Below are 137,179 nucleotides of genomic sequence, written 5' to 3'. Positions count from 1 at the left end.
AAGGATGCGGAGAAAGAGGATCTCTTTTGCATTGTTGGTGGGAATGCAAGCTGGTGCAGCCACTCTGGAAAACAGTATGGAGGTTCCTCAAAAAACTAAAAATAGAACTACCCTATGACCCAGCAATTGCACTACTAGGCATTTATCCAAGGGATACAGGTGTGCTGTTTCGAAGGGACACAGGCACCCGCATGTTTATAGCAGCACTATCGACAATAGCCAAAGTATGGAAAGAGCCCAAATGTCCATCGACAGATGAATGGATAAAGAAGGTGTGGTATATATAGACAATGGAGTATTACTCGGCAATAAAAAAGAATGGAATCTTGCCATTGGCAACCACGTGGATGGAACTGGAGGGTATTATGCTAAGTGAAATTAGAGAAAGACAAAAATCATATGACTTCACTCATATGAGGACTTTCAGAGATAAAACCGATGAACATAAGGGAAGGGAAACAAAAAGAATATGAAAACAGGGAGGGGGACAAAACAGAAGAGACTCATAAATATGGAGAACAAACTGAGGGTTACTGGAGGGGGATGGGCTAAATGGGTAAGGGGCACTAAGGAACCTACTCCTGAAATCATTGTTGCACTATGTGCTAACTAATTTGGATGTAAATTTTAAAAAAAGAAAAAAGAAAAGAAAAGAAACATGATAAATCTGGTGTTTATATCAGATAACATTATATGCAATGAATAAAGATATCATGTGTGTGATGAAAATGTCACAAAAGGTGGAGGACTGAATGCAGGTGGGGGGGATAAAAGTTTTGGATATTATTGAAATTAAGTGGGATTATTTCAAGCCAGTTTATTATAAATTAAAATGCTAATATTAATCCCCACACTTGCAAAAAATATAGTAAAAAAAAAAGTGTGGGGGAAAGGAAATTAAAAGACAAGTGATCTATTTTATACAAATAAGACTATTACTGGGGCACCTGGGTTGCTCAGTCAGTTAAGTGTCCGACTTCGGCTCAGGTCATGATCTCATGACTGACGAGTTTGAGCCCCACGTCGGGCTCTGTGCTGACAGCTCAGAGCCTGGAGCCTGCTTTGGATTCTGTGTCTCCCTCTCTCTCTGCCCCTCCCCTGCTCATGCTCTGTCTCTCTTTGTCTCTCAAAAATAAATAAATGTTTTAAAAAATTAACAAATAAGGCTATTACTGAGTAATAAGAAAAATAGAAAATAAGACACAGGGATGCCTGGGTGGCTCAGTCTGTTGAGCATCTGACTTCATCTCAGGTCATGATTTCACATTTGTGGGTTCGAGCTCCACATCAGGGTCTGTGCTGACAGCTCAGAGCCTGGAGCCTGCTTCGGATTCTGTGTCCCCTTCTCTCTCTGCCCCTCCCCTGCTCAGGCTCTGTCAATCTCTGTCTCTCCAAAAAAATAAAATAAAACTTTTTTAAAAAAGAAAATAAGACATAGTACATATAGAAAAAAAGGCATTAGTGATCGTATTAAATGTAAATGGGTAAATGCTCAATCAAAAGACAGAATGGTGGAAAGGGTTAGAAAAACATATGTGCCAAGTCATGCCCCACCCAATCCCTAAGCCACCGCAAACATCTCGAGCAGCCTCCTTGCTCTGCTCTATCAAACCATTTTTGGACCTGCTGGGGACCACCCCATTCTCCCCATAATTCATCATTATGGGAGAGATACACCTTGGCCCAGCCTCTTGGTGGATGTGTGGACTCATCACATTCAACATTTGAATCAGAAGTTTTGGTGTATGGGGGCACCATTCTGATACTGTTGGGCTAGCCTCTCACAGGTACACACCTACTAGACTTAACATAAGAAAACACATTGTTCTTATGGGCACACGAAATATTCTCCAGCTGGAACACGTTAGGTCATAAAACAATTCTCCATAGATGCAAAAGGATTGAAATTGTACAAAATATATTATTTGACCACAATGAAATATAATTACAATTCTATAGCAGAAGATAAATAGGGAAATTCACAAATGTGTAAGTTAGACAACATATCCGGGGTAATAAATCACAAGATAGACTAGAAAGTACTTTGAGATGCATGAAAATGAAACCCAAATGTACAGACATTTTGGGAGGCAGGACGAGCAACTTCTGGAGGGAACTCCTCTAGGCAGAGACTACTACTTACAGAGGAGAAGGATGTCAAATCTATACATGGCCTTTCACCTTAAGAAAGTAGGGAGTAAAAGAGCAAAAGAAAAGGAAAGCTGGCAGAAGGAAGGAAATGGTAAAGGTTAGAGCAGGCATAAAGAAAATCAACAAAACCAGGGCACCCGGGCAGCTCAGTTGGTTGAGCATCCGAATTTGGCTCTGGTCATGATCTCATGGTTCGTGGGTTCAAGCCCCGCATCAGGCTCTGTGCTGACAGCTCAGAGCCTGGAGTCTGTTTCAGATTCTGTGTCTCCCTCTCTCTCTGCCCCTGCCCCACTTGTGCTCTGTCTCTCTCTCCAAAATAAATAAATATTAAAAAGAAGAAAGAAAGAAAACCAACAAAACCAAAAGTGGATCTTTGAAAAGATCAACAAAATTGGCAAACCTTCAGCTAGATGCACTAAGGAGAAAAAAGGCTCAGATTTCTAAAACCAGACATGCAAGTAGGGACATTACAACCTATCTCCAGAAATAAAGGAATTACAGGAATGCTATGAACAATTGTTCACCAACAAGGTGGATAATCTAGATGAAATGGAGTCCCACGAACACACAATCTACAAACTGACTCAAAGGGATGTGGAGTACAACTCAGCAGGAAAAAGACAAATGACCCCTTTCAAAGTGGCAAAGCCTTGGAATAGACCCTTCTCCAGGGAGAACGGACAAGTGCCAATGAGCACATGAGAAGATGTTGAGCCTGTTAAGTCACATGGTAACTAACGCAAGTAAACATCACAATGAGATGTCATTTTTCATTAGGATGAGAATTTAAGTTTGCCTTTGACTTTTGATGGATTGACTATGATGTGTCTAGGGTGTGAGTCTCTTTGGGGTCATTCTTTGAATTTGTGTAGCTTCTTGGACATGTGGACTAATGTGGATTTTTTTCATCAAATTATGTAAGTTTTGAGCCACCCTTTCTTCAAATGCTTGCTCTGTGCTTTCTCTCGCCTCTGCCCTGGGATCCCTTCATGCCCATGTTGTACCGAAGATGCTGTCCCACAGCCTCTGAGGACCAATTCATCTGTCTTTATTCTTTCTCTTTCTGTGCTTCAGGCAGGATAATCCCGACTACCTGCCTTTGTGTTCATTCATTCTTTCTTCTTATGGGTCCAATGTGCTCTCACCCCGACCGGCCGACTTTTCATGTCACTTATAGCACTTTCCAATGTCAGAATTTCCATTTGGGTCTTTTAAAAATGTTTTCTCTTTACATAGTCTCTGTTTAGTAAAACACTATTCTCATATTTCCCTTTAACTTATTAGACAAGAGTTCTTTGGGGTTTCTCAATCATATTTTATTCATTAAAAAAATTTTTAGCGTTTAGTTTTAAGGGAGAGAGATACAGAGCGAGTGGGGGAGGGGCAGAGAGAGAGGGAGACACAGAATCTGAAGCAGGCTCTGAACTGTCAGCAGAGAGCCCAACGTGGGGCTCAAACTCACGAACCGTGGTATCATGACCTGAGCCAAAACTGGATGCTCAACCAACCGAGCCACCCAGGCACTGCATCTTGATATTTTAAATCTTTGTTGAGTTACCCAATGTCTCAGAGACATTGTCTCAGGGCCCCTCAGAGACAGCTTCTGCTGAATGCTTCCCTCAGCATGTAGGCCGCGTATTCATGCTTCTTTGAATATCTGACAATTTCAGTTTGAAAACAGGACGTTTGGGGTTTTTTTTATGTTTATTTAGTTTCGAGAGACAGAGAGAGAGAGCACAAGCAGGGGAGGGACAGAGAGAGGTACAGAGGATCTGAACCAGGTGGATGCTGACAGCAGGGAGCCCAACGCGGGGCTCGAACCCATGACCGTGAGATCATGACCTGAGCTGAAGTCGGAGGAGGCTCAGCTGACTGTGCCCCCCAGATGCCCCTAAAAGCAGACATTTTCAATAACATAATGTGGCAGCCCTGGATATCAGGCCCTCTGCCCAGCAGGCTTTGCAGCCCACACTCTTGTCGATGTCATAGTTGCTGTTTGTTTAGAGGTGTTCTTGCACTGATTGGGGAGGCCTTTGTTTCTGTGCTGAGTGTAGACACTGAGTTTCTGTGCAGTTACTTTGGTGGTGAGCTAATGTGTGCACAAAGATTAAATGCCTGCAACCAATAAATCTCCCAGTGTTTGCCGAAGGGTTTGGGGGCTGGGGGAGACACACCTTCAACTCTCTAGCAATTCATAAGCCTTCCCTGGTTTTCACTTCCTGCTCATGCAGGACTTCAAGGTCAGCCTGAGGTGAGAAATATTGCGTGTGTGTGTATGTGTATATATATATATATATATATATATATATATATATATATGATTAAAATTTATAATCCCTATGGAAAAGGATGTCCCGAGAGAGAAATGCTAAGCTAACATGTGAAAATATTAAAGAAGTGAATGGGAATGACTCACGGGTGAATGAGTACAAGGAAGACCCCAGGCCCCAACAGGAAACGCCTCTGTCACCCTCCATGTCTGCCCTGAGGCTGAGCTTTGTGCTCAGGGGGTCCGGAGCGTCCACAGCCCGGCATCCACCTGGCCACCTTGCACAGGAGGTCTGTCCCTGGAGCTGCATCTCAGGAAGGCTGGGCAGCATTGTCTGACTCCAGGAGAACGTAAGTCACTTACCCACTGCAACCCCTTCCCCGGGACTAGCAGACCCAGTACCGGTAGGAGCCACTGGCTGTGATGGAGAGTCTGGAGGCAGGAAGGTGGCAGATGGCGTCTGTAAGGCTTTCATCGGCCTGGGCCAGTTTCCACCAGTTTCATGCAAATCAACCATTTTGGAAATCTCTGAGATGCTCAAGGCAGCCGTAACCACCGGACAGAAAAAGCTGATGATTTCCAGAACAAGGTCCATGATTCCTAGAGAGCCCCACCTACAGGATGGAAATTCTCACCAGATTCTGAAATCTAACCTGAGGACGAAGAACCCCAGGTACACAGCAGGGAAGGGTCAGGGCAGCCTCAGCCTCTGTCTCAGAATCTGGGGAGAGGAAGCATGCCCCCCTCCACCCCCGCAGGGCGGCCCTCCCTTCACTGGGCCCAGGAGTCTGCAGCCGCAGCTCAGGGCGGCCACCAGACCACAGAGAAATGCCTCTGATAAACTCCCGGGGGAAAGGCTTCCAGCATGGCAGCAGGAGCTGGCACACTCGCCAGGGAAACCGGTGGTGATTGTTCAAAATAACCACATAAAACCTCTGGCAACGGCCCTAAAGATAGGCAGCAAGTGAACAAAGATGTATTCGAGAACATCTATGAAAATGTAGACAGAAAGGTAAACCTGTGCCATAGCAACCAAGAGTACGCCCTCCCTCTCCTTCCCTCTCCCCACCAGGTCCTAAGGAGCAGACTTTTCCGGAGCACCCAGGCACAGGGTTCCCTTTACCTGGCACTCAGCCGGAGGGAGGAGGAGGAGGAGGACTTCATGGCCTCTTATCCGGCCCAGCTGCCTGAGGCTGAGCCCCAGTAGGGTCAAGTGGGAGACTGGGGCTCCCTTCTTCTGCCCAGCTCCCAATTATGGAACAGAAGCTCTTCCTGGGGCTTGAAGCACTGAGAACATGAGCCCCCGATTGTCCTTGCTTTGGGTCATGAGATAGAGGCTCTCCATGCCAGGAGAGGCAAGCTGCTTTCCCTCCACTGAGCACTCAGCTCCTAGATGGCTGGTGGGGGAGGGGGTCCCTCAGATAGAAGCCGACCTTTGTTCCCACCTGCAGCTCCAGGGAACAGGCTCAAAATCTAGCTGAGGAAGAGGAGCAAGCCATAAACAGACACTAAACATTAAACAAGCAAATAGCAGTCCTGGAAGGTGGGGGCTGGTACCCAGGGCTACCACCACATACTGTCTGAACTGCACTGGTTCCAACAGACACTGAGGAGGTGAGCAAAGAAACGTGAAAATATGGCCCACACTCCAGAGAGAGAGTAGGTAGCAGGGATTGCGTGTGACAGAATCAAATATTGGCTTTAACAGGAAAAGACTCAAAACAGCCCTTACGAATATCACAGAGCTAAAGGAAAGATGCTTAAGGAGGTGAAGAAAGGTGCAAGGCAACATTATACAAAACAGAGAACACCAATGAAAAGGTATAAATTATTTTTTTTTAAATGTGAAAAATCAGTAGCTGAAAAGGGCAGTAACTGAAGTTTAAAAATCCAACACAAACAGACGTCTGGTCTGTGGTGACGAAAAGACCCTGGAGGTTTTCTTGAGGTTTTCACTCTGGGCTTCACAACAGGAAATAAGATGCAGAAACTGGAAACCAAGATCTCGCCTTGGCTGTTTCAGAAATCGCAGCCACAGCCCCCAAACTGGAGGCACAGGTGAGAAGAGGGGCTCACTTACCAGAACCCCCCAAGGTACTGACTCCCAGGGGGACTGAGGACCAAGTCGAGGGAGTAAAACTCCTACAGCTCCAGGGGGCTGAGAAAACCACATTCTCAGAGTGAAGAGTACAGAAAAGCCCCTGATGCTTCTGGCGGGGAAGAGAACATGAACATTTTGAAATATGCCCAGAGTATTCTGTCCTCCTTAGCAAAGACCTGGCCTCAGGAAGAGCCTAACCAACATGGAGAAGGGAAATACCCCTCCAAGCCCCGCTGCTCCTTCCCACCTACGCGGGGAAAGAAAGGTCACAGGCGGGGGCAGGCTCCTAAAAAACTGAGACCTGGTCACGGGGGCGGCATGGGGGGTGAGATGCCTCCCCCACAGCAAGCATGGGCGTCCTGGACACTGGAGCTGAGCACCGGGAAGCCGACAGCCTTGTCGTGCACCGATGGGAATCCTTGTACCCGCAGCTGTGAGATAGAACCGTGCAGCCAGTAGGGAAAACGCTATGGCAGAGTTCTTCAGATAATGAAACAGAATCCACTACTGGGCACTGAATGAATGAAACACTCATTATTAATAGTAGCCAAGTAGCGGAGACAGTTTAAATGTCCAGCAAATTACTACTGGATGCAAAATGTGGTATATCCATATGACAGAGTATTACTTGGCCATCAAAAGGAAAGAAGTAGTGATAGATGCTAAAACAAAATTCAGCTTCAAAACATTATTTGAAGTGGAAGAAGGCATTCAGAGGACCACACATTACACAAAGCCATACACATGACACCCCAGACGAGGAAAATCAAGAGAGATGCCAAAGAGATCAGTGAATGCCAGGAGCTGGGAGAGGAGGAAATCAGGAAGGACTGAATGATCCATATGGGATTCGGTTTCTGTGTTACAAAAATGTTCTGTGATTAACTATGAGTAATGTTTGCACAACAAGAATGTACAAGAAGCCACTAAATGATACCGTAAAATGGATAAAGCAGCAAGTTCTGTTATGCATTTTACATGAATAAAAATACAAGGGGCGCCTGGGTGGCTCAGTCGGTTAAGCGTCCGACTTCGGCTCAGGTCTTGATCTCGCAGTCTGTGAGTTCGAGCCCTGCGACAGGCTCTGGGCTGACAGCTCAGAGCCTGGAGCCTGCTTCGGATTCTGTCTCCCTCGCTCTCTGCCCGCCCCCCCCCCCTCATGCTCTGTCTCTCTCTCCTTCAAAAATAAATAAAAACATTCAAAAAAATTTTAATCAAGTAATATAGAATACGAGTTACATAACTTATAGTAACAGAAAGTAAAGACGAGGTAAACACAGCCCTTCGTCCCACCATGCTCTGGTGGAAACTGACTCTCAGTAGCTGGCCGACTTCCTTAGTGCCTGCCAGTTTCACCCACATGCAAAACAGGAAAGAGAAACTTCTGAGAAATTAAATGTACCCTGGAGAAGGAGGGGCCCTGAGCACCCTATCAGGGTCCAGACCATACCTGCTCCCTCTCTGCATCAGAAACTCATTTCCCAACGCTTATTCACCTGGGACAGCTGCTCATTCCAAAGCTGGAGATGTTAAAGGACAATAAGGTGGACATCCTGGAGGGGCCCCAGAGCTCAGCTCCCATGGCCACCACCGTGATCAACATCCAGACTGAGACGTCCGTGCCCGACCACATCGTCTGGTCCCTGTTCAACACAATCTTCATGAACTGGTGCTGCCTGGGCTTCGTGGCCTTCGCCTACTCCGTGAAGGTGGGTGTGTGTGTTGGGGGGGTTCTCCCAGAAAGTGCAGGTGAGCCTGCGGAGGTCCGCCTGCCCCGAGGGCATGGGGAGGGGGGGATGGGGAGTCCATGCGTGGTAGCAGTGAGGCTGCAGGAGGGGCCCGGGGACGGCCAGGAGTGGCCTTTGTCCCCAGTTCCCAAGGACATCCCTCAGACTGAGATGTGGCTCCAGGGCTCTCCCAGAAAGAACAAAGGAACTCACCGGAAGCTGCCTCTCAGTGGGAGAGGCCAGTGACTGGACCTACGCAGAGGGAGGGGGCGCCCTGGGGTCTCCAGGAGAGGCTGAGAGTCTGAAGAAGGAGCTGGAGGCCCCAGCAGGGACGGGACCCAAGGGCCACTGTCCTGCTCAGGCTCCGGGAAAGGGGGGGGGGGGTGGGTCCCCGACCGGGGCGAAGGGCATGTGGAGGCTGCTGTGGACGGGGACCAGCCTGGCTGTCGCCAGAACCCGCCCCTGATCCCACTCTCCATCTCCTCTCCCCAGTCTAGGGACAGGAAGATGGTGGGTGACGTGATCGGGGCCCAGACCTATGCCTCCACCGCCAAGTGCCTGAACATCTGGGCCCTGGTCCTGGGCATCATTCTGACCATTGGATTCATTGTTCTTCTGGTGATTGCCTACATGACGGCCTACCATATCATTTTAAGGGTTATGCAGAATAGCAGAGGCCACCACTAGCTGCTCATGGCAGGAGACACCAGTCCTCCAGCATCCATTGTGGCTGTGCTTCCCATGCTTCCTGGGCTGTTGTGTTGGGCCCGTCCCTCAGCACCCACCCCTGTACCCTGTGCTTAAGCAGACTTCCCTGACCACAACTGAACGCAATAAAGTACCCTTGTGTGTGACGGTGCGGTGATGTCCCCTGGGTGGGGGGCCCTGCCGGGAGTCGCCAGCCTGCCCCTGAGACCGAGCCCACCGCCCCCCTTGCCCAGCTGTGCAGCTCTGGCTGGGGCAGGGCATGTCCTCAGCTGGTGCTGGTTTCTGGCCTCCTGCCGGGAACAACAGCTGCACCGGGGTCCTAGGATAGGGGACCCTGGCGCGAGGAGGTCCCGTGTGCAGAGCACCCTTGGGCCTGAGGGTGAGGGTCCCTCCCCAGGTGTGTGGCAGGGTGGTGCTGGAGAGAACGTGAACGGGCGGCTCGGGCCCTCTGCGATGGCCGTGGGGTTTGGCACCTGTGGGCGCAGCGGACGGAGCCGCGGGCTCCCAGCCCCTCCTGGGAGTTCTAGACTTCGCTGCGTTCGGCAAGCCCCCCAGCTCTGTCTTTGCTCCTCTGGGGCTGGGAGTGGGGACAGAGCTCTCCACCGTGGGCTGACTGCAGAAGCCGATCATCAGACCTGGCGAGGAGGCCCCGATGGACAGGAAGCCTGAGGGGAAGGACTCACTCCCTCGACCCAAACGGAACCGGCCCTGCAGGGGGAGCGACTGCCCGGTGCCCCAGGAAGGGTCTCCCAGCCGCTGGGGCCTCAGGCCTTGGTGTGAGCTTTTGCCAGAGCCCAGGCTGCACCTGGGGACCCGGAGGCCATCCTCAGCCCTGCAGGAAGAGCTTGCCCCGGGCAGGCATTCCTGTCCCAGGCCCCAGAGGGACGGGGTGGGGTCGCACTATGGTGGCCAAGCCCCCAGGCCCTGCACAGCCACCCCGGAGAGGCTGGTGGTGAGTCCCGGTGGCCACAGGCGGGTGTCAGGGAGGGAGCCCCTCGTCTCCGTGCGCTTCGCCCGCTGGGACAGCCAGGCTCGCCTGGGTCCCCGCAGCGGGGCCAGGTCAGTCCCTGCGGCTCCCCTCCCGTTGACATCTGCAGCTCTTCACGCTGGGTTCCCGGTTCAGTCCCCGCACAAGGTCCACACCCCTGGTGTCCACCTGTGGGTGGACACACCCCTGGACACACCCTGGTGTCCACACCCTGTCCCTGGGCGGGACTCTGGTTGGGGTGCCCTGGGTGGGCCGTGAAGCACGCAGGGGTCCCAGGGGTGTGAGTGGCAGTGGGACGGCCCCAGGCAGGTGGGGGGTGGAGAGGGGACGCTGGTGGATCCGGCCCTCTGGGTCCCGGAAGGGCTTGCTCCAGATGGCCCAGGGGCCAGCCAGGGTCAGGGGAAGGGCCGGCCACGTGCCCCAGGCCCCTGCCCAGCTGGACAGGGGGCTCAGCCTTTGGGACCGCAGCGGGTGGAACCTGGCCAGCTGTGCGCATTTGTATCCCGACCTCCAGTTCCTGCCTGTCCTGCTCAGAGCTCTCCTGCTTGTCCCTGCACTTACTGGGCCTCACACCCCACGTTCCCTGGAGCCTCCTCAGTTCATTCCCGGTCTCCCACTTTCCTGCCCTCCTGCCCGGACTTACGTCCTGAATCCCAGGACAGAGCAGGTGAAGCTGGAGAAGCCACCATATGGCTCTGCCAGGCAGGACGGTAGGACACCGCTGTCACAGATGGAGGGTGAGGGCCAGCCGTGTCACTCAGTGCTGTGGACGGCGGGACATGGCTGACAGGGAAACAGCAATGACGGTAGGATGTGAAGGTCAAGTGGGCTTAATAACTGCCTGCTGGGATGGCCCGGTGGCCATGAGGACAGGCAAACGATGCTCCTCAGCTTCTTCCAGCCAAGGAGGCTGGGATGGGAAAGCAGGTCCCTGAGCCTGCACTGTGAGCTGGTCTCAGAACAGATCCAGGGACTGAAAGAGCGTGGAACCCCGGGGGAAGGATGCTGCCACCCGAGGGCCCTGGGCCAAACCACATCCCTCAGAGCTTCCGCACGGCAGCACAGGCTGGGTTCTTTGTACCGGACCCTGAAGACATGAGACTCGCACTTAAATACTGTTGGACTCAGGGCCCAGGTAAGTATCTCAACAGCCAAAGCCTCATCCTGGCCTCTTTTTCAGGTCGGGCACATCGGGTCCAAAGAATCAGGGGCTCCAGGCCCAAATCAAACTCTCAGGGGGGCCCCTGGAACTCCCCAGAAGGGAGGCAGTTTCCGCTCCTCAGACGAGTTACCGGAAAAGAAAGAAAGGGTGGTTGGCTCATCCTCACATTGGATCAGTGGCCCTCAGGGTCAGAGCCGTGGTGGTGGGGCCAGCCAGGTGGAGACGTCTGCAATTGCACCCCCCCCCCCCACCGGGAGACAAATAAAGAACAGTGTCTCATCCCGAAGGGCAGCAGAAGTCAGTGCCACCCTCGAACCTAACGGGTGCAGCGGTGCTGGCCCCCACCAGAGCCCCATTTCATTCACCAGTCTGACCCCCAGACCCAGGACCTTGGCAGAGACAGTGGAGTGCTGCAGACCGGCCCGGCGGGAGCCCCGCGTCAGCTGCTGTGCCAGATGTAGACCCAGTCGTCCTCAGGGCTGGGGTGTGTGGACAGTGACCTGCCCAGATCTCTAAAGACGGACACGGGCCACCAGGTGGCAGACCTGCCTACCACGAGCAGAGCAGGGCTGTCTCGGCCCCGCCAAGTCAGCAGGGATGCGTGAGAGGGTGGAGGTGGAACGTTCCAGATCAAACGGGCAGTTTGCACCACCGTGTCACCCACCACTGCTGTGCACGCCTGTCCCTCTGCTCCCACCAGGGCTGCGGGGAGAGCCCCTGCGAACCAGACGATGGAAAAGGACGATTTCCCAGCCTGGTGCTCCAGGGGTCAGCTCAGTGTGAGCAGAGATCTGGACAGAGCTGGGGCTTGTACCCACACCCATCCAGGGTGTCCTGCGGTCTAATGCTCTACATACCCCCTCGCTCAAGGGTGTCCTGAGGATCCATGGGAAGGGAATGGCTCCTGGGAGCACAGCTGCAGGCAGGCACTGGCCACCCTGTGGGTGTGGGAAGTGGACGCCCATAGGATAGACATGGAAAAAGTGTCCCAGGGCTCCAGGGGCGGCAGGAGACAGAAGGGAAGGTGGGACCAGGGGCTTGGATAGAGGTCTGTGGATGTGGATGCACAACTGGGCACACAGGTTACATGTCACTTTCAGGATGAAATCCAGGCTCGGTAGCCTGAGAGATGTCCTGTAGGAGAGGGGCTCCACAACTAAGATTAAATCTTGTAATTATCAGTCACATAAATTATGTACCACGAAAGCCATCATTCTGAAAACAGATTGGCAAGCTGTCAGCACGTTTTACCTTCGTGCACGAGAGGGGACGTCTTTAGCAGCCACGGGGTGGAAAGGGACACACAGGTGAGCTACTGCCCGCCGTCTCCGCTCCACAAGCAGGGGCAGCGTGTGGGTGGCTCCGAATGACCTCGGTGGGGGTTGCATCCCACAGACGCCGGCGAGGGCAGCGTATCAGGGCTCAGACTGGTGGCACCCCGCTGGGGCCTGCAGCCATCCGTCCCAGCCCCTCACTGCCCTCGCCCCACACGGGGCCCCGGGGCCAGCTTCTCTCCCTCTCTGCCCTCTGACTGCCCATGTGCACATGGGCTCGCTTAGTGGGGACAGCCTTGAGGGCAGTGGAGCCACACAGGGCCCTCGACAGGCAGGGTTCAACGCAGGTGTGGGTTCCAGGGGACACCAGACGTGGTAAATGCAGGGAGCAGCTGACACACGGGGAGGGGACCCAGGGAGGGGCCCCAGTGCCCGAGACCCAGACTTGAGGCTGGTCTGGGGGCCTGGATGCCACGGGGCCTCCAGGGTGAAGGCAAGAGCTCCTGGCAGGCCAGGGCCCGTCCATCGGCACCCACAGCGCGCGGGCCAGGACCACAGGTGGCAAGAGAACAACTTGAGGGGCCCTACCCCATGTTGGGCTGTGCTGGGAGGTGAGGGGTGGGGGTGGCGGGGCCGGCTGGTGGGGCACGCATCCCAAGTGTTTCCACAGAGCACCTGGGAGGGAATATCTTCTGGCTTTGCATGGAGTGATCTCAGGAGGAAGCTGGGCGGCCAGGGCTCCTGACGTGCCCAGGACTCCTGAAGTGCCCAGATTCAGTCTTGAGGGGGGATGAGGGTAGGAAGGACAGATGTGCTCACGGCACAAGAGGGTCTGGGCAGCTCCTGGCCAAGGCCTTGGATCCCTTTCCGGGCGCTGGGGTCAGGGAAGGTCGCAGTTGCCCTGCCCTTTGGGCAGGGATTTGGGGCCTACCCCTTGCCGGCCGAAGCAAGTCTTTACCCACCCCAGAGGGGCAGATCTGCCCAGGTGCCCTCCTCCACCCAGGGTACCCCAACCGGCCTGGTGCATCCTCGAGTTAGGACACTGTGGGAGCAGGGACAGAGGTGTGGGTGAGCCCCAGCAGGGGTCTGGATGTACAAGGGAGGAAAGGGGAGGCTATCACCACCCCAGTTCCACCTCACTTGTCCAGCTGGTGTGGGCTGGGTGGGCACTGGGCCATCCACATTGCCCACAATGTGGAGGCCATGACAGAGGAGGTTAGGGAGCTGACTTCCAGTCAGGGCGAGGGCACGGCCGGCTGGGGCTGCAGCTCCAGAAGTGGACTGTGGACTCCCTGTATCAAGTGCCCTGCGACTCTCCCCAGCCAGTGCATTCCTGGAAGCTAAGAACGTTCTGGCCTCAGTGCCACCTTGCCACAAATGAACCCATTTTGCTTAGGGCTCAGACCTCTGGGAAGTAGGGGCCCCTACATACAACTATTGTCTATTAGTTGCCCCCAGCCTGAAGCCAGATACCTGCAAGGCCTGAGGATGTGTCTGGGACCACGCAAAGGACACAGGGCTGGGTGCAGGGGGGCAGTGAGGCACATGGGCCTACGGGCAGGCTGAACAGTCTCAAAGGGGCCCCTCCCAGGTACAAACACAGCACCCCCCCACACACACACACATGCTTTATTGAATTCAGTTGTAGACTGACATGTACACAAAATGCTGTGACAGGAGTGACGGCCTCAGGCCATGGACAACTGCTAGTACCCTCCATAACCTTTCATCATTTCTGAAATTGCTTGGAAAACCACCAGTGAGCCAGTGAAGAAAAGAATGATGAACGTAAGGGTGAGAAGGAGGCCCAGGACCAGGGCCCAGATGTTCAGGCACTTGGCGGTGGAGGCATAGGTCTGGGCCCCGATCACGTCACCCACCATCTTCCTGTCCCTAGACTGGGGAGAGGAGATGGAGAGTGGGATCAGGGGCGGGTTCTGGCGACAGCCAGGCTGGTCCCCGTCCACAGCAGCCTCCACATGCCCTTCGCCCCGGTCGGGGACCCACCCCCCCCCCACTTTCCCGGAGCCTGAGCAGGACAGTGGCCCTTGGGTCCCGTCCCTGCTGGGGCCTCCAGCTCCTTCTTCAGACTCTCAGCCTCTCCTGGAGACCCCAGGGCGCCCCCTCCCTCTGCGTAGGTCCAGTCACTGGCCTCTCCCACTGAGAGGCAGCTTCCGGTGAGTTCCTTTGTTCTTTCTGGGAGAGCCCTGGAGCCACATCTCAGTCTGAGGGATGTCCTTGGGAACTGGGGACAAAGGCCACTCCTGGCCGTCCCCGGGCCCCTCCTGCAGCCTCACTGCTACCACGCATGGACTCCCCATCCCCCCCTCCCCATGCCCTCGGGGCAGGCGGACCTCCGCAGGCTCACCTGCACTTTCTGGGAGAACCCCCCCAACACACACACCCACCTTCACGGAGTAGGCGAAGGCCACGAAGCCCAGGCAGCACCAGTTCATGAAGATTGTGTTGAACAGGGACCAGACGATGTGGTCGGGCACGGACGTCTCAGTCTGGATGTTGATCACGGTGGTGGCCATGGGAGCTGGGCTTTGGGGCCTCCCGAGTACCGCCACCTCATGCTCCTCCTTGAGCATCTCATAACTTGGGGGGACACCAGTGTGGGTGCCAGGAAGGAAGGGCTGAGCATTGCAGTTCATGGTGCGAGACGGAGATGCTGCGGTCCGGATGCTGGGGCTGCTTAGGGCTCTCCCCTCCCGGGTAGTTTCGATTTCTTCAAAGATTTCTTTTTCACGGTGTTTGGGGAATTGGGAATTGGTTGGGCACTAGGAGGGCGTGGCCAAGCACTGGGTGTCAAGTTACACCAGGGCGGGGCGGGAGGAAGGGCTGTGGTCTCAGGGGGGCTTCCTGTCCCCGGCTCTCACGTCGGGTCCTGGGTCCTGTCTCCGCTCCCCTACCACAGCCTCTGTCAGGGGTGTGTGTGGGCCCTGGGGGCTTTTCCTCCGATGTGAGTCTCCCCACCCTGCCCCCACCCCAGCCCCAAGCCTGCTGCAGGCTCCCATACGGACTCCACACTGCAGCCCCCAGAGAGAGCCCCCGAAGCCCCAAAGCCCACACCTCAGCAGTCACAGGCCTCCTCTCTGTCTGGACTCTGTTGACTTTTCCTGGCTCTGAAGTCCACGTTCCAGCGGTGGGGCGGCAGGGCGTGGGGGGGGGGGGGGTGGGGGCGCTGGCAGGTCAGGACCCAGCAGCCTGTGTCGCCTGCCCTGGAGGGAGCCTCCGGCATCTCCCAAGGGTGCTGGAAACCAGGAGCCAGCTGTGGTGGGAGAAAGGAGGATCCGAGCCATTTGGCAGCTGCTGGGAGCACAGGGCCAGCATTCCTGAGCGCCCCAGCCTTCCTCCCTCCCTCCTGCCCCATCATGTCACATAGGTGTTGTCTGGGGGGTCATGGTAGGAAGTCCCGGTCATTCTTCTTCCACTGTCAGGCCCATGCTCCCCTTCTCAGGACAGACTCAGGTCAGCTTTGTCGCCAGGACACCGCTCTTTCTAAGAGTAAAGGGTCAAGTTGCTCTCTCACTGTCTGTGGTCCTGGCCTGTGCGCTGTGGGTGCCGATGGCCGGGCCCTGGCCTGCCAGGAGCTCTTGCCTTCACCCTGGAGGCCCCGTGGCGTCCAGGCCCCCAGACCAGCCTCAAGTCTGGGTCTCGGGCACTGGGGCCCCTCCCTGGGTCCCCTCCCCGTGTGTCAGCTGCTCCCTGCACTTACCACGTCTGATGTCCCCTGGAACCCACACCTGCGTTGAACCCTGCCTGTCGAGGCCCTGTGTGGCTCCACTGCCCTCAAGGCTGTCCCCACTAAGCGAGCCCATGTGCACATGGGCAGTCAGAGGGCAGAGAGGGAGAGAAGCTGGCCCCGGGGCCCTGTGTGGGCGAGGGCAGTGAGGGGCTGGGACGGATGGCTGCAGGCCCCAGCGGGGTGCCACCAGTCTGAGCCCTGATACGCTGCCCTCGCCGGTGTCTGTGGGATGCAACCCCCACCGAGGTCATTCGGAGCCACCCACACGCTGCCCCTGCTTGTGGAGCGGAGACGGCGGGCAGTAGCTCACCTGTGTGTCCCTTTCCACCCCGTGGCTGCTAAAGACGTCCCCTCTCCTGCATGAAGGTAAAACGTGCTGACAGCTTACCGAGGGATGTGTTCTGCCTAATCATATGTATTTTGACTCTCATTTGTTCATTTAAAAAAATTTTTTAATGTTTGTTTATTTTTGAGACAGAGAGACACAAAATGTGAGCAGGAGAGGGGTAGAGAGAGAGGGAGACACAGAATCCGAAGCTGCTCTGTGCTCTGAGCTGTCTGCACAGAGCACCACATGGGGCTCGAACCCACGAACCATGAGATCATGACCTGAGCTGAAGTCGGATGCTTAACCGACTGAGCCGCCCAGGTGCCCCATTTACTTTCATTTATTTAATTTAAAGGGTATATAATTTAATTTTTAATCAGGTAAAATTTGCATAACACAAAAGTTTCCCATTTTACCCGTCAAAAGTGCACAATTTACGTGGCTTTTCATATTTCTCGGTCTGTGCGGCTCTCACAACCACATGGCCCTGAGTGTTTTCCCCGTGGCAAACGAAACCAGGTACCCATGATGCAGTGCCCACATCTGCTGAACCTTACTTCCTAGAAGGGCCTCTCCGCCTTCTGTGTGGTTGGATTTCCCTTCTGTCATGCATTCCGTGTAGGCCTGTAAGCCTACAGGCCGTGGCCTTCTCATTGGCCTTATCTCACTGAGCTCATGCTTTCAGTGCTCACCCACGTGGCCACACAAATCAGAACTGCCTTCCTTCTGATAGGTGACAGGTATTGTATGGTAAGGGTACCATGTATTTGCTTCTTCAGTCATCAATTTACAGACATTTTTGGTTCTTATGAATAATGCTGTTGGAAACACTTGTGTGCAAGTTTTGTGTGAACACGTTTTTCTGCCCTTCAGTGCATTCCCAGGCGTGGAAGGACTGAGTCATGTCAGAACTTTCTGAGGAGCTGCCAGACTGTTTCCACAGAATGTATGACAGCTTCTACTTCTCCTATCCTCACCAACACGTGGGGGTACCGTACACAAGTTAGAGCCGCTCCATTGACTGTCAGTGCTGTGTCCTTGTGGTCTGGCGCGTGTCCTTGGTGAGTGCTGCCATGAGAACCCTTCTCACCTGCTTGGGGGTCGTTCATGGGCCTGCAGAACGTCTGGTCAAGCCTTTGTCCTTTTACTCATCAGGCTGTTTGTCTCCTGGTTGAATTGTAACAGTTCTCTTACATTCTGAACACCGGTCCCTTATCGGATATGGGAATTGCAAGAATTCTCTCCTAGTTTTCTGGTCGCCTTCTCACTTTCTTGAGAGAGTCCTCTGAGGCACAAACGTTTTAATTCACTGACGACGTGCGATTTATCCGTTTTTGTTTGTTGCTTGTCTCATGTTTAAGAAGCCCGTTGCCTAATCGAACCGTTTTGTCTGTGTAACCGTTTTGTAGTTTTAGCTCTTATATTGGGTCTTTGAAACATTTTGAGTTAATGTTTGTATACTTCGCAAGATAAAGTTCCATCTCCGTTCCTTTCCGCGTGGATGTCAGTTGCCCAGCGCCATTTTGGAAAGGTATTGGCCCCCTTGTTGAATGTCAGTTGACCATAAAGTACAGGGTTATTACTGGACTCTAAATTCTATTCCGTTGGCCTGTATGTCTGTCCTCACGCCAGTGCCACACTGTCTGGATTACTACGGCTTCATAGGAAGTTTTGAAATCACCAAGTGCAGGCCTCCAACTTTGTTCTGATTTGTCCGGATTGTCTTGGCCTGATGATTCCATGTGAATTTTAGGATCCACTTGACCATTTCTGGAAAGAAAAAAAAAAAAAGAACAACAAAGAACACAGTGGGAATTTTGGTGGTGAGTACATCAAAACTGTAGATAAATTTGGGAAGTATTGCCATATTAACCATATCAAGAATTCAGGGGTGTGCACGTGGGTTGGCTTTTGTTTATTTATGCTTCTTTAATTCCTCTCAGCAATCATCTGTAGCTTCCAGCACACCAGTCTTGCAAGTCTGTGGGTAAATTTCTTACCAAGCATCTTATGGTTATGATGCTGTTGTAAATGGAACTGTTTCCTTGGTTACATCATAGGGTTGCTCGTTGTTGGTGATTTGCATGTGTTGCTTTTGTCCCCTGCAATTTTGCTAATCTCTTCAATTTTTTTAGTGATTTTGTTAAGATTGTCTATTATAAGGTCATGTCATCTGCATGTAGAGATAGTTTTAGTTTTTCCTTTTCAATCTGGATGCCCCCACTTTTCATTTTCTGGCTTTGTTGCCCTGATTGGAACCTTTAGTCCAATGTCGGCTGCACGTGGAGTGAGCACACATTATCGCCTCGTTCTGGATCTTAGGGGGAAAGCTTTCAGTCTTTCATCATGGAGTGTAACATCAGCTGTGAGTTGTCCATAGGTGTCCTTTATCAGGTTGACGAATTTCCCTTCTATTTCTAGGTGTGTGTGTGTGTGTGTGTGTGTGTGTGTGTGTGTGTGTTATCAGGAAAGGTTTTTGGATTTTGTCAAATACTTTTTCTGCAGGAACTGAGATGATCACATGGTGTTTTTTCTTCATTCTTTTAATATGGAGTATTATACTGATTGATTTTTTTAAATTGAAGGATTGTTGACACACAATGTTAACTGGTTTCAGGTGTACAGCATAGTGATTCCACAAGCCTGTCCATTATGCTGGGCTCAGCACAAGTGTAGCTGCCATCTGTCACCACACAACATATGACAACGTCATTGACTGTATCCCCTATCCTGTGCTTTTCATCCTAGTGACTCATTCATTCCATAAGTGGAAGCCTGTACCCCTCACCTCCCTTTCCTCTGACAACGATTTTGGCATCATTGGCCTTCTGTGTGAGAACCTTTGTGGTGGGGCCAGCCAGGTGCGGACGTGGACATCAGCTGACGTGGTGGCAGACCCGCCCACGTAAGCAGAGTTGTATAAGATCACCAAGTCAGAGCTCTGAGTGGGCCCAGTACCAATGCATTAGAGGACACAGTGGAACGTTCCAGATCAGAGAGGCCCTTTGCATCCCCGCATGTGCTGGAGCTCCCAACATTCTCTCCCCTGGGACCCTTTGGAGAAGGCAGAAGCTTCTGTGGGGCAGACACTCAGCATCAGGGTGGAAAAACTTCCCTCTACCCTTCAAAAACTATTTTGGCTAAGTTGACATGAGAACGATTAACAGGAGAAAATAAAATTTAATTTTGTATGTTTAGAAACCCCACATACACGAGAGGTTCAAAAACAGGAAGGTCTATGCCATCTAGAGCATGGGAATGGGTTAGGGTCAGGGTCAGGGTCAGGGTTAGGGGTGAGGGTCAGGGTGTGGGTGAGGGTTAGGGTTAGGGGCCTTGGCTTCAAGAGAAGGGCAGTAAGTGTAGATATGTTTGCCCTGGCATACAGAGGGGTCACTCAGATAACATTCATCCTCGGTAAATGCTCTCATTCTGTGAAAAACCTTCAACTTGGGTTCTTTTAGGCAGTTACCAGAGAGGCAAGATTTTTGGGGTTTACCATCTGAGATGAGCGGCTGCGGTCCGGATGCTGAAGGGTGCTCTGACTCCTCCCTTCCCTGGCAGTTTCGATTTCTCCAAAGTTTCTATTTCCTAGCTTTCAAAAGTTGTAAACTGGCTGGGTACCAGGAGGGTGGATGAGGGACAGAGTGTCAGGTTACATGAGGGCAGGGCTTGACGCTGAGGAGGTAGGGGGAGCTTCCTGTCCTGGCACTCAAGTCAGGCCGGGTCAGCTGCTATCCCACTTCCCTATTGAGGGGGGGGGGGGGGGGGGGCGGGGCCCTGGAGACTTTCCCTCAGCCCTGGGCTCTCCCCACCGTCTACCTGCTTTGTTGGGTCTCAGCTTTTTAACAACCAGTGTTGTGCCTGGACCCGCCCTGGTGGTTCCTAGGATTGCAAGAAACCCTCCAGCTACGACTCTCAGGAAACTCTGAAAAACTTTAAAAATATTAGGCCTGGAAATCACACAGCACAGGTGTGGCCACAAAACAAGTTCGGGGTGTGGGTTGGAGGGAGGGCGATGTAGAGGGGGAAGGGAAGAGGGAGAAGGAGAGAGCGCATGTGAGCTGCCAAAACTGAACCCCAGGAAGTTAAAGCACAGGAAAAGAAAAGACAAGCGGCCCAAATAGTCCATTATCAGAACCAGTCAAGATGTGTCGCAGCTGGCCATGCACATCATGTGGTTTGTGTGCTCTCAGTGTGTTCACTGGAGACAGCCATCTTCGAAATGGGCACCTCTGCAATAAATGATTGAGTCAGGCACTTGCATTATTACATAGAAGGGAGGAAGGAAGGAAGGAAGGGAGGAAGGAAGGAAGGCAGGCAGGAAGGGAGGAAGGAAGGCAGGCAGGAAGGCAGGAAGGCAAGCAGGAAGGCAGGAAGGCAGGCAGGCAGGAAGGAAAGGAGGAGGGAAGGAAGGAAGGAAGGAAGGAAGGAAGGAAGGAAGGAAGGCAGAAACGAAGGAAGGAAGGTAGGAGGGAAGGAATGGAGGAAGGAAGGCAGGAAGGGAGGAAAGAAGGAAGGAAAGAAGGCAGGCAGGCAGGCAGGCAAGAAGGGAGTAAGGAAGGAAGGAAGAAAGGCAGGCAAGAAAGAAGGCAGGAAGGAAGGAAGGAAGGAAGGAAAGAAGGAGGAATGGAGGAAAGAAGGCAGGAAGGGAGGAAGGAAGGTAGGAAGGGAGGAAGGAAGAAAGGCAGGAAAGAAGGAAGGAAGGAAGGCAGGAAGGTAGGAAGGTAGGAAGGAAGGCAGGAAGAAAGGAAGGAAGGAAGGCAGGAAGGAAGGAGGGAAAGCATGAAGGAAGGTAGGAAGGAAGGCAGGCAGGAAGGGAGGAAGGAAGGATGGAAGGAAAGCAGGAAAGAAAGAAGGAAGACAGGCAGGGAGGGAGGAAGGAAGGAAGGAAGGCAGGAAAGGAGGAAGGAAAGAAGGCAGGCAGGAAGGCAGAAAGACAGGGAGGAAGGAAGGATAAGGAAGGAAGGAAGGAAGGAAGGAAAGGAGGAAGGAAGGAAGGATGGAACAAAGGCAGGAAAGAAGGAAGGAAAAAAGGCAGGAAGGCAGAAAGGGAGGAAGAAAGGAAGGCAGGAAGGAAGAGAGGAAGGAAGGCAGGAAGGGAGGAAGGAAAAAAACCCATCAGGGCTTACCTTCATTCCCCCACACCAGACCTAAGCCTTCTGGAAGGTGCCGGAGTCCAGCCCCAGCAGGTCCAGGGGTTCCCGAAGGATGAACGGCATCGGCGAAAATAACAAATGGACACGACAGCAGTGTGTCCGACTGGCCGCTTTACTGTGGCAAACCTGGCGTTATATTTGTTAGCAATTTCCTTGTAGCGTGCGTCACCTACGCTTCTCGGCTTTACCTAATTCTAAAAACGTTCCTTTGTGTAATTGCCCATCAAGGAACCTCAGGGTTATTTTCTTGTAACGTTCCCTCCTGGCCTTTGCTTATCGATTAATTTCTTCATATTATTTTCATTATGTATCTACGTTTATTTATAGTCTATAAAGCCTTTGCTTTGCTATTTTCATGAAAGGTCATCTAGCTCTCAACACCTCGAGTGGAACGTTTACAGGGACATGACTTCTTAATTGTTCCTTTGAACTGTTTGCGGTAGAAGGAACAAAAGTATTCGCTTTGGTCTGGGGTGCCTGGAGGGAGCCAAGAGGGCTGGGAACCCACGCCTTATGCGCTCCCAGAGAGACAATGTATACCTGGGAACTAATGAACCATTCTGTACCTCAACCCACCAGGTCCAGTTACCATCTGGAATGCCTCCTGGGGGCCAAGTGGGCCTAGGGGTTGGAGTAACTCGTACCCATACAGACATTGCTTTGTTGCCGGAGTGGGGCTTTCGAACCCGTGTGCCCCCCTCCCTGGCTGGGAAACATATGGGGCTATCCTTCCTTTAGGTAGGGGACGGGCAGGCGGGGGTGGCACCGGCTGGGTATAAGGTTTCTTTTTTGTCCTGGGGGTCATCCCCAGAAAATATCCCCGAGTTTGCCTCCATGGGTTTCTTTTGAATCATCAGTGCCAACTGGACCACGGGGATGGCCACGATGAGTAAGAGGAGGGATACCAGTAGCTTCCCATTCGCAGGGTCGCTGTGCGTTGCCCTTCCGCCGGCCGCCCGGGCTGTGCCACCAGGAAGGCTGGATGGATCGGCTCCCGGCATGGAAGGCCTCACTGTCCACATGCGTGGCTCCTCCACCAAGGGACCCAGGGGTTCGTGGCCGGGAGCTTCTGGGAGCACATCTGTCCTCCCTACCCTCATCCCCCGTCACTACTGAACAGGGCATCTCAGGAGTCCTGCCAGTCTGTCTCCCTCCTGGGATCAGTCCACGCAAAGCCGGAAGAGAATATTCCCTCCCAAGTGCTCTTTGGAAAAACTTGGGATGCCTCCCACCTGCGCGGCCCCGCCCATCTCCCTCTACCCCACCGGCTGGCCAGCCGACACCACCCCCACCTCCCACTGCCCACCCCTACCCAAGCACTGCCTACCTCCAGGAGACCCAGGACGCCTTGGCCAGGTCAGTGCCAGAGCTGGAGGGGGGCTCTGAGGACCAGGGCTGTGCAGCGCTGAGCCCCTGCAAGCCCACAGTCAGTACCCAGGACCTTACTGTGTGATGCCTCGGCCCTCACCTGTGATTTGCAAAAGCTGGACATCAAGAGTGTTTGTTGGCTACAAGAGAGGGTCACCTGTCTAGCAGGACCGTAGACCCAGGTCACTGCAGCTCAGATGGGGTTATGCCCAATATGACTGTCCTTTTGGAGAGCTGCCTGATCTGGGAATGTGAGACCCACGCAGCCCATCCGGCTGGGGAATGGGGGCCTGGGGCACGTGGCCGGCCCTTCCCCTGACCCTGGCTGGCCCCTGGGCCATCTGGAGCAAGCCCTTCCGGGACCCAGAGGGCCGGATCCACCAGCGTCCCCTCTCCACCCCCCACCTGCCTGGGGCCGTCCCACTGCCACTCACACCCCTGGGACCCCTGCGTGCTTCACGGCCCACCCAGGGCACCCCAACCAGAGTCCCGCCCAGGGACAGGGTGTGGACACCAGGGTGTGTCCAGGGGTGTGTCCACCCACAGGTGGACACCAGGGGTGTGGACCTTGTGCGGGGACTGAACCGGGAACCCAGCGTGAAGAGCTGCAGATGTCAACGGGAGGGGAGCCGCAGGGACTGACCTGGCCCCGCTGCGGGGACCCAGGCGAGCCTGGCTGTCCCAGCGGGCGAAGCGCACGGAGACGAGGGGCTCCCTCCCTGACACCCGCCTGTGGCCACCGGGACTCACCACCAGCCTCTCCGGGGTGGCTGTGCAGGGCCTGGGGGCTTGGCCACCATAGTGCGACCCCACCCCGTCCCTCTGGGGCCTGGGACAGGAATGCCTGCCCGGGGCAAGCTCTTCCTGCAGGGCTGAGGATGGCCTCCGGGTCCCCAGGTGCAGCCTGGGCTCTGGCAAAAGCTCACACCAAGGCCTGAGGCCCCAGCGGCTGGGAGACCCTTCCTGGGGCACCGGGCAGTCGCTCCCCCTGCAGGGCCGGTTCCGTTTGGGTCGAGGGAGTGAGTCCTTCCCCTCAGGCTTCCTGTCCATCGGGGCCTCCTCGCCAGGTCTGATGATCGGCTTCTGCAGTCAGCCCACGGTGGAGAGCTCTGTCCCCACTCCCAGCCCCAGAGGAGCAAAGACAGAGCTGGGGGGCTTGCCGAGCGCAGCGAAGTCTAGAACTCCCAGGAGGGGCTGGGAGCCCGCGGCTCCGTCCGCTGCGCCCACAGGTGCCAAACCCCACGGCCATCGCAGAGGGCCCGAGCCGCCCGTTCACGTTCTCTCCAGCACCACCCTGCCACACACCTGGGGAGGGACCCTCACCCTCAGGCCCAAGGGTGCTCTGCACACGGGACCTCCTCGCGCCAGGGTCCCCTATCCTAGGACCCCGGTGCAGCTGTTGTTCCCGGCAGGAGGCCAGAAACCAGCACCAGCTGAGGACATGCCCTGCCCCAGCCAGAGCTGCACAGCTGGGCAAGGGGGGCGGTGGGCTCGGTCTCAGGGGCAGGCTGGCGACTCCCGGCAGGGCCCCCCACCCAGGGGACATCACCGCACCGTCACACACAAGGGTACTTTATTGCGTTCAGTTGTGGTCAGGGAAGTCTGCTTAAGCACAGGGTACAGGGGTGGGTGCTGAGGGACGGGCCCAACACAACAGCCCAGGAAGCATGGGAAGCACAGCCACAATGGATGCTGGAGGACTGGTGTCTCCCGCCATGAGCAGCTAGCGGTAGCCTCTCTGTTGCCTCAGAGTATGAAATGTGTTTATTGAGAACACCAGTGCGCCAGTGAAGAAAAGAATGATGAATATAAGGGTCAGAATGATGCCCAGGACCAGGGCCCAGATGTTCAGGCACTTGGCGGTGGCGGCATAGGTCCGGGCCCCGATCAGGTCACCCACCATCTTCCGGTCCCTAGACTGGGGAGAGGAGATGGAGGGGGATCAGGAGCGGGTTCTGGCGACAGCCAGGCTGGTCCCCGTCCACAGCAGCCTCCACATGCCCTTCGCCCCGGTCGGGGACCCACCCCCCTTTCCCAGAGCCTGAGCAGGACAGTGGCCCTTGGGTCCCGTCCCTCCTGGGGCCTCTAGCTCCTTCTTCAGACTCTCGGCCTCTCCTGGAGACCCCAGGGCGCCCCCTCCCTCTGCATAGGTCCAGTCACTGGTCTCACACCCCATCAGGGCCGAACAGCCTTCGACTACCTCGTGTCCATTCTGGACCAGACTTGAGTTCGGAGTCCAAAGTGTGGAGGATGTAATTTGCCTAATTATTCTGGGAAGGAGACCTTCTTGGGGAGGGTGGGGACATAGGGTGACCCTGCCATTCCCATGCCCTCCCATGCGGCCTCACCCTGTTCTCTCCCTGGGAATAGTCACACACACGCTCACACACACAGGGGCTCCCCGCACACCAGGTACCCTCGGGGCAGACGGACCTCCGCAAGCTCACCTGCACTTTCTGGGAGAACCCCCCCCAACACACACACCCACCTTCACGGAGTAGGAAAAGGCCACGAAGCCCAGGCAGCACCAGTTCATGTAGACTGTGTTGAACAGGGACCAGACGATGTGGTCGGGCACGGACGTCTCAGTCTGGATGTTGATCACGGTGGTGGCCATGGGAGCTGGGCCTTGGGATGCCCCTATTACAGGAAGATCGTGCTCCTCCTTGATCATGTTTAAGTTGGGGAAATGCCTTGTGGGCACCAGGGAAGAGGGGCAGGAAGTGCTATTGGGATGCCAGAGCCTTGACCTTTTGTAGGGTGAGGCCCGGATGTGGGTGGTCCCTGCCAGAGCTCAGCCCCATATCAGGGTCCCTCTCCCCTGTCTCAACTCAGTACTTCTGCCTTCTCAGAAGTTTCTTTTTCCTGGTGTTTTGTAACTGGGTGACTTGGTCGGGCACTAGGGACATGGACGGAGCACTGGGTGTCAGGTTACACCAGGGCGGGGCAGGAGGAGGGGCTGTGGTCTCAGGGGGGCTTCCTGTCCCAGGCTCTCAGGTCGGGTCCTGTCTCTGCTCCCCTGCCACATCCTCTGTCGGGTGTGTGGGCCCTGAGGACTTTTCCTCGGATGTGAGTCTCCCCCCGACTCCCCCCACCCCAGCCCCAAGCCTGCTGCAGGCTGCCATATGGACTCCGCACTCCAGCCCCCAGAGAGAGCCCCCGAAGCCCACACCTCAGCAGCCTCCAGCATCTCCCAAGAGTCCCGGAAACCAGGAGCCAGCTGTGGTGGGAGAAAGGAGGATCCGGGCCACTTGGCAGCTGCTGGGAGCACAGGGCCAGCATTCCTGAGCGCCCCACCCTTCCTCCCTCCCTCCTGCCCCATCATGTCACCTAAGGCCCAGGATCTTAAGGGGAAGATGTAAGGGTTAAATTGCAGTGCAGGGCGAACGTGTAGCTTGAGAGATAACAGCTTTGTGTTGACACTGAAGGTTAAGAGATAACAGCCTTGCTTTACTCTTGTAAATTAGGCTTCACCAATTAAGGAAACAAAAGTTCAAAGAAAAGAGCTTCAGAAGCAGGGTCAAGGAGATCCACTGGTTGCAACTTAAAGGCAGAAAGTCTAAAATAATCACCTCATCCGGGAACTGTTTCTAACTCATCTGGGAACTATTTCTTTGATCTGTTCCCAGGTGATGATCAAACGATGTGATCGGCTATAAAAACTCTGTACCCCGGCTGTTGGGGGCCACACTCTGATCAAAAGTGTTGGTCGCGATCGGTCGACCTTGCCTCTCATTGCAATAAACTTTGTTGTGACTGTCACTGGTGCCCATAGCATTCTGTTTCAGGAGTCGTGTGGATGCAACAAAGGGTGGAGAGAAAACACACAGAGAGCCGACTCCTCAAGGGGCTTGCCCCACTGCTGGTCCTTCCTGAACTTACACACTTTCCTCTTACGCCTCAATCCACCCCCACGGAAAGATGGGGTCATCAGAGAAAGAGAAATGTCTTACCTGAGGTAAAGCAATTCCTGTAACTTGGCTGCTTGATGGCCACACTGTCCCCCGCCCTCCCCACCCCCAGCCCACCTCTGCACACCAAGAACAGGGCGGATGTCCTGGCCTTGATGGCCACACTGTCCCCCCCCCCCCGCCCCCCTGCCTCCAATCCTGGCTCAATGCCACTGAGCCACCAGTGCCCCTGCTCTGCTCTCTGTGGCCTCAGTCCAGGCCCATCCCCTGTTTCCTCTGGAGCTTCCAAGGCCATCAGTGCCTCCTCCCTGTCCTGTCGTGTGACCACACTTGGCGGCCCTGTTGTCCTCACTGCCCTACTGGTGGTCCCCGACCCAGGTTGGCTCCCACCCCTCTGCCGGCTTCGAGTCTGGCCTCACTGTGGCCACAGAGTGAGTTCCAGTGCAGAGCTGCAGTATCTATAAAACACACTTCCTTTTGAAGCCTTGGTGAGAAAAAAACTATTTATGAGATATCATGTATTTCATTGATAGCATTTTATATTGGTCATATGTTGAGATATTTTAGATTTATTGCTTCAAATAAAATAGATCATTAAAATAACTCTTACACAGGGGCACCTAGATGGCTCAGTCGGTTAAGCGTCCGACTTGGGCACAGGTCATGATCTCCTGGATCATGAGTTCGAGCCCCGTGTCGGGCTCTGTGCTGAGAGCTCAGAGCCTGGAGCCTGCTTCGGATTCTGTGTCTCCCTCTCTCTCTGCCCCTCCCCTGCTCGCACTCGCTCTCTCTCTCTTTCTCTCTCAAAAATAAATAAACATTAGGGGCACCTGGGTGGCTCAGTTGGTTAAGCGTCCGACTTCGGCTCAGGTCACGATCTCACGGTTTGTGGGTTCGAGCCCCGCGTCGGGCTCTGTGCTGACAGCTCAGAGCCTGGAGCCTGCTTCGGATTCTGTGTCTCCCTCTTTCCCTGTCCCTCCCCCACTCACACTCTGTCTCTCTCTCAAAAATAAATACACATTGGAAAAAAACTCACTCATTTCCTTTTGCTTTTTTATCTATTTTTATTTTTTTTAATGTTTTATTTATTTTTGAGAGAGAGAGAGAGAGAGAGAGAGAGAAACGGGGTGTTACGGAACCAGGCTGGAACACTGGCGGAAAAACCAAGCGGCACTCAGAGATATCTGGGTGGATCGGAGATTTATTTAACACTGGAGGGCTCAGAGGAGACCATTTCTCCAAAGATCTGAACCCCAAATGCAGGTGGGCAGGGTAATTTATAGCGTCATCTTCCACATTCGTGGCGGCTTTCACACGCGCGGCAAACAGGGCAGGAAGAACCCGGAAGAGGAGTCTCAAGCTGGGAACTGGAGCTTGTTTTAGTCCCTTCAGCTCTCTTATGGTGCAGAACTTTACTTATTTTCCCAACATTCCCCACTTTGATGCCTTTTTCAAAATCTTGTATTAGGCATCACTTTTTAGCTCTAGGGGTTGATACCCTCGGAGGGCTAAGATGCGTGCTGCACTTTGGCGAGCAAGAGTGTCTTCAATAAAACATACCAGGGTGTTTAGTATACGGGGGCCAATGGTCACAAGCAAAATTATGGAAAGGAGGGGCCCCGCCAGGGCAGGGAGCCGGGATGCCCAGTCTGTGAGATCCCATCCTCTCCATTGAATGATATTTTCCTGTTGTCTACATTGAATTCTTTCCTTGAGTTCCTTAACGCTTAGTCCTGACTATCCCTGACTGGTTTACAAAGTAACAGCATTCTTTTCCAAGGAAGATGCAGGCGCCCCCTTTCTCAACAGTGAGGAGGTCAAGCGCCCATCTGTTCTAGAGGGCAACTCCCGCCAGGGGGAACTTATTTGGCTTTGTAAGGACACTAGGGAGTTGGAGTCCCACAGAAGAGCCTTTGTCTATGTTAATGCCTATCCCCATGGCTATTCCTGCCCCAGGCGGATGGTAGTAACACAGCTCATTTAGCCTAGGCCTTAAGGCTGAAGATTATTCTAAACACCAACTTTTATCCTGAGAATTATGAGTCTCTTCCCCCCACCCCCCAAGCTTGACGCACATACATCATTGTAAACCTCATTGAAAACACTTCCCCAAAATGGCATTGGCAACCTCCTTCCTGGCAGGCAAACCAGCAGACCGAAAGAGGTTACAACAGTATGAGCTTTTAAGTCCCTGATTTCTTCCATTCCATGTGCCCCACACTTACAAATGGGGCCCAGATTAGAGGAAATCAATACCAACAAAACATCCTATCCATGAGAGGAAAGTGAGTGCGAACAGGAACATCTCTCTATTTCCCCAGCTTTCTGGGGCAGCCTCTGCCAACCTGATGGCAAGGAGTAACAGTCTACTTATCTTGACAGGCCGGTGATTCCTCAAGCTTCTGCCATGCGTAGACCAGCCAGCTTCCGGGGTGTGGCTGGAGCAGGGCTGGAGATCGGACCTGGGCCAGTCTTCCCAAGTGTGGGGCTCCTCAGGCCTGGCCCTCTGGACTCTGGAGTGGCGGACCCCTGGAGGCCCAGTCCACAGTCTTTGACTCGACAAGTCCCCTGGTGAGAGGGGGTGTAGACATGCAGAGAGCCCCTCAGCACAAAGTGCAGGCTTACATCCTGGTCACTTTGGCCGGTGATGATGGTGCCAGCTTTGGCACGATGGGGCAAGACCGGGCCGTCCAGGAGGGAGCGGTCACCGGTCCTCTCCAGGTCCAGGGAGTGGGGCCCCGACGCGGTCAGGTGGCTGGCCAAGAGTCCCCCTTGGCTCCTCGATAGCTGAGGTGTTGACCACCCGCTTGGAGCCACACCCGGGGCTGGTGCGGTCCGGGAGGCGGGGCTGGGGAAGCGGCAAGGGGCTGGATCTCGCGGCTGAAGGACCCGCCGCAGCCTCCCCATGTTGATCCGTACCACCCCAAGCTCTCGGGGTACTCGGGGAACACGGCAGACAAGGCCTCCACTGGCAGCTGCAACACCATGGAGTCTCAGGCCATCCGGGCAGACACAGCGCCCCTGGGCGTGCTGGTGGCCGGTGATGACGTCCAGGAGGCTCAGGAGGCTGTTGGCGCGGTCCCCGAGGACCACTTCCTTCCCGTCAGGCCCTGGCAGACCCAGCCCCATCAGCCCATCCGGCACCACATAGATCCCGGCATCCGGCTGGCCTGGCCGGAAGACGTAGTCACCCTGGCCGAGCCACTGGAAGACCATGTGTCGGCAGAGCTCCAGGAAGAGCAGCTTCTCGACGCGGCCCAGCACCCGGACACCCCAGAGCATGTAGAGCATCTCGGAGGACAGGTGGGAGTTATTCGGGTCACCCTCATCAAGTCAGCTTCAAGCACCGCGAGCGGGTGCTCCTTCTGTGGCAGCGATGGCGCCTCCTTCTGGATGCCGGGATCCAGGATACCTGGGGCCAGCCGGGGCTGGGGATTCCTGACCTCATTCGCAGTCTGCATTCCAGCAGGAGGATGAATACGGCTGTGACCATTACCTCGACTCCATCCCCAATCATCATGTCCAGCACCTCCTTATTAGCTGCTTTCTTAGCGGCTCTGTCGGCTAGACGGTTTCCTCGTGCTGTAATATTGTCTCCATTCTGGTGTCCTTTGCAGTGTAGAACTGTTAACTTCGGAAGCCACACAGCCTCGAGGAGCTTTCTTCCCTGCCTCGGCAAAGGCCCTTTTCTTCGTAGATTGCCTTCTCTTTGTGTGTCTACAGTAGAAAAGGCGTACTGGGACTCGGCTGAGTCACTTGTCCTTGAGAATGGTGAGGGCTCGGATCAAGGCGTGTCCCTGTGTACCCTGCCTTTTGAACGCCCTCTGTGATGAAATTTCTACCATCACTGAACAAGGTGAGTGAGGTCTGGGTTCTGTCCAGCCTGGTCACGCAGATCTGGGCAGCTTGCAAATATTTTATTGGTCACCTCAGAACAGCCGTGAACTGGTTTCCATTCCTCACAAGGTAGGAAAGTTGCAGGGTTCAGCATCTTAAACAGTTAAGAGTGACCAGTGGATTCTCACAGAGGAGCCCCTGGTATTGTGCTACCGAGAGTTGGAGAAGCATGAGAGTTTCTTCTCATGCACAAAGAGATTCCGCACTGAAACAGTGTGTGGCCAGCCAAAACCTGCTGGCAAGGGGCCCTCAAGGATGCCCAGTGGTACATCGACCTTATCACCTGGAATCTGAAAGCAGTAATCCCCCCACCAACCTACCACACAACTGTCTATCGACTCTCCTCCCCCCCAGGACAAGCCCAGTTCTGGCTCTGCAGACATTGGCAACGAGAGGTGAGAGTCCCTGGGCCTCTGCGGCCTTCCTTTTTCACTCAGGGCTGAGAGCTGCCACCTCTCCCAGGCTGAGACACAGCAAAGTTCTCTTAAATGAACACCAGAGCATAAATCCACTCCACCATCAAGAGTCACCTTAGGGCACAGTCTCAGCCTCCTCCTTGGGGCTTCTGAAACACACACCTTTCTGACCCAAGCAGGTACTGAGATATGACTTCACAGAATGAATCAAACCCTCAGCCCTCCATCACACTGTGTGCCTATGGGCAGAGAGGCATCCACACCCCTGGCTGTATCTGGAGATGTAGGAAAATGCAGGAGTAAGGGGCAGGGGACAGAGACAGAAGTGGCTGTACCACCTTTTCTCAAAGTCACTTTAAAAGGCTTCTCTATATTCGGCAGACCCAGGGCTGATGCTTGCCCTGAGGCAGCCTTTATCTCTAGAAAGGCGGCTTTGGCTTCTGTCCAGAGGGTTCTCCATCTGGTCCTACCAAGAGATTATAGAGGGGTCTTGCTATTGCTGAGAATCTGGGAATCCAGATTTGGCAGAATCCCGCAGCCCCCAGGAATTCTCATAGCCCCCTCTTAGTTTGGGGCTAGGGTAGGGAGGTGATGACCTTCTTTTTTGTCTAGCCCTAGTGTTCTTTTTCCATGAGACCCAATACCCTGAGTCTGGCAGTAGTTGGAGAGGGCTCTTGTGCCCTCTGTGCAATTCTCTCGGGTATTGCTGGCAAAGAGGAGGTCCCCCACATGTTGGAGAAGGGTGCAGCATGTGGCCTCCCTTGGAAAGCCAGCGAGGTCTCCGGCCAGTGCCTCCCCAAAGAGGGCAGGAGAGTTTTAAACCCCCGTGGGAGGTGTGTCCAAGTCAGTTGCATCTGACGCCCTGTGTCTGGTGTGGTCTAGCTGCAGAGGGTGTACGGGTTTGGGACCACCGAGTGCAAGACTTGAACTGGTCGGTACCCTCCTCCTGGCTTCCTGACTGGCAAGAGCAGGGTGTTCAGGATGATTGGCATTCAACCAGAATGCCTGATTTCTTCCATGCCTGCCCTTGCCTCTTGTTGGGGGGCATTGCCGCTGTCTCTGCAGTTGAGCCCCTGGGATTTACTCTACAATGATGGGCCCGGTTGTGGGCAAGTGGCGGGGGGAGGGGGGGCAGGGAGGGGTTGTCCTCGGCCCACACAGTGGGGAAGGCAGTCCTGAAGGGGGAGACTTCATATGTGTGGCCCCTGAATTCACATAATCTATTCCTACTTTGATGTCCTTTCGCCTCGCAGAAGGCACATTGTTCTCTTGCTAAGGAGGTTTTGAGCCTCCCCCCTCTTGGAGGCTGGACCTTCCTGTCTTTTAGTTGTGGCCCTCTTGTGCCTTGTAGTCAAATGGGGTATAAACCTCACATAGCCTCTCATAATAATCCCCAGGGGATTCCCCTTGGGCTGGGCATATTCATGGGCTTCTTCGCCCCTGCTAAGATCCCCCAGAGGAGAGCCTCTTCATCTGCTCTGGAGGTGCACCTGTACCTGGCGGAGGGTGCCATCTGGCCACTGGTTCCAGAGGAGAGAGAATCTGCCAAACCTGGAGGTGGTGGGGAGACGAAAGGCGGCAGAGTGTTGGGAAGCAGGAGGTTCATACAGCGGGGACAAGATTGGTTCTTCCTCCGGCTCACCAGTGAGAATTTGTGGAGGTCGGGACCTATACAGGAACTGATCAGGGTGACCTGGGTCTCTGGAGACAACATGCCAGATGCAGCAGACCATTGGGGCATCCAGGGTTCTCTCAGAGGGCCCTCCTCCGCCAAAAGTGGGCCATTCTAACTCACACAGGGTCCTTAACTTGCCGGGGGTTATCTTAATTCCATAGTCTCCCGAAAACTCCTTCTTTGCTCTGTCCCAACCCCATGATGTTCCCATGAGGCAGAGTTGCAAAGACAGACAGAGGGATAGGGGCGCCCCCTCTAATGAAGAGACCAGTCAGATGCACATCTGGCCATGTCCTGAAAGAACTTAGGTGACGCTTAGCCGTATTGGTCTCAGCTTTGTGACTTATAATCGGAAACTATTCCCATGCCGCCATAGACTGTATGCCATTCACCACGGAATCGCAGACGGACCCACTCAGACTCCGTGGGCTTTTGGGGACCTTAAGGGTGTCCATCTGTGGAGCCACAGAATCAAATTCGGCAGGCAAGCCAGACCGAGTTGCACATTCACACTCACATACACACCAGAGGTTATTACATTCCCTCCCATACAATGTCTACAGATGAGACCACTGAGGTCTCCAGAGAGTGATCAGGTCCCCCTTACTCCACTGTGAATGGGCAGGACAGGACAGAATTGGGCCCCAGCCTTACCGATATCCGACGTCGGGTCCAGATCCTCACCTGCCGAGTCTCCTCGAGTCCGGTGGGAACGGCGGAGGGGGGCCGACCCAAGGTGACCAAGTGGGAGACTGCCAAAATCCAGGCAGCGCGCGCCTTCTCCCTTGCGATCCCTCATTCTGTCACCGCCTCGCCGTTCTCCCAAACTGGTGAAAAACAATGGGCCAGTGAGGTTGGGTTTCCCAGTCAGGGAACCAAATATGTTACGGAACCAGGCTGGAACGCTGGCAGAAAAACCAAGCGGCACTCGGAGATCTTGGTGGATCGGACATTTATTTAACACTGGCAGGCTCAGAGGAGACCATTTCTCCAAAGATCTGAGCCCCAAATGCAGGTGGGAAGGGTAATTTATAGCGTCATCTTCCACATTCGTGGCGGCTTTCACACGCGCGGCAAACAGGGCAGGAAGAACCCGGAAGAGGAGTCTCTAAGCTGGGAACTGGAGCTTGTTTTAGTCCCTTCAGCTCTCTTATGGTGCAGAACTTTACTTATTTTCCCAACACGGGGAGGGGCAGAGAGAGAGGGAGACACAGAATCCAAAGCAGTTTCCAGGCTCCAAGCGGTCAGCACAAAGCCTGACGCAGGGCCCTAACTCATGAACCATGAGATCATACCTGAACCGAAGTTGGATGCTTAACCGACTGAGCCACCCAGGCGCCCCTCCTTTTGTTTTTTTAAAATGCGGTTACTGGAATATTTAAAATTGGGTTTGTGGAAAATAAATTCAAAATGAATTAAAGACTTAAGTGTGAGACAGGGAATCATTAGAATCCTAGAGGAGAACACAGGTGGTAACCTCTTTGACCTTGGCCACAGCAACTTCTTTCTAGAGATGTCTCCTGACACAAGGAAAACAAAAGCAAAAATAAACTATTGGGACCTCTTCAAGATAACAAGCTTCTGCACAGTCAAGGAAACAATCAACAAAACTAAAACACAGCCTACGGAATGGGAGAAGATATTTGCAAATGACATGTCTGATAAAGGGTTAGTAACAAAAATCTATAAAGAACTTATCGAACTCAACACCCAAAACACAAATAATCCAGTGAAGAAATGGGCAGAAGACATGAATAGACATTTTTACCAAGAAGACATCCAGATGGCCAACAGACACATGAAAACATGCTCAACATCACTCAGCTCAGAGAAATACAAATGAAAACCACAATGAGATACCACCTCACACCTGTCAGAATGGCTAACACTAACAACACAGGAAACAACACGTGTTGGTGAGGATGTGGAGAAAGGGGACCCTCTTGCACTGTTGGTGGGAATGCAAGCTGGTACAGCTGCTCTGGAGAACAGCGTGGAGGCTTCTCAAAAAACGAAAAACAGAACTACCCTACGGCCCAGCAATTGCACTACTAGGTATTTATTCAAAGTTTACAAAACCACTAACTCAAAGGGATACGTGCCCCACGCCCCCGTGTTGATAACAGCCAAAGTATGGAAAGAGCCCAAATATCCATCCGCTGATGAATGGGTAAAGAAGATGTGTGTATATACGATGGAATATTACTCAGCCATAAAAAAGAAAGAAGCTTTGCCATTTGCAATGACACGGATGGAGCTAGAGTATTATTCTAAGGGAAGTAAGTCAGTCAGACAAAGACAAGTATCATATGATTTCACTCAGATGTGGAATTTAAGAAACAAAACAAATGGGCAGAGGGGGGAAAAGAGAGAGGGGCAAACCAAGAAACGGTCTCTTAAATACGGAGAACACACTGACGGTCACCAGAGGGGAGGTGGGCGGGGGATGGGCTAGACAGGTGGTGGGGATTATGGAGGGCACTTGGATGAGCACCGGCTGATGTACGGAAGTGTTGAATCACTACACTGTGCACCTGAAACTGACATGAAACTGTATGTTAACTAATTGGAATTTAAATAACAACTTTAAACAATAAAATGGGTTTGTGGCCTACACCCTACCAAAGTCACGCCGTGGACGGTCTATTGGTGGCAGATAAGAGGACGTGGTCCTGGCAAGGGGTCACCAGGCCAGGTACCAAGAGGAGGGCATTTGGGAGAGACTCACACTCTTCTGCTCTCATGCGTCTTTCACGGATGGGCCAGAGTCTCTCCCCGCATCTGACTCTGGCCCAGGGCAGAGAGGTCACACAGCTGCCCATCCGCCCCCCAGTCCTGGCAGCAACTTGTCAGATTGCTTTGGAAGCTTGCTCACAACAGGACGTGCTCTTCCTATTTAAAGTCTTGGGAATTTTGCAAGACTTTTTCTAATGAATTTCCAAGAGCAGATAAGCAGAGGGAAATAACAAACCAGTAACAGAAAAATTACCTGACTTTCTAACTGCATAGGAAAAGAAGACTGATATTTCTGCGAACCTACCCAAATGACTACTCTATCAAACCAAATATCTCACATGTGTGGGGTGCAGGAAGACGTCTCTTCTTCCTCTTGTGAAGCCCACATTCTGGAACTTCATGAATTAGCGTTTTAAGGGAAAAGGTCTCTTACTGGCCAAACAAGCAGGGAACAAATAGGGTTTCACTTCACAAAGAAATAAGGAGCAGATGGCATTCGGCCTCCACAAAAGCAATCTGAAATACTCTCCCTCAGTAGGCTCCCGGTCTCCCTGGAGGTGCGGAGTCGAGAATACGGTATCATCCAAAGGCCACAGCCCCGCCCGTCCCCAGCCCGGGCTGCGGTGCTGGCTGCACAAGAGGTGCCTTCCAAAGCTGCGGTTGTGCAGTGCGCCTCAGGGTCAGCTGGACAGGCAGAGCTTGGAGACGAGGCCTGGACAAGCACAGAAGATTGGGACAGACATGACAGAAGACCTGGAGACCAGGGCAGAGGGTGGAGAGTGTTCCTCGGTGAGTTTCAGGGGTGGGGGGCTCTGCTCTCTTGCACACCCTCACACCCGGCCCTGGAGGCTGGGGGTGCTGGTGGTTCGGCCCTCCGGAGCACCCCCCTGTCCCCCGAAACCTGCCAGGTCCTTGGAGCCCCATCAGCTCCACTCTGCAGAGGTCATCTGTGCCAGCCACCAAGACGGCAGCTGTCTTCGCGGTTCACGATGGCAGGAAAGCCCTTCCCCACCCCCCTGGAGTTAGTCGTGACCGGGACTCTGCTGCCAGAGAAACAGGGTTCTAAGTGAAAGGGCGTGTCTTCCAGGCAAGAAGGATGGCGTGCGGTTCACCACGTTTCCGGGGCACTGGGGCGCTCGCGGAAGCAGAAGCTCCACCCTCGGTCCCTGAGGGCAGCACACGGACCCCCTGGCAGTGCAGCCCCACATTTGAGGGGCAGCACGAGCAGGAAACAAAGCTTTCTTTGAAGTCCCTGAGACTTGGGATTGTTCGATGCCGCAGCACAGTCTGGCCCACCCTGACTTACACAGGGACTTGATGCCATCTCGTAAAACTTTGAAAACGCGGCCTTGGCCTCCCGCAACAAAGACACTGTTCTTGGGGCTGGAAAGACTGACCCACGTAAAGCCGTGTGCAGCTTGACTGGGCCGCAGGGCCCGGATGGCAAACCTTGCCCCCTGGGTGTGTGGTGAGTGTATTTCTGGATGCAATTAACACGTGAATCAATGGACCGAGTGAGGCAGGAGCCCCCACCCCCCACCTGCTCCGGTGTCGGGGCAGGGTTGGGGGGGTGCTCCTCCAATGTGTTGGAGGCCTGACTAGAACACGAATGTGGAGTAAGGGAGAATTCACACTGCCCGCCTCGCTCTGAGCTGGGACTTCCGTCTCCTCCTGCCACGGGACTCCAACTCGGGCCGGAGGGCACGCTGGCTCCCGTGGGCCTCCAGCTTGCAGGCGGCAGACGGTGAGCCTTCCGAACCACACGAGCCGACTCCCTGGGTGACTCTATTTCTCTGGGGAACCCAGACTAACACAAGCAGTGAGGAGAGCAGAAGGCGGGTCGCCCGCCCTGTGCTGTTCGGAGGAAGGACTGCAATACAATGATTTATAAGAAATAGATATTTGTCATCAGACGGCCAAATACAGTTCTCAGGCACATCTGGTCTTCATGCACAGCTCCCGAGAAAAGGTGACACAGGGTCTTGTTATTACTGACGGTGCTGCTGGACCCACCCACGGGCGGGACGGTTGGAGCTTTCCATGCCCCCAGAGGTTGAATCAGCAACGGCCAATGACTTAGTCAATCGTGACTATATATTAAAGCCCAAGAGGACAGATTTCTGGTCCTTTTTCTCTTTTCAGACGTCCTCCACACGGGGGACCAGAACTCTCCCACGTGCCACCAAGCTCCACGAGTGCGGACGCTCCTCTGGGAGACTGTTGATTCGTGCCCTCGGTCACACCCTTCAACACACTGGTCACCATAAGGAAGTGCTTCCCTGAGTTCCGTGAGTCGCTCTAGTAAAGTAAAAGAACGTGAGGTGAGGGTTGGAGCCTCCGGTCCGTCAGAATCTCTGGTGACGGCCTGGGGCTTGTGACTGGCATCTGACGTGGGGCCGGGAGCTGTCTTGCAGGACCGATTCCTCAACTGTGGGCTCTGACACTATCTCTGGGCAGACGGTGTCAGAACAGAGTTCTCTGACACCCAGCTGGCGTCCAAGAATTGGTTGGCCCTCTGGGTGGGGGAGCACCCCCCATGTAGGAATTAGGTCCAGGAACCCGGACCGACAGACCAAGAGCCTAAGAAGCGGGCAGCCCCAGGGTAAGACGGGGGACAGCCCTGTGCACTGCTCACCGCCACCTGCGTCTTTGGCCTCGTGCGCTCAGGACAGGACCGGCTGCTGACTGAGCAGGAACAGAGAAACCGAGAAAGCCCAGACCACCGTTAGAAGAGGCGACAGCTTTTCTACCTTAAGCAGTAAAAGACGAAATGGCAGGCTCCTGAGTTCTAAGGCTGAGCGTTGCTGCGAGAATCCGATCAGCGGTGTGGCCCGGGCACCCGAGCCTCACAAGCCGGGCACCTGCAGTCCGGGTTGAGGGCGGAGGGCGATAAAGGGAAGAGACACAGCACAGCTGAGCACCAGGAAAGAGGGAGCTAACGGTGTGACTCTTGGCACATGAACCTGACTGAAATTAAACCGACATCTTAAAAGTTGATTACATACATGGGGACTTCTATCGCCCCGAGGAAGCTGTGACCCCAGTTGCCCAGCACCCTGCTTTGAGAGAGTGCGGACGAGGGGTGTGGGAGCCCCTCCCGGGGGCATCCCCTCCTGGGGGCACACTCCAGGTCCAGGCTAGGACCGTGCCCACCTGGGGTCAGGGGTTCTCACCACAGCCACCTGGAGGGATTTCAGAATTCCTGCCCTGGTCCCCCCTCCAACCAGTGCCATCCCTGCTCTTCGGCTGAGTGCCGGGGGTGTGGAGGTGACTGGTTCATCTTTTCAGTTCTGAGTTCTCCCACTTGAGAGGAGACACATCTGGGCTGGAAATGGCGACTTTGATCACTTTTGATCTTCATAAAACTGGAGACTTCGGGGGCGCCTGGGTGGCTCGTCGGTTAAGCGGCCGACTTCGGCTCGGGTCACGATCTCACGGTCCGTGGGTTCGAGCCCCGCGTCGGGCTCTGTGCCGACAGCTCAGAGCCTGGAGCCTGTTTCAGATTCTGTGTCTCCCTCTCTCACTGCTCCTCCCCTGTTCATGCTCTGTCTCTCTCTGTCTCAAAAATAAATAAACGTTAAAAAAATTTTTTTTTCTTTAAAATTAAAAAAATTAAAAAAATAAAATAAAATGAAAAAAAAACTGGAGACTTCGGGATGATGCTGTCAGAATGTGATGGTCCTTAGTCCTGTCCGCCAAACGCCTCTGGCTCTCCTGGGCTGGGGTAGGGTTGTATCTCCCCCTCCCCTGGAATCCAGGCTATGACTCCCTGGGTTCCCTTCCTCCTGCCCCAGTGACCGCGGAGACACATGTCGAGGTCCCTGCGTGACTGTGCAAGAGTGCGAGGGCTGGACGGAGGTCCTCCAGGCTGTGTGCCGCGCAGCCTCGCGCAGCCGACCCTAACTGAGGCACCTGCCTTGGGGTGGTCGTCGGCAGCCCTCAGATTCTCTCCTGTTCCTTGGAGATTTTAGTCTTGGCCTCACATGGTCCCCAGATCTTTTCCAGGCAGAATTTGGGGGCTTCAGAAACACCGTCTGTGACGAATCTGCCCCTGTGATACCGAATCCGGGCTCTTGGGTGCACACGCTGTTAACTTTTCTCACTGTGACATTTAGCAAATATTCAGCAAAGTGCATAAAACATAAAAGTGGGGGCGCCTGGGTGGCTCAATCGGTTGAGCGTCCGACTCCGGCTCAGGTCATGATCTCACGGCTTGTGAGTTCGAGCCCCGCGTCGGGCTCTGTGCTGACAGCTGGGAGCCTGGAGCCTGCTGAGATTCTGTGTCTCCCTCTCTCTCTGCCCCTCCCCTGCTCATACTCTGCCTCTCTCTGTCTCTCAAAAATAAATATACGTTAAAAAATTTTTTTGTTTAAAAAAATAAATAAAACATAAAAGTGCACCTAACGAGCTGCTGGACTGTGGTGCCCATCCAACTACGGCCCAAGTGAAAACCACTGATGCCCCAGCAGGCACCTGACCCCTGCGGCAACCTCCCCGCCTTCCCGCCAGGGTCACCACTCTCCGGACTTTATGGTGAACCCGTTCTTGCTTTTCATCCAAGTTCTAGCCCCCAAGTGTGGGTTACACTGAACCTAAGTGAGTTCAGGATAACCCCAAACACTGTGCTTTAATTTTGCTCATTTGGACTCGTGTGAATGAACCCTTGCTGAACCTCCCTTCACCCGGTGTTACAGCCGCGAGCCTCGCCCAGGTGTGGCTGTCGTCCATTTCTTTTAATTTCCATGTCGTGCTCCATGATCTAAATAAGCCACAGCTTGTCTGCTCTCCTGTGGATGGCCAGTGGTGCTGGCGGCCGTGGCTGTGTATTTGTGTTCAAGTGCCTTTCTGCACGTGGATCCGCGTTTCCATGGTATGTGTGGCAGGTCAAGGGATATAAATGTCTCCCACTTCAGTGGACCAGGCCACGTTGTTTTCCACGGTGGCTGCTGCGACACACATTCCCACAGCTGGCCCTGGGGGTCCCTGGACCCTCCCAGTTCTACAACAGTAGCCACTCAGGGCGTCGTGAAGCGATAGCTCTTTGTGGCTTTAATTTGTGTGTCCCTGATGATGCATCAGGTTGTAGCAAGTATCTATATGCAATAAGGTTGCATAATACATGGCCACAAAACCTCAGTGGTATACACCAATATACGTCTGTTCTTACTCAAGGGTCTGTGAGATCTCAGGACTCCGGGCTGGCCTAGACTAGCCTCCCTTGGCCTTGCCTGGGCTCCCCCGTCACTCTGGTCAGCTGCAGGTGGGAGGGGACAGCTCCTCTCTCGCAGGATTTTTGTAAAGTAGGCTCTACACCCAACATGGGCTTGAACTCACAACTCTTAGGTCAAGGGTCTCGTGCTCTACTGACTGAGCCGGCCGGGCGCCCCAGCACGGGCTTGTTCTTACGGCCAGGTCAGGGTCCCCACAGAAGTCTTGGCACTGGCCTACCTCATGCCGTGTTGTGTTAACCACAGCGCGTGGGGAAGGCCGTGGCTGCAGTGACCCCCAGCCTGTTGGGGGAGGGGGATGGAGACTTGGGGCACGGGCTGCAAGCCACCTACCAAAGAAGCTTGGCCACTTTACGTGTGCTCCGTGGCCAGCTGCTATAGAGACACAGGCAACTGTCCGTGGACTTTGTACCCAGAACCCTCCCCAGACTCTTGCTAATTCTCACGGTATCTCTGCGTTGTGTGGTATTTATTAGTTCATTATTTTGTGTTTTCCTTTGAAAGCTTGAATTTTCCCACACTCTTCCTATTTACTTTAGTGGTTACTTCATAAATGATGACATAACTCTGGTTTCTCAGAATCTGAGGCCATAAGGTGTTTTTATCTGCTGGACACACGAGGACCTTGGGATCTCTCAGTCCCACTGACCTCCTTCCAGATTATGCGTCGTTGTTGTGCTTTTTTTTTTATTTTCTAACATACCAAGATGTGTCCTTGTTTGGTGTGACGGATACTGAGTCTGCATGGACACACACTTCGTGTCCCTGCCCTTCACCAGGCCCTCGGTGTTTTCCATCCAGACTGGTTTCCTTCTGGGTGAACAGCTCCCTTAATGGGAGCTGGTGACCAAAGCCCCTTGACGTCTGTTTTCCGGAAAGTATCTTCATTTCTCCTTCTTTCTTGAGTATTTGTAGTTGGCGTAGAGTTTCAGATTGGCACTGAGGATGCCGTTTCGCGGCCTTCTTTCCCAGCTGTCACTGATATTATAAAATCAGCTACAGTGTAAGTTTTACCCCTTATTTGAAAATCTGTTTTTATCAGGCTGCTTAAAATTTTATGTCTTTGGTTTTCTGCAGTTTTGCTATGATGTTTTGAGGTGTGGCTTCGTTTCTATTTATCCTGGGAGAGACTTGAGTTTTTTAAATCTGGGGTTGACTGTCTTCCCCAGTTTTGGAAAGTTCTCAGCCATTAATTATTCGAACATGGATTCCCCGCCCCCCTGTTCTCCAGTCCTCCTTCTCCTGAAACTCCAATGAAACACACGTGGGAAGCTCTCACTCTGTCCTCAATATCTCTTACACACCCATTGTGTTTCTTGCACATCGTGTCTGTGCTTCTGTCTGGATGGTCTCTTCTTCCGTCTTCTTGAGGCGAGGCCCTTGAACCTGCAGTATTCACCCCAACAAGCTCCCCGGGACTCATGCGACCCAAGAGCAACAAACCCACCCACTGAGTTCTTAATTCTGGTTACTGAATCTTCCCATTCTAGAACTTCTGATTAGTTCTTTGCAGATTTGCAACATCACTTTCTATGGTTCTCCATTCCCTGCTAATGTGTTTCAGTTCACCTTTTGTCCCCGGGGAGCTCGGTGAGCTCGCCGTCTAGAAGTCCAGCACCCAGAGTTTCCGTTGTCTTTTCCTGCTGACCCTCCGCCTTGTTTTCTGGTCTCCCTGGGCGCTCCATGCAGAGCTGATTTTAGGCCTGGGATGATTACCTGCCCCCCCACCACCACCACCCAGAGAGGGTCCTGATGACCCTGGAAAGCACCTGCAGTTACCAAAATCCGATTTCAGAGGTTGTGATTTCTCCATATTTCTGGATCTTCTCTTCAATTGCATCTCCTGTGGGCTCTCTGTCTTTTAGTTCATATTTGTTGTGATGATTCTTCTAACAGGAGTTACTTCTATCGCAGTTTTCATATTTACTACTTACTTCTCCGCTTCTCTTTTCCTTCGTTGTTGATATTCATGGGATGAATCATTCTTATGACTTTTTTAAATGACTTTTTATGTCTTTTTTGACTTTTTATGACAATTGTATGACTTTTACAAAAAGTACATACATATATTTATTCAGCAAATATTTACTGAGCACCTACTTCGTGCCCAGAATTGTGAGCAGTGGACACACACCACGTGTTGGCCGTGGATGGCTGTTCTCCAGACCTGCGCTGCCCTGAGCACAGGGGTCCAGCCGCACTCACTCTTGCGGTGCCTTCTCAGGTCCTGGCTGTCACCCTCCTTCCTGGAGGCGTCGCCCAGAATTTTATCTGGGGTTTATATGGCCAACTCTCCTTCACTTCTGCCCCTTGCTCCTTCCTTTCTGTGGGTGGTTGTTCCCAGGACAGACCTTGAAAAGGCATTCAGTCCACTCACTTCGACGGCTCCCACTCTTCCTGTGTTTTTTTCTCTTTCAGTTCCTCAACCAAGAACATTTTCTATGTCTGTGTTCTACGGCCTCCTGGAAATATCTTTCTTATGCTTTTGCATTGGAATGCCAACTTAGCTGGATGTCAAATTCTAGATTTGTTTCTTTCGATTCTTTAAAATAACACTTCTCATATGGTTTGAGGAGAAATCTGGTATCAATGATTCTTGTTCCCTTACAGGTGATCTGTTCTTTCTCTATGGAACTTTCTCTTTCTGGAAAGTTTGCTTTTGATGCAGGCTGGCCAGGCCCAAGGACCTGGGGGGCCCTCAGGACCGGCTTCGTGCAGGATGGAAATTAAATGTGAGCGGAGAGGAAGGGAGGAAGTGAGAGCAGAGTTTGTTGAAGACAGAGAGCATAGGGGCACCGGTGTGGCTCAGTTGGTTAATCGTCCAACTTTTGGTTTCAGCTCAGGTCATGATCGCACAGTTCGTGAGTTCAAACCCCACATCGGGCCCCATGCTGACAGGGTGGAGGCTGCTTGGGATTTTCTCTCTCTCCTTTCTCTCCCCCTTCCCCCGCTCACACACACACCCACACACACACACACACACTCTCTCTCTCTCTCTCAAATAAATAAACATAAAATAAAATAAAATAAAATAAACACTTAAAAAAAAAGACAAAGAGTGTAGATATGACAGAGTGTCCAGAAGACTTGGAAAGGAAAAGGAGCGTGAGCGTCTTGGAGTTTGGGGCTGTCATTGAGGGTGGCGGCCTGGCATACAGCCCTCTCAACACTGGGAACCGGGCGAACCAGGGCCAGGGCTCAGGTGTTCTCCATAAGCTGCTTAGGCCCTGGAGTCAGGGGTCTTGGACAATGTTTGTGAGGACATTGCCCGCCCGGCCACTCCTTAGATGTCACCTGCTGTGCTGGAAGACTCCAGAGAAGTCCCTAAGTCCCAGAACTTCTCAAGGACATTCGTTACCTCCACGAGAAGGCGTGTGTAGGGTGGGGGTGCAGGTGCTAGCCAGAACAGAAGTGGGAAAAGGAGCGAGAAAGCGGTTTTTCACGGGGTCTCTTACTGTTCCTGTCTCACGTCGATACTCTAAATTTCATTGGTGTGTGAACCAAGTGTGGTTATTTCTTTGCAGACCTTTAGCCTGAAGCCCTTCGTCTTCCTTTAATTCTGGGACCTTTGGCTTCCTCGTTTCCTCAAGTACTTCTTCGTCTCCATTCTCCTTTTCCTCCGGTCTGGGACTCGTAGCATCGACACGCAGGCTCCCCTGCGTCTCTGTCCTCCCGTGTTTCCTCCAGGAGAGCTCTCCATCGATCTCTCAACACACGAATCTGCCCCTCAGCTGGGCCCACCGCCTGTTTCCAGTTCTGGTCATCAAAACAGGGACAAAAGCCAGCACTTCCAGAGCACTGAGTCTATACCAAGCACTGTGCTGGACGCCTCACATACATTAACAAATTCAACCCTCGTAACAGCCCAGTGAGATAAGTGTTGTTATCGTCCTCATTTTAGAAGAGGAAGTGAAGCACAGAGAAGTTAGGTAACCTGTCCAATGTCACACAGCTGGGAAGCAGCAGGGCAGGGATTGGCACCAAGGCACCGGGGTCTGAACTCAGCCACTCTGCTGCCTTGCTCATTCTCCGTTTTGTATTACTTCTTTCAACACGCCTAACATCGATTTTCTTTCCTAACTTTTTGTTTTGAAGCAATTTGATTTATGGGGAAAAAATGCAAGAATAGTAGAGTTTCTCAACCTCCTTCACCCAGATCTCCCTGTTGGCAGCATCTCGGGTAACCATAGTACCTTGATCAAGACGAGGAAATGAACACTGTTGTAACACTACTAACCAAACGAAAGACCTTATTCAAAGTCCACACGCTTCTTCACTAAAGTCCTTTTTCTGTCCCGGGGTACCGTGTTGCACTGAATGACCAGCTCCTCTGTCCTTCCTTGTTTTTCATGATCCAAATACATTTGTAGGGTGACCCCCAGTTGCCGGAGACCAGCTCCAGCAACCAGGGGCTCCCTAAGGAAGAACGGCGTCGGTGAAAATAAAACAAAACTAAAATAAAAAACTAGAAAATACAAAACTAAAATAAAAACGAAAACTAAAATAAAAAACTAAAATAAAAACAAAAAATAAAAATGGACACAGACAACAGCAGTGTGTTGAACTGGCCGATATATTGCAGTAAACGTGGCCTTATATATGCTAGTGATTTCCTTGTAGCATACGTCATCTATGTTTTTCTAACGTTACCTAATTTTGACAATGTTCCTACGTGTAAACAACCTTTAAGAAATAACATGGTGATTTTCCCCTAACTTTTCCGCATACCCTTTGATTATAGATTAATTTCTTACATTATTCCATTATACATCTGCGTTTATCTATAATCTACAAAGCATTTGCTTTGCTGTTCTCGTGAAAGGCCCTCCATTTCTCAACACCTCAAGTGGAACAGTCACAGGGACATGACCTCCTAACCACATGAGGCCAGAAGAACAATGTGTTTGCCTCCGTCTGAGGTGCCAGAAAGGGGCTGAAAAAGCCTTAGAAACCCATGCCTCATACATTCTCAGAGAGACAATGCACCTAGGAACCAATGAGCCGACTAGGTTCAGTCATCGTCTGGAATGCCTCCTGGGGGCCAGGTGGGCCTAGGGGTTGAAGTCACCTGTGCCCAGAGATACGCTCCTTAGTTGCCAGAGTGAGGCTTTCTATGTCTCTCCTTTACAGGTCCTCTTTGCTGGCAAAGGCGCGAGACTATCCTTCCTGTAAGTAGAGGAGTCTCCCTAGGGGATGGCAAGGGCTAAACGTAAGGCCGGACGATTTCTTGCGGAACCTTATTTTCTTCCCTAATGGTTCTTTTCCCAGGGGGCCTGCCGAGGGCAATTCCCCAACAGACAATACCCCGGGTACTTTAATAAGGCCAAATTACCTAAAAGCGGGAGTACCAGCAGCTTCCCTGTCGGCGGGCCGCCCTGCAGTCACCAATCCGTCCACAGCACGGGCCTTGCCACTCAGGCTGGGATAGCTCGGCTTCCAGCACCCAGTTACTCTGTACAACACTTCTCAACTGGTGTTTGTGTGGTTTCTTATGTTTGGGATGAGTGTGTGCATTCTTGGCAACAGTCCTACAGAAATGATGCTGAGATGTTCTCGTCAGACCACGGAGATCACGATACTGATGTTTCACTACTAGCGATGTTGACCTTGACCCCCCGTTAAGGTGGTGTCTGCTGGGTATCTCCATGTAAGGTTACTATATTTCCTATGTATGTAATTAATATGTTGAAGAGATACTTTAAGACCATGAAAATCACATTTCTTCCCAACTCTCACCCACAACTGAAGCAGCCACATCCACCGGTGGTTCAGGCCAACAACTCTCATTGCGGGGTGTACTCAGTTGGTGATTTTCTGTTTTCCTCTTTCCTTCTCCATTTACTGATTGGATTTCTGCCGTAAGGATGAGCTTTCCCTAACCTTTCACTTGTCGATTTAATCGAGTACCTATCTAGGTGAGGATGTACAGATATAGATTTTATTCTCTGGCTTACAATTCAATATTTTTATTGTGTTTTTGCTGAAATTACTCAGCTTTTGCTGTCAGGAGCTCCTTCAGGCTGGCACCTGTTTTCTTCCAACAGCCCCTCTTTGGTTTTGTCTGTGGCTTGGGGCACTCCTTCTCGCCTGCCCTTCAATCAGCCATTTCTCCAGGATCCCTGGTTCCTTCGGGAGGATGGTTCCATCCCTGGTCTTGGGAACCAGAAAGTCCCCATCCTGCCCCAGCTGCTCTGTTTTCAAATGGATTATCTCCTGAGAGAAGTGGATTGATAAAAGGACCAAAAGTCGGGAGGGAGGCCACCTGCCTGACTGGACTTGTGGCCAGAGCTGAGCGCTTGGAAAGGACTTTGGAGCAAGACTGAAAACAGAAGTCCACCAAACTTTCAGCCCTACAGCTGCAGCAGCTCCAAGGCCAGAAACCCCAACAACACCTGCGCCTCCCAGGGCGCCTTCTGGGGCTCCACCGTCAAAATGCTGGCCCAGACATCGATGTCTGCTTGGTAATCAGCTGGGACGCTGGAAAACAGATCCTCAAAGGGTTTCTGAAAACATTTCAACACCAACACCAACTCCTACTTTTGAAGGAGGGCCCCTGCCCAAGCCGCGTAGAGCAAGGCCAACAGGCCCACGGCCACCACTGAGCTCAAAGCGCACAGGCTCATTAAGTGACCATCAGCCCTATTACATCGGACCCATTACAGCCAAGCACAGTTCTTAAGATTACCATACACGGGAGCATTCCATAGGCCCCCACAGTCCTTCACTCTGCCCCTATAACTATGTCTAGGCCATGTCTTTGAAATATAACCCTCAAGGAGATCATTGTTATCAGAAGGGGAACAAAAGGAGGAAACTTTATTTGGAACTTGGGCAAATTAAAAATGTTGAGTGTTTTTTCCAAAATATTAATAAAAGGCTTTAGCCATCTGAGCAGGTGACCATAACTTATTCCATCTGCCAGAAACACAATTTGCATAAAAAATGTATTATAGCCAGTGAGTTTTGTATTATTGTACCTGATCGATGGCTACGATTTTGGAATGGAGGGGCGCTCAGGTGGCTCAGTCTGTTAAGTGTCTGATTCTTGATTTGGGCTCAGGTCATGATCTCACAGTTCATGAGACGGAGCCTCATGTCGGGCTCTGCGCTGACAGTGTGGAGCTGGTTTGGGATTCTCTCTCTCCCTCTCTCTCTCTCACTCAAAATAAATAAATAAGCGATAAGATGAGAAGAGATGAGATGAGATGAGATGAGATGAGATGAGATGAGATGAGACGAGACGAGACGAGACAAGATAAGAAACTTTCGGAACGGAAGCTGTCAAGTCCTGTTTGTATCTGTCTTTATACGTGTATGTTGCAGTTGCCTGGTATTTTTTTACCTCTAGATGATATCGCCAAGATTAATTTAAAAGAGATCTATTTAATTGGCTTAAAGAAAATTAAGTACTTATATAAATTAAGTATTCCTAAAATTCTCAGGTATATAATAGAAACTAACCCAAACGCTTTTCAGGTTCATGATCTGGAAAAATACTCAGTAGTGAAGCTAACTGAAGTTTGTTGGAGGCTGGCTGGTCCCGTGGACCCAGAGGGGGTCCACGGGACCAGCCAGGAGGGTCTTCGGCCTCTCTCAGGATGGAAATTAAACATGAGCCAAGAGGAAATGAGAGCACAGTTTATTAAAGACACAAAAGAGTCTGGGAGACTCAGAAAGGAGAGGAGAGGGAGTCTCACCTTTGCTTGGGGCCTGGGGCACATGTCTTCTCAGTAACCCAGGAACAAAGATGAGCATCTAGGCATACTCCATAAGTCACTGGTGCCCTGGAGCCAGGGCTCCGGGTGCGTCGGTGGTCTTGGGAGAACGTTCCTGACACCTGCCCGGTCCCTCCTTGAGTGTTACCTGTTGTGCTGGAAGACTCCAAGGAGGTCACTACCTCCCTGACCTTCACGAGGGTGTACGTTACCTGTACGAGAAGTCGTGTGTAGGGCCGGGGTACAGGTCCTAGAAGGAATAAAAGGGGGAAAGGGAGCAAAAATGAAGTTTTTCATGGGGTCCCTTCAGCTCCCCTGTGTCAGACATGTCTTCTGAACGATCAGCACTGAACGTGATGTAGACACACAACTTTCACTCCACCTGGGCTCGTTGGTCCCTAAGTGCAGGGAAGCTCTGTTACATTTGTCAGCAAGAAAAATAACTCAGGATGATGAAATTTTTGTAGGTAATCTGAACATAATTGTTGAGAACCCATGGATTAAATAGATGTAAGCGGGATAAAAGTTTTAAATAATTTCCCCAAAGCTTTTGGTAACCGGAAACCTTAAAGTTTTGCTAAGTTAAGTTAAATGATGGATAGTGACTGAATATCTAGATCATTTCCAAATAAAATAAAATATTGAAACGTTAGTTACTGAATATAGGTTTGTCCAATTTGGGTTCCTGTTACAGAGAATCTAACGATATTGGGTCTGTTAGTGCGCGTGTTTGCGCCACACTGGAAATAACACCAATGCAGGACTGTCCTCTTGAAAACATGCCCATAAACTCGCCCATCTGCAGAACCCTCGCGTCGCAATCGCTGGTTCCTTGTTTTCACCAAAAATTAGGGCTCCTAAGGGTTCAACATTCTAATTAACATCTGTGATTAAAACTGCTACAAATAAGGGAAACATCTCCATATGCAGGGAAAGTGGGATGTGCATTTTTGGTAAAAGAACACATGAGGAGGGGCGCCTGGGGAGCTCAGCCAGCTGAGTGCCTGACTTCGGCTCAGGTCGTGGTCTCACGGTTCATGGGTTTAACCCCCACAGGCTCTGTGCTGACAGTGTGGAGCCTGCTTGGGATTCTCTGTCTCCCTCCCTCTCCCTCTGCCCCTCCGCAGCCCCAACTCTCTCTCTCTCAAAGATAAATAAATAAATATTTAAAAATAATGATAATAATAAGTGAAACGGACAGAAAGTTGTAAAAGGTCTGTTGAAAAGGAATTTTGCGAGAGGAATTTTATGTGTGATGAACTGGAAGAGATTGAATGAATTTGTCCTCAGGGTTTGAAAAACAGCTTTAAGATCCATAGTATACTTCTGTAATTATGTAAACCTGGGACATAATTTTCTTTCATCTGCCAAAAGGCATCAGTCTGCTCCTCATAAGAGATTGTGAAATGGTTCCCTCTAATTTTCCAAATTATTTGCAGAGAAAACAAGGATTCTATCTTTTGCCAAAATAATGTCCTATGTGTCAGCCCTTTGCTCACTAGAGGAGACCTAGTCCTCTGGATATTGAGAGGGCTAAGTCTTGGGGCACCTGGGTGGCTCAGTCGGTTGGGCGTCTGACTTTGGCTCGGGTCATGATTTCACGGTTCATGAGTTCGAGCCCCGTGACAGGCTCTGCCGACAGCTCGGAGCCTCGAGCCTGCTTTGGATTCTGGGTCTCCCTCTCTCTCTGCGCCTCCCCTGCTCATGCTCTATTTCTCAAAACTTTTTCAACGTTAAGGGAGCTAAGTCTTGCTCAGGACCACGGAAGGTTCTGTGCTTGCCTGCGAAGCCTTACTCACTTTGGTTAGAGGGACAGCTAAATACTGTTTCACAGCGACCTGTGATTTTATTTGACTGTTTGAAGATCTTTTGATCTTTTTGACAAACTTTCCCAAATGCAAATTCTACGTGATGTCTTTTCGACCTTGAACTAACTTTGAGTTTTACCAGAGGGTCCCGGAAATATCTTAAGATGTATTTTCTTTCCTTATAAAAGAGAGATCTTAAACTGATTCAGCTCATCTGATACGTTAAAGTCCACAGGAAGCATTGTCAAATAAATCCTAAACCTTCTTTACGTTATGTCTGTGTAGGTACACGTTACAAATGTTCCAGAAATTATGTGAAATTTCTGGAAACCTGACCTGTCCCGATTTAATGCCATCAGTCATAATTTTAAAATGTTATGTCACGGAAATAGGCCCCCTTGTCAGCTCCACCACAGCGAGCTCCCGCCAGATATTACCACTGGGCGTTTAAGCCGTTCATCACCTGCAGACAGCTGCTGCTTTCCTGCCATGCTTTTGCAACCGCAGGATCTAGAAGAAAGTCACAGAACAGACTCTGGCAAGTGCTCTGGAGTACGTGTCCCCGAGGACTCCAGGATCGCACGGCTGAACTGGCTTTCAGCACACTATTTCTCTGGAGCTACCTATGATTATAGCAATTCAGCAAAATCTTTGTGAACAAAGCTAAAACAGTGACTTTTTCTCCCTACGCAATCCCTCCAGAATTCAGACACTCTCGACTACTTTTCCTTGTGGCAATACACGTGCTTAGTTGCATACGTGCAATAGCCCTCTGTTGTCCTTGTAGACGTCCCGCTGCCTCCGTGGCTAAGGTCCTACTGGAAAGGGTCATTCCTTCCTGCCCCCGCCCGTTGAACTTGGTTCCCAGGGAGCCCACTCTGCTAGTTGGATTCTCTGACCAGTTTGTGCTGCTTGTTCACCCTTACAACACCCTCACTGTGCACACCACCCTCATCCTCAGGGCTAATCAAACACACTAATGACACCATTTAGACTCAGTTGGCAAAATTCATAGAGAGCCTCCAAATATCCTGGCCAGAGGCACGATCACTAGTCCTGAATGTCAGGGTTATCCCTTTTGGAACTCAGAGTCTCTCACCCTTTGAGATACCCCAGGACACCCAGTGCACCTGGTTCCTGCTTCTTCAGACCCACAGCTAATAAAGGGGGATATGCTTTAACATTGGACGGTCTCAATTGCTTCTATTAGAAATAACCATGTTTTTTTTTTAATGTTTGTTTATTTTTGACAGACAGAGAGACAGAGCATGAGCAGGGGAGGGGGAGAGAGAGAGAGAGAGAGAGAGACCCAGAATCCAAAGCAGGCTCCAGGCTCCAAGCTGTCAGCACAGAGCCCGACGCAGGGCTCGAACTCACAGACCGTGAGATCATGAGCTGAGCCGAAGTCGGATGCTCAACCGACTGAGCCACCCAGACGCCCCAAAATAATCATGTTTTGAGAGAGCAATCTTTCTACAGAGATGAAGACCTTAAGCCTCACATCTTACAACCCAGAGATTCTTCTACCAGAAAACACACCTGCTAGAAGACTCTCCAACCTCACTGGAAAGGCCCCTGTCAGGCACCACCTGCCAAATGCCAGGCAATAGACCCCCGGGCCCACATGACGCACCGAAGACAGCACCGAACCCCGACTGGCCCTGCACACCACCTGGTGGGCTGCCAGTGAAGACTTCCCGGATTTGAAGCAGGCAACACCTCATGACACGCTTCCCCCAGGTGACCCACCAGGCCTGTGTACCCTTTCTTGCTTTGGCTCCTTGTTCTATTTTCTCTCTCTTTTGGGGGCAAGACAGGGCTCCTATCCACATTTCCTAATCTATTACAAAAAGGGAAAACCTTTCTTACTGGTGGATCTGTCACCAGAAACTCCTATGTGTTCACAAAGTCTGAGGCCTCTTGTTCTCACTTGCAACTAATTCCTCTTTAGTCCCAAAGGCCACTGCTGATTATCCACATAAGCCCACGGATGTTCCCCGCAGGCGAGACTAGGCCCAGGAAGACCTGGGACCAGGACACCTTGGTCCAGCTTCGCCCCGATCACAGCCTCGCGGCTCAGCCGAGTCCCTGCGTCTTTGCCCATCAGATAGCTTCCTGATCTAAGTGTGATCTCTCCGCCCACACGCAACAGACATACAAATGAGTTTTCACATCTTTGCAAGGTTTTTAGAAAAGACACCTTCAGGAAGAGATGGCCTCACGGAGTGTCATCCAGACTCCTCTGACCCATGGCTTGGAAGGATCAATCAGGAAATTGCGGCTAATGAACCTGTCAATAACCAGATTGTAGCTGGAGTCCTCGGCGCTCCCCCTCGTTTTGGTTTCGTGTGTGGCGGACAGTGGCATACGAATTTTAAGACAGCTGGCAAGTTGGAGGTCAATAGTTATTAGGCCATTCAACGGTCCCTGCTAACAGCCACAACAAACGAGAAGCTTCCCATTGGCTTACCGCACTTAGGTGGAGGCATACCTGATTCAGTGTTGGCCTCCAGCGGGAGTGTCTTTCTTCCGTGGCTGGAACAGTGCTGACGAACACGTGGTCAGAAATCTCTCCCTGACATTGGGAGAACCGGCCAGCTCCACGGCCACAGCAGCGGCAGCCCAGCGGCCAAAGTACTTTTGGACGGCCACATAGCCTCGATCAGGATCTGCTCGATGAGCAAGGTGTTTGTGCGATAGCGAGTTCCATCCGCTGCAGGATGAATGCCTCTTGGAGAAGTGGAAATGCACGGTCAGGGAACAACCGATCTCCCCGACGTTTCGTGGTCTTGATCTATTCAGCTGCCGGCCTTCTGGTCTGGGCCCCTCCTTTAGAATCACCCTGCAAACAGGATTCGTCGCGTTACTTTTAATTCTGCTTTGCATAACTATTTTTGAACTTCGTACCTGCCGCCCGTCAAGCCTCTGCAAACAGGGCCGTGGCCGCACCGCACCCGGTCCTAAGGGTCGACCTGCTGCCAGCACGTGCGTTGCCCCTTTGCGGACCTAAGGGCGGTCTGCAGCAGAACTGACCTACTGTCTTGGAGACCTGCAGACCGCAGGCCTCGAGGAGTGAAGGCCCAGACTCTCCCGGAAGAGAAGGCCTGGCCACATTTGGAAACAGCTGCCGCAGACGCCAGCCAGTCTGCCCGGGGTCATGTCCACATACGACTGCGGGCCGGGCACCTGCTTCTCCTGCACCCAGCCCCCCTCCCTCTTCCCACGCCTTCACCTGGACGGGGAAGATGGTCTTTGGGCCTTTAGTCCGTCCTCTTCCCAGGTCGCCAGCCTCCTGAATAGAGCAACCTTTCCTTCCACACATCACTTCTCTCTCGAGTGCTCATTGTCAAGCGGTGAGCAGCTGAACCTCACTGAGTTCGGAACCGGTTCTCTGTCCGGTAACAGGGCGACGCTGTCTCAGTGTTTGTGGGGGCAATGTCCATAGACTGCAGGGTCCACAGTCTCCAGCCTGTGCACCCGTCCTCTGACAGGGCACAGGGCTTCCCAACCACCCAGGGATAAAGCCACTAAATGCAGAAAAGTTGATCTGATTAACGACGCTTTCAAGAAAGATCTCGATGGGGTACCTGGGGGGCTCAGTCGGTTGAGCGTCTGACTTCGTCTCAGGTCATGATCTCACAGTTTGTGAGTTTGAGCCCCGCCTTGGGCTCTGTGTTGACAGCTCGGAGCCTGGATCCTGCTTTGGATTCTGTGTCCCTCTCGCTCTCTGCCCCTCCCCCACTCACACTCTCACTCACTCTCTCTCGAAAATAAAATGAAAACGTTAAAAAAATTTAAAAAAAGAAAGAGCTTGATCAAAAGGGAGAAATGTTAAATAAAGGAAACCTCATTTTTTGTGTGTGATACTGATTTTTTTAATTTAATTTTTTTTTAATTTACATCCAGGTTAGCATACAGTGCAACAATGATTTCCGGGGTAGATTCCTTTAGCCCATCCCCCCTCCCACAACCCCTCCAGTAACCCTCAGTTTGTTCTCATTGTTTATGAGTCTCTTCTGTTTTGTCCCCCTCCCTGTTTTTGTATTCTTTTTGTTTCCCTTCTCTTATGTTCATCTGTTTTGTCTCTTAAAGTCCTCATATGAGTGAAGTCATGTGATTTTTGTCTTCCTCTGGCTAATTTCACTTAGCATAATACCCTCCAGTTCCATCCATGTAGTTGCAAATGGCAAGATTTCATTCTTTTTGGTTGCCCAGTAATACTCCATTGTATATATAGACCACATCTTCTTTATCCATTCATCCGTTGATGGACATTTGGGCTCTTTCCATACTTTGGCTATTGTCGATAGCGTTGCTATAAACATCGGGGTGCCTGTGTCCCTTCAAAACAGCACACCTGTATCCCTTGGATAAATGCCTAGTAGTGCGATTGCTTGGTCGTAGGGTAGTTCTATTCTTAGTTTTTTGAGGACCCTCCATACTGTTTTCCAGAGTGGCTGCACCAGCTTGCATTCTCAAAGGAAACCTCATTTAAAATGGAGTCGGTGGCACCTGGATGGCTCCGTCGGTTAAGCGCTGACTTCAGCTCAGGTCATGATCTCGCGGTTCGTGGGTTCGAGCACCGTGTCGGGTTCTGTGTTGACCGCTCAGAGCCTGGAGCCTGCTTTGGATTCTGTGTCTCCCTCTCTCTCTCTGCCCCTCCCCCACTTGTGCTCCGTTTCTCTCTGTCTCTCAAAAATAAATAAACATTAAAAAAAATTTTTTTTAATAAAATGGAGTCAAGGAGCTCAGAAGGGGGGCCGCTCATGCCCACCCCTCGATGCTGCAGCCTGCGAGACGGCGCAGGAGGAAGATAATCCTGACAGGAGAGAACGTTTCTCACACCGGGTCTGCGTCTTGCCTTTAGAAAAAGCTGGAAGGTCTCGCTGCGCCCAAAAACTACACACTGACCTCCACCCAGAGCCGCCAGACACTGCGCAACCTGGGGCTCGTGTTCCCCTCCAGTAACCGTCTGCCCACAGCAGCCCTGCCTGATTTGCCCTGAGCCCTGATGGCAGCGGACCTCCCTTCACTCTCAGACCTGCCTGCCACAGGTTCGCCACAGCCCTCATGCCCCAGGTCACGATTCCTCTGCTTTACCAAATAAAGTCCTTTTGCTAAAATAACTGTCTATTTTATTTTTAAGATTGACAAGCGCAAGCCCAATATTCAAATTCGGTTCCTTGCAGTCCTTCCCTCCTGCTCAGGGCTCGTATCTTTAATTCTGTTAGTCGTGCTTTCTTTTTGATGCTATGGGTCGATGTCACACACTGACTCAACCGGGTGCTGTTTAAAGTCCCCTCCACTGTGGCCATTCCCTGGGGATCCTCCAGCCCCGTGGCAGCTTCCATCCAACCCCCCCAATCTGCCAAGGCAGGTGCAGAAGTGGGGGCTCAGGTTGGAGGGGGTGTCCTTCTGGCGTCGGCCTCTCCACACCAGAGAGCTGGGGAACAGCAGAGTCACAGCACACAGTGAGGCCGCACACACGGTGTGGCTTTCCACGACATCAGCTCCGTTCGGTCCTAAAGCGGGTTCAGGATGCCAAACTCAGTGACATATTCCACCACGTGCTTAACTTGGCTTCTTATACAGCACATGGAGCAGAACATGTCACACGACACAGAAACACCAAGGGTGGGAAGTCAGTCTGTGGGTGTGAAGCCGAGATCCGGCCACAGTCGGGTCCGGATCAGCTCTCGGCACCCACCGCATGTTACGATCAGGCTGCAGAGGGTCTAGTTCTGTTCGGAGATATATGGGGCAGACCCTTCGGCAGCAGCCGCGTCTTTGAAGTGGTCAGACATAGAGGGGTTGTGTCTGAAGAGCCTGACAGTTTGCTGCAAAAACCATTCCTTTTTTAGGGGCACCTGGGTGGCTCAGTGGGTTCAGTGGCCGACTTCAGCTCAGGTCATGAACTCGCAGCCCATGAGTTCGAGCCCCACGTCGGGCCCTGTGCTGACAGCTCAGAGCCTGGAGTCTGCTTCGGATTCTGTGTCTCCCTCTCTCTGTGCCCCTCCCCCTCTCACACTCTGTGTCTGTCTCTCAAAAATAAAACAAATAAACATTAAAAGAAATTTTTTTTAATTGTTCCTTTTTTAAAGGGATCTAATCAGTCTTGGGCCCCTGCAGACCCCCTCTGGTCCTGCTGGCCGTCAGTTCTGGGGCGTCATCAGCTGGTGCTGGTCTCACAGCTGCGGTGACCTAACTGCTTGCATCACTGTTGGACACAGGCCCCTGCTTGACACGAGTGACTCCATCTTGCTCTCTACAAGCACCTTGCACTGTTTCACCATCTGAACCAAGCGTGGCGTTTTCTTCTCTGTCCCTTTCTCCCTGGGCTGCCCCCAGTCTCTCTGCTCCTGGGGAGCCCCGGGTCTTCCCCCCAGAAGACCTCTGGGAAGCAGCGTGATCTGCTTCTTACTCTGTGTGGGTGCAGGCCTGGTCATGTCAAAATCCTGCTCCTCTGTGCCCTTTTCAAGGAGAGAGACTGTGGGTGTTTGCTGAAGCTGAAAGCTGCCCCCTCCGCTGGACGCCGAGAAACCGGTGCCGCCCTCCCCACCCCTCCTCAGGCCTCCAGAGGGCAGAGCCACAGAGACAAGGGGAAAGACTTCAAAGCAAACACACAAACAACTGTTGCAATGGTTGACGCTGATCCTGGAGCCAACCCAAGTCTCACGGCAGCCGGAAGCCAGTAGACAAAGGTTCCCTGTGTCTGAGCAGGTTCTGAGGGGCAGGAATCCATCCCAGCGGCCAGGGTTTCCACCTCGCCGGCCCCAAGGGGGCCCCTAGCCGGGAAGTCACGTGGGCTGGTAACCAGAAACAGAGCAACAAACTGAAGCAACAGAATCCCTTGTTTTTAGTGACTAAGTTATTTTTCTCCAAGGACTTCCCCACGTCCTAGTACTTAGAACCTCTTTGGATGTGAACCTAGGAGTCTTAGTTCAATTTCTTTAAGGCTTAGCTTACTGAGGGAAAGGATTAACTCCCAAATGAGAATTTCTTCTGTATACTGGATATTGGAAAATGGTTTACATTCAATTCTGGGCATTTTGAACGCTGTTCTAGAATCTGAGCTTCTTCGTGCTGCCCTTAGGTCTAAAAGCAGAACTTTTGGGGCACCTGGGTAGCTCAGTTGTTCGGCTCTCGATCCCAGGGTCCTGAGTTGGGGACCTGGGTTGGGCTCCACACTGGGCATGAAGCCTACTTAAAAGTAAATAAATAAAAATTAAAAATTAATATTGCAACTTCTGTTTCAATGTTCTGGATAATGACCAGAGGAAACATTTTCTAAAGGCCTGAGGTACAAGGAAAGCCATTTCCATTTCTAAGTCAGCACGGCTGCACGTAAACTGTGTTCAGACCAAAAGCCTGATTTAAGGCCTGCCGTGCGAGCATCGTACACCAGCTTTGGGAATGTGTGGCCTACAGGAAAGCCTTCTTGTCCTGAATGAGATTTTTGGGGTGATGGTGGGGTTCGTGGGGTCTGGAGCCAATGGCCAGGAAAGAATTCTTGAAGACGTCTTTGGTGCAAAAAGGTGATTTTATTAAAGCACGGGGACAGGACCTGGGAGCAGAAAGAGCTGTGTGTATTTGGGAGCTGGGGAGAGTTAAAGTCCAGGGGGAGTTTCCAGTGAGATTTTCATATGCTAAAGACAACTCAGGATCCCGGAGGCCTGGCTATTGTCAGGCTAAGGTGGTTTTTCCCCCTAGCAAAGCATTAGCATTAAGACAGTTGGAAGTTCCTGGAGGAATGTTCTATTCCGCCGGCCTCAAGTGTCGGTCAATGGGCTGCAGGTGATACGGAAATTGAGTTCTATCTGCCATTTCCTTCTGCCTTTGTTCCCCACATCACTTAAGACATCGATCAATGCCCCTGTTCCCTACAATTCTTGATGTTATAACCCGTGATTCCTGCCTGGATGCTGATCAGAAATCTTTCTGAATTTTTACAAGATGTAGGACAGTAGAGAACTCTGTGAAATATCTGTCCCTCCTCCCGAGCACTTCCTTCCTAGTGAAATCTGTCCCTCCTCCGGAGCACTTCCTTCCCTGTGAGGCATGCTTCCTGGACAGCTGGCCTAACCCGGGCTGGATGAAACGCTTTCTTCCCTGCAGAAGATTCTAAAACGCTTGTTCACTTTGTGTCAACAATAACATGGTGAACAATAACTTGGAGGGGGGTGGCAGGAAGGGAACTGGGGCCCAGGATACAATGTAAGTCTAAGGAGCAGACAGCTCTTGCCTAGGTCGGGGGTTTAGGAAGCAAGGGCTCTGACACCAGCAGCCCTGGGAGAGTACCTGCAGGGCTGATTTTGTGGGGAAGGTCTGGGCCCATCCCCAGCAGGGGCAGCCTGATCGGCCATGGGGTCGGCATCAGGTCTAAGTGGTTGAAGCAGGAGGGGAGGAGAGGTTTTGCCGGGGGGGGGGGGGGGGGGGGGGGATGGCAGGAAACCCTCCAGAACGAAGGGCCCCCAGCTTATCTCTTTGATGCACAGGGAGAATTCTCCTGCAAGAACCATAAGCATCTGCGATCACACTCACCTTGCAAGCTGGCAAATGAGCCTGCCTGTTTCAGAGGACACACCCCCTGGATCAGTTCACTTCCCCCAGCAAGAGCGGCGGCCAGATGTCACCCACAGAGGGTCTGCAGAGGGCCAGGCCACGCCTGCGCAAAGCCAGGGTGCCCAGAGACGAGGCCTGGATAGGGGGAGCCTGACTGTCTATACTGGATGCGACCTCTGCCCCAACAGGGACATCAGGAAAGCTACACCGGACCGCAGATAAACCCAGCCTCTGCTCCAGACAGCGACGCTGACTCCACCCTCCAAGCAGGTTCAGGAGGAAAACTTCCAGGAAAGGACAGTCTGGAACCAGGGGACGAGCCACGGGACAGTGCCTACCGGCGCTTCCCCTCCAGGCGGCCCCCCGTCTAGAGCCTCGAGGGCCCCTACCCAAGTCTCACTCCACAGGCAGGTCTAGGGGCCTGCCTCCACCCCACCAGGCAACTCGAGCAAGGAGTGTAAGGTTCGGGACAAGTTTGAGGGAGCCGCCCTCCGGCCGAGGGGGCTCAGAACTGAGGGAAGTGCCCGGGGCCCCACGCACGGCCGCTATTCTAAGCTGGGCTCTCTGTGGCTTCAGCCGACTTGCGTCCCTACGCCTGCCTCCCCCTCCCCGCCCCGCCCCGCCCCGGGTCTTGAGCTTTCAGCGTGTCTCACGAAAGGCTCTGCGGACAGCAGGGCTCTTTTGACCCCTGAGCCAGTGCCCCTCACACTTAGTGCCTCAGCCTAGGCCTCCTGGGCTGCCCGTGTCCAGACCCCTCCCGCGCGCCCTGGCAGGAGCCGGCGGCCACCTGGGGGGATCCGAGAGGTGGGGAAGTTCGCTTGCGGTCACCGGGTTCCGACGCGGCAACAGCGCAGCCAGACCAGCCCCCGCCCCGCGAGCCCCGGCCCGGCCCCCGACTCCCCGCACCCCCCGCACCCCCCGCGCCCCTTTTCCGTCCTCCGCCCCCTCCTGCGGTCTGGAGGGTCCGGATGGCCACCCACCCGGGCTTCCCAGGAACCCTCCGGATAACCTCACCCCAGCCGGCCACCCCAGGGCACAGGGTCTCATCCCGAGCCGGGTGACCCAGGAAACATGCACACACACCCCCACCCCACCCCCACGCCCCCAGCACACCGCGGGAGCCGCTCCCTCGGACGGTTCCAGGGTCCTCTGCTGCCCGCCGGGTGCACACCCTCAACCCGGGTCGGCACCCATAGCCACCCCTCCCGCAAGAGCAGCGCGGAGGGCCTGACTCCTCGGCCGCGCATGGGCCTGCGACGCCGCCTGGTGGCCGCCTGGGCAAAGCGCGACCGCAGGGAGGCGGCGAGAGGGGCGCGGAGCCGCGGAGAGAGGAGGGTGTCTCCCCCAGAGGACCCGTCACCAGGTTGCTGCCATCGGCCCCTCGATGGCGGCACTGGCTTAACCCGAATTCTGATCCCGATCGGTCCCTATCGCATGTCTGATCAGACTAAAGCACAGATTAGGACACGCTGTAACCAGGGGATGGGGAGGAGAGGCGCTGGACCCAAACCTGAGGGGTTTTGTTTTAACCTGAGGCTGTGAAGTTAGCCCAGTGCAGATGGACACAGACGCACAGGTGTGGCGGCAGGAACACGTGACTGAGAGTGAATAAAAAAATAAGTCCCAAGAGAAATTTTTAAAATAACTTGAACTAAATTAAAAGGAAAACACAACTTACCAAAATGTTTGGGATGCAGCAGTGCTTACAGGGAAATCAATAGAATTAAAAGAAGAAATTAGAAATTAATTAGAAAGAAGAAAGACCTCGTGGCGCCTGGGTGGCTCAGTCACTTAAGTCTCCCACTTCAGCTCAGGTCATGACCTCACAGTTCTTGAGTTCTAGCCCCTGGCATCCGGCTCTGTGCTGACAGCTTGGAGCCTGGAACCTGCTTCAGATTCTGTGTCACCATCTTTCTCTGCCCCTTCCCTGCCTCTCAAAAATAAACATTAAAAAAAATTTTTTTTTTAATTTTTTTTTCAATGTTTTTTATTTATTTTTGGGACAGAGAGAGACAGAGCACGAACGGGGGAGGGGCAGAGAGAGAGGGAGACACAGAATCGGAAACAGGCTCCAGGCTCCGAGCCATCAGCCCAGAGCCTGACTCGGGGCTCGAACTCACGGACCGCGAGATGGTGACCTGGCTGAAGTCGGACGCTTAACCGACTGCGCCACCCAGGCGCCCCTAAAAAATTTTTTTAAAAAGCCTTAGGAATCTTAGGAAACTAGAGAAAGCAGCAAAGAGGCCTAAAGCAAACAGAAGGAAAAAAATAATAAAAATTAGAGCAGAAATCAATGAAATTGAAACCAGGAAGCAATAGGGAAAAAAACAATGAAACCAAAAGCTGTTTATATGAGGGACAAAGTCAATAAAATTGATAAACTGCTAGCCAGGCTAATAAAAACTGAAAAGAGAAAACATTACTACAATGAGAAATGGAAAAGGAGCCATCACTACAGATCCCACTGACATTAGAGGGATAATAGAGGAATACTATGAACAACTGTATGCTCACAAATTTGATAACTTAGATGAAACGGCCCAATTCCTTGAAAGACACATACTACAAAAACCCACATAAGGAGAAATAGGTAAACTAAATAGGTCTATGTTTATTGATAAAATTAAATCGATAATTAATAATATTCCAAACAAGAAACCACCAGGCACAGATGGCTTCACTGGTGAATTGTACCAAATATTTGAAGCGAAAAAGATGATACCAATTCTCTGCAATCTTTTCCAGAAAATAGAAACAGAAAGAATCCTTCTCAATTCATTCTGAGTCAGCATTACCCTGACAAAACCACAACCAGGTAGACATGAAAAGAAAAGGAAATTGCAGATCAAATATCTCTTGAGCACAAAAGCAAAAATCCTCAACAAATTATTAGTAAGTCCAATCCAACAATGAATTATACACCACAAAAGAAGTATATTCTAGTAACCAGTGGGATTTATTCTAGGTGTGCAAGGCTGGTTCAATATTTTAAAAATCAACTAGTATAATCTATCATATATGCCGGCTAAGGTAGAAAAATATGATCTTATCAATTGATGTTGAAAAAACATTTGATCAAAAGAGCTTTTTTAAAAAGCATTTTAATCATGGGAATGCAAGCTGGTGCAGCCACTCTGGAAAACAGTATGGAGGTTCCTCAAAAATCTAAAAATAGAACTACCCTATAACCCAACAATTGCACTACTAGGCATTTATCCACAGGACATAGGTGTGATGTTTCGAAGGGACACATGCACCCCCATGTTTATAGCAACACTATCAACAATAGCCAAAGTATGGGAAGAGCCCAAATGTCCATCGATGGATGAATGGATAAAGAAGAGGTGGTATACACACACACACACACACACACACACACACACACACACACAATGGAGTATTACTCGGCAATCAAAAAGAATGAAATCTAGGAGCGCCTGAGTGGCTCAGTTGGTAAAGCATCAGACTTCGGCTCAGGTCATGATCTCATGGTTCATGAGTTTTAGCCCTGCATTGGGCTCTGTGCTAATAGCTCAGAGCCTGGAGCCTGCTTCAGATTCTGTCTCCCTCGCTCTCTGCTCCTCCCCCACTCGTGCTCTGTCTCTCTCTCTCTCTCTGTGTCGAAAATAAAAACATTTAAAAAAAAAGAATGAAATCTTGCCATTTGCAGCTACATGGATGGAACTGGAGGGTATTATGCTAGGTGAAATTAGTCAGTCAGAGAAAGACAAAAACCATATTTAATTCATATGAGGACTTTAAGAGACAAAACAGATGAACATGAGGGAAGGGAAACAAAAATAATATAAAAACAGGGAGGGGACAAAACAGAAGAGACTCATAAATATGTAGAACAAACTGAGGGTTACTGGAGGGGGGATGGACTAAATGGGTAAGGGGCACTAAGGAATCTACTCCTGAAATCATTGTTGCACTATATGCTAACTAATTTGGATGTAAATTTAAAAAAATAAAAAAATTAAATTAAAAAAAAAAGCATTATAGTCAAATTCATGATTAAAACACTCAACTAATTAGGGGCGCCTGGGTGGCTCAGCTGGTTGAGCATCTGACTTCGGCTCAGGTCATGATCTCACGGTCTGTGAGTTCTAGCCCTTCGTCAGGCTCTGGGCTGACAGCTCAGAGCCTGGAGCCTGTTTCAGATTCTGTGTTTCCCTCTCTCTCTGCCCCTCCCTGCTCGTGCTCTGTCACTTTCTGTCTCAAAAATAAATATATGTTAAAAAAAAAAATTAAACCTCTCAACTAACTAGGAATAGAGGGGGATTTCTTCAACTCGATTAACAATCATCTACCAAAAAATGTACAATTAACAAATTTCTTAATTGTGAGGAACTAGATGCTCTCTCCTTAAAACCAGGAACAAGGCAAGGGTGTCCCCTCTCACCAGGGCCACTAAACAGCATACTGGGAATCTAGGGTGTGAAATAAGACAAGAAAAGTAAATAAAATATGTGCAGATTGGGAAGGAAACAATAAAACTATCTTTTGTTCACAGATGACATAACTGTTTATGTAGGAAACCCAAAGAATTAACAACAAAATTCCTGGAATTAATAAAAAATTGTTGTGAGGTTGCAGGATACAAAGTTAATATACAAAAGTCAATTGCTTTCCTATATATCAGCAATGAACAATGGAAATCTGACATTTAAAACACAATACCAATGGGGAGCCTGGATGGCTCAGTCGGTTGAGCATTTGACTCTTGATTTCAGCTCAGGTCGTGATACCAGGGTCCTCATATAGAGCCCCCAAGTGAGGCTCTGTGCTGAGTGTGGAGCCTGCTTAAGATTCTCTATCCCTCTGCCCTGCTTCCCTGCTTGCTCTTTCTCTTTCTCTCTCCCTAAAATAAAAAAATTAAAAAAAAAAACCACAATACCGTTTACATTAGCCCTGTAAAAAAATGAAACACTTAGGTATAAGCCTAACAAAATATGTACAAGACCTACATGAGTAAAACAACAAAATGTTGATGAAAGAAATCAAAGTTCTAAATGAATGGAGACTCTGTGCTCATTGAGAGGAACTCAATACATTAAGATGTCAGTTCCTCCCAGCTTGATCTATATGTAATTCCAATTTAAACCCTAGCAAGTTATTTTGTAGATGTTGACAAAGTGACGCCAAAGCTTATGTGAAAAGGCAAAGGCCAGAAATTGACAACACCATACTGAAAAGAATAACGAGATTAGAGGACCGACACTGTATGACTTCCTAGAAAGTTACAGCCTGGTGTTGACAAAAGACTAGACAAATAGATCAGTGGAACATAACAAAGAGCCCAGAAATAGATCCATACAGATACAGATCTTTGACAAAGGAGCAAAGGCAACACAATGGAGAAGGATAGTCTTTCTGACAAATGGTGGTGGAAAAGCTGAACATCCATAAACAAAAAAATGAGCCTAGGCACAGACTAAAATTAACTAAAAAATTGGTCATAGACTTAAATATAAATTGCAAAGCTTTCAGACTTCTGGGAGGTAACATAGGAGAAAATCTAAGTCAGCTTGGATTTGGCAATGATTTTTTAGATAAGAAAATCCATGAATGAAAAAATTGTTAAGCTGGACTTCATTAAAATTTTTAAATTTTGCTCTGCTAAATATACTAGCAAAACAGTAAAAAAGACAAGCCACAGATTAGAAGAAATATTTCTAAAACATATATCAAATTTAGGGCTATATCTAAAATACACAAGGAACTCTCAAAAATCAACAATAAGAAAACAATTTTAAATTGGGCAAATGGGCAAGAGATCTGAAGAGACACCTCACCAAATATGTACAGACGTCAAATAAGAATTTGAAAAGATACTCAGCACCATGTATCATTAGGGAGTTACAAATTAAAATAATGAGATATCAATACAATGACTAAAATCCTAAAAGCCGACAACGCCAAATGCTGGCAAGGATGTGGAAGAAAAGGCAGTCTCATTCATCGCTGGAGGGAATGCAAATTGATGCAGCCATGTTAGAAGACATCTGGCAGTTTCTTCCCAAGCTAAATGTAGTCTTTGTAAAGATTCTTTCTTTCTTTCTTTCTTGAGAGAGAGCATACACACAAGCAGGGGAGAGAGGCAGAGGGAGAGGGGGGGAGAGAGAGAGAGAGAGAGAGAGAGAGAGAGAGAGAGAGAGAGAGAATCTTAACCAGGCTCCACGCTCAGTGTTGAGCTGGACTCAGGGCTCAATCTGAGGACCCTGGGATCACGAACTTGAAAGGGCGGGCCCACGCCGGCCAACTCCATCTTGTTCTGTGTCCTTCACCTTGACCACGCCTCCTGCCCTTGACTAACCTCCCGCTCACCTGCCTAACAGGACTCTGACCCTTCCCCAGCCAATCGGCTGAGGCCACAGCCATTACTTCACCAACTGCCCCTAGGCCCCAATAAAACCTTTGTCCTTTTGAAACTCGCTCTCTCTCCGGTGGGTATCTCACCACTGCCTCGGTGCAGGTAGGGGATTGAGCTCGAGCTAGCTCGAATAAAGGCCCATTTGCTTTTGCATCGGACTCGGCTCCCTAGTGATCTTTGGGGATCATGAATTCTGGGCATAACAACCTGAGCTGAAATCAAGAATTGGAAACTTAACGAGTTGAGCCCCCAAGACGTCCCCCAAAGCTAAGCACAGTCTTGCTATATGACCCAGTAATTGCACTCCTCGGTGTTTATCCAATCGAGTTGAAAACTTATGTCCACGCAAAAACTTGCACACAAATGTCTGTAGCAGCTTTATTCGTGATTACCAAAAACTGGGAGCGAAGAACAACCAAGGTGTGTTTCACGGGTGAATGGCTAAACTGGTACATTCATACAATGGAATATTATTCAGTGATTAAAAAGAAAATAATTACCAAAACACAAAAAGACATGGATGAACCACAAATGCATGTTGCCGAGAGAAGCCAGTTGGAAAGACCCCCAACCATACGACATTCTGATAAGGGGAAATAAGGAGACAGTAAAAAGACCAGTGTCTGCCAGGGACACAGAAGCAGGTGGATGAGATGACTGGGTGGAGCACGGGGTGCGGAGGATGTTGACGCTGTTCTGAACGCTACTGTAACGGTAGATTTGTCAACGTGCATGGAACTCAACAACACAGGGCAAACCTAATGTTCGCGAATTAAAGAAAGATAATTTCGGACGTCGGGGACCCAGGAAGGGATGCAGACTGTGGCCAGACTCTCGGGGTGTTACAAACGCGTGAAACCCCCTCGCTGAAGGGGCGGGAGTCCGTAAGACTCAAGGCAGGGCACCCGCCCGCTAGCGCCGGGCTCCAGTTGACGAAGTCGTTCCCGGCGGGGTCAGGTGACCAGTTCTGATCCTGCGGCCCGCGTCCTGGAGTGGAACAACCGAGTACGTGGCCGGCGGCCGGTGGGAGCCCCGTGCGGTCTCACCGCTGAGTGGGAGGTTACAGGGGATCGAGGGGAGGATGGGCCCTGGGGTAACGGGTGGTGGTTGGAGACGTAGTAAGAACTCGTGTTTAGCTTAACGTAGGTACAGCTGGCTGCGCAGAGAAACATTAACAGGCTCGTGTATATACAATTGGTATAGGCATATATTTCTTTGCCTTGTCTGCTAAGGGGGCACAAAGAAACAATACTCCAGCAGCAATAAACACACCTACGTCCCAGATTTTGGTTCCTATGACCATTCTCTACTATACTTCTACGTTTAAAACACACAGTTTGATATGTTTTAATGAGTGTGCAGACAACTTAAATATGGAAGGTGAGTTGGGGGAGGGAAGGGGCAAGAACGAGGGGGGGTGGGTGAGGACATTTGAAGATGGGGGCATTGTCCACAGGGTAGGCGACAGAATGCTGTAATCGTGGGATGTGGCCAGCTTGATTCTGTGCCCCAACATTAAAATAAAAGGACAGAAAAGGAAGGGCGTGTGCATGTTACACCCAAATTGCAACTTCCCACACAATTTGTTCGGGATGAGGTGGGGTCCACGTCCCCTCTGCTCAAACCTGGGTGGCCTGTGACAGCATGTGGCAGAACTACTGTGTGGTGACCCATCAGGCGCTTTGCCCCTTTGCTGGAGCCCAGAGGCCACCTCCTGGAAGTGGCTATGTCCAGATTAACCGGTTAACCGGGCTGGCTGAGCCCAGCCATCTCCACCAAGGCACCAACACGAGATGACTGCAGCCCAGCCATCAGTCACCCCAGCCCTTCGCATCTTCCCACCACATCATCAAGCAGAGAAAAGCTGTCCCACGAGGCCCTGTCTAAATTCCTGACCCGCAGAATCCATGAACACGATAAGTAGGCCTTGTTTCACACCACTAATGTTGGGGTGGTTGGTTACACAGCAACACAAGACTGGAACAGGTGCAGGAAGGGGTAAAGGGAGAAGGGTCAGGCTGGCCGCTGGGCGGGTCAGAATGGCCCAGGCAAGAACTGGAACCAAGTGCACAAAGTTCACCGTCAGCTCAGCGGGAGCCGCACGCCAGACCCCAGCACTCAAGTCCACAGTGGACGTGGAAGACCTACGTTGTGCACCCCTCCTGACCCTTCCGGTCTGCGCTGCCCCATCCGTCTGTGCAACTTCTCTCCGTGTTCACTCTGCATTCGCTGGAAGCCACCACCAGGCCCCTCTGCCGCCCACCCACGTGGAAGCCTGGTTAAGACTCTGGCCCGGCAGGATGAAGCCACGTGCTCTGGAGACCCTCCTCTGTCTCACTTCCGCGGCAAGGCCCACACACCCACTCCTGCCCCCCTCACCCATCATCATTACCTACCACCTGTCTCTCTCCCGAACTTCTTTTCCTCCACTCGGAGCCCCGTTCCTTCTGGCTGCACTGTTTTCTAGAGGCTGGCTCCAACTCCAAGACCAGGCTGTACCCCTATTCCCAGCTTTCCCCCACATTCCCCAAGCCCTGGTGCCCCCCATTTCCTGTCCCTGAGGCCTCTGTTGCCTGTGTCCCGACCGTCCCCCAACCCATACAGCCTGCGCCTTCCACTGCCTCCGTCCCTACACACCCTGGTCCCCACCCCCGCGTAACCACGTCCACATCCTCCAGGGCTCTGTGTCTCCCCTACCCCGCACCTCTGCACTTCCCGCGTCCCCCTGACTCTGCAGCCCGTCCCTCGGGCAACCCCAGTCCTCGGTCCTCTGCATGTCCCCTGCCTCTATGCCCGCCCCCGTCCCCACCCACCAACACCCCTGCCCCCGGCCTCTGCACCTCCCCATCCCCCGTCCCTGCTTCCCGCGTCCTTCGCACCACATTGTCCCTTGGACACCGCCTGACCTCTGTCCCGTGTCCCCGCGTCCTTCGCGCTCCCCCCCCCCCCCCGGACCCTCGTTCCCCTGTCCCCCGCACCTCCCCGACCTCCGTGAACCCCTCCCGGGGCCCCGTCCCCGGGCCTCCGCACCTCCGGCCCCCCGCGCCCGGGAGCTGCGCGGGCCGGCGCGCCCAGGTGGATGCGCGCGCGTTGCGTGGAGACGGGCGGCGGGCACACCCTAACCCGCCGGCCCCGCCCCCCGCGCCGCCGATTGGCTCCCCGCGGGCCGGCCGGGCCCCGGTTGGCTCGCGCCGCGCGGCCGCCGGGCCCGTTTCACGGTGGGTAGCACCGCAGCGTGGATGCTGCTGGGTCCCGCCGCGGCCCCCAGGAGCGTGGAGCCCGAGCGGCCGGGCGGGGCCGGGCGGGGGCACCGCCGGGAGCCGCTCCGCCGCCCACCCCGGGCCCGCGGCCGGGGGGCGGGGGGCAGCCTGGGGTCGCGGCCGCTCGGTGTGGCCGCGGGCGGCGGACAAAGGGCCATGCGGGGCCGGGGGCCGCGGCGCGGGGCGCGCGGGAACCGGGGGCCGCAGCGGTGCCGCTGAGCGCGGCCCGAGGCGGGGCGGGGCCGGGCGCGATGCCGTGGTTCCCGGTGAAGAAGATCCGCAAACAGATCAAGCTGCTGCTGCTGCTGGTGCTGGTCACCTGCGCCGCGTGGCTCACGTACGTGCACCTGAGCCTGGTGCGCCAGGGCCGCGCGCTGCGCCAGCGCCTGGGCTACGGGCGAGGTACGGGGGCGCACCCGGGGGCGGGGGGCGGGGGCACCCCGAGGAGCGCTGGGGGGCCGGGCCTCCGCACCGCGCCCGGAGACCCCGGCCGCCCGCCCTTCCCGGCTCTGCGGTATTTGGGCAGGGGGCGCGGTTCGGCCGGGCCCGGAGCCCAATGACGTCAGCAGTGACGCCCGCGACCCTCTTGGGGAGCGTCCCCGAACCCGGGCCGCCTCCGGGATGTGACCTGGAGCCCGCAGTGACGGGGTGAACAGCGGGCTCTCAGGGAGATCGCCCGCAGGCCCTGCAGGCTGGGCCTTTCAGGAGGGCCTCGCACCCCCACCGCTTGTTTCCTCAGTTTACCCGTCTGCTGGGGGAGAGAGGAGGGAGGGGTCCAGCCTCCCCTCGGGGTGGGGGTCGGGGAGGGTTTGGAGGCAGCTGACTGGTGCAGTTGGAAGGCTTCCCGAGGGGTGCCCTAAGTAACCCTGTGACAGGGGGCAGGCTTTTGTGGCGGGGGGGGGGGGGGGGGGGAAGCACAGTGATGGGGGTCCAGCCTGGGGACCCCTGAACTGCCTGGAGTAAACTTTCCCAGGCTCCTCCAGCTCACACTCCGGTGAAGACAATAAACCCACAAAGCACGTCAGTCCCCGGTGAGTGTGGTGCGAAAGAGCCAGGGCAGGGGGGGTCTGGATGGCCCCTTGAAGGTAGTGCTGCCCGCCCACGACATCTGGGGGGAGAGTGTGCCTGGCAGGAGGGATGAGCCTGTGACAACCTGGTGGGAAGGGGAGAAGCAGGGAGCCTAGAACCTGGGGAAGGGGGAGGGCATGGGAGAGAGGGAAGCACCTCAGGGAGTAACACTCCCCCCCCCCCCCCCCCCCCCACCTTAAACCTCCCAGCAGAGGCCGGGAGCAGAAGCCTCCTCTGCCCAGGCAGGGAAGCTCCCAGCCGGGCTGCCCCTGCCCCTTCTTAGGAAGTGTGGTGCTGGGTGCCCTTAGGGTGAGAGGTCAGGGGTGTGGGTCCCGCTTCCTCACCCTCTTCCTAACAGTGACTTTGGCCCACGGCACCCAGGGCCACTCCACTGAGGGCCTCCCTGCTCGGTCCCCTTCTGCCTCCTTTCCATGTGGCTGGACACCTGGCTCCACAGACCTCCCAGGCCAGGGGTGTGGAGCTTGTCCCAACCCCCCCGAGTCTACACCCCTCACAGCCACCACACCCATGAGGGGTCCCCAGCACAGCTCAGTCCCTAAAAGAAGCCCCCCTCCCCCAGCTATCAGCAAATAAGGCCGGATCCCAGATCGTGACCCAGTGACACAGAAGAAAACCCACCCCCCCTCCCCAGCCACCTCTGTGGCTTTCGGAGCAACCGCAGCCTTCACCAACTGACTTCCTGAGTAGCTGGGGAGTCTAGCTCAGCAACGGAGGGAGTAGCAGTGTGGGAGCCCCCTTTCTGAGGGCATCTCTGCTCTCAGCTGGACCAGCAGACTGCCCTTACGACTCCTGGGTGAGCAGGAGCTGCTCAGCGTCCTGGAAGGTCAAACTCTCATGGGGCACCTTCCAGGAAAGCCCCAGCCCATGGGTCCTGGCTCTGGGCTGCAGCCTCTTCGTCCAGCCACCTGGGCTCCCACCAGGGTAAGGCTTGTGAGAAGCAGAGCAGCTGGGCACGCCCGAGGACTTTTTGACTGTTGGGTCAGTGCTGTCTTCACTTCCAACTGGGGAGGCAGCGCTGGAGCGGGACAGGGGGTCTACCTTCCTGGTATCCTGCAGGATACCCATGTGGCAGGAGCCCTCTGGGGATCTCACTGTGCTGGACAGTGGTGGAAGGCTGGGCTGGGACCCCACCACAGAAGGCTCCTGGTACCCATGGACTTAGCTTGGTGGGCAGGGAGCATAGGGCCAGGCTGGGGGGATTTGGCCAGGAGCCTCTTAGGGGCTCACCTCCCAGCTGGACAGAGGACAGTGGGGGAGGAACCCAGAAGAAGGAGCAGGTGGGCAAGTACCACAGGGGTCCTCCAGGCAGGAGACTAAGGTCAGCTCCCCTCCCCCGGAGAAGGGACTCGGGCCAGTTGTGTCCACACAGGAATCTGTGGGTCTGGATTGAAGGATGGGCGTGAATGTCGAAATTCCGGCTTGCCCTGGAGCAGAGGGGGTGCTCCTGGATTGGGTATCCCTGGCTGGGAGCACGGGGCTGGGGGCAGAGGTGGGATATAATAAAGCCTCCCAGAAGAGCCTTGAGTCTCAAGGTGTGGCACACCCCTCCCCCCAGAGGACAGGGTGGGATGTTCAGGTCCACAGCTTAGGCAAGAAGCCTGGGAATTTGAGGGAGTTAGGGGCATGGGGATGGTCGGCCCTAGGATAGGGGTTGTTTATAAGGGTGCCAAGCTCTGGAGAGAGCTACAGACAGACCTAGGAGGGGTTCCTCAGGGTCACGGTCGCTGGAGCCATGTTGGCCCCCGGCCCCCCAGCAGCCAGACCAGCATGTCTGTTCCTCTTCTGTCCAGGCTGGTGCCAGGACTTCTCTGGTCCTGAACCCCTCTCAAGGCCAGCAGGTGGCACATGTGCTGTGAGCAGGGGCTGGCTTAGCCTTAAGACAAAAGCACCAGCTTTCCAATAACAAGCGCTAGCACTAACCCTTAGCACACAGTTCTGATGAGGGAGGGAGACACAGAACCCTCGGGACGAGGGAAAAGTGCTGAGGGCACAGTGCAGTAGTCCTGGGGGCCTTCCTGGAGGCAGAGCCGCGGTGAGGATGGCCAGATAAGTGTGTATGTATATGCATTAGCACATGCACACACATGACTCTGCTCCCTGGCACCAGTCAGGGGGCTAGGAGAAGCCAGGTGGAGGGCTTGAGAGGGGGCTACCCACCCCAGAGGCGGAATGTGGAAGAAGGACCCAGAGAGCAATTGCACAGCCACAGGTGGGGCCCTGGGCAGCACGGGGAGCAGACTGAAGTGCGAAGGCTTCAGCAGGAGACACTGCTGTCCCCACCTGACCCCCAGCGGCAGGGGCCGCCTCGGAGAGAGCCTGGGCCCCAGTCATGCCCCACGTGCCGCCCACAGATGGTGAGAAGCTGAGCGGTGTGACGGAGGGCAGGGGCGTCCGGGCTGCGCTGTCCACACAGAGGGCGGAGGACTCCAGCGAGAGTCGGGAGGAGGAGCAGGTGGTGAGCAGGGCTGTGGGAAAGAACGCGTGTGCGGCACGCACACATCCCTGAGGCCACTAGTGTGCCAGTGGCCTCGGGACCTGTGGGCTGGGTGGATGGGGGACGCGGGTGCAGGCACGGAGCACAGCCCAGCCTGCGGTTCACGTCCGGCAGGCATGGGTGTGCACGAGCGTGCTGGCCAGTGCTTGCCTGGGCAGGTGTGGTGAGGGTCCTCTGGGTGTGTGTGGTTGGGGTACCATGGGTTCGGGATTTTATGGCTGGATGTGTACAGGGGAGTCCTTGTGAGGTGTGTCCCGGTGTGTGTGTGTGTGGGGGGGGGGTGACCCCTCCCTGTCTTCCCATTGCTCTGCTTTGACCCTGGTGCCTTTTCTGTCCTGTAGCCAGAAGGACGGGACCCAAACATGCTGTTTCCTGTGGGGGCTGGAAAGCCACCCCCTCTGAACCTCACCCATCAGGTTCCCCCGTGGTGGGAAGAGGTGAGCTCTGCTTGGCTTGTGATGAGCTTCAGGGGAGGGCTGGGGGGGGGGGGGCTGTGCAGAAGGTAAGGCCCACCTCCCGCCCCCCAGTACAAGGGGCAGGTGAACCTGCATGTGTTTGAGGACTGGTGCGGAGGCGCCGTGGGCCATCTAAGGAGGAACCTGCACTTCCCGCTGTTTCCGCACGTGAGTGCCAGTGGTAGGGAGCTGGCAGGGGGTGGGGGGCAGGGCAGGACAGGGAAAGGCTTTGACGTCAGAGGCCACTGTCCCCCCAGACTCGCACCACCGTGAAGAAGTTGGCCGTGTCCCCCAAGTGGAAGAACTACGGACTACGGATTTTCGGCTTCATCCACCCGGCGAGAGATGGTGCGGGGGCAGGGATGTGCCAGGGAGGGGGCAGCAGGAAGGGCCCCACACCACCCCCCTGAGCCCCTGTCCTGTGGCCTAGGAGACGTCCAGTTCTCTGTGGCTTCGGATGACAACTCCGAGTTCTGGCTGAGCCCAGATGAGAGCCCGGCGGGTGCCCAGCTGGTGGCCTTTGTGGGCAAGGTACCCTTAACCCCACAGCCCTCCCACCCCAGCCCCTCCGCCCACACCCCCATCTGTCTTCACTGGGCCTCCTCCGCCTCCGTCACCTGTCTCCTCCAGCTTCTGAGGGACGGGGACTGGATGAGGCTGGTGCCCCCGAGGAGAGGGTGAACCCCCCCACCCTTCTGTATCGCTTCCCAGACTGGCTCAGAGTGGACAGCACCTGGGGAATTCACCAAGTTCAGCTCGCAGGTGTCCAAGCCCAAGCGGTGAGTGACTGGGAGCGTGTGTGCATCAGGGTGTATCGGGGGGTGGGGGGGAACGTGCACCAGCACACAGAAACCACCGCACCTGTACTGTCGTGGCCACACTGCCATCGCCCCGAGGGACCGCCCCCGAGCACCCCGCCTTTTCTGGGGTTTCTGTCTGGGGCTCCTGGAGCATGGTAGGAGCATGTCGCCCTGACCGCTTATGTCCCCAGGCTCATGGCCTCCCGGAGGTACTACTTTGAGCTGCTGCACAAGCAGGATGACCGAGGCTCAGACCACGTGGAAGTGGGCGTGAGTGTGGCCTGCCGTCCGTGGGCTTCTGGAGAATCCACGTCCCTTCCCCTGCTCTCTCTGCTCCCAGCACTCCCTGCAGGACAATGGTGTGGGTCCTGCCCCCTCACCCCCAGGAGTTCCCATCTAGTTAGCAAAGCAGACACTCAGGGACGGGGCGGGGGGGGGGGGGGTGTCCAAGATCAACTCTGCCCAGGGAGGCTTCATGGAGAAGTGGCGCTTGAGTAGAGTCTTGAGAGAGGAGACATTCGTAGGGAGATCCAGTGAGGAGAGAATTGGAGTGCCTCAGGTGATCTCAAGAACAGCAGAGGAACAGCAGAGTTCTTCCAGAACTCCAGAGGATCCAGTGGCCAGGCAGGGCCTGCAGCGCGAACCCTGGACAGCCCAAAGCAATTGGGTTTGCATTTCAGGAAAAACCCTTTGGCCACTGCTGCAGAGAGCCTGGGCGGGGGCGGATCTTTTAGACATGGTCCCTGAAGCGGGGAGGTGGGGCCTGAGCCTGGCTGGGGGAGATGGGGCATGCGTCGACTCTATGTGCTAGGCATCAACCCAGCTCAGCTGGCAGGGAGTCCAGGCTGGAAACGCAGGCTTGGGGTGATCTTGTGGAAGCCAAGGGGGTGCCAAGAAGACCCAGAATGAGCTAGGAAGGGAGAGGGCCTGGAACAGCTCCCAGGAACCCCAGCTTGAGGGAGGGAGGAACCGAGTCTGCAAAGGAGGAGACTGAGAAGGAGCTGCCACAGGAATGGGGAAACAGGGAGGGTGAGGGCCAGTGAGGTGAGGGGTAGGGGCCTCTAGAAGGCTGGCTGTGACCGCCAGGAAGGCGACGGCTGCAGCATGGGGAAGGAGGCCGTGGCAAAGCCATAACCAGCGGGCAAGGAAGTGCTTAGGGTGTCAGGAAAGGCCTGGAGGGAGCATGGGAGGGGGGTGTCCCATCCACCAAGAACCCCTCTGCCATCCAACCTCCAAGCTTCCTGTGCCCTTGAAGGGGCTGTCCCCACCTGCTCCCCGTGCCCACGTTCAGAAAAGACCCGTTCCTCTCCAGCTCCAGGACCACAGAGCTTTGGTCCTGACCGCTCTCTCCCTTCCCTAGTGGCGAGCCTTCCTGCCAGGCCTGAAGTTTGAGGTCATAGGCTCTGCTCACATCTCCCTGTACACAGGTGTGGAGCCCAGTGCCTCTTTGGGGAGGGGGGCGGGCTCCTGATCTGCGGTCTCTTTAGGGTGGTCTCGATGTGGGTGGGGAGGGGTGAGGAGTGGTCCTTGGGTACTCCTGAGGACCCCACACATTCCTCTGTCCCCAGATGAATCGTCCCTGAAGATGGACCACGTGGCCCATGTCCCCCAGTCTCCAGCCAGCCACGTCGGGGGGCGCCTGCCACAGGAGGAGCCCAGAGCTGACATGCTGCGCCCAGACCCCCGAGACACCTTCTTCCTCAGTGAGAGGGGACCGTGGAGGGGGGTTGGGGCAGGGATACCCAGCCTGCCACTCTGTGACCACTCCTCCCACAGCACCTCGGGTGGAGCCTTCGAGTCTGGAGAACGTGCTGGAGCCCTGCGCCTACGCCCCCACCTATGTTGTCAAGGACTTTCCAATCGCGAGATACCAGGGGCTGCAGTTTGTAAGTGCCCCTCACCAAGACCTTCCCTGAGGCCCCGGCCTCCCGCCCAGGGTCCCCTGAGCCCTCTGCCCCGCCCACAGGTGTACCTGTCCTTTGTCTACCCCAATGACCACACGCGCCTCACGCACATGGAGACGGAAAACAAGTGCTTCTACCGAGAGTCGCCGCTGTACTTGGAGAGGTGGGCGGGGCAGGCAAGGGATGGGGCGGGGGCAGCGGCCGGTAGGGGGGGTCCTCTCTGATGCCCCTCACCGCCCCAGGTTTGGGTTCTATAAATACATGAAGATGGACAGGGAGGAGGGAGAGGAAGACGAGGAGGAAGAGGTGCAGCGCCGAGCCTTCCTCTTTCTCAACCCGGATGGTGAGTACCGCCCCCGCGCGCGTGCCCCCCAGCCTGTGCCCACCTGGGCGTGGAGTGACCCCGCGCGCCCCCCAGCGTGTGCCCACCTGGGCGTGGAGTGCGCCCCCCCCCCCCAGCCTGTGCCCACCTGGGCTGCTTCCCGCAGACTTCCTGGACGATGAGGAAGAGGGGGAGCTGCTAGACAGCCTGGAGCCCACGGAGGCGTCCCCCCTGCAGAGCCGCCACCACCTCCCCCTGCCCGCGGCCCCCACAGCGCCCGGAGCCACGCCCGCCCCGCCGGTGCCTCCCAGCCCCGGAGACCTGCCCACCACCCGGCGCTCCCGGGCGCTGAGCTGGGCCGCCCGGGCCGCGCGCCCCCTGCCCCTCTTCTTGGGCCGCGCCCTGCGCCCCCGAGCTGCGGCTCAGCAGCAGCCCCCGAAGGTGTATGTGACGCGGGTGCGGCCGGGACTGCGGGCGCCTCTCGGCCCACGCGGCCCACCCTGGCCGCCCTTCCCCGGAGTCTTCCTCCGCCCCAGACCTCTTCCCCGGGTGCAGCTGCGGGCGCCCCCGCGGCCGCCGCGGTCTCGAGGCCGCAGGACCGGTGGTTCCCCAAGCGCAGAGCTGAGGCCCCCGGCCCGGGCGCAGGCCACCCAGGGGAGCCTGGAGGGCCAGCCGCGCTTGCTGGGACTCCCAGCTCCGACCGCGGCCGCGAACCTGTCGTCGGAAGCTCAGCCCGTGACCTCCTTCCTGAGCTTGTCCCAAGTGTCCAGGGCGCAGCTGCCTGCAGCGGGCGACGAGGAGGAGGCAGACGACGACGACGGGGCGCGGGGCGAAGATGAGGACAGCGAGGAGGCCGCGGGAGCCCCCCGAGGCCGCTGGCGCGAGGACGCCATTGACTGGCAGCGCACGTTCAGCGTGGGCGCCGTGGATTTCGAGCAGCTACGCTCCGACTGGAACGACCTGCGCTGCAACGTGTCGGGGAACCTGCAGCTGCCCGAGGCCGAGGCCGTGGACGTGGTGGCCCAGTACATGGAGCGGCTCAACGCGCGCCACGGCGGGTGCGTCCGGAGTGTGCGCGTGGGAGGGGAGGCCCTAGGGGGCGTGCGCCTGGGAAGGGGAGGACCTGGGGGGTGGTGAATGTTGGGGGGGGTGGCATATGGGAGGGGAGGCCCTGGAGGGAGGGCCTGGGAAGGGGAAGCCCTGGGAGGTGCGTGTGGGAGGGGAGGCCCTGGGAGGATGTGCGCCTGGGAAGGGGAGGCCCTGGGGGGGTGAGTGTGGGAGGGGAGGACTTGGGGGGGGCGGGGGGGGGGTGAGTGGGAGGGTAGGCCCTGGGGAATGCGTATAGGAGGGGAGGAGGGGGGAAGGGGGGGTTCCTGGGAAGGAGAGGACCTGGGGGGTGAGTATGGGAGGGTCGGGGGGTCATGTAGGAGGGGAGGCCCTGGAGGAGGTGAGTGCGGGAGGGGAGACCCTTGCGGGGGGGGGGGGGGGGGGGGGGGTGTGCCTGGGAAGGGGAGGACCTGGGGGGGGGTGCGTGGGAGGGGAGGCCCTGGGAAGTGTGTGCCTGGGAAGGGGAAGTCCTGGCCTCTGTGGAACCTTCAGACCTTCCCCAGGGTTTAACAGGGTGCTGGTCTGGGCATGGCACACGGACCTCCTAGGGAACAGCTGTCTCTCCCTGTCTCTTCCCTGTCTCCTGGGGCTTCTTAGTGTCCAGGGTCCCTGTTCAGTGTCAGAAGCCTCACCTCCTCACAGGCACCCAGGGTGGGCTCCCTTGTCCTGAACCTCCAAACCCACCCTGTCACCTTGGGCCTGAACCCAAGAATGAATCTGAACCAGCCAGGGCTCTCCTCCAAGTAGAGACCCAAAGGTCAGGCTGAGAGTCCCTGGACCCCTCCTCCTCTTCTGGTACAGGGCTCCTGGGTCTTCCCAGAGGGTCTTTCTCCAGCTCAGGGGAGCGCAGGGCTCCTGCCCCATTGCTGCCTCTGATCCCCGCCCCCACCCCCCAGGAATCCAGGCCTGTCACCACCCCCATATGTAGGCTAGTGGGACAGAGAATGGGAGGCCCCAAAGTTGGCCCCAAAGGAGACACTGGTGGGTTCTGTGAGCCTTAAAAGAGGAGTAGAACCAGTACAGACAGCACTGGTAGGCAAAGGCACTGGGGCAGGAGGCCAGGGGCCCGGTGTGCAGAGGACGGAGAAGGGGCCATCGTGGGCCTCGAGCAACCTGCTCAGGACTCATTTTTCTTGCAGACCGTACCAGGTTTTGAGCAAGACAGGGGCCGACCTGTTGGGGTTGCAGACAGGCCTGTTGCTGCCTTGGAGGGGAGTGGACGGGATGGGAAGCCCACAGGGGCCGTGACTGCCAGGCTTGTGCCAGGGCAGTGATGAGATGGTGTGGGAAGGGCAGGGATTTGATTCTAGGTGGCTGAGTGCTTGGCTCAAAGCTTCCTGAGAGTAGGGTGTGGGTGGGCCTAAGGACAGAGTTCAGAAAGACCCAGAGTGTTTGGGACAGAAAGTCCCTGACGCTTGGGGAGAGCACAGTGGGAATGGCGGGGTTTGCAGGGAGGAGTGGGGACTCGTTGGGGGTCACACAGGTAGGCTCCCATGGTCAGGGTCTGCAAAGGGAGGGCATTTGGAGAAAGGAAGAAGCCACTTTAGTGAAGGGCAGGGTCCCGTTTTCCCAGGATGAGAAGCCTCTGCTTGGTAACAGAGTGGAGGACGAAGACGCTCAGCAGGGCCAGAAGGAGGGAAGGGGCAGAAGAGGCTCAGGGTAGGCCCAGTGGCATCTTCTCCTGGGTCAGGATAGCCCCGGGGCTGGTGCCGGAAGAGGCAAAAGGGAGGCTTATCTGAGGAGCCTCGAAAGAGCCGGGGAGGATTGGGGCAAGCTTGCAGATTGGATACCCCAGAAAAAAGAGCCAGTGCAGGAGGAAGTCGGCTCACTCAGCACGAGGGGACATTGAAGGCAAGCTCGAGTCGGCTTGAGGCCCTAGAATGTCAGTGTAAGACCAGCGAACCTCGTCCTGTGGACAGTGGGTGGCGCCGTCATAAAGGTCACTGTGGATGCGTGAGCGGTGACACGAAGACCACAGAGGAGGCTGCCCTAGGGAGGGGAGGCACGAAATGGGCGCCCGCCCTCTCGGAGCTCCCCGGCAGGACGCGGCGTGGAGGGGGGGGTGGGGGAGGGGGCAGCCTGGGACAGAGGGAATTCACGGCAGCTGCCCCAGCCCGTCTTCTGAGTGGCCCCCTGGTTTCTGGAGCCGGGGGCGACCCGCAGGAACAGTCGGGGGGAGGGGGGCAGGGAAGAGGGAGGGCCGCAAGCTTGGAGCCCCAGCGTGCCGACGCAGCCCCCGCTTCCCAGGCGCTACGCGCTTCTGCGCATCGTGAACGTGGAGAAGCGCCGGGACTCCGCGCGCGGAAGCCGCTTCCTGCTGGAGCTGGAGCTGCAGGAGCGCGGGGGCGGCCGCCTGCGCCTGTCAGAGTACGTCTTCCTGCGACTGCCCGGAGCCCACGCGGGAGGCGCCGACGCCGACGGGGAGAGCCCGGAGCCCGCTCCCGCCGCCCCCACGCGCCCCGACGGCCGCCCCGAGCTCTGCCGGCCGCTGCGCCTGGCCTGGCGCCAGGATGTGATGGTACACTTCATCGTGCCAGGTGCGCGGGACCGCCTCGGGCCCGGGCACCTGGGACGTGGGCTGGCCTTCCCCGAGCCCCCGCGGCCAGTGGGAACGCCGCTGGCCGTGGACCGGGTCCCGCGGAGTCAGGTCGGGGTGGGCTCAGCGGCACCACCTTCCTCCAGTGAAGAACCAGGCGCGCTGGGTGGCCCGGTTCCTGGCGGACATGGCCGCGCTGCACGCCCGCACGGGGGACTCGCACTTCAGCATCACCCTGGTGGACTTTGAGAGCGAGGACATGGACGTCGAGCAGGCGCTGCGCTCTGCCCGGCTGCCCCGGTAACCGCGCCCCCGCCAGGGGCGGCCGAGCGCGCCTTGCCTCCCCCGCCCCTTCCGGGCCGCGGGTTTTATAGCTCCGGCCCGCAGGGGTCAGGGCCTGTGACCTCCGGCCCCCTGCTCTCCTCCCCACCTCCCCCAGGTACCAGTATTTGAGGCGAACTGGAAACTTTGAGCGCTCGGCGGGCTTGCAGGCTGGAGTGGACGCGGTGGAGGTGCGTGGGAGGGTTGGGAGAGCAGGGAGAGCCCGTCCAGACCACCAAGGAAGGAACTCCGCTGGGGGAGCGGAGGGGCGTGCTCAGGCCTCCCCGTGACCTCGGCCTCCAGGATGCCAGCAGCATCGTTTTCCTCTGTGATCTGCACATCCACTTCCCGCCCAACATCCTGGACGGCATCCGCAAACACTGTGTGGAGGGCAAACTGGCCTTTGCACCCGTGGTCATGCGCCTGGGCTGTGGGAGCTCGCCGGGGGACCCGCACGGTAATGCCCTGGGTGCCTCCCCATACCCCAATAACACTGGGAGTTCCGCCAAGGGCAGGGTGAGGCCCAGGCCCCTGGGGGCCTCTCCCAACCCCGGAGGTGGGCCTGGGGATCCATCAATGCCCCGCGTATTGCCTAGGACCCCAGAGCCTCCAGGGTCATGCCTGGGAACCTCCTCCAGCACCCCAGTCGTGTGCAGGGCCGCAGGTTATGACCCCACACAGAAGAGTGACTCTTGACGGGACCCTGCAGCAGACCCCCTCTGGAGGCTGGGGAGGAAGGCTTGCAGGTTCTGGTGTCTGAAGGGCACCTCCCTACCCAGGCTACTGGGAGGTGAATGGCTTCGGCCTCTTCGGGATCTACAAGTCAGACTTCGACCGCGTCGGGGGCATGAACACTGAGGAGTTCCGGGACCAGTGGGGGGGCGAGGACTGGGAGCTCCTGGACAGGTGACTGCCCCCCATCTCGGGGACTGAGGATACTTCCTCTGAGCGGGGAGGGTACCCCAGGGTCCTCACGTGCTGCAGGGACTTCTGCTTCGTATCCCAGGATCTGTGACCCTACCCCACCCCACACCTCTTCCTATCTCTAGGGTTCTGCAGACTCGGGAACAGCCTTGCACCAAATTCTGTCCCCAGATCTATAGGCCCAGTGGTGGCCCTGAGTCCCCATCTCCCACCGGGGTCCCACAGTAGGGGAAGGCCTGACACCCCTAGCCCTTGGGCCAGGGTCCTGAGCACTTCCATGCTGCCCTGCCCCCAGGCTCCAGAAGAACCAGGGCAGCCACAACTATCCCCCTACCACCCAGATCCTATAGGCACCCCTCTCCAGGGTCCTGACACCCCCTTTCCACCCAGGGTCCTGCAGGCAGGGCTGGAGGTGGAGCGACTCCGAGTGCGGAATTTCTACCACCACTACCACTCCAAGCGGGGAATGTGGGGCGCACGTGGCCGGAAGGGCTCCCGGACCGAGGGATCCTGAAGACCAGGCAACCCCCTCCCAGCCCCTGGCCGCCGTCCCGTGGTGGGGGCTGGAGGCCGGGCCCTGAGCCCGGGGCCCTGGGAACCCCGGCAAGGCTTATCACAGGGGAATGGCCACCACCTGTGCCTGGCCCGGCGAGGCCACCGCCCCCTTTGTGCCCCTCCCCAGAGAGGCAGCCTTCACAGCTGGTTGGGGCCCGGGCTTGGTCTCCACACTCTGCGCGATGATTTCTGTGAAATTTTGCTGTAGCGATGACGTTGTTTTCAGGATTTCCGAGAGTTCTGTCTGTTCCGTTTTTTATTCAGAATGAAATGAAATATTTTTTTTAGTTCTGACTTGTCCTCTGCCTGGTTCTCTTGGGAGGGCAGAGATAAGCCTCAGTGACTGCCAGGAGCCCTGCCCTCACGGGCACTCTCTCCGCCCCTGAGGCCCCTTCCTGTCCCACAGCAGCAGCGGCTACCGACCCCACACTCTCCCGAGACCACTCTCTTCCTGCCCTCTCCTCTTGACCTTCAGAGGTGGGACCTGGAAGTGAAAGGGCTTCGGGCCTCTTTTCTGCTGCTCGGTGCCCGTGGAGTCACGTGGCCACCGGTGACAGACACGGGGCAGGGCCTGCACAGCTTTGAGAAAAGAACGTTCGGTCATGTCACTCCTTCTGAAAACAGAACTTGGATGTTAGCCCTACCCGGTCTTCCTAGAAGGTCAAGGTGAACTCGGCACCCATTCTGTGGCCACATTGGGAGTGGCACTCAGGGCTGAGCTGCCAGAAGCAGAAAACCCAACTCAAGCTGGTTTACACCATAATGGGGGTGGGGGGGGTGATTATTTTACTTCTGTTCGTGTCAGTGGAAGTTCAGGGTCAGGAGCACACTAGGAGAGTGCTGACCCAGAGGCTGGATGATGCTGTCGAGGCCCAGCCCCTCCCTGGGGGTCTCAGCTGTCTGAAGATGGGTCCCAGTGCTCTGCCTGGTACTAAGCAGCTGCCTATATGAGGTTCTTGTGGCTGCCGTGACAGATTTCCAGAAACACAGAATGTATGACCTCCATGTTCTGTAGGTCAGAAGCCCAAAAACAAGGTTTCTGTGGCCCGATCTGAGGCTTTAAAAAAATTTTTTTTAACATTTATTTATTTTTGAGACAGAGAGAGACAGAGCATGAACAGGGGAGGGTCAGAGAGAGGGAGACACAGAATCCGAAGCAGGCTCCAGGCTCTGAGCTGTCAGCCCAGAGCCTGACGCGGGGCTCGAACTCACGGACCGCGAGATCATGACCTGAGCCAAAGTCGGCCGCTTAACCGACTGAGCCACCCAGGCGCCCCTGGAGGCTTTAGAAATGAATCTGCCTTGTCCTGTCCCCACTTTTAGAGGCCACTTGAGTTCCTTGGCTCAGGGCTGCTGCTTATGTCAAAGCCAGCAGCTTAGCATCTTCAGAGCCCTCCCTTCCTGTGTCTGTCACCTCTGCTTCCATCATCACATCTCTCTGGCCCTCCTGCCTCCCTCTTGTAAGGACACGTGTGGTTACACTGCTCCCCTCCATTATTCCCGGATAATCTCCCCATCTCCATCAACATTCTTTACGTAATCACATCTGCAAAGTTCTTTTTGCCATGTCCGTCGACAGCCACAGGTTCCAGGGTTAGGGCCTGGATTCTTTGGGGCCATAATTCTCTGTACCTCCTCACTGACATTCAGTGGGAAGGCAATACATGCACCCAGCAGCCCAAATAACCCTTGTGAGATTGACCCAAGTTGTCTCCTTAGGTCATACCTCACCATGAACATGGGGCAGCAGGAAAGATTCCAATGAAAGAAGAACCAGATGGATACCACCATCTGGCCCTGAGAAGACTCCAGAAATGACCCTGCTGGAAGGGACATTGACCACTGCCGCTGCTGACCAGAGTAGCCAGCAGATGTGTGTAGACACCAAGTCCCATGTAATAACGTGGGCTTCACAAGTCCTGCGGGTCCACGGAGCACAAGTGCCTGCAGGGCAGAGGACACCACCAAGCTGCCACATACCTGCTCAGAAGCTACCAGATGCCTTTAGCTCACACTGCCCACTTCTCCCCAAGTATCTAGTGAGTGGGAATTTTCTCCACTCACAGATATTTCATAACAAGAAAAAAACGAGTGCTGGATTTAGAAATACATTCTCAGGGCGCCTGGGTGACTCAGTCAGTTAATCCCACTTCAGCTCAGGTCATGATCTTGCAGTTCATGAGTTCGAGCCCTGTGTCAGGCTCTGTGCTGAGGGTTCAGAGCCTGGAGCCCATTTAGGATTCTGTGTCTCCCTCTCTCTGCCCCTCCCTGGTTCACGCCTTGTCTCTCTCTTTCAAAAATAAATAAACATTAAAAAAAGGAATACATCCTCTAAAGGGCAGGGGACATGCAAGCAACAGGCAGATGAAGCCTCACACCAAAAACAAAAAACAAAAACAACAAAAAAAGATTACTTCCAGAAGCAGAAGAAAATCTCAAAATCACATGTAATCTGGACTATACATAAACCATAATTTATTAATCCATCTTAACAACTGCTCATTGAACACTGACTGTGTTAGGTGTTCGCCTAACAGGTGTTTCCACCTGCTGAGGAAAGGTGAACAAAAGAGACAAGAGTCTGCCCTTGTAGAACTTGGCAGATGACAGAATAAGAAAACATCTAGCATATTAGATGGTGGCAACTGTTGTAGAAAAAAGCCAGGAAAGGGAATAGTAAGTTTGAGTGAGACTGCAGTTGTAAACCGGTCAGAAAAAGCAAGTCTGAGAAGGTGACATCCCAGAAAAGATCTGAAGGCTGTAAAGCTACCAAGGATGCCACTGGGGGTACAAGGGCTCAGAGGTGACACTTGAGGACATTTTTTTTTAATTAGCAGTAAATGCCTCTCACCACTCCGTTTCAACAACATATTGGAAGTACAGCTGACTTCCAGGTTAGGGGCAAAATCTCTGCACAGTCAAACATCTGTGCATAACTTTTGACGCCCCCAAAATTTAACTACTTACAGCCTACTGTTGATGGGAAGCCTTACCGATAACATAGCCAATTGACACATGTATTTTAAATATGTGTATTATATATTGTATTCTTGAAATAAGCTAGAAAAAAATGTTACTAAGAGAATCATAAAGAAGAGAAAATACAGCACAGAACTGTATTTTTTAAAAAATCCACCAATAAGTGGACCTGCACAGCACAAACCCATGTTGTTCAAGGGTCAACTGTACTAGCTAATGCAATAAGACAAGAAAAAGAAATAAAAAGTATACATATGGGAAATAAAAGGGTTACGTACATGAATGGCTTTGTTTGCTGATGATCATCTATGTAGAAAATCTAAAAGAATCAGCAAAAAAAAGAAAAAAAAAACAAAAAGAAAAAAACCCTCCTGGAATTAATAAGCAATTATAGCAATGTTGCAGGATATAATAAGGTTAATACACAAAAGTCAATTGTTTTCCTATACACCAGCAACGAACAATTGGAATTTGAAATTTAAAACACAATACCATTCACATTAATACCAAAAAAATTAGTTACTTCAGTATAAATCTAACAAAGTATGCACAAGATCTATATGAGGAAAACTACAAAACTGTAATGAACAAAATCAAAGAAAAATCAAATAAATGAAGAAATATCCGTGTTCATGAATAGGAGGACTCAATATTACCATGATGTCTGTTCTTTCCCAACTTGATCTGTAGATTCAATGCAATCCCACTTAAAATCATAGCAGGTTATTCTGTGGATATCAACAATTGATTCTAAAGTTTATATGAAGAGGCAAATGGCCCAGAATGGCCAACATAACACTGAAGGAGAAGAACAAACTTCGGTGGATGCCACCTGACTGAAAAGCTAGTGATCAAGACTGTGACGTTGATGGAAAGTAGACAAATAGGTGAATGGAACAGAACGGAGAGCTCAGAAACAGACCCACATAAACACGGTCCTTGACAAAGGAACAAAGACCGTTTCTTCAACGACATTGCTGGGCCAGCTGGACGTCCACGTGCAACAGACACAGACCTTAAACCTTCGCAAAGGTTAACTCGAAATGGATCCTAGACCTTAATGTAAAACACGAATCTATAAAACCCTTAGAAGATAACATAGGAGAAAACCTGGATGACCTGGGGCATGATGATGACTTTTAAGACATGACACGAAAGGCATGGTCCATGAGAGTAGTAATTGGTAAGCAGGACTTGATGAACTTCCGTGAAAGACAGTATCGAGAGAATGAGAAGACAAGTCACAGCCAGGGAGAAAATACTTGCAAAAGACACATCTGATAAAGGACTGTTATCCAAAATATGGAAAGAACTCTTCAGACTCAATAATAACAAAATAAACAACAAAACAAAACATTTTTAAAATGTCTTTTTGTTGTTGTTTGTTTAATTATTTTTGAGGCAGAGAGAGACAGAGCATGAGTGTGGGAGGGGCAAGGAGAGAGGGAGACACAGAATCTGAAGCAGGCTCCAGGCTCCGAGCTGTCAGCACAGAGCCCGATTCGGGGCTTGAACCCACGAACGGTGAGATCATGACCTGGGCCGAAACCAGACGCTTAACCGACTGAGCCACCCAGGTGCCCCCAAAACAAAACATTTTTAACTAAACAGTAAAAAGTGGTCCAGAGACCTTAACAGGCGCTTCACCAAAGAAGATACACGGATGGCAAGTGATCACACGAATGGCCGCTGTGTGTCCTGCGTCATCAGGAAATGAAAATTAAAACGACGAGATCCCTCCACACGCCTGTTAGAATGGCCAAAATCTGGAACACCGACGGCAAACGCTGATGAGGACATTGGGCACCAGGAACTCTGTCACTGCTGGTGGGAATGCACACTGGTGTGGCCACCCTGCAAGACACTTGCCAGTGTCTTACACAGCTGAAAAGACCAGTGGTTATCAGGGGTTGTAAGGGTGGGGGAAGGGATGACTAGGCCGAGGGTTTTAGGGCAGTGAAACCACTCTGGCTGACACAATGATGGGCACATGTCGTCACGTGTTTGTCCAAGCCCACAGAGTATACACCACCAATGTGGACTGTGGACTTTGGCGCTAATGATGTGTCCATGTAGGCTTGTGAATTGTAACGAAGGTATCACTCTGGGGGGGCATGCTGGGAAAGGGGGGAGTCTATGCATGGGGGGGCGGGGAAATCTCCGTACCTTGCTCTTAATTTTGCTGTGAACCTAAAACTGCTCTAAAAAATTCAGTCTTCTTTAAAAATCAATGATAAAAACCAGGGACACAGAAGACAAGTCCAAGAAAAGTGCACAAAATGAAATGGAAAAGAACAGAGCTAAAAGCGATTTCTGAGAAGACAAGAGAAGAAAAGTATGTGAGTGATGTAGCAGGAGAAAACTTTTCTGAAATAAATACATGCCAGGATCAAAAGTTTGAACCAACTGATGCCAGAAATTTAGCCAATGCACAGGCACAGGAGGTCAGCGGGCTTCAGAGGTGAAGATCCCGGAGAACACGGGCCCGGGTCGGGGCGGGTCGGGGCGGGGCAGGTCAGCGCTGGTTTCTCCTGCGGGGCAGGAGAGCTCCCGGGGAAAGCTGCACACATCTGGGTCACACCTGCCTTCCCCAGAACAGCCCCAGGTGCCTAGAAGAGTTCAGGACACATCTGACCAACACACAAGGGAACGGACGGACGGACGGACAGATGCCGGGGAACAGCCGGGTGGATGGGTGTGTAGATGCAAAGTGCCACCCCGCTCCCTGGGCCACCTGGCGCCCGTATCCTTCACCTACCTTCCACGCCAAAGGCGCAAGGCAAGAGGTGGGGGCACAGAGGATGCCAGGTCCCAAACGTCCCAACCAGGGTCCCCGGGAATTAGACGCAGAGGCCACCCTGCCCACAGGGCCAGGGGGTTGGCGGCCATCGCGCTAACCCAGGTGGGCTCTGTGGACGAAGCGGGCGCAGGCTGCATTTGGCGGGGTCCCAGCCCGTGGAACGTTGGAAGCTTTGCGAGCGTGGGCACAGGCTCACAGACAGGAAGCCTGGGAGGCTGCGCCCGGGGGGGGGGGGCTGGAGCGGGAAGGAAACGAGACGAGACGCGAGCCTTGGCCCTCCCGCTGCCAGTGAGCTGCTGCGCCCTCCCCTCCAGCCGTCAGCTCCCGCCAGGTTCGCCGATCCACCCCCACCCTTGCGGGCTGTGTGGTCCCAGGCAATCCGCTTAACCGCTCTGTGCGCCAGCGCCCACATTTTTGTCGATATTCTTTTGCTGCAAACTTTCCCCATCTTCTGCTCCCTAATAACCACCACTCCACACCCCGCTCCCGATGGTGGGGTAGGGCTGGGGTGCCCTCTGGGCCCCTCCTCCAGTTCCAGGTCACTGAAGCCAGCACTAGGGGGTCCTCCTTCCACCCCCTCCCTCCACTCTGGCACTGAGCCCTGGAGGCCTCCCCATCCCTTGCCCCCTGATTTTTGTCCCCCGCTCCTCTTCCAGAGGTTTTTCCAACAGCCGCCTGGGGGTCCCCACCTCCAGTCGACCACCTGGCACATCCTCTATGCCCAGTGCAATGGAGGAGTATAAATGCTAAGTCACCCCACTCAAGCTGCCACAGCCTTTCCTTCGAACTCCCCAGAGCAGAGTCCAGGCTCCCCCAGGAGCTGCCCACCTCCCAAGTGAGAGCCTAACTTACTCCCCCGTGGAGGCCCCAGGCCTCAGGTTCTCAACACTGATGATGCACCATAGCCATCTGGAGGGTTAGACGCGGGTTCCCAGGCCCTGCTCCACAAACGGCCCTATCTGTTTTCTAAGCTCCCTAGATGGATCTTCCATTTGCCACAAACCCACCTCCTCCAGGAAGCCTACCATCAAGCCTAGGCTTGAATCTTCGTTGCACTACAGGGCAAGGGGAACTCTGAGGAGGACAGAGCAGAAGGCCGGTTGCAGAGGCCAGATGTGGCTCCCAGCCTGGGCTTCAGAGTGCTGGTAACAGGTCTGGGCCACAGCCAGCCCCCTGGCCCTGCGGTGGTTACAGCGCCCAGAATCCCAGACTTCCTAGGAACGCTGGGCCACAGAGGTAAGAGGTCCACGGTGGGGGAGGGGTCCACATATCCTCAGGGATGCTCAGCACAGCTTTGGGGCAGTGGGAGCCAGCCGTGCCACCCCAGCAAAGCCCCCTCCGCTCCTCTGCAGCCCCGGCTGACCCGGCTTACCCCTGGGGCTACCCCACAAGCCCTTTGAACCCCTACCTGCAGCCTCGAGGCTGGTTCCCCAGGCAGGGCCCCAGGTGGGCCCAGGTAGACCCCAGATGGAGGGCGGGCCCCAGGCCCGTGCCAGGCGTGTGCCTTCAGGTGAGCTCAGCGCCGCACAAACTTGTCTCCCAGGATTTTTCCACACAAAACACGTCTCCCAGGGAAGCAACCGGTCTGATGAGCTAGGCGTGCGGGCGTTCCCACCCCGCCCTCCTGGTGCCCCCACAGTCCCGTCCTGCAGTGAGAGGCCGCCCCAGACGGACGCGCTGGGCCTGGGATGGAGTCCAGGACCCCTCTGCCTGTAGCAGTGGCCTCCGGGTTGAGCCATGGAGCCTGCAGGATCCAGACCCCCAGCACGGTAGGTCTCCCACCCAAGCGCCCACCTCGGCCCGGCAGTCCCACCCCAGGCTTCACCTTGACCTTTCCGAGGACCCTCCCCTCCCCTTTGAGCCTGTCCCCACCCTGCCCCTTCCTCTCCAGCACTGACCTCACCCCTAGGCCTGCCTTCTGACCCTGACCTCCCTCCTCACCCCCAGGCCCCCATCCACCATCCCCACCTGGGGCTACATCCCCTGAAAAGACTGATTGCAGATTAAGGCAGTTGTCTTCAGGGGCCAGGGTAAGGGACTCCCATGGGAGAGAGGAGGCTGTTAGGGTGGGCCCCACAGTGACTCCTCAAGGGGGCCCCAGGAGGTACCTGAAGCCACTCAACCCCTCCACCCCTCCAGCCCTGCCCAGCTCACCCCTTGCCCCTACTCCATCCACCAAGGGCCTATCCTAGATTCACTCCAGGCCTACCCAGGAGGCCTTGCAGCATGCTGGTCCAGCTGGATGGGAGCACCCCAGGGAGACTTTCTGGGGGCAAATCCTGATAGGCCCGGGCCCCCCTCCCCACCCCTGATGCCGACCCCTCCTAATCACTGTTCTGCCAGACTCCTGGGTTCTTCCTCCGCTGACACAGCCTCTGCTCCTGCACCCCCAGCCTGGACGGGGGGGGGTGGGGGGTGGGGGGTGGAGGGGGGGGCTCTGAGTCAATGCCTTGTGGCAGTCCTGCCTACCCTGCCCCATCAGAGCTCTGTTGAGCTGAGCCCTGACTCACATGTAGGGAATGGCCTTCTGCCTCACAGCCTGGGGGGCAGAAGCCAGGGAGGGGTGAGAGAGAGGGCCAAGCCAGCCCTTTGGAGGCCTCTGCAGAAGTTGGGGAGATGGGGGCAACTTCTGGGGTCTACAGGACAGAGATCCAGAGGGTCACAAGACTAGGGTGTGGGCCAAGTCTATCTGTATGCTTCTGGGGTCTCCTGGGCACCAAAGATCAAGGTCCGTGGGGCCCTCTTCTACCCGAAAGCTCCCCCACCCCAAGCCCTTTGTCCTCAGTCCTCACCCTTAGCATCGACCCCTGACTCCTAATAGTGACCCAGGATGCTGACCCCTGCCTGGCTCAGGGCCCCCAGTCACCCAGGGAGGGAAGATCCCTCCCTTCAGACTCCTGGAGGTGGCTGGCCGTAGGTTCCCCAGTGACCTAACCTGGCCCTTCCCTGACACTCAGGACAGTGGGGCCTGATTGTCCCGCCCCTGCCCCAAAGGCCCCACTGTGGCCGGGGAACCCAGATGGGCCCGGACCCTGCCGCCCCGTCCCGGAACAGGCGGAAGGAACGGGGAGGCCAGGCCGGGACGTGGGGCCTGTTCTTCCGCCCAAATTCCACCTTAAGCTGGTGGTGGCCCCTCCCTCTCACCTGGCCCAGGTGTCCCCGCCCCCAGCCAAGCTCAGGGCTGGGCAGGCGTCTGTCTCCAGGCTGGCTCTGGGCGAGGCCAGTGGGGAGGGGACTTCGGGGACGGGACGGTGAAGACTGCTCAGGCCGAGGAGGCCCGGCGGCCCAGGCCGGGCGCACACCCAGCCCCGCACGCCTGCCGCCATGCAGGACGGTAACTTCCTGCTGTCGGCCCTGCAGCCCGAGGCCGGCGTGTGCTCCCTGGCGCTGCCCTCCGACCTGCAGCTGGACCGCCGGGGCGCAGAGGGGCCCGACGCTGAGCGGCTGCGGGCGGCCCGCGTCCAGGAGCAGGTCTGCGCCCGCCTCCTGCAGCTGGGCCGGCAGGCTCGGCACAACGGGGCGGCGGAGCCCGAGGGCGCCACCGAGGTGGCCAGAGGTAAGCGGGCGCCTGCAGGGTGGGTGCCGGGCAGCGGGAACGGCAGTGGGCAGAGGTGGCCTCGGTGGGTGTGGCGGTACGAGGGCCAGAGGCCGGGGTAGAGCCGGCATGGGGTTCAGCGCCCTGACTCACCGAGGCCTCGCACTGAGTCACCCGCCCCGCCCGCCAGGTGTGGGAGAAGGCATGGGTGCGGCCTCCCACCAGCCGGCAGGGACCCCCGAGCTCGGGCCCCGCCGCCCCTTCCGCCCCGAGCGCCGCCGTCGGCACGTGGCAGGCCACCCGGGGCCTGCCTCTGTCGGCAAAACGGGACCGGGCACACGTCCGGTCCCACGTAACACAGGCTCGCACGCGGCCTCGGGCGCGCAGACATACACGTCAGTCCCACTAAGACACACACACCCTGAGACACAGACACCCAGACTCCAGCGTCCCTCCCCACCACCCTCCAGGCCCCAAGGGAATAAGCAGACAGAAACGTGAGGGGGCGGGTCTGGGAAGCCTGGACCGGAGCCACCTGCCTGTCTGGACCGGGGTCTCCCTGTGGAATTGCGGCGGGGTGGGGGTGGGGGGCCCGCAGGAGTGACCCAGATATTATTCCCGAGAACATCAGGTGGGGGAGTGCCCCCTCGGTGCGGGCAGACCGCCCTGTGTCGGAACCCCGGCTCTACCAGCGTGTGTGTGAGTTCGAGAGCAAATGCGTGAGTGTGCATGCATGTGTGTGTGGATGTGTGTGTGTGCATGTGGGCGCATGCCTGTTAAAGGATCCCACAAACACAGTGAGTTCAGAGCAGTTGTTCTAGAAATGCCATTTCCTCCCTGGCCAGACTGCAGCAACAGGGATCAAGGTTAGATAGTAAGGTGAACTTCCCAGGATGTCAGGAGCCAAGACACCAGTTCCACAGTGGTTCACGTGACCTTTAGAGGGCCCTTTCCCAGGACAGGTCTCCAGATGCTGGCCAGACACGGGGGGAGAGGGTCAGCCAGCATAGGGGCCTGCCAGAGCAGCCTGGATTCCTGGGTCCTCTCCTCCCTGGGCCTCAGCCTTGCTGGTGGCTAAGTAGTTGGGTGCCCAGGGGTCATGGGGTGGAGGAGGGAGCAGGGAAGGGTTAATTACCACCCTGGCTACCCTGCCAATTAGGGGGAGGATTATAATTTGGGGGTGGGAGTAAGGTCCCCAGGCTGGGGGTGTGTCCCCCCAGGCTGAGCCTCACTAGCGTCAAAGGGTTAATAGCCCCTGCCCAGAAGCCTCATTAACCAGGGCGGGTCTGGGGAATGTACTGGGAGGGGAGCCCCCCAGACCTAGTTGGAAGAGGCCGGGGGAGGGGCTGAGGCCCCCTCCCTTCACTCACATCATGAGTCCTTTCAGCCACTCACCCTGCCTAGGCTCTCTGGGGACATGTGACTCTTCTCCCCCAAGATATGGCCCTAGCAGGGACCCTGGCAGAGGCTGATCCCCTCCGGGCACCTCCTCCCTGTCCAGAGACGCCGGAGCCACCTCACCCCAGTCCGTCCCCCTGCTCTGCCTTGGTCTGACCTTCACCCAACCGTCCTCAGTGTTTCCAGCTCATGCACCTGTTGTCTATCAAACCAGCCATCCATCTGTCCATCCACCCCTCCTTCCAACGGTCCGACCAGCCCTCCCTCCTCCTCCTCTGCCATCTCTCCACCCTTCACCCACCCCCCCTGTCTGTCCACTCACCACAGAGTCGGGCTGGCGCCAGCAGCCTCAGTTTCTGTGTGGCTGGATGGGGCGGGCGTGGCTTTTCCAGGTGGGACAGGGAACTGTGTGTCCTTGGCGAGTGTGGCATCACTCCCGTGTGGCCACAGCAAAGGACGGGCTCACAGAGGTCAGTGTGGCTTCCTGGAGGAGGGGGTCAGGTGTGTGTCCTGGCAGGGACTAGAGAGTTGATGGAGTCCCGGCACACTTCCCAGGCAGCCAGGGGGTCGGGGGTGGGGGGTGGGGGGGGGGGTGAGCGTGCCCATCCCCCAGCACAGCTGGAGGGGCAGGGGGCTGTGGGAGAGGTCCGAACAGGGTTGACCCACAAGCGGAGGAGACCCGTGAGGCATCTGGCCCAGCCAGGCCACCACTGTCCCTGTCGGCAGGCACATCCCGCGGTCACTACCACACCCTGCAGTCTGGCTTCAGCTCGCGCTCTCAGAGCCTCGGTGGGGACAACGTCTCTGTGAGTACACTCTCTCCAGCCTCAGGAGAGGCTCGTGGGGGAGGCTCTGGGGGAAGCTGGGAGCTGCAGGGTCAGGGAGAGGGGCTGGTGCCAGGTGAGCCCCCAGCACCCACTCGCTGCTCTCCTCCCTGCCCCGCAGACCTTCCGGCCCGTTGCCAAGCCTGCCTACAGCCCGGCCTCCTGGTCCTCCCGCTCAGCTGTGGATCTGAGCTCTAGTCGGAGGCTGAGCTCTGCCCACAACGGGGGCAGCGCCTTTGGGGTCGCGGGGTACGGGGGAGCCCAGCCTGCCGCACCCATGCCTACCCGGCCCATGTCCTTCCACGAGCGTGGGGGGGCGGGGAGCCGGGTGGACTACGACACGTTGTCCCTGCGCTCGCTGAGGCTAGGGGCCGGGGGCCTGGATGACCGCTACAGCGTGGTATCCGAGCAGCTGGAGCCCCCAGCTGCCTCCGCCTACAGGGCCTTTGGCTACGAGCGCCAGGCCAGCTCCGGCCGGTCAGGGGGCTTGGACTGGCCGGGAGCCGCTGAGGGGCCGCCCAGCCGGACCATCCGTGCGCCGGCCATGCGGACCCTGCAGCGATTCCAGAGCGGCCACCGCAGCCGAGGCGTGGCCGGGGTGGCCCCAGGGGGTGTCCCGGAGCCTGTGGCCCGAGCACCGTCTGTGCGCAGCCTCAGCCTGAGCCTGGCCGACTCCAGCCACCTGCCGGATGTGCGTGGCCTGGACAGCTACGGTGGCCACCGCACCCTGCAGAGGCTCAGCAGCGGGTGAGCTGGGCCTGGCTTGGGGAGGGGACTTCTGCCACGGCCCTGGCCCGGCCCCGGGGTCAGCCTGACCCCTCCCGGCCCCCGTCCCTGCAGATTTGACGACATCGACCTGCCCTCAGCAGTCAAGTACCTCATGGCCTCAGACCCCAACCTGCAGGTGCTGGGAGCAGCCTACATCCAGCACAAGTGCTATAGCGACGCGGCAGCCAAGAAGCAGGTGACCGACCGCCCCCGCTGGTGCCACCTGTGGCCCACTGGTCCGTGAACACCCCTGCCTACCACCCTCGGTGATCCTCCCACTTGTCATTAATCTCCGGTCCCTAACCACCCCTCAACGGTCCCCACGCTGACTGGGCAGGCAGACCCCCCTTTGGCCCAGAGCCTCCCCGGCAGACGAGGGGCAGGAGGAAGTGATGTGCATACGTACAAGTACAGCTGCGTGCCTCTGCACACACCTGCGCACACCTACACGCATCTGCACACATCTAAAGACACCTGCGCACCCCTGCACACGCCTGACACGCCTGCGTACACCTGCACGTCTCCGTCACCAGCACACGCCCTCCCGTACTTGCACCCGTCTGCACACGCCTGTGCGCAGGTTGCTCACACCCGCGTGCCTGTGCGTGCAGGCCCGCAGCCTTCAGGCTGTGCCCAGGCTGGTGAAGCTCTTCAACCACGCCAACCAGGAGGTGCAACGCCACGCCACGGGCGCCATGCGCAACCTCATCTACGACAACGCGGACAACAAGCTGGCCCTGGTGGAGGAGAACGGCATCTTCGAGCTGCTGCGCACGCTGCGTGAGCATGACGACGAGCTGCGCAAGAACGTCACAGGTGCCCTGCCAGCCCACGCCAGCCCTCTCCTTCCCTCCCTCCGTTCTCTGTTCCTCTGTCCCCGCCACTTCCATTGGTCCCGACTGTTCTTGTGCCATATGTGTGCAGCTAGCCTCCAGCCCCCAGGCCCCGTGTCCCCAAGCATTGTCTCTCGGCTGTGTCACAGCCCCGTGACCTGTAGGTTGTATGCAGGCTCTCCCCATGGGGCTCTCGAGCGAGGCTCCAAACGCCAGGAGGGGCCCTGGGAGAGGTTGGGGTCCTCATCCCCACCCTCCCTGGAGGGGCTGGAGGGGACCAGTGGGCGACTGCTGACCATGGCCACGGCCCCGCCTGCCCCAGGGATCCTGTGGAACCTGTCCTCCAGCGACCATCTGAAGGATCGCCTGGCCAGGGACACACTGGAACAGCTCACCGACCTGGTGCTGAGCCCCCTCTCGGGGGCCGGAGGACCACCCCTCATCCAGCAGAATGCCTCTGAGGCTGAAATCTTCTATAATGCCACGGGCTTCCTCAGGTGCGCCGGGGCGGGGGCAGCAGAGAGAGAGGCTAAGACGGTGGCCGTGGGGAAAGAACGGGGTGCCTGGAAGGGGGCAGGGGAGGCCTGGAGAAGGGGCACTTGAGTCCCAGGTCTGAATGGCAGGGTGGGGCTGGCCAGGGCGGCAGGCAGAAGCAGACCGGCCACGCAAGGTACGGGTGCTGGCACAGAAGTGGGACAGGCAGCTGGTCCCAGGCAGAGCGGTGATATGTCAGGTGGCAGCAGGCCCTGGGGTCCACAGGCTCCCCTCCACTCTGGACACTTGGCGGGAGGGGGGGATGGGCATGCAGAGGGGCTGCAGGGGCCAGGGGGCGGGGCCCAGCTCAGGGCAAGGAGGTGACTGGGGCTCAAGGGCTCGGCCCTTGGGACTGGTTCCCACTGGGGGGGTCCCCGGTCTGCCTCCGTCCGCAGGAACCTCAGCTCAGCTTCCCAGGCCACTCGCCAGAAGATGCGTGAGTGCCACGGGCTGGTGGATGCCCTGGTCACCTACATCAACCACGCCCTGGACGTGGGCAAGTGTGAGGACAAGGTGAGGGGCGGCCACTGCCGAAAGGTCCTGGGGGGTTCTGGCCCACGCTGACCACGGTCCGCCCCCTGCAGAGTGTGGAGAACGCCGTGTGCGTGCTGAGGAACCTGTCCTACCGCCTGTACGATGAGATGCCACCCTCCGCCCTGCAGCGGCTCGAGGGCCGGGGCCGCAGGGACACGGCTGGGGCGCCACCCGGCGAGGTGGTGGGCTGCTTCACGCCGCAGAGCCGGCGGCTTCGAGAGGTGGGCGCGGGCCTGGGCAGCTGGGAGCAGGGCCCCCGGCCCGAACCCAGCTGACCCTCCACACCTCCCACCCAGCTGCCCCTCACGGCTGATGCACTGACCTTCGCCGAGGTGTCTAAGGACCCCAAGGGTCTTGAGTGGCTGTGGAGCCCCCAGATCGTGGGGCTGTACAACCGGCTGCTGCAGCGCTGTGAACTCAACCCACACACGACCGAGGCAGCCGCGGGAGCACTGCAGAACATCACTGCGGGCGACCGCAGGGTGAGGACCCACGTGTGGCCTTGCACTGGGGACACGAAGGGTGAATGAGGAGGGTGCAGGAGCTTTCCAGTTTAGTCTGTTGGAGCAGGATGAACACAGCCAGGTGAATGAGCCAAAACCCAAGACGGAGGAGACAGGACGTGCCGCCAGGGGTGCGAGAGGCAGGGGACACTGGAGGGGAGAGGACGCTGCCAGGGGTGCGAGAGGCAGGGGACACTGGAGGGGACAGGACACGCAGCCAGGGGTGCGAGAGGCAGGGGACACCGGAGGGGACAGGACACACAGCCAGGGATGCGAGAGGCAGGGGACACCGGAGGGGACAGGACGTGCCGCCAGGGGTGTGAGACGCAGGGGACACCGGAGGGGACAGGACACGCAGCCAGGGGTGCGGGAGGCAGGGGACACCGAGGGGACAGGACGCTGCCAGGGGTGCAAGAGGCAGGCGACAGGAGGGGCAGCCAGGAGTGTGAGGCCAGTGTCCCAGACGGGACAGGCCCCCAGGATCCCTGAGGGTTTAGGGAGAGGCGTGAGCTGAGAAGGGGCTGACCCAAGTCACACGTGATGAGGCTCCTGGCTGGGCTGTGAGGGCAGAAGCAGAAAGAACAGAGCAGGTGAGAGACGGTGGGGTCCAGTCCTGCCTCAGGGTTTTGGGGAGGGAGAGGGACAGGGACAGAGAAGAGCCCCAACCCGCGGCGCTCACCAGCTCCTCTCCTACCCGCAGTGGGCGGGCGTGCTGAGCCGCCTGGCTCTAGAGCAGGAGCGCGTCCTGAACCCACTGCTCGACCGGGTTCGGACCGCTGACCACCACCAGCTCCGCTCGCTGACTGGCCTCATCCGAAACCTGTCTCGGAATGCCAGAAACAAGGACGAGATGTGTGAGTCCGGCCACCCCGCAGCCCGGGCTCTGCCCTCACCGTGCCTAGCTGGGCTCACCCCCGAGTTTCTTTCCTGCTGCCCGTTTGGGCGAGCCCCTGGCAAGCTAGAGCTGAGCGGATAGATGGGGGGTGCGGAACGGGGGGTGGGCAGGCGGCCAGGAGTGGAGGCTGCCTTCCTGACCTCCCCACCTCCCGGCCTCCCGGCAGCCACCAAGGTGGTGAGTCACCTGATCGAGAAGCTGCCGGGCAGCGTGGGCGAGAAGTGTCCCCCCGCCGACGTGCTGGTCAACATCATAGCCGTGCTCAACAACCTGGTGGTGGCCAGTCCCGTCGCTGCCCGAGACTTGCTCTATTTTGACGGGCTCCGAAAGCTGGTCTTCATCAAGAAGAAGCGGGACAGGTGAGGCCCCTCCAGCACCCTCCCTCGCGGCCTAGCCTGTCCTCCTGCTGACCCCTGCCCTTCCCGCCCCACCCCAGCCCCGACAGTGAGAAGTCCTCCCGAGCAGCCTCCAGCCTCCTGGCCAACCTGTGGCAATACAGCAAGCTCCACCGAGACTTCCGGGCGGTATGTTCTGGCGACCCAGGGCAGGCAGGGCCGGCCCCGGGGGCGGGACATCGGGTGGCAGGGAACAGACCTGGCAACTCACGTGGAACAGGAGACTCGGGAAGTGGGGAACATGAGAAAGGAGACCAGAGACCCAGGGAGGAGTGGGGCATGGGGACCACAGGGCCCGCGGGCAGGAACCCTGACTCTGGGCCCCCCTGTCCACTGCAGAAAGGCTATCGAAAGGAGGACTTCCTGGGCCCATAGGTGAGGCCTTCCTGGAGGAGGATGCAACGTCGCCCAGCCTCCGAGGGATAGGCTCAGCTCTGCGCTGCTCGCTGGCCAGCCTGGCGGAGAAGGCTGATGGCCCGGGGCCTCTCACGGGAGCCCCGTGTGCCACTTTGCAGGGGCCCAGGCACCAGGGAGGGCATGGGGGCGCTGTTCTAGGGATTTGGCTTCTATAGGGCAGGGGTAGGGCAGGGCTTGAGGCTGCTCGGTGTGTGGGGTGGTGACCGGGTCATTGGGCAGAGGTGGTGAACTGTCAGTGCTGGGAATAAAGATAGCTATGGACACAGCCCTGCAAGTTTCTTCGGCTGGCTCGACCTGGGGGTCCAAGCCAGGGACTCAGCAGCGTCCCTGAGCACAGCCGCGCCTGCCCCTGATGATACTCACCCCGAGTCACTCAGATGCTTCTCCAGGTCAGAATGCCCAGGACCAGGACAAGAGTATCCAGTGGGGAGAGAACTGGAGGGACCAGGGCAGACAGCAGAGGCAGCCCAGGGGCCAACCGAGGCACAAACGCAGCAGTGTTGGGGGCCGTGTGTGCAGAGGGGTGGCCACTCCTGGGAGAGTTGTGACCTCCCCTGGCTGAGGTGCTGCCCTGCTGGGCCGTCCACACCCAACACTTGTCTCTGCCCTGCCTCGCTGGACCTGGGGGTGTCCTGACCAGGGACTTGCACCGTCTGACTGAGCCCTGGGAACCCATCTCACCAAACCAGGACATTTGGTGGCGAAGCTCCCTCCCACTCACATTTTTACAACAAAAGGCTTCTTCTGCAAAGCTCAGAACCTGCAGACTCTAAGGGGCCTGCCCCTCCTCCAGGACCTGTGTGGATCAGAGCGGGGCTGGGGACCGTCACGCCCCCAAACAGAGAGACCCAAGGAGGCTACTGTTAAGAGATGTGTCTGAGCTGGCTCAGGATGGAGGCTGGAGAGAGGGCGGGACTGCGTGGACAGCCAGACCTGTGACCGGGTGGCCGTGGGGATGAGGAAGGGGAGGGGCTGAGGGCCGTGGAGACCCTGAGATGGACGTGCCCCTTCCTGCCCCGGGAGAGGAGAGGCTGAGGCTCAGGCAGGATCTAAAAGGACTTTATTTTCTGGCACAAGGAGGCACACTAGAGTCCCCCCACTTCCCTCAAGGTCTCATGGCTGGTAGTCCTGCTGAGAGGAGAAAAACCCCACCCCACCCTGCACCCAGCTGTCCTTGGTGATCCTGACGCTCCGGCGGGTGCAGGCTACACGTCATCCTCGGACACCAGGCAGTAGAAGTCCGTGCGGGCACTGTAGTTGCGGGAGCCGAGGTCCGAGACATCCACCTCGCTGCCCCGGCCCTCTCCGAGGGCGACCCCACTGGCATGGGGTGGAGCTAATGGCTCCCCAAAGATAGGCCCTCGGACACCTGGGAAGAGGGTACCACCGGGCCTGAGGCTGGGCTGTCCACAGCCTGACTTCTGCTAGGACCCATGAATGAGGGTCACTCCCTGCTCACCCTCCTGCATAGTGGCATCTGAGGTCCTGGAGGTTCCCAGGCAGGCCTCGGGTCCGCGTGCCTCCGGGAAAGAGGCAGTGAGGGTGTGCTGGGGGTCAAGCCCACCTATGGGCTGCAGGGAGGAAGTCCCCGCCACCTGGACCCCTTTCTGGGCTCCTCAGCCCCGTGCACCCCCTCCGCCCCAGGCCAAGCTTCTCAGGGTCGGGGTGGGACCAGGTGGGCGTACCCAGGTCCCCCTCGGGGTCGGGGTCCAGCTCCAGGTGCAGGGTGCGACCCTCGGGTGGGTGGCCTTGCACGATCAGCATGGGGTCCTTGTCACCCTGCAGCCGGGTCTGGGGGTCTCCCTCCATGGCTCTGTGCCGCACCTTCCGTGGCAGTGCCAGCTGCAGCTCTTTCCAAAACTCTGAAGAAGGCGCCTGGGGGCCAGGACTGGGCTGTTAGCCTGGTCGCCTTGGCCCCAAAGGGCACACCTGGAGGCATGCGTTCACCCGGCTCCAGGGGCCTCAAAAGAGGCCCCTCTTCTGGGCAGCAGCCCACAGAACCCTCACCCCCACGGGGTCCCATCCACAAGTCCCCGCACCACAGAGCTGCCCACGGAGGAGCCCCTCCTTGGCGCCCGGTACCACCACCCCCATTAGGGCGCCCCTCCCCTCGCCCCTCTCCGCACCACGGAGCCGGGCTTCCAGAGCAGCAGGGTCACCAGGTGGCGGTGCTGGCGCAGCAGGCGGAGCGCGGGGTGCACGGGGTCGCGCTTCTGGCCCTCGAAGGTGATGAATATGGGCCTGCGCGTGAGCTCCAGTAGCCGGCACAAGCCCTCCCTGCGCGGGCGGGACCGTCAGGGAGGGGACGAGGCGGGGGCCCACCCCACCCTGCGCGGGACCCACCGGAAGCTGTGGCTGCACCAGGCCCGGCCCAGGAATGCTTCCGACAGCACCACGATGAGACGTCGACAGCGGCTCAGGTTCACCAGGAGATCGGCCGAGGGCTCTGCGAAAACCAGGCGTCGGCGGGGCCGAGGAAGGGCGGGGCCCGGAGGGAGATGGGGCGGGGCCCCGGGGGGCGGGCCCGGGCCCAGAACGGGGCGGGGCCACAGAGAGCCGGCCCCGTCTCGGACGGGGGCGGGGCCCGGAGATGGGGCGGGGCCACGGAGGGCGGGCCCGGTCCCGGGACGAGGGTGGTACCATGGGGGGGCGGTCCTGAGCCCAGAATGGGGCGGGGCCACAGAGAGCCGGCCCCGTCTCGGACGGGGGCGGGGCCCGGAGATGGGGCGGGGCCACGGAGGGCGGGCCCGGTCCCGGGACGAGGGTGGTACCATGGGGGGGCGGTCCTGAGCCCAGAATGGGGCGGGGCCGCGTAGGGCGGGCCCGGTCCCGGAACGGGGGCGGTACTATGGGAGGGCGGGGCCCGGGCCCAGAACGGGGCGGGGCCATGGGAGGGCGGGCAAGGTCTCCGGACTGGAGCGAGGCCACCAGGCTGGGCCCGCGGTACCCGCGCGTGGCAGGAGGTCGCGGTCATCCAGGAAGAGCTTGTAGCCCCGACGCCGCTCTAGCTGTGGCTTCAGGATGAAGTTCACGAACTTCCGGTCCTCGGGGCTGTCGCTGTAGGAGACGTAGGCGTCGTAGAGTTTCCCGTCTGCGGACGGCAAAGGGTCAGCGCCCAGCTTTCCAGGCCCGGGCCCGCTACCCTGGCCGCCGCCCCCGCCCATTCCGGGTCCTCTAACCCCTCCCCACGAGCTTGGGGGGACCAGGCATGCCTACCTGGCAGATCCCGCACGCACGCCCGCAACGCCGCCTCCAGCTCTGGATGCTGGCCGCCTATCTGGCTTCTGCCGACCCCAGCCCTCTGCCCTCTTTCCTGGACTGCGTGCTCAAGAGCCCCTGAGGGACCTCCAGGGTCCCCCCTCCACACTTACCGGGGCAACCCGCCCACCCAAAACTGAGCCTAGGGAGGTCTCATAGCTGATTCATTCTCTTCGTCCATCCTGGCCCCACGCACCGTTCATCTCCAGCTCCCCGTAGGCGTCTTGGTACCAGAGCAGCACATTCAGTCGACACTTCACATAGAGCAGGGCCGCCAGGAGCAGGGCCAGCAGGACCAGGAGTGAGGCCAGCACTGCGGCCAGGTGGCCAGCTGGGCCTGGGACAGAGCTGCAGTCTGAACCCCTGCCACCCCCACCCGGCATTTTCCAAGCCTCAAGGCTCCCCAGCGCCCCCCCTCTCCCCCCCCCCCCCCCCCCCCCCCCCCCCCCCGCCGCCAGGCCTCCCACCTTCCACCCAGTGTACTCCCACTTACCAGCTCTCCAAAGAGTGAAGGAGGAGGAGCTGACATTCCGGATGGAGCAGGTGAAGACCCCATAGTCCTCAGCACTGGTCAGGTTGACCCCCAGAACACTGGACACAAGCACCTCTGATGAGTTGGCCTTGATCCTGGGGAGACCAGGCCCAACCCTCTTACCTGGGGCCTGAGAGCATCAGTGGATGTCCCTGGATCCCACCTGTCGGACTCACCCACGGAGGATGCAGGTGTGGGCTTCCTGAGTAGCCCTTGAGCCAAAAGCTAAGAGAAGGGGCCAAAACCTGGTGGGGGTGTGGATCTGTCTGGGGCAGTCACGTGATCTTGGGTCTGGGTTTTGGGGGGTCAGTGCCTAATTCAGGCCATAGGACTGTGCTAGCACCGTTGGCCCTGGGCTGTCTACAAGGGGCTATCTGTCCCTGCAGTCACTGACCCTTGGTCTGTGTCAGAAGTGGCACTCTGCCCGTGTCCAGGTGGTTATAGACCAGGGTATAGGTGGCCACGGGTATAACCAGGGTAGTCACCTGACCCTGAACACCCCAGTCTCTTACCGGGAGTCTTCATGGAGGCCACAGTGGCTTCCATTGCCCAGCGGCAGCCCATCTTTCAGCCACTGGACTGAGGGCAGGGGACAGTGGGGCCCAGAGACCACCCAGGCCGTGCAGTTCAGGGAGACCGCACTGCCCAGGGCAGGCTCCAGGGCCTGGTTTCCAGACGGGGAGAGGAAGTTGGGGGCCGTGTCACAGACACCTGCAGAGAGAGGACCCAGTGATTAGCCATGCCTGGAATGCTGGGCTCCCACCAACCACAGATGGTCTGTGGGCCAGGAAGAAAACAAGACGGTCAGTGCCATGGGATGCTTGGTGGCCTCACCATGTCCATGCACAGGTCCCACAGGGGACAGGGCCTGGCAGGGTCTTGGGTGTTCTGCCTGCCTTCGATGTGGCTGCTCTGTCCTCAGAGGACATTGGAAGGCAGGGGCCAGAGTCATAGCTGAGCTGACCCACCCCAGCTCAGGGGGCCCACCTGACTGCCCATCCACCCGGGACATGAGCCCAGCTCCCACACTTTCTGTGTGCGCCTGTTGCCGGCAACTGCGACTCCCGCCCAGGTGAACGGCCAGGCACTGCACCCCTCCCCCGGCCCCTCTGCTGGGGGAGCTACGACAAATGTGAACACTAGGGGCTTGGGGGGGCACAGGTGCTGAGCGTGCCACTCCTTCCACCTGGGATGGCAGCATGGGATTCCAGGACCTTCCTCTGTTGGCCACGAGCAAGCTTTCCCACCTCCCTGAGACCTACGCTTTCTGATCTTTAAATCAGGGCGAAGAGTCCCAGGGGACGTGAGAGGAGACCACCGTCATCTCGGTGGTGTGGTCTCTCGGTAGCCCACACGTACCCATCCTGCCCCCAGGGGCCCCCCACTAGCTGCCATTTCCAGTGTCTCTCGGCTTTACTGACTTCCACGACCATAGTCTAGAGGCTTTGGGAAGGAGAAGGCGCAGGGCCTGCCCTAACTGTGGGGTCAGGACCTTGGGCTACGTGGGAGGGGTGAGTAGAGGCCTTTGTACCCCTGGCCGGAGGCCAGACAACATCACAGCACGGAGCCAGCCCGAGGGACAGGGGGTGGGAGTGGGGTCCGTGCCTGTCCCTCTCTGACCCGTCTACCTGCCATGGTCTGGCCGGGGCCTTCTCGGGGCAGGCCGGGCGCTGGTGCCACCCCCCCCCGGCTCCTCAGGGCTCCTTGGCTGAGCAGACTGGTCCCCCGGGGCTCTCTGCCTCTGTGGCCGGTCAGTCAGGACACCAGGAGGGGTCAGAGGCTGCTGCCATCCCAAAGGAGAAAGTTAAACAAGAACAGGATGAGTTAACATGTAACCTCGCACCAGTTGCCTGGAGGGTGCCGGGCACACCAGCACAGCATCATGTGTGGCACCTCATGCTGGAGTGGGCACGGCCCGGGGGGCTCGGGGAGCCCTCAGACTTACCTTCGCCTGCTCCGGTGTCACCGCGATGGCTCAGGGAGGGCCCCCTGGCACCCCTCATAGCGTGGCACGTGGCTGTGTCCCCACCATTCCCCGGGATAGGGACGCCACAGACAAGGAGGACTGGGGTGCAGACCTCGCTTCACCCAGGCCCTGAGCGCCGAGGGTCACATGCAACCTGCCTGCCACCACGGGGTGGGTGTGGGCTGCTGGACTCGGAGCCATACTCCCAGCCGTAGCGTTTTGTCCTGGACATGTCCCGTGTGCACGCGTGTGTGGGGACAGGGCACCTGAGCTGAGCCAGGCCACAGTCCTCAAGGCAGGAGGGAGGGGGCCTGGCTGGACTGAGTCTGCTCCGGAAGGCCTTGTGGGTCCCCCCTCCTTCCGGGTCCCACACCCGTGTCCCCCCCCCCCCCGCCCCGTTTGTCATGTCCAAAACCAAAGACCTTTGTCCACATTGTCTAGTTCTCCAAGGGAGGCCCCCACCCCACCACGGGTGACCCTCCTCTCCTCTGTGGGGCTGGGACCATCCGAACCCAGACTGGGAGCAGCTGCAGGTACCTCCTGACACAAAAAGCCCTAGGGCGACGTGGGCTGAAAGGAGGGGCCAAACCCCCCAGCGCAGGAGCCAGAGGCCGGGGGCCACCTCCTCGAAGCCCCAGCTGATGCAGCAGGTATTTACTGAGACCTCACTCCACTCCTGCCTAGGGCTGTCCTCCCCACGCCTAGGGCCCCAAGTCTCTCAGCCTCCCCTGCATTCCTTCTGCGTGGGTGATGCCACCGTGGGCCTGGCCCAGCCTCCACACCCCCAGGAGCCCTGGGCTCGGCTGGCTCAATTTCCTCGGGGATTGCTGGAGCATCAGGCGGGGAACTGGTGAGGAGGTTCCTTCCCGAAGCCCTCTGGTGGGGGGCAGTCTCGGGAAGGTCCTTGAAGCAGAACCAGTCCACTGGGAGACTGTGGGAGACGGGGCAGCGCACACCCCCTCCCCGGGGTCCCCAGCTGGGCGGGTCCCAGGGAAACTCCTGCAGTAACACTTTCACCTTTCAAACTCGCAAGATCTTTTCCCCCCCGGGGAGGCAGTCTCCCGCCCTCCTGGAAGGTCAGGCCAAACTGCGCAACCTCCCCCTGCGCACCCTCCCCTGCATAGTCTGTTTTGCACACCACGTGCACACACAGCCCCCTCCCCATGCACACCTGCACTACATGCACCCCCCCCCCCCCCGCACCTCCAGCACTCTTGTGGCCACACACACGGCACACACGTACTTGCAACGGCTCCCACAGGGCGCATGGCCTCGAGCATCTGTACAAACCCCACACCGCCCGCTGCATCTCACACCTGCCCTTGCCACCCATGGCGCGCACACAGCCGCCCGTCGCCCCCTGCTCTTACAGGCACACACAGGCTACACGTGCTGCGGGGCCTCCCCTCGGCCGGGCCCGACTCTGAGGACCGGCCTCAGGTCAGAATGGTGTCCGAGGGCAGGGACACAGGCCCAGGCGGAGCGGCAGGGCTGTCGGGGGAGCACACGAAGTCACCTGGTTCCGGCTCTCTCCTCCTGGGGGGGGATGGCGGTCGTCGAGGTCATTGACGCTTGCTTGGGAGCAAACTGTGTGCTCAGCTGGGCCCCGGGTCCGGCCCGCAGCACCGCGGCCCCAGAGCACATCGCCGAGCACAGTGAGGACCTGCCTTTTGTTTGTGTGTGTGTGTTAATCGGAACTTTCCCTGCAGCTTCCTGGCTTTACAGTCACATCCTCTCCTGACCCCAAACCCCACCCAGGCAGGCGCGCAGTTGGTGGTTCTCGCCCCTGCCCCGCCTGCTCTACTTCTTCCTGTTCGCTCGGAGTCAAGCGGCTCCTTCCTCCGGGGCCCACCCCAGCCCACCGAGGCGGTGTACTTCCCGAGGCCAAGCCTGGGCGATGGAGAGGAGGCTGCGGAGAGGCCGGGGCCCCGGGTGACGTGAGGGGGTCCTAGGGAGACCCCCCCAGTCAGGGTCGTCCCGCACACAGTCGCATAGGGTCACCGCTTCCCAGACACAGCCTACAGAGTGACGCTCGGGGTGGTGAGAGCCTCCAATGTGCATCTGGCCTGTGACCTGCTGGGTGAGGGGAGCCCTGTGGATATTCCTGCCAGTAATGGGGCCTTGAGCAGAGCTTTTGGGCTCCCTCCCGGTCCACTTCCCCCGTACAGTGCCCAGGCAGGGGCTGTGGTATCACACGGACCTTAGTTTCAGGCCGGGACGGGAAGGCAGTCCCCCCTTTTCCAGATAAGGAAACAAGAAAAGGCCTCAAGAGAGGTTCCTGGGCTCTGAGCCCAGCTGGGGGGGGGGGGGGGGGGAGGCGAGGCAGCTGGCATCCCCTTTTGTCACTTTCCCTCCCAGACTGACGTGGGACTCAGGGCCCAGAAATCGGTGGCTGGCATCACTACCCATAGAAACCGGGCGAGGGTCCCCTTCAGGCCCTGTCCCTGCTTTCACCTACCCGGAGCAGAGGCCCACCAGTGGGCCACCCTCAGTACTGGCTTTCATTTGTCCTTGCTCTGACCCTGCCCCAGCCCTGCTCACCCCCACCCCCACCCCATGGCTGGCAAGACCCCCAGCTGATGGTGCATCTAGGGCTCAGGGTCCCACAGAACTACCGGAAGACCTGCCCGCACCCTCTCCCCACCGAGCTGCAGCTTCCTGGATGCGCGCGGGTATTGCTACCAGCCCCTCCTGGAAGGTGCCTCAATGGGCCTGACGCCCAGAGGCGGATGGCGTAAGCACCCGGCATACAGTCGTCAGTGACCGGCCTAGGGGTACCCAGGGAGGACACAGAGAGCCCCAAGCAGCCTTGCTGCCTCTCCAAGTTCCTGCCAGACTTCCTGTTGCTCAGTGTGTGTCCCCGGTGCCACCATCTCACAGCCATGACGCCCCCCCCCTTCTTCCTCTAAACTACATCCTCCTCCCCAGGCTCACGCTCCAAGGTGAGCGCCCACAAGCCCCCGTCACCTCAGGCACCATCAAGAACCGCCCCTCCCCTCCCCTCCCCCCACCCCACCCCCACCCCCATCCCCAGGGGTTCCTAGAAAGCTCCGGGTCTTCTGCTTGTGCTCTGGCCCCCTCGGCGGCGGCGCAGGAAACGGCGGGGGAAGGGGGGGGCTATGGGGGGGGCGGCGATCCCACCCCTCCGCCGTCTGGTTTGCTGCTTAGGACCCCACGGTCTCGTTACATCTTCCGCTCAGCGGGCCTGCAACGCTCTGTGCGCCACGCGTTTTGCTGCGCCCCCCGACGTGTCTCCCGCAGGACAGAACTGCACACAAGGTCTCGGCCCCGCAGGCGAGGAGCTCTGTCCCGCTCCCCCGGGCCACACGCCCCGTTCTCCTCCGCTATACACCCCACCTCCGGCGCTCCGCCTTAGTCAGGGGCGATCCGGATTTAGCAGTCCCCCACCCTCTAGGCGCGGTGAGCACGCGGGTCGGGGTCGGGCACAGAGGGCGGGGACGCGGGTATCGCGATGGGAACGCGCACCGAGAGCCGAGGGCGGACTGGGGCGCGCACGAGGGGGCCGTGGATGGCGGGTCGGGCGCGCACGGCGGTGGCGCGGAGGGCGCGCAGGCCTAGCACGGCAGGTGGGGGCCACACACGGACGGCGGGAGCGCGCGCGTGACGGTAGCTCCGCCCGGCGGCCAGCGCCGCGCACGGCCCCAGCCGGCTCCTCGGTACGCCCCGGGGGCCCTGGGAGGCCTCGCGCCTGGGATCCGAGCGGCGGGCGGCGGCGAGGGTCCCCGCGCGCCTCCGCGTCCCACCTCCCTCCCCTGGGCAAAGGTCACGAGGAAGCCACTGCCCACGTCGGGCGGAGCGGGAAACGTGGCCCTTGCGGTTCCCCTCCCCCCCCCAACGCCCCCCCCCCCCCCCCCCCCCCCGCTCCGCCGCCAGGCCCACGGGGCCGGGACGCCGACAAACTCAGGCTTCCGGGCGACGGGGACAGCCGGCCCGACTCCGAGCCACTTCCTGCGGGACCGCGCCCGCCACGGCCCAGAGGCTCTTCGGGACAAGGGGCCCCCAAGCTCCGAGCCATTCCGGCTCCCAGGAGCCGGCGACCGCAACTCACCTCCGTGGGTCTGAGCCACTCACCTGCTGCCAAGACCTGGGGATCGCGCCGACCGCGGGGGCGGGGCAGCTCACCTGAGCCAGGTGCGCAGCGGCGACGATCCCGGCGGCGGCGGCAGGTGCAGCCCCGCCCAGCGGCCAGGGCCTGAGGGCGGACCCGAGAGTCCCCGTTGTGCGCCCAAGTCCGGCGCTTAAGACCGTCCTGCTCTCAGGCGCCGGGAAGCCTCGGAACTGCAGCCACGCAGCCTGGGGGCAGAGGGCGAACCGGCCCAACCAGCCGGCAGAGTCTTGGACCTGGGGGACTCCTCAGAGCTTCCACTGTCCCCCGGGGCACCGTTCTGGTTCTGCCCCTCCTCCCCAGCTCTTCCTCCGGGAAGCCTGCCCCTGACCCTCCCGCGCAGGGACGGTAGGATCTCAACACGGCGCTGCTCGCTTGGAAACCCACGGAAAACCAGAGGAGGACCAGGAGGCTACCACATTCCAGACTTTTCTCCATCTGGGAGAATTTCCCATCTAGCCCTGAGGACAGACACAATCCACAAGAGGCCCAGAATTGACATGAAAAAGTTTGTATTTTATTATAGAAAGTTCTTCAGGCTGAGGAGAGCCAGAGAGGTGGGGTCAGGGCCCCCTGACCAGCCAGAATTGGGGTGGGGTGGGGAGGGTAGGATATGGGTCCCACAAGTCAGAGAGAGGCTCAGGAGACTGGGCTGGTTTTCCTGTGTTCTGACCGCTGAGAAGCACCCCCCCCCACCCCAGTTCTGTGAGCGGCAGGAGTCACTCAGAGTTCAAGTCAGGGCTGTACCAAGCCTGAGCCCTAACACGTGAAACAGGCCTCCTAGACCACAGAGTGCTGCTCACCAACACCTCAAACGCACGCAGGCCCTCCAAGACCCCGCGTATACACCGGCCTCCCGGGACCCCACACGTAAGCGGTGGGTGGGTGGGGAGGTGGTGGTGGCTCTGAGTCCCAGCTCCGGGCACCGGTCTTCTTGGCCAGCTCTGGGTCTCCTACACATCTGTGCTCTTGCGGCTGGAGCTGGAGGCAGGACCGGGATTGTTGGGGATCAGGGCGAAGTGTTGGGGTTCAGGGTGAGGTCCTACCTCGGGCCTGGGGCCCGGCCCCACCCCCGCCTGGCCTCAGCCTCCCATACCATATCTTTTCCCGGAGTGTCCGGTACTTGTCTTCCAGAACCTTGTTCTTTACCGACTGGGGGACATCGGGCACGAACCAGGCGGCAATGAGCTTGATGCACAAGGCCACGTGCTGGGCGTGGGGGGACGGGACAAGGGCTGAGCAGGCATTTTAGGGGCTGGGGGCCAGGGAGAAGGGCTGGAGAGAGCCGCCTCCGTTGTGGGGCCCCTCCCCCGGTTCTGGCCCACCTCAAACAGGATAAGGAAGACCAGGCGGATGGCCAGCAGGACCCAGAACTGCTCGGATAAGTTGTAGTCCTGAGCGTTGCGATAGTCCCGGTACCTGGCAGGGGGAAGCACCTGAGGTCAGGGGGCCGAGGGCAGGAATTCAGAGGTTGCTCATGGGGGCTGGGGGAATCCAGACCTGCACTCAGTCACGTTCTCTGAGCCCTCTATCCGGATGGGGTCCTGGAAGTCCTTGGTGTGGAACACGGACAGACTGTGGTTGATGTAACCCGTGAGGCAGCTGGGGGAGGGAGAGAAGGGCAGAGGCAGGTGTGGGCTGCAGAGCGTGGCCTCTTCTGGCTTCCAGGGTGCTTTCCTGGAGCTAATCCCTGTGTGGTGGGGGCTGTCAGGGTGGAGCACAGCACGGAACCCCCTTCATTTCTCTGCGTGGGAGAGGGGCCTCTGGGGGTGACTGAAGGGACTCAGAGGGCCCCCCCCCCCCGCCTTCCGTGGCAAAAACCGAGGGGAGCCTTCCGGAGGGAGACCCCTGCAAACCCCATCTGTAGGAGCAGCGGTCCCCTGTTCGGCCCTCTTCTGTGGAGCAGACCCCAGAGGATCTGACTTTTGGGAGGGAGTCATTCTGGTGGTGGCTGCTCAGAAAACAGCTCCTGCTGGGACCTTAATTCCCCCATGGGGGTTCCTAGCAGATTGTCATGGGAGGGCAGGACCCCCCTCAGGCCCAGATTCATGACAACCACAGACACATCAAGCCCTTCCCCTGCGCTCCCCTAGGGCTGGGCTGTGGTTGGGCCAGTTTTCCCAGGCGTCTCTGGACAGTTTGAGGCTCCCCTGGCGCCCCCTTACTCGACTGCAGGGTCGGCCCCCTTTCGGCACGGGCCATAGTGGTACTTGTACACCACTCGGGGGATGAACTCTGATGTGAAGGCGATGACCATTCCGTTGGCAATGACCGCCAGCACGCCGATGGTCTCCAGCACCTGCAGCCAGGTCCCTGGGCCACAGCAGTGGGGTGAAGCAGTCTGCTTCCTCAAACCCTGATCCTCTGGCACTGCCCGCCCCACCTCCACCCATGGTCCCCCAAGGCTGGGAGCTTGGATGGTCATGGGGCCTTGTCACCTCTGCCCATGCCTCTGTTCAATGGGCAGCATTCACTGACGAGGAAAACCTGGGCCGTGGCGGACATAGACCAGGAGGGGCTCAGATCCCCCCTGGCCCCCATCTTCTGCCTGAACCCCTCAGCTGCCCCAAGCTTGCCCCACTCCCGGGTCAGAACACCTTAACCTGGGCCCTAGAGTGGGGCCTCTCCCCCCCGACCTCTCCCTCTGCCCACACCCAGCACCCAGTCCCCTCTGCTCTTCCCTGATACCTGGCCATCTCGGCAAGGGCAGTCTGGGTGACGGAGGCCACCTCTTAGTCCCTGCCCCCAGCTGCTGGACCCCTCCCTCCCTCAGCTCCGGGCTCTCAGAGCCCAGCTCCTCTGCCTGCCCGCCCGCCCCCCCCCCAAGTTGGATCCTCCTCTGGGAGGGAGGCAGGGGCCTGCGGGTGCACACCAGCCCTGCCTCTTCCCGGGGCCTGAGCACCACTCTCCAAGGCCAGCTCTCAGCCTAGGCAGAACCTGGGGAAGGGCTGGGGGGAGGGGGCTTATCTTGGGATCATTTCGAGGGCACCACCTGGTCCCAGCACCCCTCGCCACCCCGCCCCCGGCTGGAGTGCCCGTGCTCCTCGCCACCGAGTCGGGCCCCTGACCGATGTCCTTGGCCTTGCGGGGCACCAGGCGCCGCTGCAGCCTGACCATCTTGATGGCGTCCAGGCGGATCTCCACGAGGTTGCTGAAGAGCGCCAGCAGCGGGGCGAGCGGGAAGGCCGCCACGAAGATGGTCGTGAAGCCGTACTGGATCACTGGGGGGTGTGGAGATGTCCCCTTGTGCCGTGGGGCAGCCACCCGCCAGAACGCCCGCCCCCAGTGCCCGCCCCCTCGGCCAGTCCCCCAGTACCTGCCCCTGAGACTCGCGTTCAGGCCCCCAACTCCACCCACGTACTCATCTCCATGAACTCGTCAAACAGGCTGAAGGTGTTGACTGGGTTGAGGAGGTAGTTGCGCCGCCAGTCCCTGAGCTCAGGGTCCTCGGATGCGTGGCCCAGCTTGACCCGTATTAGGCGACACTTGTGGGCCAGCCACCTGGGGGTGATGAGAACAAGTGGGGAACAGGGAGGGGAACTGGGGGCTGAGGACCCTTTGGGACTGCTGGCTCTGGGAGATGTGGAGATGGGGGGGCTCCCTGGGGTGGGGGGGAAGCGGGAGGGCCCTAGGGAAGGAGGGAGGTCCTCACGGGCCCAGGTACTCCATGCAGTTGCTGAGTGTTTGTTTCAGACCCATGATAATGGCCATCTGCAGGAACAGGTCCATCATGCAGCCACTGAGATGGCACTGTGGGGGGATGGGGGGGTCAGGGGGTCAGGGGTGGGGAGTGGGAGATCAGGGGTGGGGATGGGAGGTCAGGTATGGGGAGGCAGGGCTGTGGGGGATGGGAGGTCAGGGGTGGAGAGGTCAGGGGTGGGGATGGGAGGTCAGGTATGGGGAGGCAGGGCTGTGGGGGGGGGGGTGCTCAGGGACAGCATGACAAAGTGTACCGGACAGACTGACCTCCTCCAGCCTCCACAGCCCCGCCAGGCGCACAGACTTCCCGGGGTGACCATTGATCCTAGGAAGGACAGTTAGGCTAGAGGAGGGGCAGACCTTGCTTCTGACTGGGTGGGGGTGGGGGACCTGCCCACATCCAGACACATCCCTCCACACGCACTCGCACACACACACAAGCAGCCCGGCCATCCCAGGCGCAGACAGGTTCTTGACAAGACCTGTTAGGAGTGGCCTGTTTCTCCCCATTGAAACCGTGCACATAGGATTACTTTGTGCTTAAAATCACCTCCTTTCCCTTACATGATAAAAAAAATACAAACTGCATTAAACCAAAAATCAGGTTCCTGGCCAACGGTCAGGAAGACAGAGTCTCACTTCTAGGGGGCTGGACCACTGCATACTGAGACCCCCATACTGTCTCTCCCCCACTGAGCTCCCAGCAACACTGACAAGCTTCCTTCTGCCACCAGGCAGGATGCAGGGACTGACAGAGCAAAAGCCCCTCGCGGGAGAGATGTGGCCCAGAGCAAAGCCACTGGCACGCGCCTTTCTCACTGATGGACGGGGGCCAAGAACATCTAAGGAGGACATCTAAGGAGGCCGCTAACATCCAAATCGGAGACCATTAGGGAAAGAGTAAAAGAAACGTGGAAAGCATAGAAGGAATCGCAGAGCAGAAGGGGAAAAAAGAGGAAGCTCCTCAGACAAGAAAAGCCATGGGGTCAGGGGGCATGAGAAGGAGGCTGTGAAGGAACTGTCCAAAGGAGGGCCCTGAGGGGAAGTGCGTGTACAGAAGTAAAACATTCAATCAAAGGGTTGGGAAACAGTGCCGAGAAGAACTCCCAGAAGCTGGAGCAAAAACGGGAGGAAAAAAAGCAAAAGCAATTAGGCGGTCCATTCAGAAGGTCCCATTTCCAAACAAAAGGAATGGCGTCTGTGTCCAAAGACACAAGATGCATGAAAGCCACTCGCGACTGAAGGACCCGAGGCTCCGGGACCTGCAAGTGCCTGGTCATTTCTGTCCACTTGACTGAGGTCGATTCTACAGGCCAAGCCTGCTGTGGTTGCCCACTCGGCAAAGACCCCTCAGGGAGCTGCGGTCCCGTAAGAGAGACTGCAAGCAAAGAGAGCGTGGGGCCAGAGGGAAAGTGGGGAATGTGGGGGGACCAGGGCTCTGGGCGCAGGAGGGACGGCGTGGACAAGCGGGCGGTAAGGCCGGCGTGCCGCCGGGGCATCTGAGGGGGAACGAGAGGCAGCCGGACCCGTGAGTCTGGACTTCAGGGAGAGCTCTGTGCTGGAGACAGGAACGTGGGCCTCACTGATGTGTCTAGATGACGTCAGGTCATGAGGACAGATACCGGGGCGTTGGCATGTTTAGAGGTCGGGAGAAGAGGAGAAGTGGGCATCCAGGGAAGGGCCGGCAGGCCTGGGGAGGGGAGAGGCAAGAGCAGGGAGGCCCAGACATCGGGCGCACTGCTGAGAGCACTCCTGGAAAGGAATAGGGCAGGATACTTGTGTGGAGGTGGAGATGATCCTGGACAGAGATCGCCGTGGACGAGGCAGAGGAGAGAGGCGAACCGCTCAAGCCCGTCCAGTGAAAACACCCACCGAGACAGTCTGCTGAGAGATTTCAGAAGCCAGCGTAGCCGAGGTTAGAGCAGGGAGAGGTCTGCCTCCAGCAGTAGGGGCCTCCGATTTCCTACGGACCCTTCCTCAGGAAGCCTGGGAAACCTGGGGTCCCACACGGCAGACCACAAGGGGCTCCTGGACCCAGCGTGAGCACACACGGCCGCAAGGGGAGGGGCAGGCCCCTAAGCGGGGGCATCTCCAGGGACGGCCCAGGTCTAGGCACCGCCTGATGTCTTTGAACGTACTTGGGGGACTCGGCGTGGTTTGGGTTGGTTTTGTAAGTTCTGCTGGAGTTTGGAACTAACTGGCAATATGTTTGTGTCTTGTTAGCTATTTAAACACACAGAACAGGTGAAGCAATTATTTTTTTCAGGAGAGACCAAAAAGTGTATGTTGGTTGAACCGAAAACATGTCCATTTTGCCAGAAGGAGAGGGAATGGGGGGTGCATGTGTGTTACACGGGATGCAGCTTTATGAAGCTCAAACATTGGAGATGAGCCAAACGTCCACCGGCTGAACTGAGAAAACAAATTCCAGCACGTTCCACAAAATAGCGCTCATAGCGTGGTTTTAAAAATGAGGCCTCAGCATCCATGCGGATGTGGGAGGTGCCCATGGTAAGTTTTCAGCGTAAAGAGAAGATAGGATTATTTACAGGAGAGAGCAGTGTATGTCAACAGGTGTATATGCGTGGGTACTTCAATGTGTAAAAAGTTCTGGAAAGACCCACCGAACGGTTACAGGGTCACCTCGAGGGCAGGGAGCAGAGAGCCGGGGGTTCACCGTGGGCTCTTGTACGTGTTTTCGCATTGGGCTCCAACTGCTCTGAGCACAAACTGTTTTAAAAATTAAGATGAGCAGGTATTTCCTTTAAAGGGGAAAGAGTTGAAGGCCGGCGGTGGGAGGGGCCGCCCCTACCTGCCCAGGATGAAGGCGATGTAGACGAGGGAGGAGAAGTGGGCAAAGAACTGCAGAGTGAAGAACTTGACGGTGAACTTGCTCTCCCGCTCTGAGAATGTCCTGGGCTTCTCTAGAATGAGACGGAGGCTGTCCCTCTCCCGTCCCCAACCTGTCCCTCTCCCGACAACTCAGAGACACCGCCAGCCCTCACCTGTCTGCCAGCTGTGAGAGGCGGCGGAGACACAGAGGATCCAGGGACCCAGGCTCCCAGCCCTGAAGGGTCCTGTCCCTCCCCCGCGCACCCCTCCCCCCAAGGCCAGAGAGGCGCCGGACGCCTCCTCTCTCACCAAAGTCACAGAGCTTGAGGGCCACACGCTTGTTGACCTGCAGGATGGGAGACCAGACGGCTCACTTGGGGCCTCGGTGGAGACCCCCGCCCCGCCCTCCCTCTGTCCGCCCCCCCTCCAGCCACCTTGGTCATGATGAGGATGGCCACGTAGTGGACCAGGGCCCCGGTCACCACCACGGCCGTGGTCACCTGCTCTTCCTGGAAGAGCAGGGCGGAGTTGAAGAGGGCGGCGGCCAGGACGCGGTAGACCACCAGGACGTGGGCCATGCCGATCATGAGGCAGATCTGCGGGGAGGGTCCTCAGGAGGGCTGTCGCCGGCCCAGGTCTCCAGCCCCCCGGCAGGCCCCCCAGGAGTACCATCAAGAGACACAGAGTGAGGATGGCCGTGCTTCTCAGGTAGGAGTGCTGGTGTGGCCGGAGCTTGTAATCAGGGCAGTTAATGAGCTCAAGTGCCATTTCCTCCTGTGGAGGGAACGCACCACTCAGTCGGGGGACGGCCTGCCACACAGGGACACCCGCGTCCCATGCACTGTGGGGGCCGCACGGGGCACTGGAAAGAGCCCTGCACGGCCGGCCGCTCACCTGGTCCTCGTCCCACCCATACAGGTCCCAGTGCAGGACCACTCGGGCTCGTTGCCGCTTCCAGATCTCCAGGAACACCGTGGCTGAGTGGGGGGGGGGGAAGAGGGGGCAGGGCTGGGGTGGTGGCAGGGGGCGGGGAGTGGCCCCGGGGCTCAGGCCGCCCCCCCCACCTCCCTCCCAGCACCCCAGCGACTCACCCCACAGAGCCATGAAGATGGCAAAGAGCACGGTGCCCTCGTTGTCGAAGAGGTGAGTGAGCTGGGGAGAGCGGCAGCCAGGCTGGGGACAGCCTTCTGTGGCCTGCCGCCCCCCACCCCACGGCCCTGCAGGGGCAGACCCTCCGCCCTGCTCATGGGAGAGGATGGCCGGAGGGGACCCCCGGGTGGGGGGGAGCAGAGCCCCCCGGAGCCGCAAACCTTGGCAAACACGCAGGTGTCCGAGAGCCGTTGGTACTTGCGGCCGTGGTCCCCGCGAGGACACAGCAGGATGTCGTCCGCCTCACAGATCTCCTTGCTGAGGGCGCAGGGACGGGCTGGTGGCGGCTCTCCCCTGACTCGGGGAGGAGGGGTCCCCGAGGGGCCCTGTCCCCCCCCCCCCCGCCCCAGGCCTCCCATCCCCACCTGATCTGACTGGCGTTGAACAGGGAGAAGCCGCTCAGGAAGATGACGAGGCCGGCCACCGCAGCGGGCACCAGCATGTACGTGTACCAGCCCAGCCAGGCGAAGTACAGGGCCACCTTCTCGCCAAAGTAGTCCCTGTGGGGAGGCTGCCCCATCAGGCCGCCCCTCCCCACCCCCGGATGTGACCCCACAGGCCAGTGCCGGGGTCCAGGTGGCACATGGGGAGACCAGACTGCTGTGTCCCACCCAGGAGCACAGACTCATCTGTTTGCCGTGGCCACGGGTGTGTCTGTGCCTGTGGGGACACAGGTGTGTCTGGGGATCTTGGGTGTGTAGGCGGGCACATGCATGTGTCTGTGGGGCCACGGGTGTGTCTGTGGGGACGCAGGTGATTTGTCTGAGGCAGTGTCACCTGATGTCATCAATCGGCTGCTTGTTGACCATGTTTCTCCACTGGGCCCATTTCTTCTTCAGGTCGTCCTCCCCCTGGGCACAGGTGACAGACAGCGAGGGCTCCCTGCCTCCGGTCCCGCCCTCAGGCCTTCTCCCAGCCCGGGCCCACCCCTCACCTTGTGCAGGGCGAATCTGGTCTCAAAGACCCCATTCTTCACCAAATCCTCTAACGTGTCTGGAGGTCACAGGGAGTGTCAGGTCAGAGGGGTGAGGGGGGACCCTGCCCTGCTCTCCCCACATCGACACCGCTCCCGGGGCAGGGGTGGGGCGCCGCACAGGCCACCTGCCCACCCCATCCTTACCACCAGCTGCTGTCTTGCTGTTCAGTACAAAGTTGACAATTCGGATTCTGGAACACAAGAGCTCCTCAGGGGACCCCATCCTCTGTCCGGCCAGGTCCCAGGCCCCTCTGTGTCCCCAGTGGAGCCTCCAGCCTGCCTGCCTTGATTGCCTGACCGGAGCCCAGAATCTAAGACTCACCTGGGAGCCCGACCCCCACCTCTTAAGTCCTCCTGTGGCCTGTGCCCCACGGCTCCAGGATGGGGCTCTCTCAGGGCAGGCCCTCCCCTCCCAGGACCCCTCCCAGGGCTCAGGCCTGCACCGTTCCCTCCCAGATACTGGGCCTGGACCCCCCCCCCCGCCTCCAATCACACCTCCCACCTGGAGCCCCCGCACATTCAGAGCATACTCTACGCCTTTACGTGCACAAATCCCCCTCGCACCCCGTGAGCCATGTTGCATACAGGGAGACTGAGGCTCAGAGAGGCCTGTGCCAAGGCCAGGCAGGTGACAGAGGAGGGATATGGGGAGCGAGGGTAGAGTGGTGTGGAAGGTGGAGTCTCAGCAGGGGAAGGAGATGCTTGCAGAGAAGAGGCTGGGAGGCCTGGGAGGCTGAGGAGAGAGGTCCGGGGAGGGGCAGCTGGTCTGGAGAGGGGAGGTGGGGACCCGCATCCCAGGTCGGCGGGGATGGGGGAAGGGCTGGCTGGGAGGGTCCTCCCGGCCTGTCCAAATCCCGCCCTCCCTTCGGGGAACACACGTAACCTTCAGAACTCTCCTAGAAGCAAGAACTAAATTGTCCCTTATCACAGACAGACACGGACACCGAGTCACAGAGCCCGGCCCCTGGGACCTCTGACACGAGACCACGCCCGGAAGCCTGACCGGACCAGGGACACGGCGTTCTGGGCCAGCCTCTCACCTGGTGGTGGCTGGGATGGGGGCTGGCCTGGCAGGCTGCACTCTGGCGGCAGGACCCTCAGGCTCCATGAGGAGTGTGCGGTACAGATCAAAGATCCTGCTGTCGGCTCGGACCCCAAAGAACACCTTCTCGCGGTCCTCCATCATCTGGGGGGCGGGAGGGCGCTTGGGGACCTCCGCTCCACTTTGGAAACCATCCCCTTCGTCCTTTTTTGACACTGGCCTGTCCCTTCCACCTCAGGCACAAGGCCCCAGCCGTGTCTCCGGGCCCCCGGGACACACTTGTCCCCTGTGCCCCACACCAAGCCAGCGCTCAGCCAGCACACCTTGTAATGGAAGCCCTTTGTCCTGAGCTCCTCCAGGAACCGTCGCTGCTGGCAGGCCTGCCTGGGGTTTCTCTGGGTGCGGCGGTCAGCCACGAGGACGTAATCCCACTGCTCGGAGGCCTCGGTCTGGAGGTAGGAGGCGCGAGGCTGGGGCCGGCACAGGGCCCGGGGATGGGTGGGACCCATCTCCCCTCACCGGGGGACTCACCTCACTGGCGTTGATCTCCATCAGCGGGAAGCTGTCTCCTTCGGTCCCCACCAGGATCCGGAGGCTCTCCTCAGCCTGGGAGTAGAGGAGGGTGGGGCTCATTCCTGCGGGGAGAGCCCTCCCGGCCGGGGCGCCTCGGCACCGAGGGGACAGCACGGGGCAACACGTAAAGCAGGGGTGCAGGAAACGAGCGGACGAGGGGGAAGCTGCAAGCGGGGCTGGGACCACAAGGAGCAAGGATGGCTGGAGAGGCGTCGGGGCCTCCGGCAAAGGTCTGTTCAAAAACATAAGCAAACAGCTCCTCAAACCCTTGAGAAAAGACAAGCAGCAGAGAGGGGTTTCGCAGAAGAGGAAGACACGGGAACTCTAGACGGTCAGGGAAACACGGGTCAGGTCACCGGAGGCATCCCCTCTACCCACTGGGTTACGGGCGTGTCAGTGGCCCTTCCGCGTCAAACAGGTTCCCTGCGCACGAATTTGCGAAACAAAGCTGAACATCCTAGACTGTACAGCCGGGCCACCTACCCCTGAACGGGATGCTCCCGGTAGCATATTGCATACAGAAATTGTGGCGATAACCCGAGTTCCCACCAGCGGGTGGCTGGATGAAGTTATCCCGCACACGGTGGACAATCACGCAGCAGAGACGTGAACGGGCTGCGACACACGGAGCCCTGGGGACCAACGTGACAGGGCTCTGAGCTCAGTCAAAGTCGATGAGAAGCCCCAGAGGTACGTACTGCACGACGTCCAGACGGACGGATCATAAGTCAGGGGCAGAACCTCAAGGAGGAGGCGGACGAGTGCACAGCCCCCGGGGCCCCTCCTGGGCCCCCGTTACTGTGGCGGCGTTTATGGACAGCACGGGGCCTTCTCTCTTCCTCCCTCGGTGCTCCCCCTTGTGAGTGCGCTTCAGCCTTCCCGGCCGAGAAAGGACGTGTGGGAAGGGGAAGGAGAGGAGCCCAGCGGCGGCCCCCACCCTACACGATGAAGGTCTAGGTCACAGTGGTATGGGTTAGCTGTTAGGGACCCCCCACCCCCAAAACACGGAGTCCTGGGTGAGCTTGAGAAAACAGCAGACTTTCTCCAGAGCCTGAGCAGACTCAAAGCCGGATGGCCAGGGACAAGGAGGGAGAGAGGGAACGTCACGGACGGGAGGTGCCCAAGGAGACGTGAGGCTAAGTGCCACGTGGGATCCCGCAAGGACCCGGGAACAGGAAGGACACAAGTGGGGCAGCTGGTGACATCGGAGTCCAGGTGCCCGTGTCGGGCTCTAGGTTCTGGCCAGATGCCCAGCCACGGGGCTGTGGCATCGGAGCAGCAGGGCGAGGGGCGCCGAGAAGCCTCGTGCTGTCTCTGTACACCTCAGGAATCTTTACAGAGGCGCTAAACGTGCACAGGTGGGGAGGGGGCGGGCTCAGGCCTCACTCACTCCTCATGAGCAGACAGACAGCAGGCTGCGAGGCAGACCTGGGCCCTTTCGCCCCGGGGCCGGGCAGCCGAGGGAGTGGAGGTGCGGGAGGCGGGCGACGAGGGCAGACAGTCAGAGTGGGTCCCAAGGGGGGAGCTCCAGGCTGAGAGGTGGAGGGGACCTTGGCCTTGGAGCCCAGAGCCTGGGTTGCCAACCCTGTGCGCCCTCAGGCAAGACTGCCCACCTCTTCCGGCCTGGCTGCGGGACGCGCCCTGCACCCCAGTGTGGCCCTAAGCGTGCTTCCCAGCCGGCAGCTCTCCGGGGAGGCGCAGGGACCCTGCAGCTTCCCAGGGATGAGGGTGCGGGGGACGCCCTGGGGGCTGGGCCCACAGAGCGCCCACCTCGCTCCTGCTGGGCTCTTGCCGTGGCCTCCTGCCAGCCCACCACCCCTGCCGCCCTTCTCCTGGCTTACGAGCTCAGTGTGGCCCGTGGCTGTCTGGCACCACATCACACCCTCCTCTCTACCCTGCCCGCTGCCAGGCCTTCCCCCTGCCGGTCCGCCCACCTCCTACCCCTTCCCTTCCACGGCCACTTTCCACCCAGCTCAAGACCTGCCTCCTTCAGAAAGCCTCCCTGGACTGCTCCAGCCAGTCTGCCCTGAAGGGCTGTCAGGAAGAATGCAGGCTGCCCGGTCCCAGTTGAATCCGAGACGAACGACAGATGCTTTGTGGTATAAGTATGTCCCAATTATTGCATGGGACACACTTATACCTAAAAAGAAAGTTTTCGTGTAAAATTCAATTTAACTGGGCATCTGTGTTTTATTTGTTTCAAAACCTGCAACCCCACCCAGGCACACCAGGAACTACTGGCCCCAGGGTGGGACCCGGGTCGGCCCCACTCTCCCCGTGTCCATCTCAGAAGCCTGGGCTAACACAGACAACAAGCCTCTAGCGCTCGGATGTGGCTTACGGTGTCTGAAACTCCTGTCCCATCTTGGGCCAGAGGAGAAACCTGCCGTTCACAGAATTGCAGGGACGGGGAGAGCCCCTGGGCTGACGTGCCTCTGTCTCGGGGAAGAGAGTGAAGTCTCAGCTGGATGGGAACAGGGACATCCAGGTCATCAGCCTCGGGTTCTGTGACTCGCCCACCACAGGCTCAGCAAGTGCCGTGTTGGACGATGACCCGTGCACCGACGGGACCTCGTGTGCTTGACCTCAGACGCGGGAGGGGGCTCTCCCTGTCCACCCCCAACCCCGAACTGAGCGCCTCTGGCAGATCCTGCGAGGAGAGACCCCAGCTTCAGTGGGAAGAACAGGCAGGACAACCAGGGGTGGGAGATGGGACCCCAGGTGGTGAAGGGTTAGCACGGGGAAACCAGACTGGGCAGAACACTGGGGTCCGAGCAGGAGGATGGAGCCTGGGGAGGAGGGACTGTCCTAGAGGCACCTCAAAGCTCAGGCTTTTGGCGGGGGGCCCTTACTGAATCCCAGAAACTGAGGCTGCTGGGCCTGGTACAGCTCCCGGTTTGGACAGCACCTTCCCCTACCAGAGACATTGCACGGCTTTGGGACAGTTGCCCAGAGCAACTGGGAAAGGCTGACTCGGCCTCTCCCGGGGGCCTGGCGTGTGAGCTGGACAGTGGGGAGTGATGCACCTAAGGTATCTGATTCCCGCCACTGGACAGAGATCCCCCCCACCCAGGTCACTGCCTGGTCACCCCCGACAATGGGCAGGCACCCACAGGAGCCGTCAGGTCAGGGTCCCCCCTCCCATTTGGCCGTCCTCCTCCCCACAGCCAGACAGGGACCAGGTTCTGAGAATCTGCTTCCCATGCACTCTGGGCTCACCATCCCTGAGGTCACTCACTGGATGCAAGTCCCTTCTGTGGGCCACAGCCACAGCCACGGCCTCCAGGACGAGGCTGTCCATCGGTCCATCTGTCCTCCAGGGTGACAGGCCTTCACACGTGGGGACTGGGCTTATGTGAAGTCGCCCCCACCTTCAGCAAGCTCCACCTCCAGGAAGCTGCGTGTGCCCATCAGGCCCCCAGGCCCCCGGGGCAGAGACAGGGGCTGTCCCTACACACTTGGCCTCGGCCATGTGCAGACCCCAGGCAAGTCCCTGCACAGATGAGGGGTGCAGGCTCGGAGACCCATATTGTTCTCCCTTTAGTCCTTCCAGCTTCCACCCCCGGCGAGCCGCACACCTAGTGGGCCAGGGCCCACGGCGTAACACGGGCCAGAGTGGCTCCAAACGAGGAAACTTCTGGAGACACCACAACTCCTGGGAGACATTCCCGCCCCGACAGCACAGGACACGAACAGTTAGAGCTGGGGAAGTCCTTCCCAGTTTGGCCTCTAGGTCACCAGTGAGACTGAGGACACTGCTGTGCAGGTGGGACTGCCACCCAGCTCCTGATCAGGTGGGCCACATGGAGCACACACGGGTGACACCCCAGCTGCACAAGGAATACGTTTGGACCGCCCCTCACTCTCCGTGGCACATCTCACCCTGGGGTCACAGCACACCTCTGCCTGGGCCCCATGGGCATCCTGGACTTCCATCATCCAGCAGGGGATCCTCCTGCCCCCACTCAAGTGTACAAACACAGAGAAGCCCACCCTCGCTTACTCAGCCCAGACGCCCTGGGTCCACCCTTCCTGAGCGAATCTCCCCACACCTGCTTCTCTCTTCAACTTCTGAAGCTAGTCATCTGCACCCCCCAGCTCCCCTCCACCTCCTCAGCTGTCCGTCTGTCTTCTGTCAGTTCCTCATTGCATGTGTCCATCCACCCATCCCCAGACCCTTTATGATGCAACCTGCTACAGAGCAGGCTTGGGGGTGATGTGCGGTGTAAGTAGACACGGGGGCCTGGAGAGGCGGCCCGGAGCTTGGCCTTGTAGGGCAACAGGCTGGCAGGAGGCAAAAAAGTAGGGGCAGCGTTCCTGGGAGAGGGAAACATGTAGGGACAGGCCCTGAGGGGCAGCATGCAATCAGTGTCCGGGGACTTAGTACTCAGGACCTCCCAGGGACTCAGTACTCAGCACCTCCCAGGGACTCAGTACTCAGCACATCCAAAGACTTGGTACTCAGTACCTCCCAGAGACTCAGTGCTCAGCATCAACAAGGACTTGGTAGTTAGTATTCCCGGGGACTCAGAACTCAGCACTTGAGCTTGGCAGAAGCATAAAGAGCAAGAAGGGAGCTGCCAGGAAGTGAGGCTGGGGGTTGGCAGAAGAGGGATTATGGAAGCTGCTCAGGCAGCTGGGGCCATGGGGAGCCATGGACGGGATTGGAGTGGAAGGGTGTGTTCAGATCCCGCTCGTGGCTGGGGCCACCAAGTCCTCCCTGCTGTCTGCATCTGCGTACGTCCCTTTCAAGGCATTGATTCTCGAGCCTAAGCCAAACCCCGTGCCACCTCCCCACCCGCCCCTAGGCAGCCCCAAGTGTCTCCCTCACCCCAGCTTGGGACTGGCATGAGGGGAAAGGGCTGGCAGAGGAAGCTGGGGTCAGGCTAAGGTGTGCCCGTGTGCTAGCCTGAGCAGCCAGGCGCCAGAGTTGGCTCTGGAAGGGCCGAGGAGGCCCTGGGCAAAGGTGGGGCAGGAGGCCGCCTGCTTGGCCCACACCTGGGAGAGCCCCAGGGAGGCTGAGTGGGAGGCTGGTTTCGCTCTCATCCTCGGCATGGGTCTCCTCCCAGAGCTACCCAGTCGTTGGCCCAGGCCCGGATGACCTTCCCTGGCAGAGGGGAGAAACGATGTCTTCCCAGGATGTTTTCCTGCCCACCTCCCTGGGACCCCCACAGCCTCCTACTCTGCCTCCCAGAATCAGAGTCCAACATCCCCCAGCCGGCCACCAACCCGCCTGGGGCAGGACTCCCAGGGAGCAGAGGGCCCAGTCGGCCACCCTGGAGGCCAGAGCCCCCTCTCCCTCTGCAGGGCAGAGCTGCAAGGTCTAGGGATGGACAAGCTCTCCTCTTGTAGGCCCTACATATGCACTAAAGGCCTGGCCCTGGGGTCCCCAGAATCCCTGGCTGGGCAGGAGGAAATCTGCCCTCTGTCCCGCTCCAACCCCCAGCCAACCCAGGGGCTCCGTCTGAGCTCTGGCCACCCTCACCTCAGCCTTGAGGGCTCCAGGGAACCTCCACAGGCACTTTCCAGGTGAGGCTGGCAGGGCTGGCCGGAGGGGCCCACGGGGTGGGCGTGGCCTGGCCACAAGCGTGGACCCCGCCCGGCCGACTCACCTGCATGCCGGTCCCAGAGTCTGGCGAGGGGCTAGCGATCGCGGTGCCCGCAGAGCTGGACCGAAGTGTGGCAGCAAGGCAGCTGGGCGCGTCCTACCTGACTTCCGCGTGGGACTCACCCCTCCCTCCTTCTTCCTCCTTCTCCTGGCTGATCCTTCTGCTGCCACTCCTGTGCTGGAAGACACACCCCTCCCTGTGTGTGTGTGTGTGTGGGGGGGTGTTGACACCTTCCTGAGGACCTGGTCGGGTGGGGACCCCTCCCCCCACCTGAGGGCATTGCCCTCACCTGCAGGGGGGTTCCCCTATGAGTTAGATTGGCACTTCCCTCCTGGGGTACAGCATGAGTGGAGCACACGAGCACTCCCCACTATCCCAGGCTTCACTCTTCCAGATCCCAGGACACACTTTCCCCAGCCCCCCGCCCCCAGAGCATCCAGCCCTTGACTCCCACCCCCAAGTCCAGTGTTTGTTCCCTTAGAGGAGAAACGGGCAGGAAGGACTGAAGATGAAGAAGAAACTGCTGCCCTGAGCCCCTGCTTTGTGGACCCCAACTGGGAGAGGCGAGGACCTTTGGGATCCCGAGGGCACACGCTGGCCCCGGGCCGCATGGATCCTGTGGTTCTAGGGCAGCAGCTGGGGAAGGCTCTGGGCCACCAGAGAGCAGAGTGCCCCCAACAGGGACGTGGGGCACCCGGCTCGGAAGCTGAGGACTCGGGGCGGAACTGCAGCAGGGCGAGGCACGTGGAAACATGGGACAGCATTAGTGGGCACCTGAGGTCACGGGGGGCAGGCAGCACCCACAGCGTCAGGGCACACCCTCATGCAGCCCATGTGACCCTGTGGTCCAGGCCCAGCGTTGACACACATTCGCTCTGGGATTATGTGGCTCCATCTCACCCACATTTCTGCCTCGGGAACCCCATGGCAGGCTGTGACAGCAGCAGGGGCCAGGACCAAAGTGTGACAAAGAGGGACCGAGAGAGGGACCTAGCGGCACAGAGCCTGTGCAGGTGTGATGGCGCAAACCCAGACACGTGCACTAAGACTGAGGCCGTGGAGTCCCCGTGGCAGGGTCAGTCCAGGACTAGTATTAATTGTTGTTCTGCCACTGTAAACACTTGGTCTCACCACATGGCTCAAAGTGGCTGCTAAACCACCAGGCATCACAGCCACATTCAAGCCAGCAGGGAGAGGAAAGTGAAGGAGGGGCGCTCCACCTGTCACATAGTTGGTCACTTGCCCACGACTTCCTGCAATACCTTGCCTGGGAACTATGATCACTTTTCCTGAGAAGGTAGAAGGACGCTAGGGTCACACAGCAGTGTGCGCAGGCCAACGGGCCTCAAATGGCCCATTAGAGTTCAGGGAACAGAGGCAAGGGCTTTTGAGCACGAGTAATGCGAACTCATGGTCCACACTGCCAGCCAGCTCCTGGGCTCGGTCTCCTCCTGGTCTCCAACTCCACCGGCGCAGGGGGGTCTGTCTGCATTTACATTCGCATCATGTTAAAACAACCAATAGATTTCCCCTGACACAGGCGTCATTGCAGGCGTCTCCAGCCCAGGTGGGGGAGGAATGCCTGGCCCGACAGGGACAGGTGTCCTACTCTCAGTGAAGGATGTAAGATAAAGGCCGATCTCGTCACCCGGTCCCATCTGGCACAGCCCTTTGGGAAAGCAATTCAGCAAAAAGAATCGGAAGCCTTAAAACTGCTTATGCTTTATTAACTTAACTTTTTATAAACTATCCTCAGGAAAAAACCCCAAAATAATGACAATGTATATGAATCTGTCCTTTGAGGCAAAAATTATAAACCACCTACATGTCCAACTGCAGGGAGACGTCTGAGAAAGCACCTCTGAGCCGTTACAAAGTATTCTTTCAAAGTGCTACGAGCATATGGGAAAATGCTTATGTTACACAGTTAAGTGAAAAAATACAGATTAAAAACACATATGCATTTTTTTGTCTCAACTGAGTGAAAATGCCTTAAAATAACTGAAGAGTAGGTTGAATATATATAACTGTGAATGGAGGGATACGCTTTTCTTCCCTCAGCTTGCTTTCCTCAAGAAATGTGTGTTTTCTATAACACACGTCATTTTTACAAACTGAATCATTACGGGGCGCCTGCGGGGCTCAGTCCACTGAGCGTCTGACTCTTGATTTCAGCTCAGGTCATGATCCCAGAGTCGCAGGATGGAACCCGTGTCGGGCTCCATGCTGCCCTGTCTTGGGGAGAGCACGAGGCCTCCGTGGGCCACGGACCCTGGACCCTGCTCCCTTTGCCTTCCTCCTCCAAGCTCCAGAGCACCCTGCCCAGCCGTCGTCCTCCGTGAGGCCAAAGTACAGCAGGAGGCGGGCCTCCCGTTCCCGCTGTCTCCAGGCTGCCTCGACTCCTTGTTTTTTTTTTTTAATGTTTTTATTTATTTTTGAAACAGAGAGAGGCAGAGCACGAGCGGGGGAGGGGCAGAGAGAGAGGGAGACACAGAATCCGAAGCAGGCTCCAGGCTCCGAGCTGTCAGCACAGAGCCCGACGCGGGGCTCGAACTCACCGACCGTGAGATCATGACCTGAGCCGAAGTCGGACGCTCAACCGACTGAGCCACCCAGGTGCCCCATGCCTCGACTCCTTTTAACTGGGGGCTGGTGGCCACGCTGTGGAGGGGGTCAGGATGACAAAGCCACCGGGAGCGCCCCAGGTAAAATCCCACAAGCAGGAACGGGCATGTCCTCACCTTGGGAATCTGCCCTCCCAGCCCCAGTGGCCTGTCTTGTGGCCCAAAGATACTCTGATGTCTCGGTGAGGACAGTTCTCAGAGACTCACAGCCAGGTCAGCTGGAGTCAGGGCCTCCCAAGCTCTCTCTGGGCTGGTCCCAGATGCCCCTGGCCTCCGTCTGGCCTCTCTGGCTCACAGCGCCTGTCTGGGGCAGCAGACACCCCCACCCCCACCCCCGTCCTCAGGCCCCTGCAGGGAAGATTCCTCTCCCAGCCTGGGCCTCTGCTCCTGGGATCGGCCAGACACAGGTCCTTGCCTGTCAGACCAGGGCTTCAGGGTGGGGACCCCAGGCCCTGATGTCCTCGCCCCGGGGGCAGCTCTGTCTCCCTGATGCTCCCCTAGCCAACGCCTCTGGGCCTTAAATTCCCAGCAGCTCCTGTTTTTAAGGAGCGGAGAGTCGTTCTTGCCTGGGCTGACAGTCCCGTAGCCCCAACCTCTCCGTCAGCCCTCAGAAAACAGAATGTGGTGGAGTTCTCCGCAGTCTGTTCACCTTTACAGACTTACAGGCGTCGTCCCGAAACCCGCAGATTTCTCTCCCTTCCCTGGAAGGGTATTTTACGAGAGCATTTCTGTCAATACTTTCAGTATTTACCACCATGAATGTGAGTCCTTCGGGCCTCGGGAAACCTTGGGATCTGAGGCCAGGACACACGCCACCCAGATCTGTGGCTCCATGTGCTGTGCTCACAGGACCAGCTATGCCTGAGAGAGGCCGGAATCGGCCGCCTTCACAGCCCCTGGTGCCTGGGCCTTCAGGCAATCACCTGTGTGGCTGAGGAAGCTCAGGGCCGCTGGGCCCTTCCCCGGGCGGGGTGAGTCCTGCTGACTCGGGCCCCCTGCGAGCCCCAGGCACGGGGTGTTGGACCACGTCGTCAGAGCCGCTCTGCTAAGTGCTCTGACCTGCCCCCAGGCCACCTGAGCCACAAAGTGCTGGGCTTCTTTTTTTTTTTTTTTTTTTTTTTGAGCTTTTATATTTTTTGTTCTTCATTTAACTTTTAAAACACTACTATAGTTGAATATTAAAACAAAAACAATAATAGCAAGTAGTGAGCTATGATTATAGTCCTTCATTCGTTCACTACTGCATACAAAATGCCAGCAGTGTTCTTCACTGGCCCCATTAAGAGGTCTGACACTGAACACCTCCCCTAGGGCGATGTTCATCATCCTCATACGCTTCTCCATTGTAATGGCGCCTTCTTTCCTGATTTGGATCAAAGTCCACCAGTTCTACCTGGTCCATTTCATCAGTCTCTTCTACTTCCTTCCTCTCAGGTAGGAGCTTTTCCAGCAAAGACAGTTTATCAGGAGAGAGAAAGCCATTCTCAGGGAAGTTTACCTTAAATTCGATGATTAGGCGACCCTTTTCGTATGGTCTACGATAAATTGGCATGCCTTCATTCAGCACACACTTGATATCTGCATGCTTGACAATCTGACCTGGACGAGAGGTAAAGACAATGGTTCTGTTGTCTAGAGTAGATATTGGCTTTTGAAAGCCGCACAGTGCTTCAACCAGCTGTATGTCCATACACATGAAAAGATCCTCTCCTCGTCTAGTAAAAACAGCATGGTCCTTCTGATCTAAAACAATGATAATATCTCCTGGTTCCAGTCCAGGTTCTTGGTCTCCTTCACCATGGAATGTTATCTTCTGGCCATCTTTCATGCCTTTGTCAATATGAACTTCTAGAATCTTCTTTTCTCGAACTATCTTCCTTCCATTGCAGCTTGTACATCTATCTTTAGGACTGATCCGTTCCCCATGGCCCTGGCACTCCATGCACACAGACTGAATTTGCTGAACCATTCCAGGTCCTATCTGATGAATTCTTATTTGCATTCCAGTACCTCGGCAATTGGGACAACATTCTACCGCTCCTTTCTTACCACCTCGGCCTTCACATTTGTCGCAAATCACATTCTTTTGCAGAGCTAGTTTTCTTGTTGCACCATTATATAAATCTTCTAAGGTTACAGAGAGCTGATGCACAACATTTTAACCTCTCCTCTCTCTCTGCATCCTTCCTCCTCCTCCAAAAAACATATCAAAGATGTCCATGGGGGAGCCAAAACCACCACCTGCTCCACCTTCTTTAATTGCCTGTTCTCCTCCTTTGTCATATAATTCCCTTTTCTTCGCATTAGAGAGCACTTCATAAGCTTGAGAAATCTGTTTAAACTTCTCTCCTTCATTTGGATTCTTGTCAGGGTGGTACTTCAAAGCCAATTTCCTGTAAGCCTTTTTCAATTCTTCCTGGGTGGCATTGGGTTTGACCCCCAAAACATCATAGTAAGTAGTTTCTTTCACCATTTTCTACAGCCGGTGAGGGGGCCGAGGCCGGTGTGGGGGAGCGGGAAGGAGCGCGTTGCTGGGCGCAGCTCGGGCAGCCGCCGCTCCTCCGCTTTTCAGCGAGCGTTCTGGAAAGTTCCCCAAAGTGCTGGGCTTCTGAGACAACTTCCCCACTCCTGAGTCCCATGGTGGACCCTGCCAGGCCACGTGTATCTGCAGGGAGGGTTGAGCCAGGCTGTACCCAGAGTGAAGGGTAGTGGTCCAGGCGGGGACACGGTGGAGGTGAGCTCAGGCTCAGGGGCGAGGCCACAGGTGGACTGCTCCTTGCAGAGCAGGGGGGGTCGGGAGAAGCTCTAGGTTCCAGTGGGGACAGAAGAGCTGAGAGTAGGGGGTTCACCAACATTCTGTGCCTCAGCATCTCCGTCTCTCAGCCAGAGATGAAAAATAGAACCCAAGAGGGTGTGGAGGTCACCGTAGTTAGCATTTGTTTTTTGTTTTTAATGTTCTTATTTATTTTTGAGACACAGAGAGAGCATGCATGAACGGGGGGAGGGCAGAGAGAGACGGAGACACAGAATCCGATGGAGGCTCCAGGCTCCAAGCTGTCAGCACAGAGCCCGATGTGGGGCTTGAACCCACAAGCCATGAGATCATGACCTGAGCAGAGGTCAGATGCTCAACCGACTGAGCCCCCCCAGGTGCCCCACAATAGTTAGCGTCTGTAAAGCTTTGGGAATTCTCACTGGCATGTGGCCAGAGCTTGGTGGCAACTGTTAACTAACATGTGGTCTGCACTCAGGGCAGAGGGCACCCCCCGGGGGTCTGGCTCAGCCCCTGCCCAGTGTTCCACTCTGGCCCCCAAACCTGACAGACCCTATCCAGCTCCACCCCGCCCAGCCCTATCCTGTCCAGTGTCTGTGCCTTGGAGAGGCAGTGGCCCCCTTCACGTAGGAGGGGGGTGGCTCCCAGCACAGTTTGGGAGAAATACCCATATCCAAGAAGTTATCCCTACAGCAGAGGGCAGCACTGGGAATTTGGGCGGAACAGAGCTGGGGTGGAGAAAAGGGGCCTTGAGGATGGCTCTGAGGGGCCCTCAGGGCAGAGTGAGGAACCAGCCTGTGGGGTGCTTGCTGGAAAGAAGGGGGGGGTGGGAGCTGACCTGCTCTAGGCACCCGGGTCCAGCATCGCTTCCCTGGATAAAGCAAGTCTCGGCGTGTCAGTCTGTGCAGGCCAGTGCAGTGGGGACCACGGTCCTAGTTCGGGTGAAAGTGACCTTGTGTGACTCCTTGTGGCCTTTGGGACGGAGACCAAGGTGCAGCCCTAGCCTCACACTCGCACGTGCACTGGACGGTGGCCACAGAGAATTTGGCAGCCCAGGCCCGTGTGGGTGGGGTCAGGGCCTGGGGTGTGGAGTTGGCCCAGGGCTGGACAGAGGGCATCCTGGAAGGCCTGTTAACCTTAAAAATAACACCGTCAACCATAGTTACCAGCAAAATGAGTTTATCTGGGAATAGCAGAGAATTAAAATCTGGGACACGAAAGTTACAGCAAAACCACAGGCAAGTTCCCAGAACAGAGGAAGGGGGTGGTTAGGGGCCTGTTGTGAACCAGAAGTCCCCTGGAGTAAACTGGGAGCTGGGAGTGTAGTGGCCTCTCGCTGGCTAGGCTATTGCCTAAGAGGAAAGCTCGCTTCCTCCTCCTGGGGTTGTAAAGTGGCATCCACCTGCGAGGTGTGTCTCTTCCTGTTGGCTCTACAGTTGACAACTCGTGAGCACGCCTCCTGCTGGTCTCCCAACTCCGTTCTAAACAAGGGTTCCTTTATTCGGTTTCACAAGCCAGAGAGCACACCTCCTGGGGCCAGCATTTCTTTGCACATCTACTGGTGCCTGGCCTATTGGGAGGCTCAGCATAGTGGTCAGGGACTGCGACTTGGAGTCACATCACAATCAGGCCCCATGCTTGGTGGGTGGGCCTGGGAAAGGGCGCCAGGTGAGTACATCTCTATATAGATATCTATACAGTGAAACAGAATAAAGGAAACCTGACTCACACTCAGTGGAGACCAACAGGAGGAGCTCTCATGTGCCTCCCTCACTCCCGCAGCCCTTTGCATTCCCAATGGGCTTCACAGCCCCAGGGAAGGAAGGAGGGTTTTCTCCCCTCCCTCTCCCTCAACAACCCAGCCAACGGGGGACCATCACGGCCCAGCCAATGAGAAGTCACTGCACTTCCAGCTCTTAGTCCAATGGACTTCTAGTTTATAAGAGGTCCTCCCAACTCCCCCACTTGCTCTATAAAAGAGCATTTCTCTCTTCTGTTCTAGGGAACTCTCTATGGTTTGGTCACAGCTTGCTTGTCCCAAATAGCAATTTTCTACTATTCCTGAATAAACAAACCCATTTCGCTGGTAAAATAACTGGCAGATCTATTTTTAAGGAAAACATTACTAGGTGTCAGAAGTGGGATGCAGGCAGGACGCACACACACACCGCCACCCCCCCACCCCCAACCCCACCCAGCGACTGAGGCTGGTGAGCAAACAGGTGCCAGCACCCTCAGCGCCAGCTGGGCTCACTGATTCCTAGCCAACGCTGGGGTTTGAATGTGAGTTTTTGCCTGGATTTGTGCTTCACTCTCTGTTTTGAGCTCTCCAGGCTTTATTCAGGATCTGCTTTAAGGCTTTATCCTTTCAGAGAGTACTCGTTTGGCCTTTGTCTGACTCCTTTCTAGAGCCCAGCCATTCCTACTGGGGCTGTGCTGTTCAGGAATTTTCCTCTTCACTCTGGAGAAAAGCCTCTGGGAAATGGGACCCCAGTGATCAAAATGCTTTGAGCGTGCCCCTACCCCCACTCTTCTGGGAGCCCCGCCGGTCCCATGATTAAAAATTGTGGTCCCTCCTCACGTGCATTCTTATATGGACTAACTTAACAAAAAACAATTTACAACTTCAATGGCCTTTATGGGGAACTTTCGAGCTCCCCAAATTTCCCTTCCTCACAACTCAATCGGACAGCCATGGGCTCTAAAATTGTCAAAACTGAATTGGATGCTTATTTTCATTGATACCTTGAGGCTTCCAAACAGTTTCTGGATTCAAAGTCTGCCTTTTTGCAAAGTACTATTTATAAACTAACTGAGGCAGGCAAACAATTGAAAGACGTCCACATGGCTTCTGAGGCCTTGTCCCCTCCCCATCTTCTTTGTCTCCTGACAGGTGGGGCGGCCTTGCGCTCAGGCCCCACCTCTGGCACCATTTCCCTCTCTTCTCTCCTCACTGCCCCCAACACCCCCTCTACCCATCTCTCATTCTAACCCTTTTGCTGAGCTTCCTTTTCCCTCCAAACTTCTCCTCACCCCTCCTCTCCCAAACATATTAATACCTACCCCTCTACAGTTAACTCTGCTGGGGGTCCCGAAGAATGCCACATTGCTTACGTTGCCTGCATTAAGGCTGAGTTTTGAGCCATAGTGAAAGAGTTTCCTAAAGTGACTGAGACCCCATACATTTGCTGAAGAATTTAACATAGTTATTCAGATTTACTAATCTGAGTGCTCAGATTTATATCAATGGGTCCACACGCTTGTTGGTGAGGGTCGGGCCAAACACTGGATGAAAACATCCTAATAGGAACATCCTGGAAGGGATTTAAAGAAACAGATGCCTAAATTTTGGCAAGATGCTAGAACATTCACTGGAAATCCCCACTGAATGCTTACAGCTTTTCCTAAGCCTGTCGATCAGAACAAGATCCAGGCTTGCACACAAAAGCCTGACGAACCTGTTCATGACTATCACCATCTAGTCCAGATTATCTTCGAAGGCCATTCTGGATTGCTGTAGATGCTGAATCCACCTTGGTAGCACTTAACTCCATGTCCATTGACAGGCTGAACTGGGGTTGTTCTCTTCTAGTTAAAAGGACCAAGATATAATGGGAAACTATGTCCACTCCGGATTTAGTTAATTTGGCAAACCAGCTCGCTGGCATCCTCGAGGAGTCACCTAAAGGAAAGACCACTACAATCCTCAATTTTCAGCTCCAGCAAATGAAGGCCCCTCAACAAACCCAACCCCTGCCTCCTGTTTCTGCTGTTACTACAAAGAGCCAAGGCACGGGGGAAGACGGAGTGCTCCCGTGAGGCTGTCCCAGTGTCCTCCTAATTCCTACTGATGGGGCTCTGGTCCTTTCTCTCCAGATTGGGAGAGAACCTCTCTGTGTCCTTATTGGCCCTGGAACTGTGCGCCGGGTGCCCAGCCCACAGCTATGATGCAGCCCCTGCTGCAACGTATTAACACGGTTCCAATGGTGGGGTTCTCTCAGAAACCCCAACAGGTTCCTGTCTCTGAGCCTACTCCTCCTGTCTGGCCCTTTGAGGGGTATGCACGCTTTTCTCCTTAGTTCCTCTGCCTCTAGCCCTCCTTTATTGGGTTGAGATTTCTTAGAAAAGCATCATGTCAGAAATTTGCTTCTCCCAAAAGGAGGAGACAATTCTAGAATTTGACAATAGTAGTCAAAATAGGCAACCAGGGAAAATTAAATGATTCTTCAGTATCTTTTTTATGCTGTGTCTTCGATGGCACTATAGCTGAGTCTGAGGACACTGGCTATTGGCCCCTAGTAGGTCATCTATCATCCTTTCTATGGGCAAAATCTTCAGCTGATACAGGCAGAGTGCAGTATCGGTGCACCTCCCAACAAGAAAGAATGAATACCCTGTCAATAAGCACGACCTTCAAGGCATCAAGCCCGTTACAGAGGACTACAAGGCTTGGGGCTTCACTGCCTCCCGTACTAGTCCCCGGAACACCTACTCTGAGAAAACTCGTGACTGAGGTGGGAGTTTTGTCCGGGACCTCCAAGCAATAAACAGCATCCTTATTCCTCAGCAGCCTCCCACCCTACGGACACCATTGCCACTGGAAGAGAAGTTTCCATGCAACTGCCCTATGTGCATTTTGTAGCGTTCCGGCAGGTAAGGACGGCCAGCGTCTTTTTGCTTCCTTTGGGAATAACGGCAAAACTTCTGCACAATCAATTCCCAGGGTTTCTCAGAGTCCCGCTTACTTTGCACAAACCTTAGAAGTGGATTCAGATGACGGGAAGTTTTCTTCAGGCTCTACTTTGCTACAGGACACAGATGATTTCATTCTCTGCCCCCCTTCTCCAACTTCTTCACAGGAAGACAGCATCCACCCACTAAGCCTCTTAGCCTTGAAGGGACCTAGTCTCCAAAGACAAATTCTCAGGTTCGATACTCATGGCATTCTATCTCAGAACAAGGACTGCATTTGGACCCAGATGAAACCCCTCACAACTGCTTGATGCGGACAGACCACATTTTGACTCCTTGTGACAATTTATAGGAAATTCCTCTAACCAATGCAGATTTTTCATGGTTTGCTGATGGTTCTTATTTGAAGGATGAAAACGGTGGGGCACCTGGGTGGCTCAGTTGGTTGAGCGGCTGACCTCGGCTCAGGTCATGATCTCGCGGTTCGTGGGTTCAGGCCCCGAGTCGGGCTCTGTGCTGACAGCTCGGAGCCCGGAGCCTGCTTCGGATTCTGTGTCTCCCTCTCTCTCTGCCCCTCCCCTGCTCACGCTCTGTGTCTCTCTGTCTCTCAATAATAAATAACTGTTTAAAAAAACTTAAAAAAAATAAAAGATGAAAACGGTACATATGGTGTTGGGGGTGCTACAGCAACTCCTTTTGAAATCATTGAGGCAGAACCTTTACTTTGGCTACTTTGGCCAAGAGGCTACATTACATGCCCTCATTTGAGTGGTTCCTTAGCCAAGGGTAAAACCTCAAACATTTGAACCTACGGCTGGCACGTTTTGGGGCATAGTTCATGATTTTGGAATATTACGGAAACAATGAAGTGTCCTTACCTCCGATGGGGATAAGATTAAAAATGGCTCCTATGTGCCATACTTTTGCCAGTGGCTCTGGTTATTTTGAAGGTGCCTGAACATTCCGGACTCAGCTCCCTGAAAGCCAGAGAAAACTACCTCACTGATATTTACACACACACACACACACACACACACACACACACACACACACACACGACAGCTCGCTGTTCCCAAGGCCAATCTGGTCCGAAGGGTGCTCTTTCATATGATAATGTGGATGCCCAGCAATTGGTCCAGAGGGGGAAATCTAAGAACCGTTGGCTGGAAAGGAAGAGAGCTCTGGTTTGGACCAAATAATAATCTGGCCCTATCAGAAATTCTAAAACTCCCACTACTTACCCCTGGGCGAGCATTTAACCTACTGACAAAGTGACAGCACTCGTGACCCAACACTGGTGGGGAAATATTAAGGAGGCAACAAGAAGTGCCCACCTTCCTGTCCTAACTGTCCGAAGTGCCATCCACAGAATCCCATTCACACAAATGGATTTCACACAGCTTGCCCATCTCGTGGACATAAATATGTTTTTGTCACGGTTTGTATGTTTTCTCGCTGGGCCAAAGTTTTCTCTTACAGACAGGCCACTGCTTCTTCTGTGGCTAAAATTCTGTTAGAAAAGATTATCCCTACCTGGGAACCCCTCTTGAACTGCATAGGACCAGGCAATCCATTTTACTGGCCGGTCGGTGGCTTTGGCAAGTCTGTGCTGTTTAGCCGGTTTTATAGCACTGTCACCATGCATTTCATCCCCAATCCTCAGAGTTTGTCAGATGCACAAATAACACTTTTAAGACTTAACTGGACAGTTTGTAGAGACCCTCCAAACACCTTGGTCAGAAGAACTGCCGTTGGTCCGTCTAAACCTCAGATCCACTCCCTTGGAAACTCATAGACTCTCACCCTTTGAGGCAGTCACAAGATGCCCAGTGCACTTGGCCCTGCCTCCCTGACCCACAGTTGCTATAAAAGGAGATACACGTCAGTACTATAAAGGCCTAATTGCTTCCATTGAAAGTAACCATGATTTGGGGCGTCTGGGTGGCTCAGTCCATTGAGCATCCATCCACCTTCAGCTCAGGTCATGATCTCATGGTTTGTGGGTTCCAGCCCCACATCAGGCTTTGTGCTGATGGCGGGGAGCCTGCTTCAGATTCTCTGTCTCCCTCTGTGCCCCTCCCCTGCTATCTCCCTCTCTCTCTCTCTCTCTCTCTCTCTCTCTCTCTCAAAAATAAATAAACATTAAAAAGCAAGTAACCATGCTTTGGTAGAGCAATCTTTTTCACAGTGGGCTCCTGGAGACAACGACCTGAAGCATCATAGCTTGCAATCTGGAGACTTCATTTGTGGGAAAATGACACATCCAGAAAGGCTCTCTTCAACCTCACCGGAAAGGCCCTTATCAGGAACTTTGAACCAACCCTCATGCTGCCAAACTCCAGGGAATAGACCCTTGGACTCACACCACGCATCTGAAGACAGCACCAAACCCCGACTAGCCCTGCACACCAGCTGGTGTCCTGAGAGCGGACTTCCCAGAATTGAAGCACAGGACATCTGACGAGACACTGTCCCGAGACGTCCAGACAGGCCCCTGTACCTTTTCTCACTGCTGCCGCTTCTCTCTTTCACAGAAAGACAATGCCCTTGTCTGCATTTCCCAAAACCTTGAGAAAGACAAAATCTATTTTGATTATGGCCTTTTGTAAACAGCCTTATCACGAACCTGTGACAAATTCATCTTTTCAGCTGTTTTTTCTGGATGGTTAGAAGGCTCAGGATTCACAAGTCTTTCCTTCATCTGAACGAGTATCTGGCTCTGGATTCCTATCCAGATTCATAGCTTCTGAATTTGCAACCTTACAGGCTGTCTGATTGGTATATGTGCTGCTGAAGCGAGCACACAGGCCGTCTGATTGGGTAACAGTTGTTTCCAATCAGTTCTTTTGAGATAACAACATAGTTTTTTCTTTAATTTTTTAAAATGTTTTTATTATTTATTTTTGAGACAGAGAGAGACAGAGCAAGAGTGGGGGAGGGGCAGAGAGAGAGACGGAGACACAGAATCTGAAGCAGGCTCCAGGCCCTGAGCTGTCAGCACAGAGCCCGACGTGGGGCTGGAACTCACGGACTGTGAGATCATGACCTGAGCCGAAGTCAGACGCTCAACCGACTGAGCCACCCAGGCGCCCCAAGATAACAACATAGTTTTAATACATCCTTGAGGTTTTGCTATTGCAAAGAGTTCATCAGTCATTGCATCATGTTTATACCTGCACTCTAACCCCCCAAACGCACCTGATCCTGTGTGCTCTCATGGCGTTCACTATTCTGCTTTTGTGGCTGCTTCAAGTGGGGACCTCCAGGAGGCATATGTGACTCCAGGTTTGCCTTTGTGGGGAGAACTCTTCTCCCCTAAGTCAGAACAGGGGCCAATAAATATTTCAGTTGGCTACTTTCAGACCTAGGGTCCTAGTTTAGAAGCATCACACGATTTGGAATTGTAGTGTTACTTCTGTTTTGTCTAAGTTTTGCATTTTGTCACCTGTCAAACTTTTGTAAAAATGGTGTACCAAAGCCATGATCTCCAATGCTTATGATCTTGATAAACACGCACAAGAGATGGGGAGCACCTGGGAGTCCTCCCTCCTGACCTTCCTTGTTACTCAGCGTGGCCTTAAGTGGTTTCCAACTGCTGTGCACTTTCCCTCCATCACGGAACATGACAACCAGAAAAGGTCCTCCCTAGCACCGAGAGACAAAAGCATTAAATATGGAAAACCTGACTCTTGATCAGGATGCTTTCAAAGAACGATCTTGATCAAAAGGGGAAAATGTGAAAATAAAAGGAAATCGCGTTTAGAATGGAGTCAGGAGGGTGGGCACCTGGGTGGCTCAGTCAGTTGAGCGTCTGACTTCATCTCAGGTCATGATCTCGA

The 137,179-nt window shown here is 56.4% G+C and overlaps 7 protein-coding genes, 2 long non-coding RNA genes and 1 pseudogene across 12 annotated transcripts; 4 read left to right on the top strand and 6 right to left on the bottom strand.

Moving 5' to 3' along the window:
* The first annotated feature begins 7,956 nt into the window (after positions 1-7,956).
* LOC122199911 (interferon-induced transmembrane protein 1-like) lies at positions 7,957-9,102 on the top strand. The gene is made up of 2 exons (XM_042905296.1): positions 7,957-8,230; positions 8,741-9,102. The coding sequence occupies exons 1-2, from the start codon at positions 8,048-8,050 to the stop codon at positions 8,933-8,935; spliced, it is 378 nt and encodes a 125-aa protein (XP_042761230.1). The 5' UTR covers positions 7,957-8,047; the 3' UTR covers positions 8,936-9,102.
* A 4,891-nt stretch (positions 9,103-13,993) lies between these two features.
* Positions 13,994-15,148, bottom strand: LOC122199825 (interferon-induced transmembrane protein 3-like). The gene is made up of 2 exons (XM_042905163.1): positions 14,789-15,148; positions 13,994-14,278 (listed from the first exon to the last, which is right to left on the bottom strand). The coding sequence occupies exons 1-2, from the start codon at positions 15,035-15,037 to the stop codon at positions 14,087-14,089; spliced, it is 441 nt and encodes a 146-aa protein (XP_042761097.1). The 5' UTR covers positions 15,038-15,148; the 3' UTR covers positions 13,994-14,086.
* Positions 15,149-24,539: 9,391 nt separating this feature from the next.
* LOC122199769 (interferon-induced transmembrane protein 1-like) lies at positions 24,540-25,889 on the bottom strand. The gene is made up of 2 exons (XM_042905100.1): positions 25,472-25,889; positions 24,540-24,901 (listed from the first exon to the last, which is right to left on the bottom strand). The coding sequence occupies exons 1-2, from the start codon at positions 25,655-25,657 to the stop codon at positions 24,707-24,709; spliced, it is 381 nt and encodes a 126-aa protein (XP_042761034.1). The 5' UTR covers positions 25,658-25,889; the 3' UTR covers positions 24,540-24,706.
* Positions 25,890-37,671: 11,782 nt separating this feature from the next.
* Positions 37,672-42,382, bottom strand: LOC122200246. Its single transcript, XR_006193764.1, has 3 exons — positions 42,151-42,382; positions 38,254-38,479; positions 37,672-37,916 (listed from the first exon to the last, which is right to left on the bottom strand). It is a non-coding gene; the product is annotated as an uncharacterized LOC122200246 (long non-coding RNA).
* Positions 42,383-68,818: 26,436 nt separating this feature from the next.
* B4GALNT4 (beta-1,4-N-acetyl-galactosaminyltransferase 4) lies at positions 68,819-81,365 on the top strand. Its single transcript, XM_042904980.1, has 20 exons — positions 68,819-68,969; positions 72,008-72,111; positions 72,492-72,587; positions 72,678-72,773; positions 72,863-72,953; positions 73,036-73,136; positions 73,317-73,384; positions 73,597-73,675; positions 74,766-74,832; positions 74,974-75,108; positions 75,182-75,291; positions 75,372-75,472; positions 75,552-75,652; positions 75,798-76,689; positions 78,986-79,275; positions 79,421-79,574; positions 79,714-79,786; positions 79,899-80,052; positions 80,375-80,501; positions 80,910-81,365. Exons 1-20 carry the CDS (start codon positions 68,819-68,821, stop codon positions 81,031-81,033), a joined length of 3,114 nt encoding a protein of 1,037 aa, XP_042760914.1. The 3' UTR covers positions 81,034-81,365.
* A 6,980-nt stretch (positions 81,366-88,345) lies between these two features.
* On the top strand, positions 88,346-98,294 carry PKP3 (plakophilin 3). Of its 2 annotated transcripts, XM_042905933.1 has the most exons (14): positions 88,346-88,622; positions 90,214-90,409; positions 92,513-92,592; positions 92,732-93,357; positions 93,451-93,574; positions 93,990-94,194; positions 94,534-94,708; positions 95,141-95,258; positions 95,330-95,500; positions 95,576-95,761; positions 96,483-96,636; positions 96,844-97,036; positions 97,114-97,201; positions 97,412-98,294. In XM_042905933.1, the coding sequence occupies exons 1-14, from the start codon at positions 88,542-88,544 to the stop codon at positions 97,445-97,447; spliced, it is 2,433 nt and encodes an 810-aa protein (XP_042761867.1). In that variant the 5' UTR covers positions 88,346-88,541; the 3' UTR covers positions 97,448-98,294. The 2 variants fall into 2 exon arrangements, with proteins under 2 accessions (XP_042761867.1, XP_042761866.1); XM_042905932.1 differs by lacking the exon at positions 88,346-88,622 and having other exon boundaries at positions 89,825-90,409.
* Positions 98,295-98,533: 239 nt separating this feature from the next.
* On the bottom strand, positions 98,534-104,995 carry SIGIRR (single Ig and TIR domain containing). Of its 3 annotated transcripts, none has more exons than XM_042905935.1 (10): positions 104,762-104,991; positions 102,908-103,062; positions 101,792-101,990; positions 101,241-101,374; positions 100,944-101,084; positions 100,437-100,580; positions 99,833-99,935; positions 99,616-99,766; positions 99,175-99,364; positions 98,534-98,858 (listed from the first exon to the last, which is right to left on the bottom strand). In XM_042905935.1, exons 2-10 carry the CDS (start codon positions 102,912-102,914, stop codon positions 98,695-98,697), a joined length of 1,233 nt encoding a protein of 410 aa, XP_042761869.1. In that variant the 5' UTR covers positions 102,915-103,062; positions 104,762-104,991; the 3' UTR covers positions 98,534-98,694. The 3 variants fall into 3 exon arrangements, 2 of the variants coding, with proteins under 2 accessions (XP_042761869.1, XP_042761870.1); XM_042905936.1 differs by having other exon boundaries at positions 102,908-103,059; XR_006193802.1 differs by having other exon boundaries at positions 98,781-98,858; positions 98,949-99,364; positions 104,762-104,995.
* Positions 104,996-107,879: 2,884 nt separating this feature from the next.
* ANO9 (anoctamin 9) lies at positions 107,880-117,732 on the bottom strand. The gene is made up of 23 exons (XM_042906770.1): positions 117,601-117,732; positions 117,393-117,518; positions 117,068-117,213; positions 116,172-116,218; positions 115,986-116,044; positions 115,829-115,902; positions 115,417-115,551; positions 115,213-115,309; positions 114,994-115,054; positions 114,797-114,879; positions 114,572-114,676; positions 114,337-114,498; positions 114,212-114,248; positions 113,883-113,994; positions 111,338-111,395; positions 111,024-111,121; positions 110,733-110,872; positions 110,440-110,592; positions 109,537-109,684; positions 108,872-108,973; positions 108,697-108,790; positions 108,468-108,580; positions 107,880-108,352 (listed from the first exon to the last, which is right to left on the bottom strand). Exons 1-23 carry the CDS (start codon positions 117,700-117,702, stop codon positions 108,325-108,327), a joined length of 2,280 nt encoding a protein of 759 aa, XP_042762704.1. The 5' UTR covers positions 117,703-117,732; the 3' UTR covers positions 107,880-108,324.
* LOC122200968 lies at positions 114,983-115,926 on the top strand. The gene is made up of 3 exons (XR_006194020.1): positions 114,983-115,045; positions 115,440-115,493; positions 115,891-115,926. It is a non-coding gene; the product is annotated as an uncharacterized LOC122200968 (long non-coding RNA).
* A 9,288-nt stretch (positions 117,733-127,020) lies between the features above and the next one.
* Positions 127,021-128,485, bottom strand: LOC122199817 (annotated as a pseudogene).
* Between the last annotated feature and the right edge of the window lie 8,694 nt (positions 128,486-137,179).

This window comes from Panthera leo, chromosome D1 (assembly GCF_018350215.1).
Source record: "Panthera leo isolate Ple1 chromosome D1, P.leo_Ple1_pat1.1, whole genome shotgun sequence".
Lineage (NCBI taxonomy): Eukaryota > Metazoa > Chordata > Mammalia > Carnivora > Felidae > Panthera > Panthera leo.
This window is presented reverse-complemented; position numbering and strand designations above follow the sequence as displayed.

What these genes read in the sequence shown, in the direction of transcription:
- LOC122199911 (XM_042905296.1), top strand. Translation starts at nt 8,048, where the DNA reads ATGTTAAAGGACAATAAGGTGGACATCCTGGAGGGGCCCCAGAGCTCA. An exon ending in CCTTCGCCTACTCCGTGAAG is followed by an intron (nt 8,231 to 8,740) that starts GTGGGTGTGTGT and finishes TCCTCTCCCCAG; the next exon opens with TCTAGGGACAGGAAGATGGT.
- LOC122199825 (XM_042905163.1), bottom strand. Translation starts at nt 15,037, where the DNA reads ATGAACTGCAATGCTCAGCCCTTCCTTCCTGGCACCCACACTGGTGTC. An exon ending in CCTTCGCCTACTCCGTGAAG is followed by an intron (nt 14,279 to 14,788) that starts GTGGGTGTGTGT and finishes TCCTCTCCCCAG; the next exon opens with TCTAGGGACAGGAAGATGGT.
- LOC122199769 (XM_042905100.1), bottom strand. Translation starts at nt 25,657, where the DNA reads ATGATCAAGGAGGAGCACGATCTTCCTGTAATAGGGGCATCCCAAGGC. An exon ending in CCTTTTCCTACTCCGTGAAG is followed by an intron (nt 24,902 to 25,471) that starts GTGGGTGTGTGT and finishes TCCTCTCCCCAG; the next exon opens with TCTAGGGACCGGAAGATGGT.
- B4GALNT4 (XM_042904980.1), top strand. Translation starts at nt 68,819, where the DNA reads ATGCCGTGGTTCCCGGTGAAGAAGATCCGCAAACAGATCAAGCTGCTG. An exon ending in ACTTCCCGCTGTTTCCGCAC is followed by an intron (nt 72,774 to 72,862) that starts GTGAGTGCCAGT and finishes CTGTCCCCCCAG; the next exon opens with ACTCGCACCACCGTGAAGAA. An exon ending in CTCGCCGGGGGACCCGCACG is followed by an intron (nt 80,053 to 80,374) that starts GTAATGCCCTGG and finishes CTCCCTACCCAG; the next exon opens with GCTACTGGGAGGTGAATGGC.
- PKP3 (XM_042905933.1), top strand. Translation starts at nt 88,542, where the DNA reads ATGGAGTCCAGGACCCCTCTGCCTGTAGCAGTGGCCTCCGGGTTGAGC. An exon ending in TGGGCAAGTGTGAGGACAAG is followed by an intron (nt 95,259 to 95,329) that starts GTGAGGGGCGGC and finishes CGCCCCCTGCAG; the next exon opens with AGTGTGGAGAACGCCGTGTG. An exon ending in ATCAAGAAGAAGCGGGACAG is followed by an intron (nt 97,037 to 97,113) that starts GTGAGGCCCCTC and finishes GCCCCACCCCAG; the next exon opens with CCCCGACAGTGAGAAGTCCT.
- SIGIRR (XM_042905935.1), bottom strand. An exon ending in CTTCACTCTTTGGAGAGCTG is followed by an intron (nt 101,085 to 101,240) that starts GTAAGTGGGAGT and finishes GCTCTGTCCCAG; the next exon opens with GCCCAGCTGGCCACCTGGCC. An exon ending in TCTGGAAGCCCGGCTCCGTG is followed by an intron (nt 99,365 to 99,615) that starts GTGCGGAGAGGG and finishes CCTGGCCCCCAG; the next exon opens with GCGCCTTCTTCAGAGTTTTG.
- ANO9 (XM_042906770.1), bottom strand. Translation starts at nt 117,702, where the DNA reads ATGAGCCCCACCCTCCTCTACTCCCAGGCTGAGGAGAGCCTCCGGATC. An exon ending in TGCATGGAGTACCTGGGCCC is followed by an intron (nt 110,873 to 111,023) that starts GTGAGGACCTCC and finishes CATCACCCCCAG; the next exon opens with GTGGCTGGCCCACAAGTGTC. An exon ending in GGGGCCGACCCTGCAGTCGA is followed by an intron (nt 108,974 to 109,536) that starts GTAAGGGGGCGC and finishes TCCCTCCCCCAG; the next exon opens with CTGCCTCACGGGTTACATCA.